General features: G+C 37.4%; 7 protein-coding genes across 11 annotated transcripts; 3 read left to right on the top strand and 4 right to left on the bottom strand.

Moving 5' to 3' along the window:
- The first annotated feature begins 16,508 nt into the window (after positions 1-16,508).
- LOC145779161 (uncharacterized) lies at positions 16,509-32,659 on the top strand. The gene is made up of 8 exons (XM_082590738.1): positions 16,509-16,677; positions 17,154-17,433; positions 21,342-21,482; positions 26,650-27,485; positions 28,333-28,389; positions 28,479-28,622; positions 29,051-29,152; positions 29,729-32,659. The coding sequence occupies exons 1-8, from the start codon at positions 16,543-16,545 to the stop codon at positions 29,858-29,860; spliced, it is 1,827 nt and encodes a 608-aa protein (XP_082446864.1). The 5' UTR covers positions 16,509-16,542; the 3' UTR covers positions 29,861-32,659.
- Positions 32,660-52,000: 19,341 nt separating this feature from the next.
- On the top strand, positions 52,001-111,051 carry LOC145778137 (AP-1 complex subunit beta-1-like). Its single transcript, XM_082589564.1, has 23 exons — positions 52,001-52,250; positions 52,603-52,738; positions 56,845-56,958; positions 57,622-57,753; positions 58,829-59,025; positions 59,160-59,226; positions 60,480-60,634; positions 61,212-61,332; positions 61,856-61,951; positions 62,232-62,347; positions 62,890-63,055; positions 63,318-63,416; positions 64,274-64,351; positions 64,690-64,877; positions 65,725-65,773; positions 66,120-66,245; positions 66,342-66,464; positions 72,431-72,576; positions 103,280-103,406; positions 106,897-106,981; positions 107,328-107,426; positions 107,911-108,071; positions 109,930-111,051. The coding sequence occupies exons 1-23, from the start codon at positions 52,108-52,110 to the stop codon at positions 110,002-110,004; spliced, it is 2,799 nt and encodes a 932-aa protein (XP_082445690.1). The 5' UTR covers positions 52,001-52,107; the 3' UTR covers positions 110,005-111,051.
- On the bottom strand, positions 73,000-77,258 carry LOC145777562 (uncharacterized). Its single transcript, XM_082588979.1, has 9 exons — positions 76,985-77,258; positions 76,687-76,838; positions 76,143-76,329; positions 75,723-75,889; positions 75,311-75,494; positions 74,560-74,591; positions 74,127-74,231; positions 73,758-73,941; positions 73,000-73,596 (listed from the first exon to the last, which is right to left on the bottom strand). The coding sequence occupies exons 1-9, from the start codon at positions 77,049-77,051 to the stop codon at positions 73,511-73,513; spliced, it is 1,164 nt and encodes a 387-aa protein (XP_082445105.1). The 5' UTR covers positions 77,052-77,258; the 3' UTR covers positions 73,000-73,510.
- LOC145777379 (uncharacterized) lies at positions 81,878-91,106 on the bottom strand. Of its 3 annotated transcripts, XM_082588750.1 has the most exons (10): positions 90,998-91,101; positions 89,844-89,995; positions 87,609-87,792; positions 86,261-86,433; positions 85,838-86,003; positions 85,630-85,661; positions 85,232-85,339; positions 84,252-84,537; positions 83,382-83,469; positions 81,878-82,624 (listed from the first exon to the last, which is right to left on the bottom strand). In XM_082588750.1, the coding sequence occupies exons 1-9, from the start codon at positions 91,053-91,055 to the stop codon at positions 83,384-83,386; spliced, it is 1,245 nt and encodes a 414-aa protein (XP_082444876.1). In that variant the 5' UTR covers positions 91,056-91,101; the 3' UTR covers positions 81,878-82,624; positions 83,382-83,383. The 3 variants fall into 3 exon arrangements, with proteins under 3 accessions (XP_082444876.1, XP_082444888.1, XP_082444884.1); XM_082588762.1 differs by lacking the exon at positions 89,844-89,995 and having other exon boundaries at positions 90,998-91,106; XM_082588758.1 differs by lacking the exon at positions 83,382-83,469.
- Positions 92,816-99,938, bottom strand: LOC145778146 (uncharacterized). Its single transcript, XM_082589574.1, has 8 exons — positions 99,796-99,938; positions 99,286-99,431; positions 96,525-96,696; positions 95,885-96,199; positions 95,538-95,714; positions 95,206-95,237; positions 94,769-95,003; positions 92,816-94,051 (listed from the first exon to the last, which is right to left on the bottom strand). The coding sequence occupies exons 1-8, from the start codon at positions 99,872-99,874 to the stop codon at positions 93,969-93,971; spliced, it is 1,239 nt and encodes a 412-aa protein (XP_082445700.1). The 5' UTR covers positions 99,875-99,938; the 3' UTR covers positions 92,816-93,968.
- A 169-nt stretch (positions 111,052-111,220) lies between the features above and the next one.
- On the bottom strand, positions 111,221-123,926 carry LOC145778163 (sperm-associated microtubule inner protein 10-like). Of its 3 annotated transcripts, XM_082589598.1 has the most exons (4): positions 123,763-123,926; positions 123,415-123,527; positions 112,742-112,862; positions 111,221-111,877 (listed from the first exon to the last, which is right to left on the bottom strand). In XM_082589598.1, the coding sequence occupies exons 2-4, from the start codon at positions 123,453-123,455 to the stop codon at positions 111,665-111,667; spliced, it is 375 nt and encodes a 124-aa protein (XP_082445724.1). In that variant the 5' UTR covers positions 123,456-123,527; positions 123,763-123,926; the 3' UTR covers positions 111,221-111,664. The 3 variants fall into 3 exon arrangements, with proteins under 3 accessions (XP_082445724.1, XP_082445731.1, XP_082445740.1); XM_082589605.1 differs by lacking the exons at positions 123,415-123,527; positions 123,763-123,926 and adding an exon at positions 113,959-114,102; XM_082589614.1 differs by lacking the exons at positions 123,415-123,527; positions 123,763-123,926 and adding an exon at positions 113,732-113,852.
- LOC145778155 (uncharacterized) lies at positions 119,292-139,832 on the top strand. Its single transcript, XM_082589586.1, has 8 exons — positions 119,292-119,498; positions 123,066-123,098; positions 134,358-134,400; positions 135,270-135,354; positions 135,600-135,741; positions 137,139-137,307; positions 138,737-138,852; positions 139,666-139,832. The coding sequence occupies exons 1-8, from the start codon at positions 119,384-119,386 to the stop codon at positions 139,770-139,772; spliced, it is 810 nt and encodes a 269-aa protein (XP_082445712.1). The 5' UTR covers positions 119,292-119,383; the 3' UTR covers positions 139,773-139,832.
- The last annotated feature ends 4,347 nt before the right edge of the window (positions 139,833-144,179 follow it).

Here is a 144,179-nt window from a genome sequence, read left to right as displayed (position 1 = left end):
AAGCACCCTAAATTAAATCATAAAAGTTAGTTATTCTCCTGTCCAAGGGGGGGGATGGGGCATAGTGTAGCCAATGCAAGTTTGAGAAAAACACGTGCAAAATGCACGGGTGTTTTTTTCTTTTTTGTGTTTTTAAAAACTATTTGACAAAGGTAGTTTCAAGCTTATTTCACTTCAAAATGAATTTCGGAGTTAGAGCAGGAGCCGGAGAATACTTTCGGAGCAGGACCGGAGCCGGAGTAAAAAAAAGTGACTTCTCTCGTTCACCTGTGCTAGTGCTGGGCATGTGGTGAATGCAAAAGTTAATGAAGAAAGGTTAGGTTATTGGTCAGATGATTAACTTGATTATGTTTTAACAAGATGTTATGTGTGAGTCTTGGTAAAGAGCTTGGCTTGTAGGGGAAGCTCGGGTTAGTTGAGCCACTGGGTTAGTTGATCCACCCCTTTCAATTCTTAAATGTGGACAGGTAACCACATTTTATCATCACGTGAGCTTAAAGTTTCTCATCGCGTGGTCTCCCGCACAGAAATAGAATAGATATAGAAGGCTCATAGAGCGCTTTATATGGCACCGTCGCAACTTGCTAGCCGCCATCTTTGTTAGCACATGGTATTCACCGCTGGAGCTTTCTCAAGTTGATATACGTGCTACAAAATTTACAAATTGTTTACAAAATGCCTTATTGTGCAGCTATAAACTGCACAAATCGCCTCAAAAAGGGCTGAGGGAAAACTTTTTCAGGGATGGTCGAGCATTTTCAGGGGTTGTCGAACATTTTCAGGGGTTGTGGAGCATTTTCAGGGGTTGTCAAGCATTGCAGAGTAGCTACTTTCAGGCATTGTCTAGGATTTCCAGGCATTGTCGATCATTATCAGTGGTTGACAGGTTTGTTAGGCATTATGGAACATTTTCAGGCATTGTCGAACATTTTCAGGGGTTGTCGAGCATTTTCAGGGGTTGTCAGGCATTGTAGAGTAGCTACTTTCAGGGATTGTTGGGAATTTCCAGGCATTGTCCAGGATTTCCAGGCATTTTCGATCATTATCAGTGGTTGACAGGTTTGGTACCGTAGTCATTATGGAACATTTTCAGGCATTGTCGAGCATTTTCAGGGATTTTCAAGCATTTTCAGGGGTTGTCAGGCATTGTAGAGTATAGCTACTTTCAGGCATTGTCGATAATTTCCAGGCATTGTCTAGGATTTCCAGGCATTGTCGATCATTATCAGTGGTTGGCAGGCTTATCAGGCATTATGGAACATTTTCAGGCATTGTCGAACATTTTCAGGGGATGTCGAGCATTTTCAGGGGTTGTCAGGCATTGTAGAGTAGCTACTTTCAGGCATTGTCTAGGATTTCCAGGCATTGTCGATCATTATCAGTGGTTAACAGGTTTGTTAGGCATTATAGAACATTTTCAGGCATTGTCGAACATTTTCAGGGGATGTCGAGCATTTTCAGGGGTTGTCAGGCATTGTAGAGTAGCTACTTTCAGGCATTGTCTAGGATTTCCAGGCATTGTCGATCATTATCAGTGTTATTTGGATGCCGTAGCAATACCTTCATTATTTTATCTGCACATTGAGTTACGAGCAACTCTTGGAACAAGTGTTAACCTGTTTTCATACATTGATATTATTACTTTAAATATAAACTAAGGCTTGGAAAAGAAATGTGGTTAAATTTGTGTTTTCAAAAATAATAAATGATGGCTCAACTAACCCTTGCCGTGGTGTTAGTTGAGCCATTTGACTACTAGTTTTTAAACACCTGTGGACCCGGTTGTCGTCGTTCGATAAGGCTTGTACTTCCTACAAATATTGTTTAATATACGCAGAAGGTAGACCACTGTGAATGAAGAAATAAAACCAACTCATATAAAAAAAAATTGCAAAAATGCAAAAAGTGGCTCAACTAACCTGACCTTCCCCTACCAGACAGTAGGCTAGATTTAACTCTCAGTAACGATAACGGATTTAACATTAAACACACAAAAACATGAAAAAACTACCTACTAAATCCAACGTTTTCGACACCACATAGTGTCCTCTTCAGAAATAATTATAAGATATAGGCTATCTAAGAGAAGTAAAACAATGAATTTAAAAATTTTACATTAAAGATGTAGCCTACAATAAGCGACAGTACAATCTGTTACGGACAATCGTTCTCCAAATGAAACGTCACATAACTTACGTCATGGAATATTTAAAAAAAAATTTGCAGAGATTGCAACATACTTCGTAAGACTTGTAAAACATTGCACAAACCGTTTCAACACTTGTTGGGAATTGCATAACAATGTTTATCACTGTTACGTCACAGAAGCTGGTTACGTGCATTTCAAATATCTCAAGTCAGTTTCGTCATTTTAGAATCGTCGTTGGAAGGTTGGTCAAATATTAAAACTGTTTTGCTTGTGCTTACCAACTAGACGAAATTTTGTCTTTTATCTCAGTAATTTGTGTTGTGGTGACAAGTTTTAGTGGGTACGGTGTTTCTCTCCTTCTTCGACAGCCAGTGGCTATTTTTTGCTGAAATACAATTCTTGAAAAAAGACGTTTTCAGAAGAGTATTTTTTCGGGTCATCGCATACAGACGAACGGATCCAGGAATTTTATGTTACAACTTTTCCACGAAGATATTGTGGTTTACCGCTGTTCCCACCATCAACCACTGACACACGAATTCAACGCAGGATACACAAATTGGTGAGGGACAGTTCACATGAATGCACACCACAAAATAATAGTTTTATTGCAGCCTGATACTATTATTGCGCACAGATGTCCAATTCTGCAGTAAAATGTTGTGTGGTGTGCGTTACGCCTTAGCAAACATCACACTTTTTGCCCAAGACAAAGGGGGCCTGGAGCCAGAGGGGGGGGCCGGAATGAATCTTCGTACCCCTAATGAAAATTTCTCTCAGAGGCCCTGAAGACTGGAATTGGGAAATTTTTATTGGTAATCGCAGAGGTGGGCAGTAGCGCGCTAATTGTTTGGTAAAAGTAGCGGTAGTGGCGCTACTTTTTAGTTGGAGTAGCGGCTGCAGTAGCGGCACTATTTTTATTCCAAAGTAGCAAAAGAGGCGCTACTTGTTTTCAGTCGCACTCCCGCTACCCGCTACTTTTTAATTTAAATTGAAAAAAATGCTTGCTTTTTTGTAATGCTGGCGTGGTCAAGCAGCTATATAATCGGCTTGGTTGCAAAGTTTCGGTCTTTTCTAGCTGACGTCAACTTCTTCGGCGAATATCTCCGTGTGATGAAGCCTATCTGCCAGTCTTTAGACATTCTCCAGGGCGAGTCCAAGGCATATTACGGAGTCTTGCTTCAAACCATCACAATTTGCGGGAAAAAGTTGACCGAGATCAGTGATCTTGTGACCTGTGAGGAGTTGAAAGTGAAAGTCCTTAAGACCTTCAACATTGGAGGGGCAAATATTACTGCATGTTTCAATATTACTAATTTCTCTTGCGTTTTACTGCAATATAGCTTACCTAAAGTCCCAAATTTTTGACATGTCTGATCTGTTGAAACAAAATAAATTGACTTGGCTTGACGCTAGGTGCTTGTAACAGACAGTTAAGTTCTCTTGCATGGGTTATGGCCTAGCCCTAGCCTACCTGGTTTCAATCTCACTTGCACTAAACTAAGTTGGCGGTCCCGTAATTTATCTTGACCCTCTAGAAATGTAAAATAATTTTAAAATCGCATTCCGTTCAACACTGCTAAGCGTCTATCTAACGCAGTGGATAATCTGTCATAACTCGAAATACTGTAGCCTACATCAGGGCTTCCCAAACTAGGGGTCGCGACCTCGCAAGGGGTCGCGTAACGAACTTCAGGGGTCGCAAAGAGTGTGCCAATTTTACTCAAAGTACTGCATATTAACACTTCTGTGTAAGTTATTAATTGTAACCAAACACGTTGAGAGTAACGCACCCAGTACGCATATTTTCGCAAATTGGTGTGGTAAAACGGAATCGAAATTCAAAACCCTTTTATTGCAATGTGAAGTAAGATGGCTTTCAAAAGTTGAAGCTAAAAAGGTTATTAGTGTTGAAAATTGAAGTCGTGATTTTTCCAACGAAAAAAATTGCAGACTTTGCCCACCATTTTCGCAATGACATCTGGTTCGTAAAATTAAGCTATTTATCAGATTTTCTTAACTGAACGAACTTAATTTGTCCCTATATGGAGAAAACATCTATGTTTTTACATTTGTTTTACATTGAAATCTAAAATTAAAGCGTTCATCAACACATTATACGTCTGGAAACAAGAAGTTGAAAATGATTCATTTGAAATGTTCTCATTTACTGAACAGTTTTTGGTTAACAATGATGTGAAATCAAATGTTATTAACAGTTTTTTGACAGTTTCAGAAGTATTTTTTCCAGAATCGGACAATACCAAATTATATTGAATCCAAAACGTATTTGCAACGCAAAAACAAAGTAGCCTAGCTAACCTACCGAGCACTTCTCTCAAAAAGAAATTACTAATCTATCTTCTGATTTAAAGTTTAAATTTTGTGGAAATTTATAAATTGTATGCAAAAAAACCTTCACATTTTTTGGCTTAACGTTGGAGCGGAATATGTAGGCTACCATGACCTGATTCAGCAGTAGGCCTAACCGCACCCCTGTCCTTTGTTTTAACTTTTTCTTAAAAATTTCCAGCAGAGGAAACTGAGGCAAATGCTGGGTACTCGTTGAAAGGATCGTCTCACCAATGGCGCAATTACAAAGATCATACAATGTGACACGTCTTTTCCACTGTAGAGTAGGCCTCCAAAGCCACACCCGACTGGAAATAAAACCAATGCTCGGACACAAGCTGGAGCTTACGAAGACAATTTGTGCGAGTTAGAGTTTTTAACGTTGATGAGCAGATACCATCAAACCTAAGCAACATTGAAACCGCCTTGGGACCAGCATTAGCCAATTGAGCCATACTAGCATTAAATGTGTTTGATTCTTTGTTTTGTTTCCAGTATGCTGCGTGTAAACTGTAAAGTCCTAACAGTCATTGAGTACCGTTAGCTTGTTTTAAGTTTTCATTTGAAAACCTTTCCATCAATACTACAAATGTAGGCTATATTTCGCAGTATTTATCATTTTAACCGTGAAGGGTCGCGAAAAGTTTTAGGAGATTAAAAAGGGTCGCAAGCAAAAAAGTTTGGGAAGCCCTGGCCTACATTTTCATTCTTCACAACTTGAGAAATAATATTTGTACACAACTTTCTTCTTTGCGTCAATTCACAATACGGTAACAAAAGAGAATACGCTGCACTGTTAAAATCTGTAGCAAAATTTTTCTACCATTGGTTTTCAGATATTTCCACTTTTCTCGTGGTACATATTACCTGTACTTTGAGTAAATATTACTCAATTTTTTATACTATTTACTCACATTTTTGGTAAAAGTTAGCATGAGAAAAGTGGGAATAACTGAATACCAAATTGAGGGTAAATTTTAGAAGCATTTTAGTGCACTGCATCATATACTGGCGAAGGGAAAGAACTTCTATCCAAGAATAACAAGCTGACTGACAACTAACAATGTCAATAGTAATTTAATAAACAGAACGTATACGTTGCTTTAATATAGCATCATTCGCCTTGCACTAGCCAAGGCAAATTTTTCTATCAACACATTCAAATCTAGCTTTTCACATATGTCTGATTCTGATGACATTATTATCAGATTGTTTAAGCGATCTTGAATCATGGTGGTTCTAAGTCGCGATTTAACAATTTTTAGTTTTGAAAACGATCTTTCAGCAGAGCATGAAGTGACAGGCAAGGAAAGTGCCAGTTTAATTAGAATCACAACATTGCTGTAGCAATTGCCCTCGCTACGAATTATGCGGTATAGGTCTAGGCCTATCAGTGTTCCATCTGGATCTAAAAAACTAGCGTTTTGCAGCAGTAGCAGTTGCAATTTGAGATCGTACAGATTGAGGTCGTCACGATACTACTCGGCTGCCTTCATAATGTGGGCTATGTCATCTTTCGTCCGCAATCGTTTTGGAGCTAAATATTGTAGACCGCGTTTACCAATAACATAATTACTTCCTTCACGACATTTTGGCAAAGGGAAGGCAGGATCAAATTTGTAATTTTTTAAGTCCATTGTAGAATTTAAATTGGCACGGTAAATATTAAGATTTACTAAATCACTGTTCTAAATAAAATACACAAAGCTAAAATTTAATTCTGAACAAACTTTACATTTAAAACAGATTGATGTTCTTTCTACTGTCAACAAAGCCAAATTTCCGTTTTTTCTACGTTACAAAGTATACCCATCATTGTTGTAGCCTACGGTTTAACAAAATAAATTGATGCCGTCAGCGTTAGCGCAAATTGCTTAAAAAGTTAACGCCGTTATCAGTGGTGTTAACAACGCGAAAACGTGACGCTGTTAGCGTTAATGCAAAGTAGCGTGAACGGATGCACATTTTCGTGTTGTTGTGACTTTTCAGACCACTTAGCAATTTTTCCGCGCACGTTAGACCTTGCTTTGCAGATAAGCCTTTTTGACATTAAAAAAATAGCTTCTCGCCTTCACGTGAATCAAGTTTAATCTTGATATATGGCCACGTGTTTAATTCAGGCTCTTCCTTTTGACTCGCCTTCCTACTGTCATCCTCATTGCATTCCCTCTCTATTAAAGCAGTGCCATTCTCACTCATTTTAGATACCAAGAAACTTTGCAGATTTAATAACTGACAGTAATTAAACTTTTGCAACAAAAAGCACTGTGGAAGCAAGTGACCCTTATGCGTTATGCAGCAAACAAATTAACCTAAGCTAAAGAATTACAATCGCTTGCATTATCCTAGTAGAGTAGTAGCCTACTAGTAGGCTACTCGCAGGGGTTTACGTTTTTTATGATTGAAATTGAATGTTTGATCCCCCTCGATGACAGCAAATACGCTGCTGGCATAACAAAGCTAAGATGGCACAGAGGTAACGCAATGAGTCTCAAAAAATTTCTTTATTTGTGTGTTCGAATTGCAGAACATATCACCAATTTTTGAACTAGTGCAGGGTTCCCACACATTTTTTATAAACAAATTTCCTACTTTATCAATACTAAAAATTCCCTACTTTTTCAATACTAGCCTAAATTAAGAAAATTCCCAACCTGATTTTGATCTAAATTGCGCACTAACAGTGCTTAATCAATGAAAATTTCTGTGCTGTATTATTTCCAAACACGATAGGTTTAAAATTGTAGGCTATATCCGGACTCTATTAAATAAGTCACGCCATGGTTACGCTACGCCACTGTCTGTACAGTATAACTCCTGTTGCAAGTAGGCTAACCACAATTCACCTAAACTGCTTATTGGATGAACAACGGAGAATGACCGGTATTTAAAGCGCAGATGAACAAGAAAAAAAAACAGTTCCCGAACTTCATTGAAAAGCTACATGTTTGCGCCACAACATTGTTTTTTGTAATACCGCTTTGAAGCAGGATTACGAGTATGAACAAAAGAATAACTATTAAACTTCATTTTGAATTGAAAAGACATGACGTAATGTCTTCCAACCTTATAGTTATATATTTTTTCATTACGTAATGTCTGTTATATACTTGTCCCTGATCACAATTGTAATGAAAGGAAGCGCGGCAACAATACAGATAGAGCGAGTCAACGAGTCACGTGATTACGCCAGGACGTAATAGCATTCCAACAATGTCTTGCAGGAATAAATGGAAAATCAGTATGATCACTAAAAATGAAAGCAAAGAGACTACGAATCCTCCTTAACCAATCAATCAATGCTCTTGTTGCACCAAACATGACAACCTTATATTTTACTGATCTCCGGAGCTGACGTAAATCTTAAAAGTCATGTCGACATATTCTTGATGCCCCCCTTATCAAAAATTGTTCTTTGTAATACCGCTTTGAAGGAGGATTACGACTATGAACAAAAGAATAAATTTTAAACTTCATTTTAAATTGAAAAGACATGACGTAATGTCTTCCAACCTTAGTTATATATGTTTTCATTACGTAATGTCTTGTAGGAATAAATTGAAAATCAGTATGATCACTCAAAATGAAGGCAATGGGACTACGAATCCTCACTAAACCAATCAATCAATGGTCTTGTTGCACCGAAGATAACAACCTTATATTTTACTGATCTCCGGAGCTGACGTAAATCTCCGGAGCTGACGTAAAGGCATAGATCTGTTGACTCAATGCAAACCCTTTGAAGGTTGGGGGGGGTGGGGGCTGTCAACTCAACTTTTTTATATCAACAGTTCTATCTCTAAAACCACTGAGGCAGAAACTACGAGATTTCTTGACTTTTCCTAACTTTTATTCACCTCTATTGAGCTGAAATTTTGAGCGAATAAAGGTTATAAATTGAAAGCTACAAGGCATTTCTCAGCACATCTTCTGAAATATTTCATATTCTATTGTGAAACATTTCCCACCAGCGGGATGAAAGTAATTAATTTGGCCTATGTCTCGTTAATCCTAATTGTTTCACAGCGTGAAGGGCATTGGCTGTATGAAAAATAATGTAAAAAAAATTAATCACAACATTACAATGCACGTTCTTCATTACTCTACCAAAATATAATGTGTAAACTCACGCTACAATTACACTCATAAGTGACCTCAACATTTCAACGTATATGAGCAGTTCTAAAATTCACATAGTTTTAATTTTCGGATATGCTCAGCGTGAATAATTTTACAAAGTGAATCCCAAATTTTGAAACAGTGCCAAAATAACAGAGATATCACTCCTAAAGCATAAGAAGAATCGACAGTCCCCCCCCCAAAACTGAGCAAGACTCCAGGAGCCCAACCTTCTAAGGGTTAAAAGTCATTTCGACTTATTTTTGATGCCTCCCTTATCGAAAATTGTTCTTTGTAATACCGCTTTGAAGGTGGATTGCGACTATGAACAAAAGAATAAATTTTAAACTTCAATTTGTTATTGAAAATACATGACGTAATGTCTTCCAACCTTATCACATTTTTTTCATTACGTAATATTTGCCACCACCAAACCACTTTTGACGATCGAATTTGTTAATTCATTATTCGGTAAAATGTTTAGATGATGTCACGTCATTACGCCGATTTGAAATATAATTTCATTCATGACGTTGTACCGGTATGGATGAAAAACTTTTACAAGTTTTATACTCTGCTGAGATTAAAGAAGAAACATAAATGATAAATATTGGAGAAATTGAGTCTCCTTTACAACTTAAGAATCCAACAACTCAAAACTGCTGAAACAAAACGTTTTGTTTAAGTGACAGAATCACTGCAAGCAACCAATGCCAAAATGCGCGCGGAAAAAGTCATGGGAGTGTAAGGTATCAAAAATTTAACAGGTTGTTATTTTTCTACATCAATGTGACGCTAGTTAAAACTTTAAAAAGTGTATATCTTTGCTTCTGTAGAAAATCTTTTTATCTACTGTACAATTTAGTCATCAAGGTTTTCCATACTTTTTTTTAAAGAGAGAGCTTTTACCCCCCATTGCAACTTGAGTTGACCTACTTGAGGTTGGGATCCAAATATTAAAAAAATAATATTAATAGCCTATGTATTAATAAAAAAAAAAAATTAAAAAGATGATGCCCAAAACATTGGGTGGCAGCTGCTCCGCCTGCCCCCCTGCCGGCGTCACTGTCTTGAAAGGGTGAAGAAACGATTCAACAAGTGCTTCAACAACATGAAATGCATTATGGCATCATATCTTCTTCCCTCCTTCAAGACGTCGTGGCTACAATTTCTGCACTACGTGTACGTTTCCACAGATGATGCTGAATTGCTGATCGACGCACTGCGAGAAAAAGTCAAGACAGATGTAATTCGACTGTTGCGGGAGACATCAAGCCAGGTTGATACCCAGAAGTGTGACACCAACACCAATCATGACTCCGAAGATGTATTTTTTGGAGTGTTTGCGCCATCCCGTGAAGCGTCGGTGCAGAAGGAAGCAACAATTGTGGACGCCTTTTTTTCGGACAAGAGCAAGTCCTTGAGCTTTTCGAATACCGAGTTAAAACACCTGTTCATTAAATACAACACCCCCATTCCTTCCAGTGCTGCGGTGGAGAGACTTTTCTCTTTTGGAAAAGATGTGCTTAAGCGAAAGCGGGCAGGACTTATAGTGACTCTCATTTTGAAATGTTCATGTTTTTGAAAGATGCGTAACAATAAATTTCCCTTAGAATGTGTTTTCTATAACGATGTCAAAATGACAGCGTAAACGAATGATAACATTCGTTTTCAAGGTCATTTTGCGTCACTAGCGACTTGAGTGTTTCATAGTGTTATTTTAGACAAAAGTAGCGGAAGAAGTAGCGGTAGCGCGCGCTACTTTGGCCCGAGTAGCGGTAGCGGGTAGCGCGCTACTTTTTTAAATTGGTAGCGAGTAGTGGTAGCGCGCGCTACTTTGGCCCAAGTAGCGGGTAGCGCGCTACCTTAAAAGTAGCGGGTGCCCACCTCTGGGTAATCGGTCTACACAAGAAGTTTGTGTCGCCAAAGGTGAAGAATTATTTTACTTTACAGATCACCTTGAACTTAAAGGGAGAAATTTTAAAGGGGAGTTTGCAGTAAAAATTTGCTCTTCAAATGACGTTGCTGTGTGGGAATATAGAATTTGTGAAGCAGCTGTGGGAAAATTCTATTGGCGGCGCTTGGCAACGCTGCTTGAGACCAAAATAGAGCAGAACTTCAGAAGTCACAAGGTTTATGATTCAGGAATCAGGCCTAAACTGGATCATATCCGCAGGCCACTTTCAATCTTGACATACTTGAAACTTACCATAAACATGATTGTCGCGTCTGCGAAATTGTTTAGTATAGTTAGCTAAACTTCGAATTAGTTTGTTGTGTTTTAAATACGGAGCCCATTTGGATGAAATACCAGTACTGTTCCGTACAATCATTTAGGCCTGAAGATTGATGACTGATGTGCTTGCTAAGTTCATACTATTTTGTGAAAGAAAATTGCTGCTGTCAATAGTAGTCTTAAAATAGATATTTACTTTCAAAGTATCTTCCACATAATTGTATGCTCTCAAATTGTCTAGGTTGCGAGAATTTAGAACTATTTTTTAGGATTGTGCCAACAAGTGCAACAATGCTGTAAAAGTGTGAGGATATATAAGACTCAAGAATTTGTAGCTTTTACAATCATTTGTTTAGGTAGTAGGCTAGTGGCTAATATTACCGTATGTGGTGGACATAATCCCTAAGGCAATGGTTCTGTAGTGACATACCGTAATGCAATAGGTAGGCCTATATTATTTTTCACCAACTTTTTGACACAAAATTGCTTTTTTTGCCAAACCTGGTTTAAATTTTATAATGGTGCTCTATTGCTGCTTTTGGCTGTTATTTGCAGCATATCTTTAATTGTACTTTGTGTTGTCAAAATAAACATCAACTAACGTACGGTAATTTCTATTGCATTCCATGGCCGCCCGATAGTTCAGTTAGTTAGCACATGGCTTTGTGAACAAAGAAGCTTCAAGATTAAGCAGTGCTGGTTTGGCTCTTGTGGTGTGCTTAAGGGGTGCAACCTAGTTCGTACCTTGAACGGTTCGGACCCTCAGTTCGTACCCTGAAAAGATCGAGAGAAAAAATTAAAAAAGCCGAAGTCGCTGATCGCAGTTTAATAGCACAAAGCCGAAGTCGCTGATCGGAGTTTCCGCAAACAAACTCGAGGGTTAGGGTTAGCGGAAACTGCGGAAAAATATGTGCGGAAACTGCGATCAGCGCAGGTTAGGGTTAGAGAGCATAGATTACTCGATGGTTAGAGTTAGGGTAAGCCGGAACTGCGGTTAGCAAAAACTGCGGAAAAATGTTTGCGTAAACTGCAATCAGCAAGGGTTAGGGTTAGAGCATAGATTGTTCTATAGTTAGGGTTAGGATAAAGGTTAGCGGAAACTGCGGAAAAATGTTTTAAAAGGAAACTGCGATCAGCGAGGGTTAGAGCATCGATTACTCTATGGTTAGGGTAAAGGTTAGCGGAAACTGCGGAAAAATGTTTAAGGAAACTGCGATCAGCGAGGGTTAGGGTTAGAGCATAGATTATTCTATGGTTAGAGACTAGAGTTAGGGTAAAGGTTAGCCGAAACTGCGGAAAAATGTTTGCAGAATCTGCGATCAGCGAAGGTTAGGGTTAGAGCATAGATTAGTCTATGGTTAGAGTTAGGGTTAACGGAAACTGCGATCAGCAACTTCGGCTTTGTGCTATCTTTCTCTCGATCTTTTCAGGGGGAAAATTTTAAAATGTTTGCGGAAACTGCGATCAGCGACTTCCGCTTTTTTTAATTTTTTTTCTCGATCTTTTCAGGGTACGAACTGAGGGTCCGAACTGTTCAGGGTACAAACTAGGTTGCATCCGTGCTTAAGCAACGCATTCTAAGGACTGCTCTCCATTCAGCAGCACCTAATAGATGGAATAATTCCCTGGCAACAACACTTCAACAATCGGAAACTTCACTCTGTCAACCTTGTAACTGACCCTGCGTCAAAAGCCTCTACAAGTATGCCAAACTACCAGGATAAAAATTCAAAACCAAACCAACCGTGTTTTCTATATAAAATAGTAATGTAGGCTACTGGAGGCTACATTTTGGCCGGGTGCAGGTTGTTTTGTCTAGAAAATTGCAACTCCGGTTGGAGCTTCTTTCCTTGGTAATATCTACCTCGTATAATCAGTGTTTTAATTGAGCAGTTATTCACAGTAGCATTGATATAATAGTCTAGAGAGTACTTTTGGACCCAAATGATTTTAGGGGCCATAACCATTCCCAGGAGCTCCGAAATTTGAGAAGTTACCTCTTGCCTATTTGTTGGATGTATATAGCCTACAGTAGAACTCGGTTAATCCGGATTCGGTTAATCCGGATCTTTGCCTAATCCGAATGAAACTGGAAGTACAAATGAACAAGTCTTGATAGAACCGTCATCGGTTAATCCGGATCTTCGCCTAATCCGGATGGAATCGCTGGTCAAATCGAATCCGGATTAACCGAGTTCTACTGTAGTCCATTTTTCTCAAAAGTGTCTGATTTTAGGCCTGAAAGTTTGATTGATATTGGGCCCAAATTATCCTCTCAATGGGGTGATACATATTTTTTCCTCTGAACGCTTCGTCCCCTGAAAAAATTGAGGTGAAAAATACATTTTATGCCAAAATCCTCCATTAGAGTTCCAATTTCCCTTGAAAATTTAAATCAAAAGAAGCAAATTCAATAGCACCCATCACTAAAATCGCTGATTGGAGTTTCCGCAAACAATTTTTGCTTTCAAGTGTGCTGAATAAGAACAAATTTGGAAATTTGTTGTTTTTGCGCATAATGCGAGAGTCGAACTAGCGTTGCTTGATCTTACGTTTTTTTGTATCCAAAGCTGGTTGCTTGTGCAGCTGATTTATCGAAGTGGATTATTATTTGACACCTTATAACACATGTAGCGTATAGCTACATTTTCCCAATGAAATTATATGTGATTTTTACGGGTCCCACGAATTACCCATAAGCCCCATAAGTACCCATAAGCACCATAAGTCGCGTCGAATTACCCATAAGTCGCGTCGAATTACCCATAAGCCCCATAAGTCGCGTCAAATTACCCATAAGCCCCGTAAGTCGCGTCGAATTACCCATAAGCCCCATAAGTCGCGTCGAATTACCCATAGGCACCATAAGTAGCATTGAATTACATAGAAGTAACGTCGAATTACCCATAAGCTTGTATAGTGTAGAGTGTAGTCTATTGCCGTCTAGAAGCCTAGTAGTCGGCTGCATGTTTGCTGCAGCAGATGGAGTGTTTTGTCCGATAAAACACCTTAACATTGGACAATTTTCCCTATGAACCAGGTGACTGCAGCATAGCAATCGTTCTCGCACTCCGCCAGAGACTCAATTCTTGCTTTAAACTTGATAATTAAAGAAGAAAAAGAATAATGGCAAGGGTGGGAATCAAACCCGTGTCACCAAATTCAATAGCCCTTCGGCTATACCACTCCGCCACGCAAGCGCTCGTGAAATCTTCGCTTAATTTGGTTTATATGGGTAATGTTTCGAGAACGCTCACAATATCATCAGTTTAGTTTGTTTTTATTTCTTACTATTACAACGAAAAAACAATATAGGCTACGACAAACTTAGCACAGATCTATAAAAGGTAGAAGCGACAAAACGCGGACGTTATAACGTGCATGATACCAAAGCAGGACAATCAGTTTAACATGACACGGTCGCAAGTCGCAACAGCAACCTGCAGATTACATATACGCTGACATGAGGCGTAAGTAATTCCACATTGCTTATGGGTAATTCGACGCGACTTATGGGGCATTTGGGTAATTCGACGCGACTTATGGGGCTTATGGGTAATTCGACTCGTGTCGAATTACCCATAAGTCGCGTCGAATTACCCATAAGCAACGTGGAATTACTTACGCCTTCATGTCAGCGTATATGTAATCTGCAAGTCGCTGTTGCGACTTGCGATCGTGTCACTTAAACTGATTGTCCTGCTTTGGTATCATGCACGTTATAACGTCCGCGTTTTGTCGCTTCTACCTTTTATAGACCTCTGCCAAGTTTGTCGTATATTGTTTTTTCGTTGTGGTCACAAATAAAAACAAACGAAACTGATAATATTGTGAGCGTTCTCGAAACATTACCCTTATCAACCAAATTAAGCGAAGATTTCACGAGCGTTTGCGTGGCGGAGTGGTATAGCCGAAGGGCTATTGAATTTGGTGACACGGGCTTGATTCCCACCCTTGCCATTATCCTTTTTTTTCTTTAATTATCAAGTTTAAAGCAAGAATTGAGTCTCTGGCTGAGTGCGAGAACGATTGCTATGCTGCAGTCACCTGGTTCATAGGAAAAATTGTCCAATGTTAAGGTGTTTTATCGGACAAAACACTCCATCTGCTGCAGCAAACTGCAGATTACACATAAGCGGACGGGAAGGCAACGAAGCCAATCTTCGTGTCCACCTTTAGGCATGCCTTCAAGTGTCCTGCTCTTGAGCGGTGTCGAACTATATTTTGGAACGCCCAGCCTGTGCTCCTCACCACTCGGGCTATGCAGCCGACTACTAGGCTTCTAGACGGCTATAGACTACACTCTACACTATACAGGCTTATGGGTAATTCGACGTTACTTCTATGTAATTCAATGCTACTTATGGTGCCTATGGGTAATTCGACGCGACTTATGGGGCTTATGGGTAATTCGACGCGACTTACGGGGCTTATGGGTAATTCGACGCGACTTATGGGGCTTATGGGTAATTCGACGCGACTTATGGGGCTTATGGGTAATTCGACGCGACTTATGGGGCTTATGGGTAATTCGACGCGACTTATGGGTACTTATGGGTAATTCGACACGACTTATGGGGCTTATGGGTACTTATGGTGCTTATGGTACTTATGGGTAATTCGTGGGACCGATTTTTACTTCATAAGTGTTACTCTAGTTATTCAGTCAAATTTGAGAACTGACTGATCATATTCATTATATTTTTAGCAGTGGTTAACTGGTTATGTTTCCCACAATTAGTGTAATTTGAGCAAAGTTCAAAGTCGTTAAAGACAAAATAAGCTGTGAGATAAAAACTCCTTTAGTTCTGCAGCTATTGTGGATGTTCTTTGGCAACATTGAACAGTTTGTTGAGCATTAATGTTCATTTAACATTATGAATGCTAATCATTAATCTCACTCTCCCCTGTTTGCTGCAAAGAAGCGTGATCTTCATTTTGAAACTTTCTCCTCGCCATATACAGCATTTATTGTTATTTGGGAGGTGGTGTGTAAGTTTTCTCCCTGGTCAAAAATGCTATGTTGTCATAGACCGAAATTGACTAAAAGATACAGGGTGAAGTGTGTGAGTGGCACCTTAAAAAGCTTACCTTTGCTTTGTTATTTTCTAGCCCTAACCTTGGAAAGGTTTAGGTTGAGAAAAGTTAGGGTTTAGTCAAGAAAATGTAATGGCATAAAAAAGCTTTTGCATGGTTGAATTGCAATGCCTTTCACACACACACTTCACCCTATATTCATCCCTATATTTCTTAGTTGCTTCCACCAATTTAAGACATGATAGTATTTTGACCAGGGAGGACAGCAGGTTTGTAATTTGTTAGTTTATTGCTCTAGTCAAGGGGGCAAAGGATGAAATCTTCCTCAAAAATGTTTTAAATAAACATGTTACACTCAGTTGTGTCACACTATTGATTTAGGTTGAAGGTACTCTCAGAATATACAATTTCGTGTTGAGGCCCCCCAGACCCCCTCTGGGATTTTCACCTTTGTTGACTCTTTGCCTGTGCTCACTTACATATGCAAAAATACTTATTTGCCATCCCATAATTTTTTTACTGGCTACACCCCTTCCCTATCTCATAACATGTAAACCTATCACAAGATTTCAGGTTTTGTTTGTGTGCTATTTACACTTGTAATGGCTTGGTAAATATAAGTATTTTGAAATATATACTGAATGATAAAATGTCATCATCATTAAATATTACCTTGGATGGAGTTGAGTTCAAGTTATCTGATGCTTTTAGAGTTAACTCCATTGTGGAACTTCCTCCTCATTTTTGCATAAAAGATGTTGATGCTATATTGAAGAATTGTGAGGTCAGTAGTTATTATCTCCAGGTGTTAACTGTTATGTGTTAAATATTTCTTGTGACTGGGAGTATTTGTGTTCATTCGAATTAACTTTAGTATTGATATCATAAATTCTATATGTGTCTCAAAGCAGAATTTCTTAATCAGGGCTATTGGAAATGGAATTAACTTCAGTGGGTGTTAAGGAGTCCATTAACATATATTCTGGTGTTAAACATGAACCAGCTTTATTAGAACAGCATTCACTTTATTGTACTAGTTACAGTAAACTTTATTTAGTGTAGGTGTGCTAAACTATCCAAACATATTTACAGAGGTGCTAGATGTAGAAAAAGTCAAGAAACGCTTCTCTAAAGACTGAAATGTACAAAAAAGAGAGAATAAAATATTGAAAGTCTAAATTACAATAATTGAAAATCTAAATTTATTTAATTGAAAATATATTTTGAATTCCAAATTTGAATTGTTTATCTTTTTTTCAGTATGATTTTTCTTATGAAAGCAATCTCATAGCTGTCCAGCTTAAGAAAGAGAGAGACATAAAAGAAAATCAGAAGAGAGAACAAGAAAAAAAAGAGAAACTAAAACGTGAACTGGCAGAAAAACATCGTTTGTATCTTCTTCAAACCCAGAAAGAAGTGATAAGCATGAAAGAAAAGAATTCAAGTGAAAAAAAACCTAAGCAAATAAAAATTTCTTCAAACAACCCTTTTCTTACCATGATTGGCAGTGACATTTTGACACCACAAAAATATAGTAGTGGTAAGTATATGTACACTTGTATATACAGTAAAGATTTATTCTGTGTTGATGTTTCGCAGTCAATGTTCAAAATAGTAGTATGTATGTGGAAAGTTGCCATCAAGTCGGATTGAAATTTACTGATATCCAACCCTTGCAATATGGGGAACAAAGAATGTAAAACCGTGGATTAATGAACTTTATTTATTACTTGGGTATTAGTATCATTCTCTATAATAAGGACATGTTGTTCGGACAATCATATTCAAATAATTTTATTGAATTTTTTTATAAAACATACATAAAATTGAATGTCAATGTCATATCTCTTCATAATATGTTATATATAATGTTAAAATTTTTAGTGTAATTTTCATTAAAAATTATTGAGTACCATGACTATTTTTATTAAGAAATTTCAACTTTAGCAAATGTCATGGAATTTAGAATCAATTCCATTTTACTGAACTATAGCCAGTTTAGCCACCGTCCAAAAAATTAAAAAAAAATTGAATCGTTTAATCCATAGCAACAGCATGTTTTCCATCATGGACACACATGAAACCACAATTGATTGCATTGTCAATAATATCACCTTGTCTTTAAGATACCATTGTAGTTTTATGCTTTTTGTCCATGTCGGAACATACCCTAAGTTATTAGATGCTCGTTCATGAGGATGAGTGTGAATAAAGAATGCTAGTTCAGTGCATACAATTGATTTAGTATTGTCTGGATGTTGTTGGAGCACAGCCAACAACTCATCTTTGGTTGTGCATGGACCATTCCAGCTCTTGCAGGAAGTGAGAAGTTTTGTGATGTGATCAGTGTGCTTTTGTTTTTTCTCACTTCATGCAAGAGCTGGAATGGTCCATGCACAACCAAAGATGAGTTGTTAGCTGTGCTCCAACAACATCCAGACAATACTAAATCAATTGTATGCACTGCACTAGCATTCTTTATTCACACTCATCCTCATGAACGAGCACATCTAATCCAGAATTATACCGCCAAAGTAGAATCTCAATTGAAGAAAAGGTGGAAAATTTATGCATACTGTTAGGCGGTTCCTATGGCACAGCAATATCATCTGCTCATGTAGCATTGCCTACCAATGAAGACGCATTGGCAATAATCTCGAACCAACCTGCTCCTATTTCTCTTTTTGAGGCCAATGAACTTTGCGCTACATTATGGTGGAACGAGATACTGTAGTTTGGTATATTAGATACTTCAAGGAGATGCTTTCAGCCAAAGATTATAGTATTGAACATCTTGTAAGAAAGGACTCTGAAAAGAATGTTTACTGGGTACATGCAGAAAAACCAGTTGATGACAAAGTTGATGTAGAACAGATCCTTACAAATGAAAATTGAAAAAGGCTTATTATTACAGGAAAGTGGGACTTTGGTAGAACAAACAAATTATGTTTGAAAAATACCAAAGAAATCGAAGCTCTATTCAACAAAGCAAAACCTACCTTCTAAGTGTATCAAAATCATGCACAATTGCTGATCTAAATATCAGTAAATATGAACATAATTCTGATATGCATAAACAATAAACAATCATTATGGCAACATAGAAATATTGGGACACATTAGAGGTGAATATTCTTCTCAAAACACCTGATATAATTCCCTGCTAATCTCTCAATCTCTCCCCACCAATATAATAAACAAAGAAAGAGTCAAATACAAACCTTTGAATTTCCACATGCATTGGGGAAGAACATTCACCCCTGGGACACAACACTGACTATAGTCTATCCTTGTGCTCAATATACTGTGTACATATATATTATGTGAGTTAATTATGTACTATGTAATGAAGAAATTTTCAAATTCTCGCATGTATATACAGCCCTCGAAATTAGCTTCCATCTACGACGGCAAAAACATTGCCGTCGCCAAATCAGCAAACCTTGGATTGCGGCGGCAATTGCCGTATGCTTTCAAGTTTAAACAAACGAAATTGTATGCACTTATTCTTCGTGTTTCATACGGCGGAGCGGAGAGCATCACGCAAGCTATTTCATGCGCTGACAATGCTCTTGTGAACTGTAAAAAGTTTGCAACCTTGTAAATACTGGCTTAATTGTTACGAAAAAGTTATTCTTTCATCGAATGCTTATTGTTTACCGGTGTCGTTGCGAATATAAATCATCGTGAAAGAAGATACAGTTAAAAAGTGGAATTTACCTGCTATAGGTTATCAAACAGAGGGAACAGAAGGAAAAGTTAGTGTGGTATTTTGCAAAATTTATAAAGAATTTTATGACGGAAACAAATCGGAATTAGAAAAGCTACGGGGTCAAGTTAATAAAGTAGAACAAAATTGGATAAATGGTTCTTCGGCAGTAAAATAATGCTTCTGATTATATGGCATCGCGCGTTCACAAACGGGCAGTTTTGCGTCTTCAATTATTCCAGTGACGACGCGACAACCTCATCCTCCAATATAGCATCTGATGATTTCCGATTCTGACTAGTTCTTTATCCAACAGACTTTGTGTTGCTTGCACGCAGTACGTAAATCGAGCCAATCTTCTCGCAGGGAGCTAATAATTTGTTACCGGTACCTGTTTGAGCAATTAATGTTATTTTATGATGGTTCAACGTCGCTAGATGTCGAAAACCAAACGTAAATTTCTTCTTGGGCATTGTTGTTACCCAGGCAGCAAAATTCGTTATTTTTGCATCAATTGATTTTGCGTCTGTAGACGTTGAATCGATGTAGAAATGATGGTTTTGCTGTCTGGTTGCGCAATATAACCCGCCGGGAAAATTATATCGATTTGTGCTGACTCGAACGTTGAATCAACCCAAAATTAACTTACTTTCCCCCTGAGTTATTTGACGTGAATTAACGTAACAGCGTGCGTATTGCATTGCTCGCTTTATCGCTACTTTTAGTATCATTACATCACAACAAATAAAACGATGCCGTCGTGATCGACTACTCTAGCATATTTTTCCTTTTTCGTTTTACATGTTTTGGTACAATTTTGCCGTAATAAACGTTCACAGCAATTGACGACGCAATTTCAACTTTTGCCGTTTGGCCTCGGCAAAGTTTTTGCCGAGTAAAAATATGATATAAAATACAATATTTTCGAAGACTGCGTGAGTGTTCACAACAAGTAAAGTAGTCCGACGTGAGGTCTTGGTACGATGTTTCTGCTGATTAAACTCCCGCTGCGAGTAAATAACACAGGAAATTTTGAACAATTTTTGTCCTAATTAAGTGCTCATTTTGCGGCGGCATTTTTATTGCCGTAGCAAAATGGCCATTATGACGTTTACGGCGGCATTTACCACGGCAATTGCCGAGTGCCGCCGCTAATTTCGAGGACTGTATATAATACCATAAATGGCACCATTTGGCCATTTCAAGAGCTTTTTCTCGCACCAAAATGTTTGCATTTATTCTGACCATCCCACACGAGGGCTTAAAATACTGGAATTGGGATGTGGGGGGCACAGCAAGAAGATTTTTACAATAATTTTTTTTTCGAGGGGTCTTTTTTCAGTATTTTTGGAAGAAAATTCAAGTTTTGGCCACTTTCTACATGAGATAGATGATTTTAACCACCAAAAATGGATTCATTGCTGAAAAATGAGTAGGAATACACTTTTAAATCAACTGATTCCCTCAACTGTGTCAGATTTTATATCCAAAATTAATTTTTATGAAAAAAATTCCCTCGCTGGGGTCAAAAATCACATTTTTTGCCCCTAATGAATGGTTTTTCAATATTTTGACCTAAAATTTGGTATACAGCCTAGATTTAGTATATCTATCAAAATAAAATTGGATATACTATTTTTTGGGTACCCCCCCTCTGGCCTCACGCCCCTACCCTAACGTATATTTCATTTAAAAAAAAAATAGTTTATTCACTTTATTGTGTTGTTCTACTTTTTCAGATAAAAATGACACTCCTCACCGACGCAGTTTAGACGTTCATGAGTTTGAGAATGAAAACCAGGATCCGTTTTCTAACATGGAATTAAAGACAATAGATGATTTAAAAGAACTTAAGGATGTTTTGCAGAATGTCACCATGAGTAAGATAAAGTTGTGCTCACCAACATTTTGTATTAAGTATTGGCAGATTTCTTATCCTGTGTTTAGTATTGCACAATTTTAGTTTCAACTTAAATCCTGGTTGCTATTGCAATCTTTTCAGCCCCCATATGTGATCCGTGATAAGAAAATGTGAGCTTTTTGTCAAAGATATACCAGTTACCAGTAGTCCAGTACTGTACAAAATTCTGTATCAAACTAAATACTTATCATAATTGAATGTTTACGATTTGTATGAAACAAATTAGAAATACACATTGAAAGCAAACATCACCAATTAATCGATTCATAATCATAAGCTAGGCGAGTAAGAATTGACATAAAAATAGCCGGACCCGGACATTTTTGATAACAACCATTTTTCTTCATAAAAAGATGGGTTACCTGTTTGAGACCCCAAATCTAAAATTCGGCAAAATTCGGACATAAGGAAAGGCCGTTTGAGGGGAGCAATTCTTGAACGGCGCGCCGTCTAGCGGAAGAAAAACATAAGTATTTTCCGTCGTGCTAATTTGCGAATTTCAAGTGAAACAAGGATGATTAACATAGTGTCTAGAATTAACCTTCAGCAGAATTTGCTATTTTACGTTGATTCAACGTCTGACGACGTAGAATCGATGCAAAATAACATGTTTTGTTTGTTGAGTGCCTCATGTAATAGAAACTAGGCTGCAGTGATAGTGCAGTGGTTGTAAAATTCTGCAAAATGCTAATTAACTAAGAATGATTTCGGAAAATGTAATTTCGTCTGTTACAACGTATCTGACTAACATGAAAATTACGGGCACATAAAATTTGGTAATGATTTATACCTTGAACTTTTACAAAGAAAAGATTTCAGAAAATACCCCAAACAAATGTTCTTGCATAATTAAGGAGTTGGATAACAACTATAAAAGTCTATAACATCAGACCAGCCAAGTCATTAAATCGATTACATCATTGCCAAAGCAACACAAAAGTGGTTATCTGAAGAAATAGGTCGTTACATAGGTAGCCATTCTTACTTCGATCGTAAAATGGAGCAATTTTAGCAAGTTTAGGTAAAATGGAGCAATTTTCTCAGCAGGTTGTCAACTTGATTTCATATTGACGCGTGGCCGGAGCTATGGGACAGTACATGACCAATTCTTCAGTTCTAACTTTTAATACGCGTGCAAGCAAGTACTTTAAAACGTTGAGTTTTTAAGCCAATATGGAAAGCAATGTAGGCTAAGTAAAATCTGCGAAATTTGTCAGAAAGCGGTTGTCTGTGCCCTGTGGAAAAGATGGCAGAACGCTAGGTTCAAAAGCAGTATCAACACTAACCCAGTGGTCTGTTAAGTGTCGTGATCAAATAAATAAGAATATTTGAGACCAACGGGAAGTTGCAGTCCATAATATTTGCTACAGAAATTATACGAATCGGAAAGCTTTCGCTCAAGTCAAAACCAAGCAGATGCGCACAAACCGCACTCTACAGCTTCGCGATTAAGAAGAACTACGTACTACTATAAAACCCATTGTTTGATTTGCGGTGAAGAAATAGATCTTCAAAAACTCAAACAGAATCCAAAGTATTTTTCCTCGATAGGAAATGTGGAAATTGTTGACAAAAAACAAAAGAGAAGTTTGCTACAGGATACATTAATAGCGGAATGTGAAAAGAGAATAGATGACATTTCAATTCAAATAAAATGTAGGATACTTTGTGCAGGAGATATACGAGCTGTAGAAGCTACATATCACAGAGACTGTCTTCAGAGATTTCTCAGTAACTGTACTATAAAATCTGATCAGGTTGGTGAAAGCAGTGGAAGCTCAACTCCTGCAACTCAGATTCGTTGAAGGAAGAAGCATTCAAAAAACTCTGTTTGTGGATGAATGAAATTAATCGAGTAGGTAGGCAATATATATTGCAAGAGCTACGCGATCATATGTCGACATTTTTATCTAGCGATGTTCAAACTTACAGTTGCAAACATCTAAAACTACGTTTGCTGGAGCACTTTGATGAGCAACTGAGCATCATTGAGGTGAAAGGCAAACCTAATATGGCAACGCTAAAGAAACATGTCGATAACATTTTAAATGATTGTTATGAAGAATCACGTTTCGAAGAAGATAAAGAGTTTAAAAAACTAATACAGCAAGATGGAAGTGTTATAAAGAAAGAAATTCAAAAAATTGATAAAGCTCAAACATCTTATCCTGTTCCTGAAGATATTAATCTGGAGTACCTGCTTCCGAAATACCGGAGTCGTTTAAAGTCTTGATGTCTGAAGTAATGCCTCGATCGCGGAGTGAATTAGAAGAAGCTTCTACAAATCGTTGTGTCCCATGTATTTCTGCAGTCAGCAAGCAGGCTATTTTACATTTCCCCTCTTTTATTGTCAATTGGCATTTTTATACATCAGGTCACAAGATCGCGTATTCTCTTGGATGTACTGTACTATCATCCCTTGGTCTTTGTGCAAGTTATGGTCAAGTAATAGCGCTTCAACGATCAGCTGCTGTAAGCCAAGCGAATGGTGATAATACGGATGAGGCAATGGACTCTACAAGTCATCCCGGTTCTTTCTGTCAGTGGATAGCAGATAACTTCGATTTTAACGAAGATACTCTGCCAGGTCATGATACAACGCATGTGATGGGCATTATAAACTGTCAAACACCAAAAATGGCATCTCTACCACTAGTTATTGAAAAACCACATGTCAGTGCAACTGAACTACCGGTACTGGAAATTGGAATTAGGTAATTTTGGCAATTTAGTCAAGCCGTATACTGCTGCAAAAATGGGTACTTGGAAAGACGTACGAATCAAGCAGCTGGATGTCTCTGCTGTGTTATTTACGCACTATGAATTGCTTGACATTCTGTGGCTGTGTTCAAATGTATTCAATTCTAAGCCGGTATACAATGGCAAGGGTTCATGGCTAATGTAGTTAAAGGTGAGTTTCAGGTTTCGTCAGTATCATTTAATCCTATGATAGCGCTTAATCCCGTAACAGATGAAGCTGTTACTGTACAATGATATTCGTTCAAGACCAAGCGAGAAAAATGAGCATAAATTATGTTGTGCACCGCTAACGTTTGACCAACCCCTCTACTTCAGAGGATTCAAAATTAAACAGGACAATTTTAGTATTTTCAAAAATGTTCACTTACGACTTGGTGGTTTTCGTCAACTGATGTTCTTTCTCGGAGCAGCTTGCTTGCAGCAGCTTGCTCTCGGAGAAAATATGTGCCGATTGTTGCAATTTTGCCACGCGTTTTCTGGCTGCGATACAACATCCTGCTATTACTGAAGGGGAAAAGTTAAAGTTTTTAAAATTTGAAAGGTCTGGACAAAGTGCAACATAAATGTGCCGCCTTCGGAAACAAGGAAGCTTTAAAAGAAGACATTTCCAGAATTGGAGAAGAATATTCCCAAATTCTGTACAAGCAAGGGTTTTCCATGGATATTTTGAATTTATTGCGCTACAAATTACGCTGTATCCCCAAAATATACATCAGTTGAAAGAATGCCTCCAACAAGTAGAGTATGCTACTATCACAGCCTTCGTGTGAATCATCAAGTGTCAACATGGCGTCATTTAAAAACTGTGCTGAATCCTAGTTTTTATGGATACAAAGAAACAGCTTCTGGTCTGGTCCCAATAATGACAGATAATGAATGAGCACCCAAAACCTTTCTGAAAGAAATCAGGAGCAATTGCAGGAGCGCTAAGCGTTTATGCATACTTTGTGGTTGCTCCAAGAAAGGCTTTAAACGTAGTATTCACTGTGCTTGTGAAGCTCAGTGTGAAAATTCATCACTTTTAGAGTGTTAGATACCCAAGAGCTGTAAGTGTAGAAGTATATTTACTTTAATAAAAATAGTTGTATCACTAGAACGGGACCTCAAATTGTTACTGTGGCAGTTTTTGCAAATAAAATATTTTTTGCAATGAATGATTTGTTAATGAAAGTGAACGCATATATTAAATATACGCTGTCTTTTCTGTGAAGCATTAATCGCTCAAATTGCTGATGTTCATCGTTGTATTAGCCTATACGTTGATTCTACATCTGCCAACGTTGTATCATCATTTGTTTCAGTTGCTAATGTTGTTGAAGTGTCATATAACCTACATTGAATTACAATTTACGTAGGCTATTATAATTGCGTGAAAATCATTAAACTGTTAGAAATGGCCAAATACGTCACAAACTTGGGCGTCGGCAGAAAAAATGCAAGGGTTGGGGAGAGGCGGGTGTTGCGAAGACGCAATTTTTGAAGCCAAATTCATCTTGTAAGCTGCAACATAGGTAAGAAAAGTTCTCAATTTAAAGTAACATTTGAGTGGTGAGGTGCGAGATTTGTGAAAAAAAAAATACTGTTAACGTCTGATGTAAGTGGTTGTTGCGCCTGCGGCGGAAAAATATTTAGAGAAATCAAAAAATAAAATAGGGTTGGTTGAAAACCTGATGGGAAAGTATTTGCCTGGAAGGCGAATCCGATTTTGGAAAATTGCACTCTTGCAAGCAAATTACATGTAAAATCATAATCCAGGGGAGGGAGGGAGGGTTAGTGCCCCTTTCCTGCCGACACCTATGATCACAACCTTTTTAAATAATTTTAATACACTTATCTTCTTGTGACTGTTAATTACGTTTATATATGCGTCATATGTTGCATTTTATTTAGAGAAAATATTTACAACCGCTAGATGGCGCTCTATGAAAATTTAAAATGCGGTTTGGGGCAGTTCCTTAGGTCCGATTTTTGCCGAATTTTAGAATCGTCGGTCTGACTACCAGACAAGCCTCCTGTGACCAAAAAATGGTTGTTATCAAAAATGTCCGGGTCCAATGTCACTTCTTACTCGCCTAAAGCTTAACTTTAACATGAAAAATATTTTGTTTTTAAATTGTATTTACGTTAAAAGTTTATTGTTTAACTTACAGTCAAAAGTAGCACTCAAAAGGGAGATGTTACTGAAGTTTTTCATGTAGTGATAGCTTTGCAAGAGTACCTAGCAGGATTTTTGAATTGCTAAAACATATGAATGAAAATAGTTACAAAGAAACTAAGAAGAAACAAGACCTGCCCATAGATATAACATACACAAGTTACAGAGGAAGGTATTTATATTTTACCAACGGTGAGTTTGTATATTTCAGGTAGCACTGTTGAATCCACTGATGTTTCGACTATTTGTAAGCCTTCACCTCGAATAAGGCAGCATTCTCCTACTGACAAGAATGCCGAAGTTACCGTTAAAGTCACCAAAAGAGATGAAAGGCGAAACAATGGTGCTAGCACTTCAAGGGAAGATGCATCATTGGATAACCCTTCCCATTTATCAGCATGCGATACTTCTGTATTGAAAGATTTAACAAAATCTTTACCAGAAGAAAACACTGAAAGAGAAGAATCATTTCTGTCTTTGCCACGATCTTCACCAAGTAACGAAACTGCACCTTTGCCATCGATAACATCTTCCAGTAGTATGCCTTCTTTGGTTGACACTAATGTCAGTTCTCCTCCAGACCACCCCTCCCTGCTGCCAAATTCCGATACTACGATTATCTCTGATTTAAACAACAATTTGGGAAGTAATGGAGTTGCTGAGACACAGGTAGCAACAAGCTCTGCTGCTGTAGGCATTAAACAATCCATCATTGTTCCAAACAATGCAGACACAGACAGTAAATTACAAAACTCCTCTCAATCAACTAACTCAACTGAGCATGAATATGAAAATGTACCTTTCACTAAGAAACCCTCTGTGGCACCTAAGCCTTTACCGAGAGCTCATTTTAACACAATTACGGAAAAGCCATCTCGGAGTGATAATAGTTTAAGTGTAGATCCAATCCAACCTTCCACTTATGGTGCTGTTCGAAATAAAGTTCTTGCCAACAAATCTGTGGCAGAGCGTACAAAGTTTGAAGAAACCATAAATAAAGCTCTAACAAGCTTACCACAACTTCCCACAGCACAGGTGAAGAAGAAGGTAAGGAAAATGTTTATGTTTAGTTATTTATTAAGTATTTCAGTTATGTCTCTAGCATTAGATTTGTATCTGTTTTTGATTTCCGTCGAGAGTTTGTGACATGAATTAATGGTGCGATACTGATAAGTCTAATAAGCGAAAGACCTCTCTATAACTGTAAATTCGTGCCACAAGCGGTTGCTGAGAAACAGTCACCCATAAGTTAACTTTCTTTATACCTAAGAAAACTATCATGGCCATGGGCCACAGTGCCATCTTATCCATTTAAATCAGTAGAGTAGATCATTATCCAAATTCGGTTTGCCCCCACTAGTGGAGGACTGGAGGTGTCGGATTTTTTCCTTGCTGCGATTGCCTTCTATTCTCCATCTTGTTCTGTTCATTGCATCTTCTTCCTTCAGTCTGACTTTTCCTGCCTCATTCTTCACCTGTTTTTTTGGACATCCCGCTTTTCTCTTCCCTCTTTCCACCTTTAATGCTTTTTGAAGAAAACTTCCTTCCTCTTTCCCTAGTACATGCCCATACCATCTTATAGTCTCCCTCATCTCTAGCATATCCATCAGCTCTTCAGTCTTTATCTCCCTCCTCGTTTTCCCCCACACATTGCGCTTTCTGTTCTCAGAATTACAAGTTCACTCTCCCTTAGCACCCACGTCTCGCTGTCACACACAACTCTGATAGACTTTGCCTATTATTTTTAACGAAAATGTTTTTTCGTATAACATTTTCCCAACCAAGCCTTGCCGTTGTCACAGCTGCTTTGCATTCACCACTTCCATATAATTGGTCACCCAAATAGGAGCAATTTGTCACTGTTTTGTTAAATGATATCTCTTTTTTTTTTCAGAACCTGAACCAACAACCTCACAATCTTTATTTGTCTGCATCAAATGTGGCCACCAAGGTAAATTAATAAAACATTTCCTCTTTTTATCTCCGGTATTATCGACTTTGTTCCGTTCTTGTGTTTGCATTGCTACCATTTCTTCACAGAATTCCAGTGCAGAGAGCAGTTCCAGCATACTGAGTGGTTTGAGTACAGCTGAAAGGAACTTTGTGCAATCTATTGTTGCGATGGGATTCAAAGAACATGACGTAATCAGAACAATGCAGAAGTATGGTGAAGATCATAAAGAGGTAAAAGATTTATATACAGTCGCACTACCTAACTGAAATGGCCTAGTATACAGTAAAAGCTTTGGCTTTGCTTTTTACCATATGTTCTGTAGTAATTTGTTAAATTTCCCGTCTTCGATTGTATTTTCTCAAGATATGACATTTAGTTCTACTGTTAATGATTTTGATATGATTGTCCAGAAATTCTATGGAGTTGTTTTGTGGCTACATCCTGTGATGATCTGTATAGTAAATGGTGCTTTGGCAAAGTTGTTACAATAACTGAATTTAAATGCTTGATCAAAAATATGTGTTTCTGCCAATTTAGTATTCTACTAATCAGCCGATCGTAATCAGCTATAAAAATTTTATTACTATTATGTTCCTGACATGTCAATAAGCAAAAATGATATACTGTATGAAGATTGAAGATTCTTTTGTTGTATCAGGTTTTGGATCACCTTTTCAAAGTACAATGTTTATTAGAAAAGGGCTTTTCTACTGAAAGAATAGAAGAAGCGCTTAGTTTATTTGATGGGAATGAAGAAGAGGTAAAGCCGTTTCATAGCACCAATCTACAGTATATGTGGCTATTAACATGTCATAGTTTGCTTCAAGCAGGCAAATACAGCTGAAATAGATTCACTGGCCAACATGTTTTGTTTTTGACACAATAAAAAACTAGCAAACGTGGGCCCAGCTTTTACACTCAGCTTTCCATGGGAGGCATTTTGCCACCCTCTCCGCTTCACCCCATGTGGTGTCACTGCCGGTGACATAAATATAAACATTATTATAGTTCTTTTTAATATCATGGTGATTCTAGGCTTTATTTTATCGGTTTTTATACGTAATTTTGAGTAATATAATTTCGGGAGAGAGTTTGCTTTCTTGTACCAAAGACAGGCAAGACAGAACAGTACAGCAGGGTTGAGCATTATAACAATATATTTTACATATTTACTGTTATCTATAACATATATATTATTATAAGTTTATAATACTCAATCCTATTGTATTGTTTTGTCTTGCCTGTCTTTAGTACAATTTTGAATAAGTTATGCACCAAAAATTTTCTTTGCTAAAAAAAAATAATTTAAGGATCTAATACAAAAATTTGTTTTTAGGCTGCAAAATATTTGACTTTGGAGCGTCAGTTTTTAGACATGGGTTTTTCTTGTGATAAAATAAAACAAGCTTTACTACTGCACAACAGCGACCAAACAAAAGCATTGGACGAACTCATGTCAGGTTTATAGCTTTTTCCCTGTCGTGGTGCAATTCTGATTGGCATGACTTCGACGGTGCGTGAGAGAGAGAGAGAGAACTCTTTTCCACTGGAAGTTTGAGATGGCATAACGTGCAAATATTATCATTCGTTTACTTCTGTATGACTACTTCTTCGTAGTGTTGATTCTCAAACCCACTCATACCGTGTTGTCGTATATAATAAGCCGTGCTTTCGTTGAAAGTTGTTCCACAAACTTTGTGTTTCGTTCACTGTTCTACTGTAATGCAACACTTGTAGATGGAAGTGAGAATTGCTTTTAGAGTGTATTGCTGAGGGAACACTCCAAGGTAGGCTATGGCATGGTACTGTTTCAGTTCACCCCCCTCAATTATGTTATCATAAATATGCGTGTGTGAACGAAAAGCTTCAATGTTGTTGAAGCATTTGCTACCAGCCAATGTGACCAAGATTATACCCAAGCACGTTCAATATCATATTTTTTCAACTCAGTTCACTTGTCAGGTTACATTCTATTACTTGTTGGCGCTTTGGCCTGTTCACTACCAAGTTTTTCAGTTTAAATCAACATGATTGTTTTGTGTTGTGCTCAAAGGTCTCGTGTTGTTTCAAGGCCTCGTCGACACAGCCTCAGCAATGGGCTTCTGTAGTCATGACAAATGAAAACTATTTATCCACGTTACACCTGTTCGTTTGTTATTGCTTATATTCAACTCAAGGTGACCGACTTATTTCCTGTGGGCAGCCATGTTGACAGTCACTGATTTGTGGTGACAATGTTTAGAGAACCGCGTATTCCCTTCAATATTCTAGTCGTCCATTTGTTTCTTGAGAATCTTGTTTGACGCACAGCAGTTTTGTTCCCCTTCGTTTGCTTTGTTTCTTTGCAGTGTACTTTGTTACGGGTATGTTAAATTCTTGAACTATATTTTACTTTTTTATTCCAGATATTATTAAGAACACGTAAAGAACATAAAGTATCATGTCATACTTTTTCGTAAAGAATTGTTCCAATGTCCTAAGGATTTCAAATCAAACTTATTGCGTTCAAATGTATAGGGTGGCTCGGCGAAGTATGGACAAATAGAAGTTAGGGTTGTTCAGTTATGTGAAGGCCAATAACACAATTCTTATGTCAGGTAAAAGATAAATGTATTGTCTAATAACATCCAAGAATCATTTAATATATCCATCTTTCTCCTTGATAACCTGGCGGAGACGAAGGGTCGCCTGATCACAAGTGGAAGGCACAGTTTCAGGGTCAATTTCTGCCCAAGATTTGGTCAGTTTTTGCTACAGAACTTCAACACTTTAGTGGGATACAGCGCAGGACTTCTGCTCCAAGATAGACCACATCCCAAAGTTCAGATTTAAATCAGAAGATGGAGGCCATAGTTCCTTGGGCCAAATTGACTTGAAATTTTCTTTGCACCAGTCCTGGACCAATCTGGCTGTGTGAGAGGTTGCTCCACCCTGCTGAAGTGTAATTCCTTCATCTCTAATGACTTTCCTCACCCAAGGAACAACTTCATCTTTTTGCATTCTTCATGTAAACATGTTGGTTGATTTTGATACCAGCCTTGATGAAAATTAAAAGGGTTTTGAGACCGGTAGACGTATTCCCTGCCCACACTATTACCGAAGCTGTTTTTTGGCTCCTGAATAAAGTTCAATGTTCAACAGTTACTGAATCTTTAGATTTAATCCAAATCCGATAATTTTGCCGTTGTGTAGGCTATGGCTTGAACGGTGTTTAATTTCTCATCGGTCCAGAGAACTTATGGCTGTGTGCCATCAAGAAGCTTATTCAGAAAAAACTTTGATCTTTCGAACTTTTTTGTGGCATCAGAAAGGAGTTTTCGTTTGGTAATTTTGTGGGGCTTAACCTTAAGATCCCTTACCAGCACCCCACCCACTGGATGGTTGAACGGCTAACATGTGCCTCTTTAGCAAGTTTTTGGTGCTTTCGAGATTCCACTGCAACTTTTCTCTAATGTTCTTAATGAGTTTTTTGGTTCTTACGGACCTCTCTTGGGTGCTACTGACCTTTGGCAAGCAGCTACCAGTCTTTCTAAACCCCTTTACTGCCTTGTATACACCAGAACGACTCACAATCCCTTTCAAAGTCTTGAAAATCTTAGCAGGTGAGAGGCTCTTATGACAGTGCGTTTCAATGGTCTCATTTATAGTCTTTCCCGTGGCTGCAACTTTAATTTTCCAAAAATGTATAGAACATGAGTATTTGAGTAATCTAGGATGATTATACAGTACTATAAATCTGTAATAAATACAAATAATTTAGGAGTCAGGAAATGTGTTTCAACTGAACGTGAAATTTAGTCCATACATCGCTGGGCCAACCTGTAAATCAAAACCAAATACAGTAAATGCGACCAATTGTGTCACACAGTTACTGCACTGTCCATAAACTGTCTCCGAAGTACATTTACAAAATATGGTTGGTGTGCGAAGCGAATGATGGTCAGTGGAATATTCTTTATTGTTTGTATTCTTAACCTGACAGCCAGCTTTTTTATAATCATGCAATAAACCTCTGGTACTTCAACGTTCAGAACTTTTTTACCATGTGACCTGATGTAGTTCTGAACACAACAGCCAATCTTACTTTAGTTTGCCTTTTCATGGTTGTTACTTTTAACCATGCGCATAGAATTATAATCACCTCAGCATAAACTTTTGGTTCGGATTAAAATGCTTTGTGGTTCACGCTATGGCAGTCAGACTAAGCTCTCAAAAGCAGTCTGTTTTGTTCTTTATTTTTTATTAAAAACTGCTTTTAATTGTGCTTTCCTTTACTGCATATCTTGTTCTTTGTCATTCAGATTATTGAAAAAGATATATTGTATTTTCCAGTTTGCTGCCCATCCCATACCCACGAAGTTGTTTAAATATAAGGCGATGCATTTGCCTGTTTACGTCACGTTCCTTGCATGGCGTCAAATGTGACGTTTTTCGTCAACCTATGCGACGGTTTTGACGCAACCAAGGGCGTCATCATGATATTTTAGCAATTTCTCAATAGCACCTGTCAATCAGTGATGTGTGGTATAAAATTTTAAACACCATAGTTTTTAACATACTCAAGATACGACTGAACCTTTTTAGGCCAGGAGTCCTCTTTCATTCGTTATACGTGGTCGTACCAACAGAGTCTCCTCCAATGCACAATCTCTTCTACTTCTCAGTTCTTTACTTTATAGTACTCTCTATCTGTTAGTCGCTGTGAGCCAGCTGAAAGCAACTCACTTTGAGCATATCCACCTCACCATGGCGTTTGTCGTACGGCTCAAACGTTTTCAGTCCTCCGCAGTGACTGGCCAGTGGGCACGTCTCACTGGCATAAAGCATTTCGCTTCTGTCACACATGCTGTAGCTGTAGTAGAAATTCTTTCATGCTTTCTGCACACTCATAGCCTACAGCAGGGCTACTCAACTGGCGGACCGCGGTCCGAATCCAGACCTTCCGGGTGTTAACTGTAGATCGTGAGCTTTTGGAAGAGTAACCTCATTGCCACGTTTCAGGGCTTCTTTAAATAGATTTCTACTGGGTTGAAGCAATTTTTACTGTCATTATCCTAGTTGTTGGGGCGCTTCGACTTCCAGACTCTCCAACACTTTCTCAGAAATCCAATTCGAGTTACATTTTACCTAAAAAGTGGTTTGGTACAGATAGCTTAACTTTCGTGGTTGCGTGTGAGATTACTTATTCACCGGACCGCTAAAAATATTCAACTTGTTAAACTGGACCTTTGTTAAGATTAGTTGAGTAACCCCGGCCTACAGGTCTTCTACAAATTTGTTGTGTGTTATGGCGTCTAAGTCTTGAAGTGCAAGTTACTTTCTCGGGAATAGGTTGTAAGTTGTCGCACAAGAAAGAATGACTGATGTATAGATTGTCCTATATCTTAGTATTCCTTCAAAGAAACATTCTAAAACATCAGGATCGACGAGGACTTCCAGATTTATCTCATTTTCTTCCTGGAGTTATCACGTAACAACAATTGATACTCCCTAACAATCTCGTCGTTTGACAAACAGGGTTGTGATTTTGAAAATAGGCCTACATTGTGCATCATCGTGCACAAATCTAACGTCATGAATCGCTGAGAGATCTTCTGGGGAATATTTAAGTTTGTGATGCCACAGGTAGAGAGGAACTGTCGTCCTCAATTGAGCTGCAATTTATCGGAAGCAACAACAGTAATCTCTACCAACCTGGACAGCAAAATGTGTTTTTTTATTGCATTTTTTTACATCAGTTTAAAACAAACTGAATTTTTTTGGGAATCCAATTTTGAGGTTATAGGTACACGACTACGCGTATTACGATTTTCCGGATTCATTTTTTTAGTGTTGTGCATTGTTGCTCATTGCAGACGAAAGTTTAGCTTAGCTTCAGTATTTTTTTTACATTGCAAACAACGTTGGCTTTGTTTTTTTTATGTTTTATTTATTCATTCTTCTTGTAACTTCACTTTATGGTGAACGCTTGTGTTTGTGGACGATTTTCTTTTCGCATAGCGTAGCATAATACATTGTAACCGAAGTACCAAATTGTTTCTGCCGTTGGCGAGGGAAGTGCTTAAAAATTGTTTTTGTGTGAGTACATCTGAAAAGTATGCTACAGGTCATCAGATAACACACTAAAAAGGTTTTATGTGAAAATTTTAAAGTTACCCCCCCCCCCCCAACTGCAAAGTGAAAAATTTGGGGGGGGGCGCGCCTAAAAAATCCAGATTTTTCAAGATATTTCTTGAAATACTTATCACAAACACTTCACATTGGTACCAAATGATGCCCAAATTTGATTGCTTTTACATAATTAAACTTTGGACATAACTAAACTTCTTCATGATATAGTTTTAACAAAAAAGTGTTATTTTTAGCATAAAATTTACATTTTTTTAAATTTTCTCTGCATTATGCTTGATATGCACTCTAACAACATAGTATAACTACATTTAATCCTTGTTTGAAAACTTAGGACTTCAGCAGTAATTACAAATACAAAAAGTAGCTTTTGAAGGGCCAAAATCTAAGGAGTTATTACAGTTACTGTATAATAAGAAATAGTACGATTGAACGATTTGTGGGCCCCTCCTTATATGTTGTTAGATTTATCAGGTGTCCGTTTGGGACCCTTTACTTTAGTTATATTATATATTTGAGCTTCATAGTGGCCCAAAATGAGGAGTTGAGTATAGCGGCCCAAAATGAGGGTTTTTTCGTCATTTAAAATAAAATGAGGAAAACTGGTACAAAGTAAAGCTGCTGTGAGTAAAACTTTTACAGTTGATCACATCCCACAGCATCTGATGTGTCACACTCAACCCTGCTTAATGTTCAACCGGAAGATTGTTGAAGTTGTTTGAGAGGTAGATAGCTGGATAATGAGCTGGGTTTAGAAAAAAATTTATTAATCAATGCAACCACGCAGTATGATACAGTTATTGAACAGTATCTTCATGGTATCTCGCAACTGATATCACCTGATTTTGATCATAAGCCTTGGAACTATTTAAAAATGTTTAGTGTCTTCATTGCACCTAAAAAGAACTTGGCTGTGTGATTAAAAATGGAGCGTTTTAATAGATTTGTGTGGGGTTGTATTGAGCATACAGGACGATGTTCATGCTTTCATGAATTGTCCCCATTGTGCAAACTGTAATTCGTCATATGGCGGATGGTTTTTTAAAGCAGAGAAAACGTTTTTGCTTTGGAAACTTCGCTGCAGAAAGTTCATTCTATCCTCAATTCTTCAACCTGGAGATTCAAATTTGGATTCAGCACCAATTAACAATATGGACAGTGAAAGAGACGTTAGTTCTGTCAATTATAAATCCAAAACTCGTGGTGTGAAACAGCTAGCAAGCAGCAGCAAGTCTCATGTAAAAGCAAAATTGGTAGACCTCGTTGAGCTCAAAGATGCTGGTGAATTTAAAGTATTTATAAAAAATTTAAAAACTAAAAAATTTAAAACTAAAAAATAAAAAATTTAAAAAACATGACAAGAATTCACAAAGGGTTTCAATAAAGATGCAAGTTTGGGACTTAGCACAACAAAATCTTGTGAAACAAGACGCTTATCTTCTAAAGAAGCCCAGGTTTTGCTCAACAAAAAGCAAAAAATGGATGACTTGGAGTTTTTGAGAAAGTTTGGTGGTCCTGTTGCAAAGGAAGAAGATGTAGATAGTTTTCTCACAAATGAACTTTCAGCAGAACAAAAGCAACTGTGATGTACAGTCAAGTGCGATATGCTCTTGATACTTCACTGTCCTTGCCAAGATTGAGTGAAATTTTCGTCTTATGAAAAATCGTAAACGTTTATCCGTTGATGTGTACAGTTCGCACATGAAAACATATGTCAGCAAAGTGCAGAGCTGTGCAATGGCAACTTGGAATGACTTTGACACTGCAGTTAAACGTTTGACATCATGAATAAACATTTGCATACAATGATCACTGATCAGTACTGAATCAAAAGTCCATCCCTACATGGTATTGTTACGAGTGTATATTTATTCTTATTGTCAATTTGTTATTATTGATTATTATTTCTTATACAATAAGTGTCATAACTGGTTCGATTTTAGCCTTTAAAAAGTGTTTTTCTAATTTAGAATCACTGCTGAGGTCCGAAGTTTTCATAAATAGCTAAATGTGGTTAGCCTATACTTTGTTGTTAGAGTGCATAGCCAATCAAGCATAATGCAGAGAAAATTTAAAAAAATTTAAAGCTAAAAATAACACTTTTTTTTATTAAAACTGCATCATAAAAGAGAAGAATTATCTCCAAAGTCTCAAAATGTGCAAGCAATCAAAATTTGGCATCATTTGGTACCATCATGAGGTGTTTGTGACAAGTATTTCAAGAAATATCTGAGAAAATGTGCTTTTTTTGCAGGCTCACCCCCCCAAATTTTTCACTTTGCACTTGGTGGGGTGGGGGGGGGGGGTAACTTTATTATTTTCACATAAAACTTTTGTAGTGTGTTATCTGATGACCTGTAGCATACTTTTCAGATGTACTCAATGTTAAATGACAAAATTTTGAATTTTAAGCACCCCCCTACCATTGCCTTGTCACATGTTATGATTGATAGATCAACTCTTTCAATTGCTGACATGTTATTATTTGGCTATTTATTTATTTATAAAAATTTCAACGTAATTTACTATTTTATTTCTCGGTTTTATTCTGAATTGGTACCGAGTCCAAATTATTCTCAATAGACCTGACACAGAGAAAAACTGCAAGAAAGTACGGAATGAAACTAAATTTGAAGAAAACAAAGACAATGTTGATAGAAAAAAGCAATGAAAATTAAAATAAAAGGAAAACAATTGGAACAGGTCACTACCGTACCTATATAGTCCTATACAGGCCCGGATTTAGGGGGGGGGCAGAGGGGGCAGGGGCCCCGGGCCCCCCGACTTTAGAAGGGCCCCCCTACGTGGAAAAAATGTTGTGTTATGTGTTATTTTTTCTTCCTTTCAGCCTTTGAAGTTTCTGCAAAATGATGTGCAGTGCTGAATTGATGCTACTGTAGACGCAGAGGCGGTTTTTCGCGCCGTAGGCGCGAAAATTTTTTTGCAGGGGGGCCCCCCGATCTAAAAGTGCCCCAGGCCCCCCATCAGCTAAATCCGGCCCTGGTCCTATAGGATCCCTCACTATACAAGATGGAATGCATTAAGTTACATCAATGAAGTCAAAAGAAGAATCAATTAAACAAAAGCGTCATTTTGGAAATGTAAGCTTTTTAAGAAGAAATATAGATTTGCAATTAAAACTGAAACTAGGCTATTTATGTCATAGCCTATAGAAGTGAAAGTTAGCCTACACCAAAGAAGTTCACGAAAAAATTAATGCTTTTCAACTCTGGTAGGCTACTACAGAAAAATACTAAACTTATCATACTAAACACATTACCTACATTAGATAGACAGATAAAACCAAGCAACCACACGGCATTTAACATAATACATTAAACTAAACCGGGGATATAGTGAGCTACTCACTATGTCCCCGAACTAAACATATACTACGAACGTTTTCGGCCATACACATGTTAGCTCTTTTCAAGTAGCAAAAAAATAACTGATTTTAGGCTACATCTACATTGAAAATAACTGATCTACGCAATGACTTGAAAAACGACATGCTTAAGAATGAAACGGCAAAGCAGAGGAGAAAGGCACGTCACATGGGGTTAATTTCGCGAGGTAAAGACGCATCATTATGATGAATTAAGAAAAGACGTTAAGCAGATACGAAGCACCTGCGGCAAACAACTGCGTGTTGAGGCGAGGATTACATGATTTTATTAGCAAAACCTCGTGAATTTTAGTGTCAAATTCGGCAAAACACTTACGCATAACTCTAAAAGATTCCAATGATGGTTTGTTGTTTAAACATGATTGGCAATCGAGTAGGCTATATGGTCTTTAATAGCGCTTTTTCTGTTCAAATTAGTTAAATCTAAGTGCTCACTTTCTTGGCCAAATGCCGCGTGGACATACCAGTGTAGGCATATGTGCAATTTGTGTCATGCGAACAAGTAAACTTATTGTAGGCTACGGTTATTTATTTTCAATGTAGATGTAAAACCATTTATTTTTTCGTTAGCCTATAAGTTACTTGAAAAGGGCTAACATGTGTAGGCTATATCCGAAAACGTTCGTAGTTTATGTTCAGTTTAGTGGATTATGTTAAATGCCGTGTGGTTGCTTGGTTGTATCTGTCTATGGTTGAAGAAAGTCACTTCTTTACCAAAATTACATTACATTAGATGTAATGTAAAGCAAAAGGCAAACTATTTAACAAAACAAAATATGAAATTCGCCGGACGTATTTTGGTTTGGTATTGAATCTTTATCTTTGGACTGGCAAAGCCTTGATGAGTTATTCCTGGTAGGCCTAATTCACATAGCCTACTTGTAGAGGCTTTTTTGACGTAGGGCCAATTACCGAGATTGACAGAGTAAAGTTTTCCGATTGTTGAAGCGTTGTTGCTAGGGAATTATTCTATCCATCAGGTGCCGCTGAATGGAGAGCAATCCTTAGAATGCGTTCTTCAAGGTTCAAGCGCACACCCAGAGGATCGAACCGCTTGATTTTGAAGCTTCTTTGTTTACGAAATCACGCAGGAGAGCTGTCGGGGCGGACATATTTTGAGAGGATTGTCAGGACAGCTGCATCAATTAGTCAAAGAAGGCAGGGATATCTAGAACTAGAAGGTAGAATTAAACCAGTGGTTCCCAACCTTTTTTTGGCTGTTACCCTAATCTCCACCCTGAAGTGAGCCAATTACCCCCACGATCAATTTTCAAAAACAAAAATGTTTATTGCTATGTATTTCAAAGGGCTAACTATGACAATCAAAATGCAATGCAATACTGAATACAAGATAACAATGCGTTGTAAACATTCAATGCGAAGGTCAGGCCTGGACTTCAGGCGCCAGCTTTGTGATCCTGGGCTTTGTGGTAGGCTACTGAGGACGATTCTTGTGTCGCTTTCGACATCCTGGCGATTGCGCTTCTTTGTCTTCCTTCCCAAGACAGTTAAAAATCCTTGTTCACAGCGATACGTTGTTGAAAAAGATGTCAGGATATTTAATGCCCGTGTCGCTAATGTTGGTGCGTCCTGGAGTCTGCTAAACCAGAAGGTTTCTAAGCCTTTTCCATTGAAATCAAGTTTCAACGCTTTGTTAATTCGGAGAGTGATAAATTCTTCTTTGGCCGAAAAGTCGTCATCGTCCACCTGGCTGTCATCACATGTGAAGGGCTCAGTGCACCATTGAAAACTAGCCGTGTTCAAATTCGGAAAGTAGTTGGCCATCTTCTTGGCTAGCTGGCCTAAGTGGTCAGCTATGTCCTTCTTCAACGCCGCTGTCAACTCAAGTCCATTGCCTCCGAGATACATGTCAAACGTCTAAAACTGTGCTTCTTCCATCTCGCTTGTTCCACAATTTAACCTTTGCGATAAATGCTGCTCCGGCTACTTTGGTGTCGATCACAGTTACATTCTTGCCTTGAATTAAAAGATTGCCTTTGTTCGATTCACCAAAGATATCAGCCAGGTAGCACAGCTGGGAAATCCACTGTTGGTTAACGAAGTATTCAGTCAAGTCGGACTTCTTTTCTATCAGAAAAACATAGACAGCCTCACGAAGTTCGACCAGGCGGGTTATCCTTTGCCAGGGCCGGATTAAGGGTTTATGGGGCCCTGGGCTGAGCTGAAAGTGGGGGCCCTTATCAAGTGACATTTTTCGCTAAAAATTAATGGTGGAGTGGGGCTACGACACGGGCCCAGTTGCATGTATCTGTGGCACCGAGCCCCAAACAGCGGACCAGTGGCGTAGCCAGAAAAAAAATTTTGGGGGGCCAAATATTTGATGAATTGAAGAGAACAACAAAGTGTTTGATTTAAAGCCATCGCCACTTGATGTGCAGTGGCGTATCCTGGTGGGTTGAAGCAATAAAAGTGGTAGGGGGGTTAGAGCGTGCCGAAGGCACGTGTATTCTAGGGGGGTCCGGGGGCATGCTCCCCCGGAAAATTTTTGAAAAATTACACTTAAATAATGGATTATAGCGCTTTCTGAAAACACTTTTAGGGTAATATTTGTATGAAATTTATTAGCAGATAAACAGCTATTAACTTATTAAAGATATAGCTCTTACACACAAACGGGCAAAAACTGCGGCTAAAATTAGAGAACACTAAAAACTCAGCTACACAAAAACTCAATAACTACACAAAAACCCAACAGAGTAAGCCATTCTGAAATTGCTTCCACAAATTACAGTAGTTCAAAGAAACGTAAATCGCGTAAATTTTGCGCGATTTAGGCTACGATTGCAAAATTTATTGGTGTCTTTCTGTGTGTCTAAAACAAGTCCTTGGGGGTGTTAATAGCCAGATGTCTTGGAAAACGATATAAATTTCTACAAACTTTATTATTTTTTCAACAAAGGGCTCAACTTTTGAATCCAAACTTGGAAAATTTGGGGGGGGCATGGCCCCTTTCGTCCCTCCCTGGCTACGCCTATGTAGCGGATCACCTTCTTGTTTGCCCTCGACTTGCCACCCGGTGCAGTAGGTGGGACCTGTCAGTGTATAACTCCGTTGCGGAAGAATGTGTCAATCTGTGGTGTACGGTATCAACGAACTTTAGAAGACTCGATAGAAGAAGAACTGCATCACATCTAACTGACCATCTTGTATCAGATAATGTCTTCAAAACAGGCAAACCATCTAGGAACTTTCGATGGACTTGCCAACGATGAGTAGACGAAACAGGCCATGAATAAAGGCTTTGAAACAATTTAAAAAGCTCAGCGGCAGAACGGCATGTTTCTACAGCCTACAGGACATTTAGACTACCGATTAAATTAAGTAAATGTGCTATGCAAGGGACATAATGAGCTACACTACATTTCTCGCGCAGAAGAGCTTGAAGACCGTTATTCTTGCCACTCATATTGGCAGCATTATCATAACTTTGACCCGTAATCCGTACCATTTTCGGATATGAAAGTATCAAATAAATATGTTTTTTGTGAAAAAAACGAAAAAAAAATTGAATAACTGGGGTTGGGCAGGGGTGCTACAGCACCGCAGCACATATGGGTGAGCCGCCCTTGCTTGTTTGAGATACGAATTAAAGCAGTAATCTCCAGCTGTGCAACTAAAAAAATTAGTAGATTTTTTTCTTTGAGGTGGGGGCCCCCAAAAGTGGGGGCCCTGGGCTGCAGCCCAGTCCGCCCCCCCCTTAATCCGGCACTGTCCTTTGCCATGAGACAGCCATCGTACTTCTGTGTGGTACAGTAATACTTCGTATATTTCTCCCATCTTCTTGCACAGTTCCTTGTAAAGACGACTGTTCCATTCCTTCGCTTTTATAAAGTTTACAACCTCCGGTCTCGTTACCCTCCGAAAACAGGCAAATTACCCCCCGGGGGTGATTTACCCCCAGGTTGGGAAACACTGAATTAAACTATTACCGTAGGCCTATTAGAATTAATTGCAGTGGCAGCAGTGGCCGAGTGGTTAGCGCGTTGGGCTCGCAGTCGAGAGCCTGCATGTTCGACTCCAGCCACCCGCACTTGCTGTTGTTTCTCTGGGCAAGAAACTTTACGATAATTGCCCCTACCCAGTGATCGATTTCGAGTAATGGGTAGTACCAAATTTAAGTCATAAGTAGAGTAGACAACCGGAAACAGACATTGCAGTCGGCTGCAGCGTGGGTCAGGTGTACGTCGGAAGGCGTACACCGATGCATAGCGCTCAAGTCCGCTTTCCCGCAATGCAGGATAAAGATAATAAAACAAAAACAAACAATTGAATGTGCATTTAGGGAAATCCCCGATCACGGTTATTTCTATATGCCAGGGCCACCCACAGACATCTTATTATAACTAGACTGCGCTTCTCGTATTTCGATTGAAGAAATTGAAAAAAGGCGGCGGCCATTGTTAGTGTCTCAAACTCGCGTGAAAGCTGCGCTGTTAACGATAACATTTCTGAGCTGGTTGCGCTTCTGCAGAAAACTAACTTGTTAACTATAATTTAGAACTTTGGTGTAATAGAGGTTTTAGTCATCTATGAAATGAATAAAAGCATGTATTAAATTGCACAGTAGCTTGCATTGATTTTAAAGTTGTATAAGCATAACGTTTATTAAAACCAAGTCTCATTTTTCAAAAAAAGTTTTGAAGTTACATCGTTTTAATTTTATAAGCATAAAATTTACAAGCATACCAATCGTAATTTTTTATGAAAATATTATCATGTCTAAGCATCCCAGTTTTCAAATCACATTATTTCAAGTGAACAAGGATTCCGTGACCGGTTTCGCTCTTCTTAGAGCACATCAGACAGACTCAGGTTTCGAACCTAGACCTCCTGGTGTCTACAGCCAGACAAGTCTGATATTTTAACTACTCGGCCCACCAATGTTCCATGTTTCAATGGTGGCAGATTAGGATTATGTCTGCTTGAACCCCTCTACTCGACAGAGCTTATGCGATCTCATAGTAGCCTATAGTATATACCCAATTAAAATTCACAATATGTCACTCTACAAATAATTTTATTTATTTGGAGTTATGTTTATGCGTCTTGCATAGCCTACAAGTCGCAATGCACATAGGCCTAAGCGTCTGTCTTCATTAAGCAGATACAAAATAGGCTACAAGGTAGGCTATAGGCTGTTTGAAAACTGGAACTAAATTCAAAAATAGCCTATCATTGGCCAACAGTGCGCATAATCATAATAATAATAGGCTAGTCGTGTTTTTATTTAAGCCCATGCGGCAGTTAACTTTTCGTATGTTTTTCAAATGATTACCTTGTTCAAATGCTTTGGAAATGCCTTAAAACGAGTGGGGACAGCGTTGTCTCGTAAAGTCACTCGCTCACCACAGCGATACATGAACTCTTCCTTGAAATGATCAGAACAAATAAATGTGTGTTTAGAAGGTGTCCAATTGGCACGCTTGACGTTCGCAATCCATAATTTTCTTCGTTCTTCATTGGTTGGAAATCTAAGCAACGTAAAATAGCATGATACGTTATAGGCTAATGTAGTAGCTAGGCTATATATTGAAAGCCCGATTTCACATTTGTTTTGTTTTTTTATAAGAAAAGCGCCACAATTTTTGTCCAAAATATAACAAAAAAAATTACAAAAATATCCGCCTAGAAGGAAAAGAAATTAGTCAGTGTCAGTCCGAGGATAAAAATTCAAAACCAACCAACCAGTGTTATCGTCACAATACTAGTATTTTCTATTTTCTCATAGCTCGCTAAAAGTATCACAATATTTCCATACCTGTGAAATGAACGCGGAAATGTTCTCTTCGCAATTGTCATACTATACTATAGGCCTAGCCTACTATATTATATGTAAAACTTGTTTGTGCGGAGGTATATAAAGCACTTTCAAAATAAAAGAAAAAGCAAGCAATTACGTACGGTAATTTAAAATTAACAAATTCCAACAATATGTTTGCGATTGTAGAACAGCAAAGGTGAAATCATATAAAGATTTCGTCATACTAGGTGAATTGCGGAGATATTTATTAGTTGTTATCTCACAGCAACTTGAAACTGAAGCTATATCTTTAAAAGTTATTGTTGATGAAATCACACGAATTTACGTCATAATGCAACGTTTTGCTACAACGGAGAAAATCGAAAGCCATCAATCTCTATTGAACAGAATCCTGGTAAAAAGCTGCGGTTGTGTTGTTGCATAGAAAACTATTTGTTTTGTCAATTATTTGTTCACAACAACTGAGTTTTTTAAGAAACGCAAATATTATAGGAGAATTACATTTTGTAAAAAGTTAAGTTGTGTTCAGTCGTGTTCTCATTGCTGAATTGGCGCTCCAGTTGTTTCAGGAACGAGGAGGCGACTGATTCTTAACTAATTAATTCATCTACTTCTACTTGTTTTAAAGTATCAGGTTTGGTGGCCGTGCTTAACTATACTGTATATTTATCGATTCATATACCGCAATATTAGATCCTTTCATGCACGTCTTAAACCATTATAGTTTTGCCACCTTTTCCTTTTGTTGGTTTTGTTCCTGTATTTCTTTTTCACAATATCATTTATTTTGCATTCTGACAAGCAAAAATAAATTGAATTGAATTAAAAACAATGAAAATTCATTACGGGTCCCTACAAAAGCATTGACAAACGCGCGGAATAGGTACACTAATAATGGCTGACGTCTGAACCTGCTTTCTTCAAAAACCGTAAACGAGAGAAGTGACGATGCGCGGTCTAGTTATAATAAGATGTCTATGGGGCCACCATTACCAAATTCAGTTTAATTAGTTTTTTTTTTCTGACCATCACAACGAAAAACAAGATATGCCAAACATAACACAGGTCTAGAAATAGGTAGAAACGACAAAACGTTTTGTATTTAAGGCAGTCATAAAATATTGGGAAAGGAGAAACGAGTTGGCAATATCAGCAGTCAGCACAACCACAAGTGACACCCCAAGGCAAAAAGACACCAAAGCATTGTCTTGTGACGATCGATCGATAGGACATCAGTTCAACACCGCACGTTGCCAAGTTTTAAGTCAGTTCTAAAGTACGTTTAACCAGCTCAGTAGCCGAGTGGTTTCGCTTTCGGCTATAGATCTGAGATCGATTCAGGTATGGTCAAACTGAAGACTTTGAAAACAGTAGCCTACAGTACCGATTGTATTCTTTTTTGCGTAACCTAGTAAGGATAAACAGACATAACTCAGCAACAACACTACATTTAACATTATAAAAACAAAAAACAAAAAGCGAACGTTTTCGGCTAGTCATATAGCCCTTTTCAAGCCTATAAGAAAATACATTATTAAAAGAAATGCTAAAGAATCATATAGTATCACAGCAAAAATATGGTCGAATTCGCAAATGGTCGAATTCGCAAGTTTACAACCTCCGGTCTCGCAAGTTTACAACCATATTTTTGTCACAAGCAAATTGACGGAGTGGCTATGGGTTCGCCTCTGGGTCCCACTCTTGCCAATTTCTTTCTAGCCCACCTTGAAAATGAGATTTTTTCTGAAAATACTTCCCAATTCTTTCCCAAGCTTTACTTACGTTATATTGACGACATTTTTGCCATATTTGATAACGATAATTCTTGTTCACAGTTTCTTGAAGTACTCAATACGCAACATCAAAACAGAAATTTTACTGTAGAAAAAGCAACGGAGACTATACCTTTTTTGGATGTAGAAATCAAGATAAATGGTAATGGATTTGATACTTGGGTCTGGCGTAAACCTACAAACACTAATCTTTTCCTTAATTTCAGCGCTGTTTGCCCGTCTAATTACAAATCTGCTTTGATCAAGTGCCTTATCTCGCGAGCTCGCGACATTTGCTCGAACAATGACTGTTTCAACAATGAAATTAATAAATTACGCTCATACTTTGGTGCTAATCATTATCCGACTTGGTTTTTTAACAAGGTTCTTAGAGGATTTTTGAATTCGGTTTCCACTACGTCTCCAGTTGAGGAACCTGATTTCAAAAACTTTCTAACAATCCCGTTTGTTGGCAAGGAATCCAAACGTTTTGCCACAAGTTTGTCCAGATTTATTGCATTAAAGTTTAACGTTAAGATTTTTCCCGTTTATAAAACATTTAAAGCTGGTTATTATTTTCAGTTGAAGTCTAAAACTCCTTTCCGCTTATGTTCTAACGTCGTGTATAAGTTCACTTGCTCGCATGATGCGAGATCGTCATACGTTGGTATGACCACACGACATTTGGTGACGAGAGTGGGAGAGCATTTGAATTTAGCTAATTTTAATAAAAACAGTGCAATTAAAGACCATATTAGAAACTGCCAATCGTGCTCTAACAATAAACCGTCTCTGCAGTCTTTCAAAATTGTTCGTAAGTGTTTGTCCGAATTCGACGCCAAGATTCACGAGGCATTGATCATCAAATCTTTAAACCCAGGGCTCAACAGGCAATTATTTGCTTGCGGAGCTTCTTACCTTTTAGCAGTTTTTTGATTGAATTATCACGTCTTGTGTTTCTCGCATTTACTTTGTTTTGTGCCGCTATCTCTTGTGCTTCTGTCTTTCTTGCGTAATCTGCCTGAGTCCTTGTCTGAACAATCAATTAATTTTACCTCTGAAATACTTGACCCGTTGTGCTGTGTAATTTTCAGTTATCATTTTGTGTGAGCGAGGCAGTTTCTCAAATGTTTAGCTTTGACCATATTTTTGCTGTGATACTATATGATTCTTTAGCATTTCTTTTAATAATGTATTTTCTTATAGGCTTGAAAAGGGCTATATGACTAGCCGAAAACGTTCGCTTTTTGTTTTTTGTTTTTATAATGTTAAATGTAGTGTTGCTGCTGAGTTATGTCTGTTTATGGTTTAAAAGAGTTACCTCTCTACCCAAATTGTATAGTAAGGATAAGTCGAGTTATAATGTGATGACATCTTAAAGCCTGATATTAAATTAAAAATATGCTCTGTCAGATTGTCACTAAAAGACCTTAGCTGTTGTAGAGCGACAATAAATAAACCCATAACATTATTACTACCCAGAATACGTGTCTGTGTCTTGGCAAGACACTTATTGGCATGCCAAATAATGGGAGCAGCTGACTCCATGATTCCTTTGCTGCTTACTGTTGCGTTGTACTTAATAGTCCTTGTATTGTATTATATGTCCATTTCTTAACTTCAATATAATATATGTGTATGCAGTAAGCTTAAGGTAGTTTGTTTTCGTGATGTCCATTTTCCAAATGTCCATTCCGTTTGTGGGAAAAGATTCTAAAACGTTTGCTCATAAAATCGGACAGTTTATGAAAAGTAAATTTGATGTCTACAGACGTTTTTCTTGTTTACATATAAAACATTCAAAATTAGTTCGTATTTTCAACTAAAGTCCCAGACGCCTTCGCCTTTCTGTTCAAATGTCGTATACAGTTTTACATGTCCGTGTGATTCGGCATTGACATACATCGGTACGGTATGTCCACCAGACATTTGACCACGAGAGTACGAGAGCATTTGAACTTTAGAGACTTAAAGAAAAGTGCCATCAAAGACCATATTATGGAGTGTTCTTTTTGCACAAATCAAAAATTCTGTACTGACTCATTTAAAATTTTACGCAAAGACAAATCCCAATTTGACACAAAAATTCAGGAAGCGCTATTCAAATCAATCAAACGCTACAACCCAAATTTAAACAAACAATTATTTGCGGGCGGCGCGTCCATTCTACTAAACATTTACTAAGTTAGATGGATCACGTACTCTGTTGTGCTAATTCTTTTGTAGTCATGTGGTTGCCTTTTTCTAATGTAATTTTGTTTTCCGTTTGTCTGTTTGTTTTCCACACTATTGCTTTTAACCGTTGCATATTTCTTGTTGCTTACAATCAGTTAGCTAGTTACTTTCAAGAAGTTGAAATTTATTGCATTTTATAAATATTTTCAGATTCCTGATGAGGGCTTAGGTTAAGCCGAAAACGTTCGATTGTTAAAACTATTTGTATATATGTAAAATATATTGTTGTAATGCTCAACCCTGTGGTATTGTTGTGTCTTGCCTATATAAATAGTAAAAATCCAAACTTTCCGAAAAATTGGTTGACCCCTTGGGGTGCCAGTTTCATGTTTAAATTCCTGCAGAGGATGCTATGCATACCCTCTAGCTTTGTATAGCAAAACCTAAAGAAATTGCCATTTTTAGCAATGTTAAATCAATTTGGATCTACTCAACAGGCCATGAATATGATCAAGGTGAGGTAATGGTCATACCGCTTGTAAATACATTAGAATTGGAGGCATTGCTTCGAGGGAGGCTACCTACCATCAGCATGGCAGAACAACAAGGCAGCAACATACACTATATAAGGCTAATGTACTAATGTGGTCAACGATTTGCTGTAGGTCCTCAATTCATTTCAGTTCAGCCTACAGAAACATAGAACATGGAACTACACTATGTACTATGGCGATACTATGAACTATGTACAGAGGTGCATGCAGTGCAGTGGTGTATTGCTTTCACTGATGAAATACTAGCATTGCATCTAGGAGGAACATGAAATAAAAGAGAAGCTGCCAAAAAAGTTGCTAATCAAATGGTTGGATCATATTCACTTGCAAACATAAACGCAATTACCCAAAAGAAGATGGATGGAAAAATTGTTAATTTTTACGACAAATATTTAAAAAAGTTGCAAAGATAAATGCCACTGATCATGATCACAATACAGCAATAATAAATTTTCAGAATGTTTTAAGCAAAACTTTGCCAATTCGGCTTAAAAACATACCGTATTCAAGTTGCTTAAGGAGGAAGAAGATGTCAAATTTTTAGAAAGTATGATGACAAACAGGATTGCCACATTTGCAGGTCGAGACATGGTAACAATAGAAAAAACAAAAATGGAACCGAGCAGCACTCTGTGGAATTAGCTAAAAAGGAAGAAAACAGGAAAAAGTTAGACAATTCATAGACACAACACTTGATGAAACAGCAGACTTTTCATCTGATAAAGACTCGGGAACTGAACAAAGCTATTTTGCCAACATCTTACAAAAGGTGTCATCGTCAAAGATGGCACAACGATTCGGCTGCCTTATGATATCCTCAAATACCCTTCGATAGTTGGGTGTTGTTTGAGGAACAAAATTAGCCCTGTGGCCGCTTCCATAATGATAAGGGAATTTATCACTGCGTGTGGTGGAGATATGTCAAAGGGGAACCTTAAGTATACACAGGCACTGAGGTATCGCACCAAAACAGCTAGAGAAAGTGCCATTAAAGAAAAGTGGCAACCTCCGTTACCTGGGACTAGATCCCTACATTGGGATAGAAAGCTGATGTCCAGCCTCAATTTAAAGGTCATTGACGAAAGGCTGCTACCTGTCCTTGTTTCTGGTGCGAGTGGCATTAAACTACTAGGAACGCCTAAGTCGCCTGCTAGCTCATCAGAACCTATGGGAGAATTGATCAGTACTGCAACAGAAAAGCTACTTGATGATTGGAACTGCAAAGCATCGGTGGGAGCTATGGTGTTTGATACCACCAGCTCCAATACTGGCCACATCACAGCTAGCGGTATTGCCATCCAAAATAAGTTAAATAAATCGTTATTTTGGCATGAATGCAGACATAACGCAGGTGAATAAATTGTCGGCCGTGTGTTTAATAACCTGTGAATAGTTTCATCAAAATCTCCTGATATTATGATATTTTAAAGATTCAAAGAAAACTTCAACAACTTGTCGTATAGTAGTTTAGACAAAATTTCATTTTCCTATATCGATGATGCTCACCCTGAACTTGAAATGTACAAAAAAGAGCTGATCATAGTAATGAAAGCTATGTTACATTCCAAGAAAACACCAAGAGATGATTACAAAGAGTTAATTGAGCTCACAGCCTTCTACCTACAAGCAGACATCTCCGATGTACACAAAAAGTTCAGGTTCTTGAGCTGTGGGGCAATGCATATAGCCAGATGGATGGCAAAATTGATTTATGCTATTAAAATGTCACTTTTATCCGAAAAAATTCTTGCCTTTCCAAAGAGTCCCACTATTTGTACCCCAAAACAACTGTAGAAAATTCAACGTTTTGTAAAATTTGTTGTGTTTTTTCATAAGAAATTGATGAAGAAATTGCAGAGTCAGCTTTATTTGCTTTCAAAAAACATCTTTAGTATCTGACAGCAGAATCTCTCCTGTGATCTTGTTCAGTGACAAAGTAAATGAAAGTGACAAGCAAAGCTACAAAACTGCTTTCTTTTGAAAAAACATCAAAACCCTTTAAAAGATACAGCACTGGGTTTGGAAAACCACAGTTTTCTGATATTTGCACTTTCGCCTACTCAATTACCGGTACATACAAGGATTGGTTCGAACGAGACTCTTGGTCTTTCTTTGAAGTGCTGAACATTAACACAGAGTTTTTGTATGAGCCTGTCTGCTCGTGGAAAACGGTCTTAAAACGGATATCAATTTTTTATTGCCAAAAATGTTATCAAAAAGAGGTGTTAAGCTCACAAGTGATTTTATCAGTGGATATAGGCTGGAAGAAAACTTTCAAAAAGTGCTGCAAGTTGTGGAACATGAGCGCCTGAGCGGAACCAAATCTCTTTCTCTAACCAAAGAAAACGGAATGGCCCGTTTTGGTGAGTCCGATTCGGTGAGTCTGATTCGGTGAGTCTGATTCGGTGAGAGCCCTATTCGGTGATTTTTTTTTTAAATTATTGGGTACCGTAGCCTAATTATCATTGCCGTTATAGGGTTAGGGGTTAAGAATAGGGGTTAGGAGTTAAGGTTAGGGGTTAAGGATTAGGGTTAGAGTTAGGGGTTGGGGGTAGGGGTTAAGGGTTAGGGGTTACGGATTAGGGTCTTATTTCAACATTTAGCGACGTTAAAACGATGTAAAAGTGGCAATGATAATTAGGCTACGGTACCCGATAATTTTCAAATTTTTAAATTTAAAATTCATAGTTTCAAATTTTTTTAAAAAATTACTAAATAGGGCTCTCACCGAAAAGGCTCTCACCGAATCGGACTCACCGAATAGTAGCAGACCCCAAAGAAAACGACTAAAATCGACTTCATAAATCATTCCTATTTTATCCTTGGGTCTTTTCAACAACATCAAACTGTGAAAAATGGTATTGACAATGAAGTTTCTTTTGGCAAAACAAATTTTTGATTGTATTAGAAACGCACTTTATGTGGGTTTTTTTAACAAAAATGACATTTTTTTCAAATTTTCAGATCAAAACTGGCACCCTTAAATGGTTATTTTTCACATCTTTTCTTTCAAATAGTGATTGTAGAGAGGCTGTAGAACATATATACAAAGGGCCGAATGACTACCTCAAGTTTTTAATTTCTAAGGGGCACCAGCCTCACTCTATCCTACGCGCCACCGAATCAGTTGAACATAATTGTCGAATTTAGAACTTATATAGGTACTCTTTTCGTCTTTTGCTTTGAAAAAGAAAAAAGTGCCTATATAGTGACGTCATGACCGGTCAAATAGTGTTTCAGATTCAAAGACTGGAGCCGGTCAAATAGCCATTGCCTATTTTATAACTACTGCACACACAAAAATAAGTTTCGCTGGGAAACGTTTTCTTGTTTCGTCTATACAAAACCTTGTCAGGATGGAAAGCAGACAAACTTTTGAATCAACAAAAACGTTTATACTATCACCAGGGAAGCTTATGTTTGAACAATAACGACACAAGTGGTTTATTGTACGAAAAGTAACAAAAACAATATAAAAAAAATTAAAATACAAAAATACTCGCTTGAAAAGGATCCACGTCTTTTAGGTGCAAACAGTAAGGCGCCGGTCAAATAGGTGCGCACACTGGTGGGGAGCACTGTGGCGCCCGGTCCTTTAGGTGCTATTCCTAGTGAAGTCTGCATTGTGTTTTTTAGGTGGGTTATTTTATTATTTGCTGTGTTTAATGGGCAGTGGGACTGCTATTTTGCATTCATCGAATGCTGACATTTGCACAACAATCTAACCTATAATTTATTTATAATCGATATTGCTGGGCTACCTATAGTAATAGCATCTTGTTCAGGAAAATTTATTGGTCATCAGAAAGTAAAAATAATTTTTAAATTGGTCAATTAATTCTTGGTTCTTTAGTTCATTGTACTAGGCACAAACTGTGTATAAACATTCATTTCAACATGAGTGATGCAAAATATTTCACGACCACAAAGAAGGGAGAAATTTTTGAGATGAAGGCAGAGTTAAACAGTGATAAAAAAGAGAAAAAAAAAGAGGCTGTGAAAAAAGTAATTGCAAGTATGACTGTTGGAAAAGATGTCAGGTAAAAACTCATGTCTATATTAATATTGTATATATGCCTTAATTTTGAAAGCTGCAAAAAGAAATTATGATGACCAAGTTTTTAAAGTTACATTATTTCAGAAGGTTAGCCAATTGTAATGCATTTCATATCATATATATAGTTATATATACCTTTTAGATGACACATTTTTATGATTATTATTTTCATTTATCTTTTCTAGGATTAGAAGTAATTTGAAAATTGTGTAATGCAAATTTTATCAACGTGTTAATATTTCAGTAACACCTATGTTGGTACATTGATGACAATACATGTGACTTCAAGTGTTGTGCTTTCAACAGCTAACATCATTTTGTCATTTCTTTGACAGTGCTTTATTTCCTGATGTGATCAACTGCATGCAAACTGATAATTTGGAGTTAAAGAAACTTGTGTATTTGTATTTGATGAACTATGCCAAGAGTCAACCAGACATGGCCATCATGGCTGTGAACACGTTCGTGAAGGTTAGTAAGCAAGTATATATAATAGTTTTGTTTAAAACAATGAAAACTATTAATACTACAAAAAGTGCTCAATGCCAAGCAAAAAGGCAAAGCAGAGCGAATTAAATCAAATGTAGTTATTACTATCTGAAGCCTTTACAAATTGTTTCACCTAACGGATCATCAGAAGGTCTGAAAAAACATGTAAACAGTAAAGAATCGATAATTCTGAAAAGATATTAAATATTACAACTGTAATTTAATCTGCCAAAAAAAATCTTTAAACCTGTACTTCCTGAGAAGATATTAAATATTACAACTGTAATTTAATCTGCAAAAAAAACCTCTAAACCTGCATTCCTGAAAAGATATTAAATATTATAACCGTAATCCAATCTGCAGAAAAAAACTCCAGAATTACTAAGGACAGCCTCCATCCGCCACGATAAAGTTTCAATCAATTTGTCCCAATGGAAACCAAGCAACATGATGGCAACATCTATGACATCACAAAGAAGCAAAATGCTTGTTATGATCGGCGCAACCTGTAGTAATCTACACAGAATGAATAAAAATTGTTTTTAAACCTGTAAAAATTAAATGAGATTTATAACCTGTAAAAATCAAATGAAATTTAATTTTTTCAAAATTATAACCTGTAAAAATCCCAAGGAATTGTGATGATGTAACCTGTAGTGTCCTGAACAAATGAAATTAAATCTGTTTATAAACCTGTAAAAATTAAATGAGATTTATAGCCTGTAAAAATCAAATGAAATTTTAAAAACCTGTGAAAATCAAAAGGAATATATTTTATTTTGAAGTACTTGAGTTTAAATTTGTTTCTATGACGACATTTGCCGACCAGTTCCGAACGCTTGTTCAAAAGGTGGCCACTATCAGCCTTCAGAATGGCCAGCTTTTCAGCCAAACATAGGCCACAATTGTTACGACCACCACCACTATAAGGCCGAGCACAGCTGTGGATGGACCAAGTTATTTTAGGATCAACACCCTTGTCCTTAAGGTCCCAAACTGCCTTAGATAGTTCGGTGCTGTTTCGTTTAGACCTATCCATGAAGGTACATTTATGGTTGAAAAAACGTTTTTTAAAAGTAGTTTCACAACAACCAATGTAATTAAGAACCTTCGGGCTGTTATCAATGGTAGCTTTGTAAACAATGGCCTTCTGCAAGCATTGCCCATTCAAAGGACAATCTGGCCTCACCCTACAATTGCAACCAGGCTGCGATGGTATATTATCAGCCTGCAATATTGCTTTATTGTGGGAGGATATGACGCTTGCAACATTCGGAGTACAACTGTAGCTCAGCTTAATATGTGGGTTTTTTTAAATTAATTAATTATCTAATTAGATAATTATCTTAAAATTGAAAGCAGCAAAGGCCCTAACACAATAACTTTGAAAGTGTTTGTTACAACTCGCCAGATGGTTTCAACTCGCCAGATGGTTTTCGTTATGGAAAGATAGTCGAGAAGAATTATCTCTACTCTTTAATCAGATGAAGCAATATCCGGATTCAACTAAGTTCTTAAGAAATGATTATCTAGAACTTATAAATTTATGTGACTTGTATATGGGAACTACTTCTTCAGTTGGTGTTACATTGCAACCACCAGGAACACTGCACCGAGCCAACTGGATAAGCAAGCTTATCTATTGTTCTTCTGGAAAATGAGATACTCAAATTGCAAAAGCCTTATGTAGTTTTGAGGCAGGATCAGCTGAAGAAGCTGAAAAGATTTGTCCAATTTGCTGTGTATATATGTTCCCTGGTGGCTTAGGCTACATATCCTATCAGCAGAGCTGCTCCTTCAAATGATCTCAAATTTTTAAAAACATTGTCACAATACACTGACACAGATTCTTTGGTGGCAAAAAGTACAAGGAAGGCATTTTTAAAACAACTCTGGTACATGACAGAAGAAATGGTTCCACTATCTCTCTTTAGTTCTGTTGTGTCCAACAGTGAAAGACAATCACTGCTTAGGCATTAATGCAGCAGCCAAAAGGTGATGGTATTTTCAAGAAAAGATTTGGAGTTGGATTTGGTAAACCGGTTTTTCCTGATCTTACACAATGTGCAAATGATAGAATGCTTTGCAGCTTCATAGGTCCCGATTCATGGAACTTCTTTCAACTGATGAAGATCGATTCATTTTTTCTTAGCAAATCAGTGGATGAGTGGGGTCATGAACACTCATATGCAGAAGCAAAAAACAAAGTTGATCACTTCCATGTTGTTAATGATTCTGCAGAGCGGGGTGTCAAGTTGGCACATGACTTCCTTCCATCTGCTTAGCTTGAAGAACGCTACCAGAACATTCTTCAAGTTGTAGAAAATACAAGGAAGTCATTGCATGTTGGTTGGCATGGATGTGTTATGACCAATCAATTTTGAGTTAATAATTATCCAAAAATACACTTAATTATAGAAGATGAGTGTTCAAAGATATAATTTATTTGCAAAAAACTCAAAATCAGTGGCATAGGCAATAATTTTTTCAAAATTTTTAAAGTATGGATATGATACAATCAAATACAAGTGTCAATTAATAAACATTTTCACCATTGAAAAACAACCATATAAAAATAACACCAATTTTTTTTATTTACGGGCGGTGAGTTGACATTTTTTCTTGAAAATAGTGAAATTAAGCATTGAAAAATTCAAATTAAATCTGCTAGTTCAATTTTCAACCAATCTTGTTGAAATTGCACACAATGTGTTTTTTTACCAAAAGGCACATATAAAAAAAAGTAGAAGTGAATTTGATGAAGTTTAGTTTTTTGAGGGGCGCCTGCAACACCCTACTGTATAGTGTATACAGCTGAAAGCAATACTGTTATAAAGTGATGGTTATATTTGTGATCATGCTATATGAAATCATTGAACTTTTATAATTATAGCTTACGATATATTAATACCCTTTGCATTATCATTTTCATTGATTTAGTCAATATAAGCTCACTATTTGGTGTCAGCTAACTGGGGTGCGGTATGGCAGATTGTTTGAAAACTTGGAGGTGCTTAAGGGGAAATGGTTGAGAATCCTTTGCTTGAAGCCATTGTAGTTTTTTTGTTTGTTGTATCCAGGGTTATGGCCAGTAGAGGAAAATTTGATACAGTGGACAGGAAGGCAAGAAAGCCAATGTTTGTGTCCACCTTCATGCATGCCCTTAGGTGTCTTGCTAAAGACACAGCCACATGCAGTTGAGCGGTGTCGAACAGGCAACCTTTCGAACACCGTTCTAGGGCTCTCACCACCCGGCTATGCATCCGACAAGCTTTGATCCCCACAATGTGTTCAGGATTTACCTGCAAGAACATTCTTGCTTGTTTAAAAGTTTATTTTTTTTGAAAGTGAAAATATTTACAGCGCCATACATCAAGCCGTTTTGTGCAAGTTTTTTTGTGTTTACATCATTCTTTAATTGTCCTTCATGCAGTTATTATGGAAACAATCGCAGCACTTGACGACTTTATTGTGCATTACATTGAAGGTTGGATTTAAAAAATGGTAGACCATAAAAAGCGGTGTGCCGCTGTTTTGCAAAATGTTTGCAAATATTAGTAAAGCGGTTAATAATAATATTTTGGATATTTTTAAGTAACTGAGTCATGACTTGAGGTGTTGGAAATTAATTTTCAGTTGATGAACTAAGTCGTGCACGTATTTTGGTTTAGACTTCAAAATGAAACACTGCATAGGCCTAGTGCATAATTGTTGTTACAATTGAGTGCATGACAAGAACCAAGAGTACTACAAGGAACGTAACTAAAAAAAATTAGCATGTAGTGGTTATACGTAAAACGTATGGTGCATATACGACATACGTAGTCGTTTTTGTTGTTGATTTTGTGGAATTCTATACTTTCTTGCGCAAGTCGCACATGTAAGAATACTTTCTTGAAGTTTTACATGTACAGTTTTTTCACCAAGCGTCACCTTTCAGCATCCTGTACAGTTCAAATTTCCGAGATCAAAAAATTAAAAATGTCCTAGTGAACACAATGTCGAATTAACGCAATTAGCCCCAGGAAAACTTTACAGTAAGAGTGATGATATTTTTGAATGTTTTTAACAGTGCTTGTACTCTGCAGGACTGTGATGATTTGAACCCCTTGATTCGAGCATTAGCTGTGAGAACAATGGGCTGTATTCGGGTTGACAAGATCACGGACTATTTGGGCGATCCCTTACGAAAATGTCTTAAGGTAATGTCAGTTGTTGATTTTTTAACAGATTGAAGACTGGGGTGATGCTGGCTTCGTTTCGTTTACAGAAGAGTAAACATTTTTTACCCTTTGTAAGCACTTATACAAAATGACTACGGTATTTGTGTTGTTGATTGCATGGGTGAAACATATTATAATTTATAATCTATGCAAATTATGGATGTAGACCTTGTAGATGTGTCTGAGTCTATGTAAGCAGTTAACAAAATGCGTGATAGTCGGCCTAGCGCCGGTAAATGATTGATTGTTGCTTTCTGCATGCTGTTCAAATGTTTTAACCAAAGTTCTGAATTGTGTAAACATACTGTACTGTCATAAGCTATGGCATGCTCAGCATATTTGCAGTAGCGTTCGCGACCAATGCGTTGTAGCGTATGAAGCCCTGCTTGTGGTATTCTGTAACGTGTCTGAAAGGAAACAGGAAACACTTAACTTGGCGTGATTATCGAAAACTGTTTGATGTGACCGAAGGCGTAAAAAAATAAATTTCAAATTAGCTCAATTGAAAGTACTTTACACGCCACTCAAGTAATTTCATGAATCAAGGACAAGTACACGCGCCACTCAAGTAATTCAATGAAATGTGCCTACAATTCAAGCAATTTTGGATGCCGTGCATTCAAACTAACCTTGCCTTTAAAGGACGAAGACCCGTACGTGAGGAAGACTGCTGCTGTGACTGTCGCCAAGCTCTACGAGATCAATAACTCCATGGTGGAAGATCAAGGTTTTCTTGACGCTCTAAAAGATCTATTGTCGGACTCCAACCCCATGGTCATTACTATTTGTTTTGGGGGATTTCAAAACCTCTATAGTACGATGGTTGTTTATAAGCCTCACTTTTACCGTGAGAATGTTACAGTTCTTCTAAAGTTGTTGACAAAAGATGTTTGTTATTGACATTAATTTGATTAAACTGCGTTGGCTTTTAGTCACATTTTTTATTCTACTCAGTGATAGGTATTCTGGAATCAGAATTATCAAAAATCTAATTTTGTGTTACTTTGATGTGTTTAAGTATATAAATATACCTACTCTAAAGTGGCGTAACCAAAAGGGGAAATTGCTCTTGCTCCCCCTGTAAAATACAGCTAATGAGACGTTAATCAGAAATAACTGTTTATAATTAGAATTCTGTATCTCATAGTGCATTACAGTAGTTCGCCAATTTTAACCAGTTTTGATTAAATATATCCGTTTTTCTTAATCCAGCAAAAAAGAATTGATAATGGTGTTTTCTTGATTCAGCATATTCGTTCATTAGAATCATTTGCGTCGCTTTTCCTTCAGTTATAACTTATATATAACCAAACCAGAATCAACAAATGCAATTTGTATGACCAATGGTAGTCAGAGTAGCGATTGCCCTCCCCCCCTGAAATATTTTTGTATATTATGCAACCAACTAACAGACTTGTCAGCTATTGAAAAATAAACATTTCCCTCTCTGTTAGAGCATTATTTGGTAAAGTTTTTAGTACTCTCAGAATGCGCAATTTCAAGGTATTTTTTCAAAAAATTATGGGAGAGGCACTACACCCCTCTAAGGGTCTGCTATGATAAACTACTCATTTGCCTTGCATGAATTATTTTGCTGGATACGCCTGTGCGTATGACCAGTCAAGAGTCTTATAATGAATTACTTAACGCTTATAGCCTACTGACTTCGATTATGACGTCACTGAAGATGTTGCCCCCCTAGAAAAAGCCTTGTCCTTTCCTTGCTCCTCCCCCCCCCCCTTGTAAATTAGTTTTGGATACGCCACTGCTACTCTATATTGTACCGAAACCGAAGCTACTTGCAAACAGAAACGTAACTTTCATCTAAAAATTTAAGTTAATATTTTAGGTGGTCGCCAACGCGATAGCGGCTTTGTCAGAGATCGCGGAATCATCCGCGAAAGCAGCTGAGCAAGTTAGTTTTATGACAACGCAAACCATTAACAAGTTGCTAACTGCCCTAAATGAGTGCACGGAGTGGGGTCAGATTTTCATACTCGACGCTCTTTCCAACTATAGTCCAGAAGACAGCCGTGAAGCACACAGGCAAGTGCGGTTTGGAAACGTATGCCTTGTGATGACTTAATTTTTGCTGCAGCTGACATAATGAATTTTCTAAGGTATCAGTTTTACAATTTTCTCTGATACTAGCAAATAGTCAATTAATCTTGTCTTTTCAGCATCTCCGAACGAGTCACACCTCGGTTGCAGCATGCTAATTCTGGGGTCGTTCTTTCTGCAGTCAAGGTACAGTGTGCCATTGTAGCAAGCAATATGTACTAGCATGGCCACCTAAAGATACGGCCTGATTTGTCACATTTTGCAAAGATTTCCAGGTTTTTCTAACTTTGGGCGAACGTTTAAATAATTTTTTCTAAAAATTAGATTTTTACACTTTCTTTATTCTTTTCCCCAGATGATACAATAGGTTTTAACATCGTCACATGTTGAAAAACATAGAAAATTTGATTTTGTAGATTTTAGTCAGACTGTTAATTTTCAATAACAGTCTGATTTTGCGTTTTTCAACTTACTTTTTCTCATTTGCTACTGCTTCCCCAAGGCAACAAAAAAGTTTTTTGTCATTAGGAAACCGCAAAATGTAAAAACATCTCAAAAAATGTCAGTTAAGCACTAGCAGTAGCTGTAATCAAAATCTGCAAAATGTGACAAATCAGGCCGCATCTCCAGGTGGCCATGGTACTAGTATAGAATTATTTTACATGCCCTGGTAGTTCTTTTGTTAAAAATCCGATTCTGTGAACGAAAATATGGAAAAACTTACGAATATTTTAAACAATAATGCGACTCTCAACGTGTAGCTTACAGTTGAATGGCGCACTCTGAGCACTGTTCTCTAATTTAACGACACCTAGTGGATATGGCGCAACGGATGAGGCGTTGACTTTCCAATTATGCAAACCTGGTTCGACTCCCGGCTTCAGCTGGCTGTTGAAAACACCGCTCACCTCTACTTTGAGTGTAATAAATTGGGTGGGCATAATTGCTGCAGGAAAGGCGGCCGAGAGAAAGGAACTAGCCACCTTACTCTCCTTAGTGCCAAAGGCTTAGTACCATGAGAACCTTATCTTCTCATACCCGACACTTGAATCAAGTATGGTGCCATCTTTACCTTTAGTGGATATACTGTAATAACTATTTAGCGAAACCAAGCTGAGCCTTCATCCTGTCAACTTGGGCAACTGCTTTACGTCAGTGGCTCAAAACTTTTGCAAGTACGTTAAGCTGTCAGGATTAACCTTAACAAGAACCGTTTGCAGTCTGGAAAGAAAGTTGCCTGTTCTAAACCCTTTCAGTGCTTAGCCATGTTAAAACGATGTAAACAAGGCAACTATTGCTAACCGGATATCAACCGCTCTTCGATGTAATTATCTTGCGTCGTTACACTGTTCGTCTCATCAAAAGTGAACGTTCATTGAACAAAGATGTTTGAAAAATAACAAATTTTCATCATGAAACTCGACGTGTCGCACTCGCAGGTTTGCATGAAACTGATGGAAATGATGGATTCTGATAAAGAATACCAAGAAAATCTTATGAAGAAACTTTCACCACCGCTTGTCACTATGCTCTCCGCTGAACCGGAGATCCAATACGTCGCCTTGAGGAACATCAATCTCATTGTACAAAAACGGTAACTACAGAAAAGGGCAATGGCATGTTTTTCGTAATCCGCAAAGTGCAACCATTGTCATTGGAGAGTTAAACTGATCTCATTCGGTTGTATGTTTTCTTTTAATCATAGATTCAGTTTTTGTGTTTGAACACACGTTCAGACAACATGTTGCACTGGGGTTTGTGTGACTCTCCAGCCTGCACATGGAGCTAACCTCAAACTGCACACTTTGCATCATTGCACAGTTTTTCGATCTACAGGTCTGTGGGCCGCGAAACCCTAACACTGAGACAGTACACTAGTTGCAGCAGTTGGGGAGTGTTGCTTGAGTTGCTGCCTCATAAGCAAGGAGATGAAGTGTTTTCTTAGTATCAAAGTTCTGACAGCTTTTGACTAACGCTCAAAATACAACATGAGACAGTTGATTATGCGAACACGGAGATAGGCTTCCGCGTCCTCTCGTTCACCTAATCATAACATTCATCACCATAATGAGCCCAGGCCACACACTAAAACTGGCGTAAGCAAAATCAGCTGCATGAAAACGTTAACAAGCGTTTAAAAGTCACCTGCACTGACTGTTCTCCCATTGCAGACCAGAAGCTCTGAAGCAAGAGATGAAAGTGTTTTTTGTCAAATACAACGACCCTATTTACGTGAAGCTGGAAAAACTCGACATTATGATACGTCTAGCATCGCAGTCCAACATTGCGCAGGTGAACGGAGAATGTTTTTGATTGGCGATGACTGAACAGTAAACACCTAGTGTGGATTTTTATTATTCATGACTTACGGCTTGAGTGTTAATTGATGTTGTACGTACACAACCTGCTGAAGCCTGCATTGCATTGATGTGTCGCAATGACAAAGGTCTTTATTACGTGCTAAAACACTTCAGCAAACTTTCAATTACACGTAACCAGGTGTACCACTGTGCAATGTGCATGCGTGCCACTGAACAGTACCTAGATTTCTTTCTGTGAGGGTCTAATCTAATGAATCTAAGCAGCTGACTCGATGACTGACATGGTCTTTTGCTGCTTTCTGTCTGTTGTGGAATTTACTTTCTTGTGGTGTTAGTTTTTTTCGTATTGATTATATTATCGTCATATACCTACTGTTCTCACAACAGATAAAGTAATTTTTTTCACGGTTAAATTCCATTAAAACTGATATCTAACTGTGAAAGTAAAAGTTGGTGTGCGGATGCTTCTCAGTTACATACAGCGCAACTTACAGGTGCTTGCCGAGCTGAAGGAATATGCGCAAGAAGTTGATGTCGATTTTGTGCGAAAATCAGTGCGAGCAATCGGCCGATGTGCCATCAAAGTTGAGGTAAGTTACGTAAATGCAGTGTTGACATTTAAACCAGAAACTGGAAACGCAACTGCTTGTGCAATTTAACTTTTACATCGTTTCAACGTCACCAGGCGATTTGAAAAATAACAACTTTGGATGGCTGGAACTCTGTTACATCACATATGACAGCAAAGCCAAATCAATTTGTAATTGTCTACGTCATTTAATGAAACCATTGCTGCTGGTTTGAGAACTCAATAAGTCTCTTGTTTGCGCGCTTTTGTCATTTCCTGTGCAAGTCCCTTTGCTTTTCCAGCAATCGGCGGAACGATGCGTGAGCACATTGCTTGATCTGATTCAAACCAAAGTCAACTACGTTGTGCAAGAGGCCATAGTGGTGATTAAAGATATCTTCAGAAAGTACCCAAACAAGTATGTTTTAAATGTTGACTTACACGTAGATTTTGCTGCTTTCTGTAAAGAAGTAGGCCGCCTATTTGTTGCTTTACGGTTGCTTAACTTATCAATGTTAATGCTTGCAAAGTTTAGTACTATACTTTACGACTTTAGAAAGCGAAGAAGAATGCGGCTCAGATAAATTACTCTTATTTCAAAAGGCGATCCAATGATGACATTGGTTTGCTATCTGTATGTATACTGAATGCGCTTAATTAGCCCAGTGGCATTGTAGAAGCTATACATAAGACGCTATATTTTTAGGCTAGTATTGTAATCGAATCTTGTCATGCAAAAACGTGTTTAGTGTGAATTCAATCGTTTGTAAAATCGAAAAGTTATTGGGGACCAACAGCCTCAAAGGAAGTCTTGAACTTTTCTTTGTAACATTAAATGTTCAAAATCATTGAAAAGTCTTTGCTATCTCATTGAAAAGCCATGTTTGTGGTCAGAGTTCAACTAACATAGAAAACACCGCCAGTTCTAACGCCTGTTGAAACTTATACGATTGCTTCAAGGTACGAGAGCATCATCGCCAACCTTTGTGAAAACCTGGATACACTCGACGAACCGGAAGCTCGCGCCTCCATGGTCTGGATCATCGGGGAGTATGCAGAACGTATCGACAATGCTGATGAGCTGCTGGAGACTTTCTTGGAAGGTTTCCACGATGAGCATACGCAGGTAAATCGATTAAAAATGGCACTTTGTTTTCTTCTCTCCCAGACAACAAAATCCGTCATTTTTGCATTGATTCAACGTCTGAGGACGTTAAAACATTGTAAAAATGACGGATTTTGCTGTCTGTGCTGTTTCTTTTTTGTAAGTGTTGAGTGTTGACAAATGAACGATTTCTTTTGAGTAGTTTTGTTTTCCCAACTAGAAAAATATCGTTTTTTGCACTTATTCGACGTCTGCAGACAGCTTCTGTGTGTGTGCTTTTTAGGTTCAACTTCAGCTGCTAACCGCTATTGTTAAGTTGTTCCTGAAGAAACCAACAGAAACGCAAGAACTCGTGCAGTCTGTTCTCAGTCGGGCCACTCAGGTAACGATTCCACTTCGATGTACAAAACAACTTGAGGCTTACACTTAACTTTACCAGTAAATTTGTGAAAGTCGAACACCTTAAATTTGTAGAGATGTATAAAAGTTTGTCATGTTGCTGCTGCTTGTTTGTCAGTTGCTGGTGTTTTTCAAAATTTATAATGCGACAACTTGCATATCTTTGATGCACGTGTTAAAATACTTAAAAGATAATACCAACAGTGTTTTCAACTGGCTGCGACGCTGACGTGATAAGCTTCGAATGAATTGGTACGTGTGTGAAATAAATTCGACAATAAATCATCATTCGACATACAATCTGCAAGCCTTCAGTTTTGCACGATATTCGAGCAACTCGCGATCCCGAAAAACAGCTATTTTTGCTAAATCGGTGTTTGACTTGATCATAGCTAGGTCGCTATGGATTTGGCATATACCTATGCAGCTGACGTCATTTAAAGCGGATGAACTCTCAGTTCCTGACTACTGAAGCATTACCGAAAACAAGCAGTTGAGCGACTTAATTTTTGCAATTTCCTTCTGTCCAAAAACTTTAACAAATTCGCACCAAATAGTGATGTTTGAAAACTTTATCTCTCTGTGATTGGTGGGGAATTTTTTGACTTCTATTACTGTGTGTCGGTTTTAAATAGTTTTTTGAACATCAAAGTGTGTTTTCTGTTCTTTACTAAGTCACTATCACCAGGTCGAATAATCGCATTTTTAATCATAAGCAATGTTTAAACTTAAAGTTATTATTTTTTTACATATTATTTTTCACAATATTTTCCACGTCATTAAGTAATAAACAACCAAATCAACTTCCTTCCACTGAATTCCATTTGTTTATTCACGCAGGAAAGCGACAATCCCGACCTCCGGGATCGTGGCTACATCTACTGGCGACTTCTGTCCACCGATCCCGCAGCTGCAAAGGTACCTCTGGTTTGCGTTAACTATGGTGGTGGAAGATATTACATTATGCAATAACTTCGTTATTTTTTGTGAATACAAAAGTAGCGTGCATACCAAAAGGCTTTGTCACCTTCTAGATGATGGTAGTTGGTCTGTGGAAGACAGGTGCTGTACTCTTATGCGTCACTTTTTTCATCGTCCTTTTTCCATCTCTGTCAAGTCTTTGAATCACAAAATCGCATTTTCAAATGTGACATAAGTTGGCGAATTTATAATGAATTCATTTAAAGCGAAGCTTAATATCTTACCCAGAAAACCTTTTGTAGTTATTATCTTTCACTTGTTACAAAATCTTACAGGACGTTGTGTTAGCTGAAAAGCCGCTCATCTCTGAGGAGACCGATTTGATAGAACCGACCTTACTGGATGAGCTGATATGCCACATCGCGTCACTCGCTTCCGTCTATCACAAGCCACCGAGCTCCTTTATAGAGGGCGATAGAGGGGCGGCAGCAATGAGAAAGACGCTTCTGGCCAAAGCTAATGCGTGAGTCTGTATTGTAACTGCAATGACTAAATATCTTTTGAGATTAGTAGTAGTCCAGTTTTAATCCGGTGACATTCCCGTTACCGATCCGGGTGGCCGGATCTACCTCCACGTGCCGCGATCGCCATCACACCCCGCCTCCACAAAAAATAACATTATTTGTGCCATAGCGATCTGTATACCCCTTGCCAACGTGCGAACTGGTCCGAACTACCCCTAGCCGATGTGATTTCGATTTTTAACTCTAAGCTAAAGTTACTTCATTTCCCTTTGAAATAATAGTTTTAAGAATCAAAATTACCAAAGTGGGATTACTGAATCTTAAGCCACTGCAAAACTCCTTAAGTTACGTGACAAAAATGGCAAATCTTTCCTCATTATCAGTGTTTTCAGACGCTTTGCGGATTTCCAGAACAAGTGCCCAAATCTAGTCCATTATTTACATGGTAACAATAGCACGAAGCTAGCTCTAAATATACACAAAGACTTTATTTATTTACTACTGCTCAAACTATTACTTAGATTAGCGATTTTGGCTGCTAACAGATCGGCCTCTTTTCAAATTTTAAGCTGCACCGTGGCATGGCCTGTGTATATATTCAAACGTTTTTGGTAAAACTCTATACCTTCATCTTTTCACGTGAAGCGTTGTCGTTTTTTTTGTAAATTAGTTTCATTTTAACATGAACTGACTTTGACATGATGTTATTCTGGTTTCAATTTTAGTTGAATTCTTTCTCTAAGATTGAGTTGCGCACTTTTTCGTAATTCGGAAAAGCTAAAAAACTTCTAGTTGTCCAAGTCTGTTTGATAACGAAACTTATAAACTTTTTCTCTATCTTTTTAGGTCGTCAGGTGGCGACGCTGAGCTTCCTCCTGCCGCACAGGAGCCTCAAGTAAGTCTTGATGCCAATGTTCTAGTCCAAGACTGAAAATATTGCCTGTCGTTATTGAAGTAGCTGTTACGCTATTTGCCTACATCTTGTACTATTTTATCTGGTTTACGCTTTACCTCTTGCTGAACTATTGTGGACGTGATTCTTTCGTGTTGTTTACTACCAAGTATTTATTTGGATAATTGATTAAGATTCTTTCGTTTCTTTGGTTCTTTCCGGTATTCGTGTCGCGATATTTATCAAAGCAGTTACTGTTGCTTTAGAAAGATCGTTTTGTAATAGTTCATGACCCTGAAAATCAAATTTGACCGTTCAGAAAAACACAACGTAGCTTTTGACCCCGCAGGTCATCCCATCCCAGGATGCGCTTGTGGTCGATTTGATCGGTCTCGATCTTCGACCTTCAGCCACGCAAATTCCCCCAATGTCTTCCAATCCTGTCATGGATCAACTCGGAAACCTTGATTATTTGGTAAGTACGAGAACTTTCTCGAAACTATGAAGTCTTCGCAAGCCTGATCTCAATCATGATTGCATTCATGTGAGACATTTTCCGTATTTTGTTTAGATTAGCGGCCCTGTACATGGTATGCCAATGAGCCAGCCTGTCACACAGGCCCCTTCAGATGCGAACACTCTGCTTGGCCTTGATTTCAACCCAACAACAGGATCATACATGCCACGCAAAGAGGTTAGTTTACTGTGTTTTTCTTAACAATTTGTATGTTTCTTTGTCTTATTTTTGCTACGGAACAAAACACCAATTTTGATTCTTTTATCGGGCGTGGTGGTGTTCAGATTCAGACGTATTCGGATTTTAGGTAGGTGGTAACGATCACTTGAAATCTAATCAGTAGCGCGAAGACAGTGCGTTCTCGAGAAAGATAACAAGCTTTTATTCTCATGAAAGGAATGTTAAAATATTCCCTTCAGCAGGAAGTTTAAGACCTTTTTTCAAAATCTACATTTTATTTCATCCCCAACCTAGGCAATATAACATTTTTGCTGCTTAGATGGTGTGATGTTGATATCGTCGCTGTGGTTCGTACCATGTTACGCATAAGATATGCAAAACGAACTGTAAACATAAGGCTCAAAAGGTTTTGGTACACATAGAAAACATTACCACTTTTGCAATGTAGGCTACTATTATTTCTTCAAACGATTAATTCTCTTTGACTTTCAGCCGAAATATGTACATCGAAACATAGGTTCCTTCCTCACAAAAGTTGAAAAGCACTTATCTTTTAGTTTTTGTCATTCTTAGATTGCAATCTGTCGTGGTATGTTCATTGTTCAGTTATCGAATCTCTGATGTTCTTGAAACAAAAAAGTTCCATTGTTTCAAGAACATGTGATTTGAAATCTTCTTAATGCTTTTATTGTCCTACACTATCAGTTGCGGTCAGGCAAAATGTCTCATCACGCCATATTTAAACTTAATTTGAACGTTTGGTCACTAAAGTAGCATTCAAAATGCAGTTGTGTTATTGATGCGTTGAAATTAATTCGCTCGCCTGAAGCGTCGGCTCGAATTACGCGAAACTATTTTCTCGCTTGTATCAATCCGTAACCAGCCCTGAAATAACCATTTGTTTTTATTTTTAAAGAAAAATTTCCATTGGAAATAGAAAACCGCAGTTATAGAATTAAAGACGTTGTAGGGAAATTGTTCTAAGGTATTTTTGTATAGGCATTTAAAGAATGAAAATGGCATTGTATAATTGCCTCACAAACAAGCAATCATTGTAACTTCTTACTGTTGAAAATGCGTCAAGTGCAGTGTTGTTATCGTCAGATTCCCAAACTGATTCCATGTGAAAGTAGAAAGACGTACAACAATAAACATTTAATTCTACGAAAGGAGTTGTTCTTTGTGGTGAACCTATCACTGCGTAGGCCACTTGCGACAGTACAAGTGGGATTTGTTTAGCCAAAGGTATAATTGACGCATTTAGGATATTTTCCATAAATCGTGTGTAGGATTATGTAATGGCGATTCGCCGATTGTCTAAACACGATAACAGCTAAAAAAAACAGCTCGATTCCGATTTTCCATTTCACTGGAAAACAAGTCAAAATCTTATTGATCCGACATGAACCTTAACATTAATGATCAATCGTCCTTTTCATCACCAAGCTATTTGCTTTGACATGTTTAATTTTTATAACGTTGTTTTTCAAAATTTTGCCAAAATAATATTGATAATATCATTAGTAATATTGCTCTGCTGTGTAGAAAATAGAAACTTTACTTTATCAATATTTTTTTGATAAAAACATGTTGCATGTTGTTCCTCGCTGCTTAGTTTCGGTGATGCCAACAACTGTTTGTATTGGTGTCACGTGATCACATGTCCTGTCAGGTGCACTTACGTTGATTGAAGTGTATAGTAGATTGGGAATTTATGTAGATGTAAGCTTTTCAATCTTAGTTTCGTCACAGCCTTGTATGGATTTTGTTGTTGAGAGTGTTTTCTCTGTCTATCTCGACTTCTATTAATAATTGCATTCGCTTGAGTGATTCTTATCTGCATTTTTCTTGTATACAGTACATTATTCTCATTTCGATTGTCTTCATACGATTTATTTTTATATTCAATGGATTGATGTCAATGGTGCCCTGTTATTATCTCTCTATTAGGGATATTCTTTCATAAAGTATGATTCACCTCCCTCAAATCTTCATCTGGTTTTTGACGCACGTAGAAGAGCATATCGATTGCAATCAGTTGCCATTCATACAACAGTGAAGGCATCTAACTTGTATTCACGCTTATAATAATCTTTCACTGTTGTATGGTGTGCACTTTATTTACTGATTTTGTTTTTTTACTCACTTGATTGTTTTTGACATGCTTCTTTGCGGGTGTGGAATGCTTTCACTAAGTTACTTGGTCCATGTTGCAGTTACCTTCATCATCATCATTCAAATGGCCGATTCTTTTCTTGCCGCTATTGTATTCTCCTATTCTTCATCTCATTCTGTTCATCGAACCTTCCTCCTTCTGACCGACCTTGTCTGTCTCATCCCTTTTCCTTTCGTTCCAAGTTCTTTTTGGGCGTCCCCGTAACTTCCCATTCTCTTTTAAAACCAATGTCTTTCGGAGAAAATTCCATTTTTCCCTACTTGGTACATGTCCATAATACCACCTTGCACTATTTGCTCTTGCAAGTTTGATCTATAATCTCCCTCATATCCATCAGTTCATCAGTCTTTTCTCCCTTCTGGTCTTTACCCCACACGTTGCTGCACCATAGTTCTTCACGTTTTTTCTCAGGATTGCTTGTCCCCTTTCTTTTAGTATCCATGCCTCGTTACCGTAAAATATTACAGGCCGCACACAACTCAATGATTTTTTTTCTTCATTTTGTTTTTTGCTATGCAACATTTCCCACATTTTTCTGAACTTTGCCCAGTCCAATCTCGCCCTTGTCACAATGCTATGCACTCTGCCACTCTGGAGCAGAACCCAGATAACGTACGTTGCAAGAAATTGACACTGTGTTAACTATAAAATCTTAACGTCATTGTTTTGCTAAAAGTACCTGAAAACATACTTCTTTTCAAGAGCATAAAAGCATGTGATGAAATAAAGATACATTGGAAAGAGATCAATCGTTTTTCCTTGCTCAAGATTGTGGTACGCTGGAGTCGCGGAACATTTTTGTTTTCATTGTGTAGCCTACTGATAATAACAAGTGTTGGATGTTTTAGCAGAAAGTGAAATGCATGTTCCAGCTCAAATCTACACTTGTGAGCTTAATACAGAACTCCATGTTGTGTTGTTTTCATTGGCCATTGTCGATATTGTTGATGTGTTTCTGTCAAAGCTTTTGACGATACGAAGCGTTCTTCTGTAAAATCCATTAAGATTCGGACTGTCAGTCAAGGTGTCGTCGAACCGCGGGTAACTACAAGCATGACTACTGCTAATCTGAATCTTTGTAATACCCAGTATCATTTTATGAAGGAAACAGTACATCATGCGGTATATCGTTGGTACAGTCACATTAGCAGCTGCACTGGAAACTTGGACAATAAGTCATGAAGAAACATTAATTAATCAAAAAAGATTAATGCTTTTGAAATGCCATGTTTCAGGAAGATCTCAACAACGGCATGCACTTAAAAACTAATGAAAGTCTGAAATTTGAAAGTAATTAAACATATTGAAAACAAAAATTGTGATGTCATATATTAAAAAAGAACAAAAATGCAAGAAATGGTTTTGACTTGGATCACGCCTTTGAAAAGACTTTGCTACAGCAAACACCATCATATTCATACTCTAGTCTCTGGAAAAGACTTCAATTTCTTATTTTTTCTGGTAGAGTTTCTGGAAAAGACTTCACCACAACCAAAATTTATAACGTTTGTAGTTCCGAAAAGATTTTTTATATCAAACTTGTCTTCTCGTAATTTGATCCAGTTGCAGTCTTATGGATTGCATGAAAATGACATTGCCACGAGATTGTGCTCCTGGCCAAATTGAAAGCATTCTTTCTTTGAGCATGAAAGCATGTAGCAAAGCAAAGAAAAAGTGGGAAACGGTTGATCCGTTCTCTGGAGCATGACAGAAGCTCGATACCGATGTTGTTCTGTTTTAGTTACGAGTTATTAGATGCGAAAATACACAAAAAAGAGGTAAAAAACAAAAACCTTAAAGTATGGAAAAAATTTCCACTTCGAATGCTGTGAAAGCGAAACTACCATAAAAAAGTTCTCATTTGTGTAAGTTTCAATATACTACAGTATAACCTCCCACCAACGTAAGTGCATCTGGCTGACCATTTGAATAATACAGAAGTAGTAGTTAGCGGTACCGAAACTAAGCGGCGATGAAACAAGTTGTTATTAAAAAGTATTGACAAATTGTGTGGGAATTTTTTCCACGTTCTTATTTCCAAACCAGTTATAAATTGCAAGAATATTTTTTGTAAACAATCCTGGCTGTGTAGGCTATGGCAGTATGTACTCTTTGCAAATGCACTAATGCCTAAGTAGCCTATCAAAGTTACGAATGTAAACTTGACACATGAACTAAAGTTGTGAACGTCTACTTCAAAACTAGCTTTCTACCAAAGCACACACACGTGATCACATACGTCGCAAGTCACAACGAACTTGCTCAATAGATCTCGCGTGAGTTGAACTTTGTTCTAAACTTTTGAAAAGCCATAAGTTGTTGTTGATAATTGTCATGACATATTTTTTGGCTAACTTTTATGAATTGCTGAAGTAAGTAAATAAACTTTGGTGTATTCAAGTTCAACCAACGTTCAACTTAGGGTGACAAGTTGAGAAAGCAAAGCTTGCAATGTCACTGGAAGGAGGAAGCCTGTGCAGAGTTGTAAGAGGACACCATGAATTCAAAAATGCCCTGAACTCGGCTCAAACACGAAAGTTTTTTTAAAACTCCGAACTAGAACTGAAAGGTATTTTTTTAATCAAAGTAGTAAAGTCGAGCTTTATGAAGATCTCTAAGAATCAAACTCGATTATTGCCCCGATTTTTTTAAACTTAAATTACGCATTGCTTCAGTTAAACTTTTTCGAATGAAAACGAGATTTCGTAAAAAAGAAGGCTGTTTTAAATGTGCAAGACTGTTTAGTACTTAGTTTTAGAGAAGGTCAAATTTCTTCGATGAAACCTGAGATCTACTAAAAGATCCTTTTTATTCATTCCGATGCAATTGAATTGTTGCATCTATGAAGTCAACACAGCTCGCCATGAAATTTTAATCCGTCAGTTCAATGTCATATCATTATATATTTCGTTGTTAACTATCTGGTACAAATACAATGGAAGGTGGTGTGGTTTGGATGTCAATTGTCAATGCAAACTCTTCTTGCCCGTAGTTATACTGATGTGACTGTGTAGTGGAACACTATAGGATAGAGAAATAACCTAAGAGAGGCCCATCCACGCGATGAAGCTCGTTTCAAACGGAAGTTGAAGCAAGTAGACATCATAGTTTTTCTAGTCATGCTGTAAACTTTATCAACGTGTTCGATAAGATGAAAAGAAATCTGACCGTAAGTTGTGAGGTTTGAACATGAATAGGCCACTTTTCAATTTGAAGAATTTCTCGATCAACATAAGACTCCTGGTATAGCGTCATTACGGAGGCGGATAATGGTATTAAATAGACCACATATCTTTTGAAGTTTTCGAACAAGTATTTCATTTTTATATTAAAAATAAGTAAAATTACTGTTCTCCGTACCAAGTCTGGGTACTTAGTTTAATTATAATGTTTTAGTGGAGGGCGACCTTTTAAGTTTTGTTTTTTTGATAGTTTGAATACTCAGTGTAATTACTTGGCAAGTGATTTTTTGTTAAAGTTATTCCAAAATTTGTTGTAGCTAAACTGTAATTTTGCTGTTTCGTATCTGTGCTACTACTTAAAATGTTTTGACCAATGCTTTTAATGTGTCAACACTGCTAATGAAATCCATATGCTCATTACATTCCATCTTAAACGTTATCATTTGTATTATTCTAAAATGGCTGTAACGTTTTTAATAATCCAATTCCGTTCACATACAAAACCGTAGAATTTCGTGTCTTCATGACTTACGTGAGCTTTAGGTTTATCAACTCTTTTGTGTCATCGTAAAAAAAATGTCAAGACTTTGTTGTACTCTGTCCAGGTGTGGTTGTCAGCAGCATCGGCAAAGGGTTTGGAAATAGAAGGAAGTTTTCAACGTCGGAAAAAGGAGATCTTTATGATGTTGACTTTGAGAAACAAGGCGATGCAACCAATGACGGGTTTCGCAATTCAATTTAACAAGAACAGGTTTGTTTATATTTGAATTGCTATGCCAACAATGCTTTTAAATCGGTTTGACTTCACATAGCTTGGTCTTTCAACATACATCAACTTGAAGTCGTGACCAACTTCTGTTCCTGTTAACGATAAGATCTCTCCGCTAATGATGGTCTTCAGCAATACACTGTAGTTCTCAGATTGATAGTCTGGCTAATGCTTGCGTTTAGACTCATCTACAGTGTTTTCAAAACAGGTTGAGGTTAGCTTTTGGGCATTAGAGTGAGTGATGGGAAATTGACTCGTATGAAAGAAGTTGCGTTGTGCAGCAACAATATTTCGAGTTTACTCTTAAAAACCGAACTCGTGTTGTTGTTTTTTTATCCTCAACGCCTATTTTTTTTATGTTAGTCTGAACAAATCTACATTTTCAAAAACTACACTGTGTATGCTGAATGGTTTATTCAAAAATGCTCAGTAAAAAAAGGCGACGCCACACAAAGAACAAGAACTTTTCAATTGTTATTTAAAAAAATATTTTTATTCCAAGAAAGTGCGTTGTTAGTATTCAGCTTAGTTTTTACTTCTACTTTTCACTGGTGTGAATTCAAGACTGAGATCTACAAACTGGATTATACTTATTTTACGCCATAAATGCTCTAATTTTCAAATTACCACATGGAAAATTGCGATCATCCAACTGATGCAATTGTAAAGGAACAATACATTACCGCAGTACAGTTCGTCTTTCCAGTACACAAACAACACAGTTCTATGCAGTACACAAATAAATATAATAAAACAAGGGCGTTCAACTTGCAATAATATAAAAACGCAAAAAACGTATATACTCGGTTATACTGCAAAATAAAGAAAAACATAAAAATGGAAAAACTTCAAGCAACTGACGTTCACGTCAGCTTTCAGATGTAGCAATTTGTGATCTGCTTGTTGGATGTCCTCTTTAAAGTAGCGTCACTGAGACAACGCGCTTAACGGTGAAACATCTCAAGATTTTCGTTAATATGCATCGCCATGTGCAGCCATTTTCTAAAAACAAAAAACAGAAGTGATAAATATAATAACATCCTAATCATGAAACTAAAGAAGATAAAATATTTGAAATTAAAGCATAGGGGTTTAACTTTCAATGTTTCTGTCGCTAATTTTAAAATCAAAACTTCCACATTGCAAACTATACGTTTACTTACGTTCATGGCATTTCACGCTTGAGTGGCAATAGAAAATATCTGTCCTAGGGTGTCTCCTGCAGTGGCATCTCCATATTGGGAAGTTTGCCCAGTTCGGGCAGCCCTTCTTTGGTCTTTTCGTGCTGCTCTCGGGCGTATTCTCTACTTCGCCTATACTTCCGACTCGAGTTGTCGAGTAGTCAGACTGAAATACAGAAAGAGTGTGTTTAAAGTGTTTTCTTGAATGCATGAATTCAAAAACCTACAGTCCTTTTGTGATTATTACAACTTATACTTTATCTTACTTTTGTTAAGAAGATACAAAAACTGAGCATTCAACAAACAAACCAACAAAGCTACATTATGCTGATTATGTCATTCATGGCATACCTCCAGGATATATTCTTGTTCTGACATCGCTTCCAGGCCTGGGCAAGACATTTCACACCATTCTTGTGGTACATTGTGGATGCTTGTTGCGCAGAGCTTTTGAACCTAACAAAATATTTTGCGTCAGTCTTGAGGAACACTGTTGATGTTTTTCTGTGCCGCACAATTAAGTTGAGTTTGTGGTTGTATAGGATTGCATATATATATATGTTACCATCGTCATATCAAAATTTTTATACTTATCGTTCTTTCAACATCTATTATCTGCATTTGCACCGGATACTCAAGGTATCTGTAATGTCACGTTTGCATATACGGTATGTCATAATTTAACCTACATACCAGAGTACATTTAGCTTTTGTGAACATTAGGCCTTTAAGTTATGCGACTAGCAATTAAAGGTCATTTTAACATAAACATTTACATACACACCTCTATGCACCAAATGTCTTCTTCGTTCATGGCTGAAAAATAAAAGTTGTATTAAAGTTGAGCTTCTTTTTTTTTTTAAATGCGAAAAGTGCTCAAGGCTATTCTTGTACCTTGTGCAAGACACGTTTGTTCAATATTTATTGTGTTGCCTCGATATATCGTCACTTAATCTCTGTGTAGTTTTTGATATTGAGTTAAATTTGCATATTAAACGTGTTGTAGGGAGAGAGTGTGACGCTGAAGCCAGGTTGTGCTGAAAAGCCGGCATCGTTGCTAATTGTTAAAAGCGAAGTTTTTGTTGCCAGCTCTCTTTAAATTAGTTTTGTTGCGGATGTGACATTGTGCTATAGTTGTCATCCGCGTTTAAAAGTTACAGCTTTTACAATCTGAAAGATACAACTTACTTCACTAATTCTAATTATCCCTGATCGTTTGTCAAATGCTGTTGTGGCAGGTTACCCTTTTGTTGATATCGATGTTTTGGAAATTAATTACTTTAGTTTCTTTTTTGCTTAAGGTACTTATTTGTATCTTTATTTAAGTGCTTTGCAAACAAACTTCCAAACCACTCAACTTCGTGATTGCACCTCATGCCAGTGGTAATTATTAAGTAATTATTAATACATAAAAGGCAACTTTTGATGATTGATGCTTTTGCAAGACTGTACTACGTTTCATGCGCAATTTTGGAAGTGATTTGCACTTGCTCTCTAACGCCATGTCAACCTTAGTTCATTTTCCGATCACTCACCGTAGTACGACGCCAAGTACTCGACACCGGAATAATCGCACGACTCCGTTGAACAGGTCAGATCAATCAAAGCAAAGTAGCTATTGATGCCTCCAGTGGTTGCGGTCGATTCCACAGCCACGCTTATGTATTCTTCTTTGTCGTTCACTGTGGTGATGACCTCAGACGAGTGCACGTCCAACAGCTACAAAAATAAGGAATACAAGTTACATACTTTGATTCAAAAGGTGAACTAACTATATTTATCATCAACTGCCATGGAAGGTGGTTAGTTCTTCAAAAAGTAAATAAAGGTTTAAATCTTTATATGAACAAATTCGGTGGCAATGGATGTTTCTGCATAAGCTTCTTTCTGATCGTTCAACTTCTGTGGTGGATTAGATGTATACACAAAGATACTTAGCGTACTTACGCTCAACTGTACTCCTTCCGGCAAGGCTATATTTCGAATTGTGTAATATATGCGGTTGATATAGCCATGTATAGAAGGTGCGACGATATAGCAGGTCGCCTGATGTTGGTGGTCCATTGTTGGGTCAGGATAGGCGATCGGATTTTCTTGGGCAATTTCGCAATCGCCTGAAATATTTTGTAAAATGTCAACGCACAAATTTCTATATTGAATATCGTGCAAAGATATGATTGTTTTGAACAGTGATTCGGAGAATATCCACGATAGTAATGTCACGTCAAAACGCGTTTAACATATGCGAAAAGCTTGATTATTTACAGAGAAAGATTAACAGTGCAGTTTAATTTCTAAGTGGTGCTAAACATTTCTAGTGACGCTAAATTTGAATATGAAGAAAACCATTCTCAGTTGTTAGCTCACCATAATAGCTCAAGGTGAAACTGGTATTTTGCTCCATTGCAAGAGTGATGTTGACAACTATGTTTTCAACGTTGGCGCTTAGTAGCTCGAAGTTTCCCATTTTTCCACTGAAGATTTTCGTCTCTTGTTCCCCGGCTCGACTGAAAATGTGCACTTTGGCCACTTCTGCTCCAGTGGTTTGAAAGTTCTGAATGAAAAGTTTAAGTGTAAATTGATTTTTCCCTCTTCCAGTTTTTTAAGCAAACTCATGTTCACTTTTATGTCCATGACACTAAGGCGGTTGCCGCATAGAGGAAAGGGTCGCTTTTTGACAAAAAAAAAACAAACTTGCGATTTGACGAACTATGAAAGTTCGAGAAAATTTTGATGAGAAAACTTGCAGATGATCGCACAAGCAAAGCTAACGAATCAAAACAAAAGTGTTGTTTGTGGCACAATGATTGCAAATAAGGATATGGCAAAATTTAGTAGCAAAATGCCAATCATCACAACATTATTATTATGCTTGATAGCGTTTTAATGATGACCTGATCTGTCATCTTACCTTGAACACGAGCAAGATCACTCCTCTGCTCTCTTCTGGGTGAATGTTCCACCAACGATGTCCGGTGATCATCTTCTCCATGGGAGTCACTTCTGACGCTGATTGCTCAATGACTCCTCTTGATTCGAGGCATCGGGTGTTGTGGATGCAAACTAAAATTGAAATTTTTTTTTTGTATTTTTAATAAAAAATTGCTTTCAACAATGTTTCAACACTGATTAACATTAGGAAAATTTTTTTGCAAAGCGATTTATTTGCATAACAGTTATTCCGCTGAAAGCACAAGTAGTATTTTCACCTGCATTCGCTTGTAGGACGACCATCGACACAGATAACAAGACCGCAATGCTCTTCGTGACGTCCATTTTTTTGATTTTGCCAAAAATTAACTTTTTCAACGATTTGAGTCAGTTTTCACTAAAATTCGCTTCAAGCTAAGCTCACTTCGATGCTGCGCTGCACAACTGCCACAATCTTGCTTTGTTTCTGGTTTTATTGTCTTCAACAGGGAAAGTGCAATCGTTTTGACGATAATTTTTTTTAGGTCGCCCTTAGGCAACGCAAGCTGAAAAATCAACTCGTTAAAATCTGTTTTGCCAAAAAAAAAACTTTGGTAACACGAGTCCAGTTGAAAGTGATCAGAATCGCATTTGTTTCCACTTTATATAGATAAACATTTTTTCTTACCCGGAAATACAATCCTTCATATTCTCTTGCTTCTTGTAGTTGTAATCAGATAGTTTTTCGTGTGATTAATTAACGCTAAATGTCATTAATCATATACTCGAAGTACTTGCTAGCTATTACATGATCTATTGATACCGTAATTGTTGTTAAGTTATCGGTTTCACTCAATTATGCGATCGATTTTCACTCTCAAACACAGTTTATTTTTATTAGAAGGTTTGATTGATTTTAAATGTTAATCAGAATTTAATTAATGTTTAAAAAATTCTATTTATGTAGCGAAAACTCCCAACCTAGCTGTAGAAACATTCCAAAAAAACAACACGGAAAAGAAATCCATCATAGAGAGTAATGTTGTTGCGGTGTCATTGTCATAAAAGCATTGCACTCCGCATGTCAATCATCAAATCACAATCCTTGTTTGCAATGCAGATTATGCAAAACAAAACACATGCATGTGTATCAATTTTTGAACGTGTGCAATTGGTTTATTTGAAGTCTATTACATAAACGCAACTGAGGTAGAAAATGTGTGTTGTGTGATGGTATATCACGAACATTTGTTTTCGACTTTAATATACTACATTAAAGTAACAAATCATAGCTTAAATTAAACCAACATCTCAAACACTCATTTGTTGGTTTAATTTAAGCTAAGTTTCACGCACGCGGGTCATTTTAGAATTTAAAAATAATATTCAACAATTATCCTTTCATTCTTTACATGATGGGTTTTTGTAGATTTAGACAGGTAAAAATTTACTTTAAAACTTTACCAAAAATCGGAATGAAAATGCTGCCAGCTGAGCAGCGAGAGAAAGTAATGGTTGTACTGCGGGGTTGGCCTGCTTCCTTTTTGAGGTCATAAAGCACGAGCAATTCACTTAAATGTTTAAAGAACCGCAATTTGACCACCCTTGCTGTGGCAAAAAGTAAATGTTTATTGGATATCACTTAATGCTATGCTAATGACGGAGCAAACAGCCAATCACATCATTTTTGGTTGTCCCATGTATTCCCCTTCCAACGGAATAACAGGCCTCCGCAAATTTGATGACCTGACGAAAAATTGGTTCCAAGTCCTTCCATTCAGCTGATCACACACTTTCTGCTTCATACGAACGACGACGACTTAATGCTCTTTTCACAGTTCAACTGGTTGTACAGTGTGTTACATTTACAAAGCATCATGGTCTTATTGTGTTTGTTTTAGTTGTTGTTGATTTCTTGCTGAATATAGCAACTCTTTTGTTAAAAATGTTGCTTTACCCTCGGAACAAACCTACTTTCCAGCGATTCTGAAGGTACACTAGCTTCTGGACCAAACATATGCGATCTGAAAGTAACGTGAGATCAGAAGTTACCTTATATTTATGAAAGTTGCCAAATGTTGCTAATTGCCAGAGTTGCCAGATGTAAGCGAATAACATGTAATTATTTTAAGCGTCTTGAAAGGATCCATCATTGTAACCAAGAAATTAAAGTAATGCACGTTTTTCTATTTTTAAGTAATACCTAATTATAATTTCCAATGTAGTATTAAAGCATCAATTTAAAAAAAAAAAGTTAAATAAATAAAAACATTTGAAAACCTTGGTAACTTCTGACTGGTGTCACTCTTGGATCGCGACACCGGCTTAAATATTAGTTAATTCTAATAGCACAATTCGCATGTAAAAACGTATCCGGCTACTTTTCCTTTCGTTTAAGGGTAATGCTAAGATAAAACTGCAATAGTAGCAAACAAAATTCTTTGTTTGCTTAATATTTATAGAAGTTGTTGCGTGGTCGCATACATAAAATGTTTTGTTCAAGCACGTCTTTATAGGAACTTCTCGTGTGTGGTTGTTGTAAATTTCTCATGCGAACAAGCAGGCATGTTGATTTTACATTTGGGCCGCTTTCCGCATATCAGTCTTGGGACTTATTGTTTATGAAGTACAATGTGACCAATTGCGTCATCAACAAATTGTTCTTCATGCGTAGTGTGATCAATTACCGACCGAAACCTTACGATGAACTTTCGTGGAACTTTGGCACTTCAAGCGAATTGAATAATAACTTGGACCCCCATGCCTGGACCTACCTTGGCATTAGACTTGCGCTTACAAAATTTTACCAAGATAATTTGATGGCAAAATTCAAGGAGTGGCAGCTTTTACGTAAACTTTAAAATGATATGTTCTGCTAAAGAGATTGGTTTAAAGAGAATTATGTTGTCGCTTCAAATGGCAACTTTTGTTTGCAACAGTTTCATATCTCAAACATTTCCAATTACCTTTCAATTGAAAATACGTTTCAACAAATATTGTGAAGAAATTTCTAATGTCAAAACTGTTAATGCATTTTTAACTTTTCGTCGTTGACGACAGTTCGTGTGTTTGTGGCTTTGTATGGTGCAGTCAAAGAGATCACAACGGATTGAATTTCAAACATGTATTATCACGATATTCCTCATCGTACAATATTATTTCATGGTTTTACTTTAAATGGATCTTGAATCATTGAACGTTGCTCCGTCATCAATAGCTTGAAAGTTACAAAAACTCTCTTGAATTTTTTTTTGATGCATTTTTAAAGTTTGTTGCAGTCCAAGTTCCGATCATTCATTCGACAATCGTTCTTGAAGCATGCAAATTCAAGCAGCACAACCAGACTCCGTATGTTTATTTAATTAAAGAAGTAAAAATAGATTAATGTGTAAACGCAATATTTTCGACAAACCTAACTCTAACCCTGTCCTCGTCAAGAATAACCATGATTATTTACCTCCATCTAAAGAGCAACAATATAACAATTCGAGATTAAACTTTGCAACTTTTAACGTTGTTAGCAATTTCTCTGAGCAATGTAACTTCAACATCAGACACAATAATTTGAAAGAAAGCAAAAAATAAAAGACACAAGAATTAAAGCTGTGTCTTATGGTGAGGTTGCGGTGTTTGGAAATATCACTTACAACGTTACTACAGCAAAATTCAATCTCAAATTGTTGTGTTGCTGTTTCTTAAATGCTTCTTCTGTAGATTATTATGTTAATGCAGCCAAGGACACAATGCTGTCCGAGAATGTTCGATTTACTCTTTGATTTCATGTAGTAAATAAACATGCCGAACGTGGTGTGTTTGGCTTTAAATGCTTGTGATATGACAAAGTAAATTTTACCAAAGCTAGCTCTATCTTTGTGGAAACCTTCACATGATCCATTCTAGAGTACTATTACAAATACATATTTTCCGAGGCATTTCTTATGATTTCATACGAACGAGCCACGCCCACGTAATCTTCAAAAACAAAAGTTTAAGAAATGTTTGTCAACGATCGAGATCTACTCGTATTTACTTCCGCGTAGTTGCGCATTGAACATTAACAAAATTTTAAATTAAAATTTGCTACGCACTGAACTGTCTCGACTGTTTCCGAGATCTGCTTTGTAATAACATGTTTTGATACCACGTATGGTAATCGAATTGATACCAATCGTTAAATCGAAGCACGCACTGGAGTTTTCCATGGCTTCCGTTCCGCAAGAATTCCCATCCACCCCTTCTTGTTTTCAAACCTCGTGATATTGGAAAATATTGGTTTGCAATTGATGAGAAAACTTTTTGTGGTAGAATAAGTGATACAATTTGTGTGTGGGTTGCGTCATTTCATCACAGTTCGTCCACTTATCAGTTATCACTTATTATTTTTAATGATTTTAATGGCGAACCTCACCTTTTCACGATCAAACCGGTCTTCAGTGCAACCTCAAATACTAATTCAACGTCAAAACTCTTGGCGTTAGGCGTTATAGCCTGAAGTTATGTATCTGCTGCTTTCATCAATGTGAAAACATAATTCTTGGAATATAACGCATTTCCTCTTGATCAAGTAGACAAATCACTTCAAGATAGCCGAACGTAATTACAGATATTATTGTTTCAAGTGGTTTCCTGTTGAAACTTTGATTAAAAAGATGAAATCACGCCATTAAACTTCATGGGAAACTTTTTTCGAAGGTTTAACCAACACGAGCCGGTCTATAATTAACCCCTAACAACCTAAAAGGTGACTGCGCCTTTACGAAAGAAGAAACGCTTGTAACTGGAGTATTAAACCTCTGCCGGATGTGACGTTGATATCTACGATGTCTCTAAAAGTCTGCTCACATACTGATTGGTCTACTTTGATGGTTTTTAATCTTTTTGGTGCCTTGGGTGACCTATATTGTATGAACTCAGCTCGACTTAACGACTATTCTGAACCGTTGTGGTCATTACTTTTGAATTGTATATTAAAAATTAAACCTTATTTTAGTGTAAGAATTTGTATAAAAAAAACAACTTTTAAATCTCTCGTCTCAAGCATCTCATTACAGTTCCTATTTTCCTTTCCACTTCTCCATGTCAAGCACCTTCTTGTTTCCACATCAAAATGTTGTTTTTAGAAGCTACTAACGATCGTTTATCTCTCTTCAATGTTTGGTTTAAATAATGATGCATTTTAATTCAAGCCAAAGTGAGGGTAGTTATAATTTATTTTTATAATTTATACACTTCCACGTTTTATCATGCGTGCGCAACTGCGCATGTAACATACCTGGAGTAACGCGAATTATGCAGCCGAAAAGCAGTTATAATATTCTTGCTATTAGCAAGATACTTTAACAATACAAAATTAAAAAATACATAGTTTTCAATCATTACAACAAGAATGAAAATAAAATGTTAAAAGGCGGCAAGATATTTATTTTACGAAAGGCACAAGATGAATAAACGTTTAAATTAAAGCTCATTTACACTTCAGCTTGAATACGACTTCTTAAAACGGCAATAAAAAGAATTTCCACTGGGTAGAATTAAAGTGACCAGCATTACTCAACCATATAACCATCATGAAATTTTTTTTTTGAAGTTGAACAAAACTCCTGTAACCTTCAAGATTTGTTTACTTTGAAAAGCTTCTTCGTGACTTGACGGTCACTGTAAGGTCATAAGGTGAAAGATCATAGGTCATGTTCTATTCGGCATTGCACATGATTAATTATAAAATCGGTGTTTGCAGAAGATCACTTTTAAAGTCAAAGCTCAAGTTATGCCAAATGCACAGCTTATTCACAGGCACTACGTCTGGCTCTGTTTGCAGCAAACCGCATGCTGCATTGTGGAAACTCTTCGAGTCTATAGAAGTTTTATTGAACTCAGTATCGTCATTTCGATGCATGTCGTAAGTTTGTGAAAGATGCAAGCAAATGTACATCGACCCACTGAAAAATAACATGTAAATGTATTAGTTCATATACTGCTTTTTTTTGCACATTTGTTGACCGCTGGGATCACTTACTAGAATATGTACATAAGCTACATAAAAGCATGTATAATAGTATATACGTATAGTCGTATAGTGATGCCTTTGTTTAGCCATAGGATTTGATAAGTTTTTGACAAAAAATGTTCAACTTTTTCTTTTACACTTAAACTATATTAATTAGTGTTGGAATCGGTCCAAATATGATACATTGAGCATTACTGAACTTTATGGTGATTAATGTACAGCAGGTGTAAGAGTATGCCAGGAAAGCTTGCTTCTAAAAATTGTTCTTAAAGCGATGCTTGCCATGCATGGGTTAGTGAAATGTAATTAGTAAACTTGCAATGCCTCTACACAGCGGGTGATGAAAGCGAATGGAAGCCATCAAAGCTTGGTTATAATTCTGATATTTACCAAGCAATTTGCCTTATAACGTTTTTGTCATCTAGTCATTATCTCATAATCTGCTTAGTCAGTTCATCAGGGGATTGCACAAATTTCTTGGACTGCTTGCATTTCAGCAAGATAGCCTTTCAGAAAAACCTCGATTCGTTTGATATTAATGAATAATCCGTGCTACTGTATGTTCAAGCTAATGTTTGGTATCAATAGTTCGAGCATTTTCTAAAAAAAAGCATTTTCATGATATTGCGAGTTAGTAATGAAGCCAATGACTGGTGAAAGCAAAGCGAATATAACTGACGATTACCTACCACTAAATTAGAGTAATCGGTAGAATCCGACACAAGATTTTTTCTATTATGCAATCAAATCTGCAGCAATCGTGGTGTGGAAAATCACCTTGGACATGAAAATTTTTTGTTAGCTGTGATTTGGCTTCGGTTGTCATCAGTTGTTGATTGAAAAATACAATTAAACTGCTTATGGGTGTACACTAATCTAAGCTTAAACCAACTGAACGCTCCACATAACCACATATAGGTTCAACTTATGTATTTTCAAAACGACAAGCCTTTAAATTTCCCAGCTGTTAATTTTGTTTAGAATCGTATTTTGAACTCGATGATCTAAGCCTCTTATTTCTTTACAAGAACTGCCTGTTTAAGGATATTAAAATTATGACTGATTCGTGCAGATTCGTCTGTCGATTTAAGGGGAAACTGTAATTTAAAAAATAATTTACAATATTTACCATTAAACTTTCTAACATAGTTCATATTCAAATAGTATAACTGATCGAGCAGTTCTTTTTTTTGTAAGGAGAGCCAACAATTAAATGTAATAATAATTCCTTGTCCTTTGAACTGGGCAGTTTTACATGAATATGAATAAAACATAAGTGTTACATAATGTCGTAAGATATTTTTTCTCGTTGAATGCATGGTTGCGCTTTCACTGACTTTAAATTAAAGGTGTTACCAATGTTCTGTGGTGACAACTATTGCATTAATGCAGGTTTTACTAAACCGAGAAGTTTTTGGTGGGGAGTGCTTTGTAAGTAGCCTTTCTTCATCTACTTGGTTCTGCATCTCATCGGTAGAATTGTGAATAATGATGTTCATTGTTGCAATTACAATATACTTCAACTTAAAAAGAAAAATATTTTAGAAGAAAGTACTTACATCCTAAGCAGAATACGGTTGGATCACAAAATGCACTTTTATCAACCGTGCCCTTGCATCGACAATATGCTCGCGGCAGCGGGCATCGGCGTCTCCGTCTTCTTGGTCGTGTTGTCGCTATCATTTCTTCTCCTGCTGCTGCTGCTGTTGTTACTTCGATGCTTTCTTCTTCCGGCATTGAGTTTTCCATGTTATCTGTTTCTTCTTCCATAGGTGGGCTATTTATGGTATTGTCGTCTATTTCTGGCCCATCTATTCTTGCTGATCTGAGTCGTGGCCGCGTTTCCTAAGTTTAAAGCAGAAGTTGGTGTTATCTGTTCGTGGGCGTGTACATTTTTTCAAAATAACCTTATGACTTATGTTAGCACACGTCATTCTGGGAATCAGTTTGCATGATCTTTTGTTACTATTGATTGCTTTTTAAAAGCTTGAGCCATCGAAACATTGCACTGATCTGCGTCGTGATTTTTAGGTTATATTTGTATCAGGTGTACCACGAAAAGGTTTGACATTGCATGGAAAAATTATACGTGCAAAAATAAGGTTTTTGCGTCTTTTCGTTACTATTTCTACTTCGTGAAACTACACGCAGTTTTGTTGTCAACCGCTTTATATTGATTAGGTTTTAAGCCATCCCTAATGATTTGTAGCCTCAATTTGTAAAATTCATTCCGTTATAAACTGCATTGAAATTTTTGATTTTATCAGAAAATCACATATTTTTAGTTTTTGGGAGTTTAGAGACATCCCCTCAAGAATTTGATTTTGAGTTTGCACTTTTTCAGACTAAATTGTAGTATTTCAAAGATTGTGACGTCAGTCTCTATGACCTATCATATGACGTAACCTCCTCCTGAAAAAAGCATGGTCATGTTATTTTCATACAAAATTACAAAAGTGAGCAAATACATATTACGTTTTTCTAATCAGAAGTTTTTTAGTACTATTGATATCATACCGGTACCGTACGGTATAAGTACCTGTAGCCTCAGGCCGTACTCTTCTATGATCATGTTGTCGAACGCTGGGCAGGTAAAATCGCATTCTTCGAATGACAAGTCGTCGTTGTCATCGCATTGTTTCTGCCTCTGTCAATCAATATGCACTTAACTGTCATTGATTCAAGTATTACAAGATTTTTTAAAATTATTGCAGTTTCGAAGAATTTTGCTAGATTTTTAGAAGCATGCAAATATTTTTTATGAACGCACGCATATAAATTCTGCTTTGCTGCATACCAGGCACAGTGACTCGTACCAGGTTTTTGGTGGCGCGGCGTAACTGTGGGACGGCATTTTACACTCCTGATTTACTACGTTTAAGTTGTTGTTTTGCATGTATTAGTCACAAGCATGCGTTAAAACATTAAAATTCTTACTTGTATGCATGCGATGTCTTCGTTGCTCATGGCTGAAAAAGAATAAATATAGAAACGGTTCAATAAGATCGCTGTGAAGTTGTAAATATTGTTATTATGTGTAAAATCAACAGTGACATTTTTGCTATTTATACTATTGTCATACACACACGTATGCAGATGTCTTAATTAAGTTCTCGGAGTATTTGGTTTCTTCCACTGAACTTACCGTAATAAGATATGAAGTATGAGTTGAACTTTTTGTTGCAGTAGTCGATGGTGCATACTAGGTCAATCAAAATTGACTGATGTTCGTTTGTCTCTGCAGCAATTAGCTCATATTCATCTCCGTTTTGTGCTTTTGCGATGACTGTCATGGTGTGTATGTCCCAAATCTACATAACAACATAAGTTTCTTGGTGCCCATGACGGAATTTCTGACCGGTTACCTAACAATTGCATGCAAACCTCTCAATCGGGATTGAAGCAGAGACAACTATATGATCACAAATTGTTGAAGTTCCTACCAAAAACATAACAAAAGCATCAATGTTGGAAAATATTTTATAATCTGAATTAGAAACATAACAGCACTGAGTGTTTCTTGAACAAAGGTGCGGGATATGTTGGAGATTGACTTCTTGCAACTTACTGCGAATTGTTGTCCATTGTTTAAAAAAACATCTCGAGCACTGAAGTATACTCTTCTTCTCTGCTTGTTATCGCTTGGTTGGATAAACCAGCATGTTGTTTGTTCCTCACTTGACAGTCGTGCAGGAATGGAGCTAATCTGGTCACTCGTAGAAGATAGGATTTCACAATCAGCTGCAAAGCACATAGTTTTGTGGTCAACATCTTCGTTGTTTCTTCCATGACGTTTATTGTTATTTTACTCGCAAGGAGGCAATTTCAACGTGGTAGTTTTGGGTACAGAAAGGATACATATATTTTAAATGACGACAAATTATTCAAGATTGTTTTCTTCAAATGTTTTAAGCAAGTAAATTTATTGTAAGTGAAAACATTCAATCAGCAAGGATAACCACAAAGTGGTTCTTCATAACGAGGATTAGGATTATACGAGGAATGAAAAAATGCGGGATTCCGGAGTTAATGAGATAAGCAGCGTTTAATTTCAGCCATATACCGCACAGCTTATATCGAGGAGAATTTAGATGCTTTGATTGGACCAAGTAGTCTTTTTAAGTCTTTATTTATCATCGACGTCACGTTTTTGAATTCCTTGTGGGATTCAATTCCTTGATCACCAAATGTATGTGTGTCACCTTATCTGTCTCGAATTAGCTCTCTTTCCAGTCGCTACTGACCGATTAGCAATCCGTTGAACAACGCAAGATTAACAGTGGTCCAGGTCTCAAAACGGAGAGAGTTTAGGGACCAATGGCACCATAGTCATGTAAGGAATTCGCATTAGGTCCACGCGGGTGTCATGCATGAGCGGACTCGGCTAAAACGCGTCATGCCTTCGATGTTTAGTCGGACCTATCTCGGATCTTCCTGCAGACTCGGGTAGTATGGTGACTTTCGCATCAACTTGTTCCATGCCCTCGTGGTTGTAATCACCCAATTATATTAATAATTACTCTCTTTTTTTGCGTAGCGTCTTGTTTTGCATGACACAGTCCCTGCATTTTGGCACAGAACCACACAGAAACAGAGTTGAACAACTATTGCCTTTGATATTTTTTACTGACCAATTCAGTTCATTTCAATTGATTAATTGTCAAATTAACATGAATAACTTAATGGTTTTTAGTCAGTCTAGACCAGAGGTGGCCTGTTTGAGTGGGAAATAGGTCAACTTAGAAATAGAATTTGCAGATGCGTCACCGGAACACCTGAAAAGCTCTTCTTCAGAAAGGTTGTTTCAAAGAACATTTTTGACATTGGTCTTTTTTTAAATTACTGAGAAAACACGTTTTTACACGTTTACTAAATGATGTGTAATTGATATACAACATAGTAGATTTAAAACTTACTGTAGTAATTGAGCACGAAGTCTGCATTGTCTCTGCTATTGATTGGAACGTAAATGATGAGGCCAATTACGTTTTGGCTCACCACCTCAAAATTGGATAAGTTTCCATAAAAATACTTGATACTTTTCTCCTGTAGTCCTGTGTATGCGATCACCATCACCGATGTCAACATTGACGAAAAGTTCTAATATGCAACAAATAAACAACATAAAAATAAACATCGATTAGTTGCAGGACCAGTTAAAAAAACATTTCTTGTGGACATCGTTTTTTTTCTTTTTTTATACCATTTCCAATCAAGCAAGAAAGATTTACGTGGATAGGTTTACGAAACTGTAAAGTTATGGCTGCTCATGAGCCTTGCAAAAATTAGATTACCTTCGATTTGTATTGCAAATCATATAATATGAGTAATCGTGTTCTTACAGTAAGGTAATTAAAGAGCCTGCGGATTATTCCAGCTGTCATGTTTATTGTACAACTGCAAAAGTACAAAACTCCATTGTAACCGTTTAGTTTTGTACAAAATGTTTACAAAGTATGTATATTTTCTTTTGTTAAAATGATAGCAAAAAAAAAAGTTAAAAAAATAATGAACGACACATCACTATGCAGAACACAGCATCACGCACTGTCTTTTGTTACTTCTGATTTCACACACCTGTACACTTTTACAGAGCAGCACAGCAGGTGAAAAGGGCTGTATTTGCTTTGTAACTGAACCTTTTTAGCCGGTGTAATTGGCTGTTGCTTTTCTGGAACGATTTGTTTATAAGTTATTAGCGATTAAAAATGCGTATTAGCAGTAGGAATATGTTGTAGGTTTCTACATGTAAAATGATTAAACACTTCCTCTACCAGCACACTAATATTTCAAGTTTGAATTTTTAAGTGAAACGTGTACATTCAACTTGATAATGTCTTTATAAATTTTCATAAGTAACAATTGCGCATTGTGAGAAATATTTGCGCAATGTGCAATCATCACTATCATCATTATGTTCTTTACTCGTATTGAGGGCTATGCGCTCAAATATAACAAGCATCTCGCCTAGTTGTATTTTGAAACGTTGTTGTTTGTTTTATTCCTCTAATTTGTTAGGATACTCGCACCGCGGTATAAGAGTGAAATTGAGAATGGAACCCCTGTGTAGATGTTAGCCATGTTTCCTATTGGTTTGCTTCTGTCGCTAGAAAGAAGCATTTAATTGCGTGCAAGGTGTAAGTAATTATGCTTAACAGGCACTTCGATTTTGCTTTCTTGAACTAACAAGCACTTAGTTCAAAAAAAAAGCCCCATGGTGTAAATTCACCGTGTAAAGGCAATAATCTGGAAATCAAAGAAACGCTTGGCAAAGTTTCAATAATGATTATTGTTTACACTGTGTATGGTAGTCGTCTGCTGTCTTATCGGAAATTTACCGGCATTCATAGTTCAAAGCTAAAGCGATGAATGCAAATTCCCTTTAATGTTTGTCCGATAGTTGTTATTTTTTTCTGCAGATCAGCAGTTGTACTTGTAAATTTATAGATCTAAACCAGCCTAAGCGGATCTTAGCTGGAGCAATCCACATAGTTTATAATCCTTTGATGTGCATAATTCTAATCTTTTAAAACGATGGGCTGTAATTTTCTGCAATAAACTTACTACTGAGGAGTGTTGTGTAACGTTTTACTGACGTCAACTTGTATAATAAGTATAAAAAATACGATGATTTCATGTTGTATTGGACCGTGAGACAGTAATACTATTGATTGCGCTATGCAAATGAGAATGTAGTTGATGCAACCCTCAATGAAATGGGATGGGAAAAAATAATTTTCACCAAACCGATTAGTCATATCCATCAATGTGTTAAATTTGACTAATTATTGTTATTACACAGTAGTTTTGATTGTGATCGTGAGTCTGAAACAAGATACGAAGTTCCGGTTGCCATTTTTTTGAAATGTCATACGTATATGCTCCACAGAATGTATCATGTAGGACAGTGGTTTCGAATTCTTTTGTCGTGATAGAGCCCTTTCAAACAATTGTCAAGTCTGCGGTACCCAAAATTTTTGAATGACCAAAAGGGCTTATTGTTGGTACCTTTTCTTAAAATCAATGCACACACTGACCCCCTTGAAGCTTTTTACGGATCCCTTGCGATCCATGAGTACGCGGTTGTGAACTGTATAAGGAAATGTCATGCAAGAATTTTATTGTTTTTTGTTAACAATAAACATTTTTACCTTAAAAGCAAGAATTGCATTGAACGGCTTTTTGGGCGGCTGGATATACCAAGATCTTCCGCGGTTGAGCATTTTTTCTCCTGCGAGGACTGTTGCGTTCAGTTGTATGATGGTATCCCTTTCATTTTCGCAAACAGTGTTTGACGGACAAACTGCAAAAATATCTTTTAATTTGGTGGATAAATTTGAGCTATGTAATTTACACTACCCAGTACCCACTATTCTTAATCACTGAATTGTTGACATAACGTTCAAACTCGTTGAGCAACTGCAAACTACTGGGTTCCATATCACAATCCAGTTCAACGCTTTAAATTCAAAAGGAGATTCTTTCTCGAATAAGAGTGTGTCAACTCTGTAATTTGGGGACAAAAATGTCGCCAAACAATTCTTCTTATATTTCTACATTTCTTTATGGGAAATGGCATCTATCCCATAGTTCTGCTAATTATATTATCAACAAACTTATGTAATATCTCAGTTAAAAGTTAAGAATTCATACTTTTATGTTGCAGTGTTATTAATCATTGCAGTACTTTAATACTGAAGATGATAGTCCAGTGATTCTAGTGATTTTTGGAGATGTTTTTCACACATTGCTCCAATTTTGTTTTCATCATATTGACATCCATTTTGTTTCAAATTATATTATAAATTTAATAAGTGCACAGACTGCTTTTTCTTTTTTTTAATATCAATTATACTGCAGTAACCTAGCTACTGTAACTTGGATCTTGGTTGACCTACCACCCTTTCAACCTTTTCAAGGAAAGGGTTAAGTTTAGGTTAAGGAAAGCGTAAGATAATTGTTTTACTTGTTCAACATAATAGTATTATGTCTAGTACTTTTTTTTTGTCCCAGGCATGTTAATGATGAAATATAAATCGAGATGATGTATAATATTTGATATTATTTATGTGTGCCAAGAGGCAGTAGGCTAAAACCGTTTTGACTCTTGTTGGAAGTACTCCTTTTCTTTAAACTATCTTTTCGGATCAGAATTTCAGCGTGAACTGAAACTTTAGTCCAATATGCTTAGAATGTATCGAAAACCGTTCAGCCAATGTAACTCTTGTATTTTACTACCATCGAATTTAGCTTTGCGTGATATGTACATTTTTATGAATCCCAACTGGAAATAGAATTCACTTACCTGCTAGTGTTTGAGGAATTCCTATCACCAGTAATGCTAATCCTATCAAGATGTTCATGTTTCCGTCAATACTTTCGAGTTTCACTTTCACCTTCAAACTTAACAGCGCTGAAACATACGCGTCAAAGCTATTACTGACTTGAAGCTATCCTTGCGTTGTACTTATTTATATACTTTTTGAGCATCAACGCGAATCATGGTATTACAGATAGCTACTTGGAATTCTGAATTAACCAACGTAGTTATCAGAATATAGTTTTTTTGTTTGTGTAAAGTTACTCTACAACTTATAGTCACTCTAAGTTTTTTACTCTTGGTGGCATCGCAGCATTTCAAACGCTTGAACATGTTTGTTTCTACCGCAAATAAGATTAAGTTAATGCTTTGTCAGTGTACTGTCTTGCAACCATTCGTGATTAAGCTACAGATAATCTTGACAAACAAGTTTTTGTTCGTGACTGTTCTGTTCCAACCTCAAAGCTGCTTTGTGTATCACTTAGCCTATAACATATAGTGCAAATGACAGTATCAACCTTTGATACATGAGTTGAAAAATGATAGCTGTTACTAACACCTTAACAAACTAAACCTTAATAAGATCAACTTCACATTCTTTCAAAATTTGGTTAGTGGAAATAATTGTTACCGACATAAAAATGGCTGATGTATCTTTTTTTTGTACCTTTTCTTCTAAGCACCTGAGATTCCATTTAGCCCTAGGCTTGTGATAGTAGATTGAGTCACTTTTTATGAATTTAAATAAATCTTTCTGGTTATCCATGTTTTTTGTGCTCATCAACCATTTAAAAATATTCCGGAGAGATTGTTGCGATAATTTTGAAAACAGCTTTCAAAATCCACAAAGCTCATCGTCGAAGATGAAACAACTTTCACGAAACTCATGAACTGAGTGGCTGTTAATATTGAGTCATTCGTTTTCTCAGCCATGTACCATTTAAAAAATATCTTTCTGTCGTTCTTTACTAACATGTAAAAATGTAAATTACTTGAACTGTAGGCGCTATGTTAGCGCGAGAAACATCCATGTTAGATTACGGGTGTTGTTTGGGTTTTGTTCCTGTTTCTTCAGTCAAAGTCTGACAACGACTGCTATAATGCGATATGCTCCACTTTACTTTCTAAATCTATCAATAAAACTTTGCTATGGTAGTTATTCGTTGTATTTGCACTTGAAGAAAGTTCTGTACTGAAGGCCGGTTGTTAAGCACTTTTAATGTGCTATCATTAAGCCGTAAGGCAAAATGCATGACAAAGTTCTTGCTTGCAATTTTCCAACCCTGTCCTTGTAACTTGAGCGGTCACGAATATGAACAAGAATAAGTAGTCTTCTACTAATACCTACGTGAAATTTGATCACAGAAATGGGTTTCTAGCACTTGAATTGCAAACGAAAGCTTTAAATTTGACTACCTGTATAGCCTGACCTGCATCTGTAGCGAATTCACAGGTAGGCAAAACTGTTGAATTTAGCTTCAGAAGAGCCTTTTGTGTGAAGAAGAGTCGATTCTACACCGGAAATCGCGTGTTCCAATTGGATAAAATTTTACTCAATAAACTCCAGACTGGTGCAATGCCGTGATTTATTGTTTGCTGAAATAGTTCGAGGATGGTCTTGGCTGATCGCCATTTTTTTAATTATATAATGTCAAGAGAACTGTTATCTTGGCGTTACGTTTGTCGATTCGGTGACTATTTGGTCAATGAAGAAGCCCACGTGGCAATATGTGATACATGCTCTACCTTCCGCTTCTTTCTTTACGTTGGATTCAAGAACTTCTCACAATTTCACAGCAAAGATATTTTATTCAGAATTGCTAAAATAACAACCAACAGCTTGATTCATAAACCACGCCCATGTCGAATCAATTTGCTGGCGCGGTTCTCTATTAAACAGGCAGCATACGGAAAGCTTCACGTTTGTTTGTGTGAAGAATTTGCCGTGAGCTCTATGACGGTATCGCTGTGATGATATCATAGTTGCTACTAGTTAGTTACGCCTTTTCTTCAAGCCAAAGTTTAAGTAAACTTAAGTGGTTCGCGACTACGATGCTTAAATTCGATTTCTTATTTTTCATCGAGATTTTACTCTCTTCGTGTGAAAATTGATAAACCAAGTTACCAAACTCGTTGCAACAATCAAGTTGGACGAAATGCGAACGTAATGTTGCGAAAATGAAAACAGGATTTGTAGTTTGCGGTATAAATTCCAACAATAAGATGGGTTTTCAATATTTTGCACTTTTGCATTGGTTGTCAAAGTATTATTTTGAACTTTCCCACTGCAATAACACATCACAAGTGAAATGAATCATTGTTCCATTAGTTTATTCTGTATCCATGTTTGGTTACTTGTTCTAAGCACGTCGTGAAAGGGTTTTTACAGCTAATTTTTAATGAGGCCTAAGCCAATTTACTCGCAGACAGCACAGTCATAAAGCTTCAAATAATTACAAAGTTTTATCAAAACGAAGCAAATTACATTCTTGATGGTCCATTTTTACGTCTTGCCAGGTTTGAAACAATGTCAGAAAAAACAACAGAAATTTATATGTTAATTTGGCAGCCATTTCTCTGGCCAAAAACAAAATGTTTGAACTTTCGACAATGCAATTTGTAAATTAAATTTTTTAGTTGTGGAATCATGCCCACTTGCATGGTACTTTTTCTGGGGTATCAGTAAAACGCAATCCTCTGTAGTGTTTAAATTACTTTTATGAAATGGTTAGTGAAAGAATTTTCTATATTATATGCTTCGTTACGATTGAATATTTTCTATATTTGCTCAATTTTGTAACGGTCATAGTAGATAGCAACGTGCGCTTATAGTCTACAAAAATATGGAAAATAAATTTGTCGGCTGCGGGAATGCGGTAACTTGTTGAAGGCAAAAATGACGCTCAGTTTTGTGGTAAGCAGTTGTCCATAAGTGCTCCATTCATCCAGCAACGCTTCATGCAAAGATAGAACGTGATCTACACATTTTGTATACATTTTTGTATAGGTAGCATTCCTGTCGGCACTGACGTCTTCTTACTGTAATAAAGGCAATTTTCAATTTGATGAAAGTTTGATTTTATTGCTTTTCAATAAGCACGTTTTGTGCATGGCAGGGACACTGTTTGTTTCGTTAAATATTCCTGCCGATATGTGGCAGTTGTGAGAAAGCAATTTTCAGTACAATCTTGGACATCTTTTTAAGGAGACGAGGTGACAGACCCCACTAAACGTTTGGATAAATACCTGCTATGCATTGTCAAATAGTATAGTTCATAACCTTAATAGTACTCAATAATAATTATGCACATCACACGGTGTTTGGTTCTTTAAAGTTTTTCTAACCAACCAGGTCTATGCCTGCAGTAATATATATTTTGATATAATCAGATTTCTCTGTTTTTTTTTTTAAATAATGTTGTTTGTTAGTTCAGTTTTTTCTATGTCTGACCATCACACAGAAAAGCTTACACCCCTAACATGGAATGCGTCAAGAAGGGGATAGAAGCGACCAAACGATAGCTTTAAAAAGGTATTTGACACAAAAATAAAATTCTGAATGAGATATGAAGAAGGATAATTCAAAGGTTGCTTTTTAAGAGTATTTAATTACTGTGATCCATCAAACTCAAAATTTCCATGTTGCATTATGACATCTTATATCGACAATAATGATTCGAAGGTAAAGTGAACAATATGCCGAAAGCATTACAAAAGTACGCTAAGTGTTGAGGGTTTTACGTCTAACTCACTTACATTTGCCACATTTTCTTGTCCTGCAATATTTATGTCTTTTGCAACGGCTAACAGCTCTGGGGCCCAAAACCGGTTCCAAGACCAAAATGCTACTGAAAATGTCATCAAAGCCCGGGCATGCTGTTTGTGTCAATTCTACACTGCTGGCCGTGCCGACCAATAGTTCTGGAGGGATATCTGGTGGAGTGCAGCTGAAGTTCTTTTGTCCAATATTAAAACGGCATTTGCTTTCTCTCTGTAAAAAAAGTGATATCAATGATGCTTTTTGGATACACAACTCTTTGGATACACGACTACACGTCTGTGTCATTGCTGCATGAATCTTTTAACTACCGGCTTGTTTGGCGTTGGTGCAATTGCACTCACGATCAAGATCAAACAACTTAACTGAGCTGGTTTTGCGTTCATGTAGCGGATACGTAAATCGAGTTTCTTACCTCCATGCAGTCCAACTCGCTCTGTTGTAATGCTGTAAAATAAAATTGCTGGTTTGATTTGGGCTGATAACGATTGTGATGTAATTCGTTTTATGTGATTTTTTGAATGTGCATTCTGGTATTTGCATGCATGTGCGACTGTGCGTGCAATTTAGGTATTTAACATTACACTGTAAACGTATCTCAAGATGTTATCTTTGATAAAATATAAGTTATTTCATTTACATATTCAAAGTGCCCTGAATTAAACATTTATGTGTTCACCTTCGCCGTACAGTAAGCTCTGGTGGACTTACTCCTTATTTTATGCAACAACGTGTATGTGAAAATACCTTTTCCTTTCAATGTGAATTCTGTTTCCGATGGAAGCCGTTCGTTTTCTAGTTCCAAGTTGATAAAAATCAATGAACTCAAGTCTCTTTTGACGTACTTTATGACACTGACGTTGTTCCTGGGCAACACTGATAATGCAAAGTTTTCTTCCCCGGTGACCGTTATCAGTTCGTTTTCTGGAGATAAAAAAAATATCATTTTTGCACATTTGCGCCAAAAAAAAGTTAAAACGTGTGCGTTGTAATGTTCTATTGCACCATTATATAAACTCCACTTCAACATAAAAGGCTTAGATTAATCTTCATTCTACAAGTCACAAATGGTCTGCAGTCATTCAGAAAGATACCTGTTAAAAGGTCGATGACCCTCACAGTGTTGTTTGCGAGGGAAACATTTTGCATTGCCAAATAAGTTTCTTGAATTTCAATATCATTGGTTGTTGTTCGCACTGGGAAAAAGTAGCCGAATCGTCTATACACGGCCTCCCAGTAAGCATTTTGAGGCTGAACAATTTGCTCTCGGATCGTTGGAATGACAAACCAACAGGACGTTGGTTTTTTTTGAACGTTGAAAATTCCGTTTTGAAAAGGATTGTTGTTTGTGAATTCTGACGAAGTTCTTGCTATTGTTATGTCTCTGGCTTCTACAGCTTCGCATCCAACTGCAAAGAGCTTGTAAAATTAGAATGAAATATTGTGACTAAAAAATTGACGGAATTGTAGTACAAGTTTAGCTCCTGAAAGCAGTGAAATTTACGAGAAAATGAAGAAAAAGTGAATTGTAATCCAAAAAGCTATTGTGAACTTAATTATCTTCCTTTGCAACCTGCTTTTATTTCTTTGAACTGAGCAGCGAATAATGTGAAGAACAGACTAAACAAGCTGTTATGTAACATTTCGAAAGTTTCAAATTGTAACGTAAGTACGTTCCTGTTTTTATTGCATGCAATTTTGTAGCATCTCTTACTACAGTACTACAAAAATTACCGTAAAACTCCAACTTGAAGGACAAGTTAATTGTAGCAAGAAGTCTAATCTGTACTTCCTTCGTGTCTTTGAAAACGAACAACCTCTCTTCGTTTTTATCCACTCGATATTCGTTAAATAAACGATAATGTTCTTGACCAATGTAGAGCCAAGGCAATTGTGTCGGCGGCATCTGCAACGCAAGCATTACGAAAAACTTTGTTATAAGAAATGGCAACAGTTTTGTATTTTTCAGAAACAATGATACAGTGTAATGTAGGTTATGATTACAACTCAACCGTTATTATTAGGGCAACCAATTTTTTGACCTAAAAACTTGAAATTTTGACTTTATAATTTACAAATTTTGACCTAATTTTGACAAATAACTTTCTTCGTTTGCAACTCAAACGTGAAATTTAGAAATCAAACCGTTAGGTAAGGATAGCTTCTTTTCTATTGAAGTATGAGAAAAATGTGGAAGACTCAACGACACCACAGCTAACGAACAGGTAATGAAAGTCACTCAAAAAACTGCAAAAGATAAATATGGAGTGTCTAAATATCCCGAAATTACTGAGGGGGTTCTGCAGTATTATACTTCAACATCAAGTAATGTTTCACATTATCGCCTTTGAAGTTTCTGTCTCTCGCCAAAATTTTTCCTAAAATAGGGAAGCTTCTCTCTACTGATACAGAAGTTGCTTGGGAGTTCCTCAGCCGGCTATAAAAATGTGGTGAAATATCATCTCGTCCCATTTTCACAATGCACTTGATGCCATTCCTTAAGATTCTTGCTTGAATATATTTTCCAATTTGGCAGCCATCAACACCAAATTTAAGAGACCTCATTTTCTGGTAAGCTTCTTGAATGGTGTAACGGCTGTTTTCCATCTTCTGAATTATATCAAACAGTGCACTATACTGCTCCTCTATTTCTACAAGGTGAGTAGCTAAATTGGGAGCTTTTACAGCATCTTGAGCACGCCGCAGCAAGACACCACCAATCCACCATCATGGAAGCCTTCCACGATATTTTTTACTTTTGGTAGACTTTTTGAATAATAGAAAGCAGCTTTCAACCAAAAGCCCATCTAGTTACATTTGGCTGTGGAGTGTGGAGGCTGGCCAATGGAAGTTAAACTAGCTCTTCTTGACCTGTTATAAATGGTCACTGCTTTAACCCTGGCAACCAACTCATCAACAGCAGGGTAGCTGGCTAATATTCAATCGTCAGTAGTGGGCGAAACAAGATTATTACCTCAGAAATTGCATCAAATCGATTATTACGTCAGAATAGCAACAGAAATTGCAACAAAAAATCAGTATCTGTGTAGATTTAATAAAATATCAATAGAGAGAAGAAAAACTACGTTAAAAGAAAATTTTAACCTAACCATGAATTTTGACTTTTTTTTTACTTAATAACTTTGAAACCTCTCTTCGTGTCAGCCTGAAATTTAGTTTGTGGACGTTTTATAAACTTTGAACAAGGCAGAAAAATTTTGACTTTATTGACTTTTGGTTGCCCTAGTTATTATCATTTGACCGGTTTGGTTGTTTCCAGCAGCATAGCTTTGTGCTTTGGCGTGCCTTAGGAAAGCAACCATAATTTTCAACCTAACCTACAGCATTCAAAAACCCAATCGTATCTAATTGGCGAAGCGTTAGAACGAATACAGATTATCACTTGCACTATTTTGTAATGGCAGCGTTTCAGCTTGTTAGCACTAGTAGAATCTATCAAATTAACATGCTTTGAAGTGTTGAGAATTTATAATGGCATGTGTATTTTTAGCACCAAAACCATTTTGCAGCTTCGTTTTTGTTTATGCTTCCTTATTCGCTGCTGGCTTGCGACTTGTTTTCTTTTGTATTGCTCAGTTAAAATGAAATCTTAGCTGTTGGTATATGAAATACCGCAAGTTCCAGCTCTTTCCAGTCGAACCAGTTTTTTTAATTAGCAATAATACCTCGCACAAAAGCAACTATCACCTGTACGACGTACGTTCTTCCACATCAGGACAAAAGCAACTATCACCTGTACGTTCTTCAACATCAGGACAAAAGTAACTATCACCTGTACGTTCTTCAACATCAGGACAAAAGCAACTATCACCTGTACGTTCTTCAACATCAGGACAAAAGCAACTATCACCTGTACGTTCTTCAACATCAGGACAAAAGCAACTATCACCTGTACGTTCTTCCACATCAGGACAAAAGCAACTATCACCTGTACGTTCTTCAACATCAGGACAAAAGTAACTATCACCTGTACGTTCTTCAACATCAGGACAAAAGCAACTATCACCTGTACGTTCTTCAACATCAGGACAAAAGCAACTATCACCTGTACGTTCTTCAACATCAGGACAAAAGCAACTATCACCTGTACGTTCTTCAACATCAGGACAAAAGCAACTATCACCTGTACGTTCTTCAACATCAGGACAAAAGCAACTATCACCTGTACGTTCTTCAACATCAGGACAAAAGCAACTATCACCTGTACGTTCTTCAACATCAGGACAAAAGCAACTATCACCTGTACGTTCTTCAACATCAGGACAAAAGCAACTATCACCTGTACGTTCTTCAACATCAGGACAAAAGCAACTATCACCTGTACGTTCTTCAACATCAGGACAAAAGCAACTATCACCTGTACGTTCTTCAACATCAGGACAAAAGCAACTATCACCTGTACGTTCTTCAACATCAGGACAAAAGCAACTATCACCTGTACGTTCTTCAACATCAGGACAAAAGTAACTATCACCTGTACGTTCTTCAACATCAGGACAAAAGTAGTAAACTGTCCGTGTTCGCTCAACAATCTCCAGTTAGTTCTCCGAGAAGTTACATTTCCTCCATACCCGATGTAACCCCGCTGCTGTATGCAGTGTTGCCGTTCGCACTGTTCACCTAATGTCAATAGATATCATTGATCAGAGGGTTTTCCATATATTTGATATAATTTAATTTGACATGAAGCCGCCTTGTTTTTTTATTGAAATAACTTATTTATAGTAGATAACACAATTGTTGACTTAGATTCTACAAAGCAGTGCGATGCATTCATGACTTCAACAACACGCTTTATGTTTTGTTTTCATTTTGTTTCGTAGCACTTCCTTATAAATAGATTTTACACACTACTAAATTGAAGTACTAAATTAAGAACAACTTAAAGAGGCGTATTACTGTATAGATGATACTTATTTTGGAATTTTCAGTGAAGTTTGCTTTTTAATTTACATTAATTCGTAAAAAACGATACTTAACTTACCTATGTCAAGTCTGCCCTTTACTTGATCGAAGGTTAATGCAAACAGCACTACTGTAATGACACAATCTTTTTTATTCATATTTAGTGCTCACGGTTACCTAGACATCCTGTATGTGCAGAGTACACATCACCACAAAACATTGTATAATTACGTACAGGTACCAGTGCTATTTTTGTTTTGCTTGAACACATGGATGCAATCTGTTACAACTCGTCTTCATTTAAATACGATTGTATATCTTGTGATTCAATATATTTTTATAACTTTTCACTTATAATTTAAGACCTAACTCATTTTTTACACGCATCTTGCTTAAGCAATGGATGAAAGTTGAAGACAGTATGTGGGCAGAATTTTTTTACCCTGAGGCTTCGTTTTTTTAAATGCTAAGTATTTCTTATCTGATTAAATTTCAATATAATTTTTCTGACATCTTGTCTTTGTGGCAAATGGGACGAATCATTTTTGACCTATATGAAGACAACGCTAAATTTTCTAAGGCTAGCCCTTTCGCTTTTCAGCCTCGTCGTGATTTTCTGAGAAAAGAACGTTATGATATTTTCAATTGTCTCTGATGCTTTAAAAAAGGTTATCTAAGACTCAAGTATATTATATTATCAAGATTTAAGTTACCAAATTGTGACAACCTTTTCTCAACATGAGCATAATGTTAATCAGAAATCTCATTTAGTTTATGCTCCCCGTGACATTCAATGCAAGGACTCCTGTCATTCATATCCTTCAACTGGCCCATAAGGAGCAAAGAAGCTTAATTTCAGCAATATACTTCAAATATACGTTTCGAGTTTATTTACATGGCTTACCTTTAAAGAAGAAATATTATCAACACAACAAAAAGTGCTCAATGCCAAGCAAAAAATAAAGCAGAGCTAATTACAGTATATCAAATATAGTTACAAGTCACCTGAAAACCTTTACAGCCTGTTTCACCCTCATGGAGGTTATCAGAAGTTTATTATTCAAATAGAATATGTCTTTGTCTTTGTCTTGATCTATTATCTTAATATCTTATTAAATCTTATTAAATTTTTTAATATTATCACACTTATCTTTATCTTGTCACTCTCCATTTATATTGTACCCTTTTGACAGAACAGCTTTTATGCTTTAGTACTATTGTCCGTTCATAGCATGGCCTACATATCTACAAGAATACAAAATTGCGATTGTTTTCGGCTTAATCGCCTAGTCGTTGATGTACATTCTATTTTAAGTTGAGCTGAAAATAGCTAAATGTCAAATTTATCGCACATTAAGCAAAATTACAATATTTTCTCGAGAAAAAAATGCTAAAATTTCACGAACTTCCGTTTCAGAATTAAAAAAAAACCGTGAAAGCGCAATTCATGACTGAAGGTTAATTAAGCTCTTTTTATTGCTTATCACATATTTTTGCTTTTAATTCACAACACGAATAGTTCAGATCGATGCAAGATTCAATTTAAACATAGGAGGACAACATGAGGCACATTGCAGCAAATTTGTAATTGTAAATAATGACAAATATATAAATAATAAATACATCAAATACAGTTGTTACTTTCTAAAACCTCTACAGCCTGTTTTACCATAAAAGTAAGATCATCAGAAGGTCCTTATTCAAATAGAATATTATTAATTCAAAATAGATTATTTTTATTGATTAATATTATTTATATTGTACTGTTCCGGCGGGTCAATTGCCCTCTTGATTATAATTGTGAAATTGTGATGAATTTTGTAAACGTTGGGTTTGCGTTGTTCCTGTGTTCTACGTGACGTGGCTTGCCTGACCACCAAGACATTTCACCTCTGATTGTCGCTTTTTTCCGCGTGCTGGGAGCCGTTGTTTCTGGACACCATTTGCCTTTATGTTGGGTTTCAGTATCGGTAAAGTAAGGTAGAGATATGCCTGGTCAACTCTGCGCTATGTTTGAAATTCAGCTTTTTATACCTACTCACTAAATCAATCCAGACTCAATAAATAAAAATACAAAAAACGATTGCAAGTATGGTTGAGGCAGGAAGAGGGATTGTAGGAAAGCAATGAGCGCCTACTATTGTAACCATGTATATTATTATAAAAAAAATATTATGATTATTCAAATAGATTTTCTGTTGAATAAGCACCTTCTGATGATCCCCCTTTTAGGGTGGAACAGGCTGTAGAGGTTTTAGAAAGTAATAACTATATTTGATGTAATTTGCTCTGCTTGGCTTTCTTGCTTGGCATTTAGCACTTTTTGTAGTATTAATTTAATAGTATTTGTTGTTTAAATAAGTTTTATTAAATTTTGTAAATAATTGTAAGTCAACACGTAGGTGTCATAATAATCTGTGCATATTTTACTTTTCGCAATCGTTGCTGGCATCACCAAATTGTGGCTTACACTTCCCGCTTCATTCACAAAGGTGCAATCTTGACACTGTTTGGTGCATTTTAAGATTACCTCAAGTATCCATATTCACTTTCAGTAGGCAATTATATTTCGTGCATTTGTTTTTTTTTTATTGACGTATAATTACATTTCTGGTGTAGTTTAGAAACAAATTGGTTCACCCTTATTTGACCAGGAATACGTAGTGAAGCATGTTTGGCTGATTGCTTGACAGTCAAAAGTGCAATGTGTAGACATACTCAAGTACAGTATAAATACGGCTTGAAAACTTGCTCCTGTTGGTTCAAATCCAATTTTTGATACAATCAATTTTCATTCTGGCGCTGTGTTGATTTTCTGACACAGATAAAAATGGCTTGCGTCAGTTACAGCGTGGACTCTTCAGAAATTAAAGAAGCCTGTTGGCATTCAGAAAACAGTTTTCATTGCACGAAAGATTGCTTCGTCATTGAAAGGAAGTTTTGAAATTGATCTACCAGCCATTATGCATATCAGTCTGTTCAGAATAATGTTTCATTAACATTGTCATTGGTTTGAGCTGTGTTGTTCCGATGTATTTTGAGCTTTATGAAGCTTAACATGTTATAAGTGAGAACTGGTTGGATTTCATGGCCATCTTATGTATTAACGTTTCATCACAGTATAGGTTTTACCATCAAGAGTTAAGGCTTTTATCTTTTTCTGCTCTCAGCTAATCTTTCCTGAAATCCGTTGGGCGTAAATGCACGAACAAAATTTGTTACCACAGTTGCCAAAGCTTCACGGTTAAGAATTCTTTAAAACGGTCTATTTTAAAGTAAAATTTCACATATTTCTATGAAAATGAATGGCCTGCATAAAACTAAAAGTTTATATTTCTTTAGTTTACATAGTTTACCTTTCCTTTAATCGCATATTTGTATATCTCAAACATAAATTGTTCAGGGAAGAAAACGGTTGAAAAGATTTTCCACCAACTTTGTAAACTATTTGTCATTACTGTGTGTCCATATACAAATCAGTGGCAAATCTTGATTTCGGATAAACGATGTTTGGCTACATTTTTAATCTGACATTAAGAGAGCATCATTTTTATCGATTCCAGTTTTGGTTTGGCTCCCAATGCACCACTCAATGTACCAACCATTCAACCCAACCAAAGCTTCGACGTGTCCCTTCCCCTTAACACACACGGAGCTGTACAAAGAATGGAGCCTCCCAACAACTTGCAGGTTTGTGTTGCTTGCTGCTACAACAGAAGATAAAAAACATTTCGATTTGAATTAGACTAACTTGTTTTTAAACGATCAAAGTATCAGTTTACGCACATTCACCAACAAAACGTTCTTTCCCACGTAGGTGATGACAACAGCACATTACGTCGTTTTCGACATTTATCTTTTTCCTTTCCGCTGTTTGGATTTCGACTTTTAACGAAATATGAAACAATGAGCATCATTTCCTTTCCGAGGCACGGCACTCGTGCCTTGCATGTTGACACAGCAAGTACCCAGTTTGAACGAGGCACTCCAATCGTGCGCTGCATTTCATGATTATCGCTTTAGTTGTCGAATGAAAAATCATGCCGAAATAAGAAAATTGATCGGATTTCGTGCGATTGAAGATTAATTATAAGTTTGTTTGTTTTAAAAATACGTGATTTAAATTATCGTATTTTTACTTGTATTCTTAAGATGGTAACTTAGAGCATGATAGGACAAGTATGTCTGTTGTATCTGTTGTTTTCAAATTGTTTCTAAATTTGAAACAAAATCAATCACTCAGTCAGTATACAAGAAATCTTACTACACGTAGATGCATGCACATGCAAAAAGAATGTATTGTTTTGAATGTGTTTCCAATGGAAAGTTTGTAAGTTATAGAGAAAGCCTTACAAAAGCATCATGCAACTGCAGGCACGAGGTTTCTATTTGGACTTACGATGGCAACCATTCCAATAAACAGAGACTTTTTCAATCTCGAATCGATTTCATATCCGCTCTCTGTTCACTTTGCCTGTTTTTCTCATGTTTTAATCTGTATTAACATTAGCGGCAGGTAATAGCTATGGTATCGTCGCTGTACATGATGAGTAGTGGGATAACAAATGCGTTGAAACCCTTTCTTTTGTTTTAGATCATTATCGTTTTAAATTGTCATCTCCAGAAGAAATCTTAATAGCTAATTTTGTTAGCTTCTAATCTAGAGGTTTATGTTTTAATGAAGATGTAGAAATTTTAAGAAAACGTGTTCAATTTCAAAGTTGCCAAATGTTTCCTAGTCTAAGTTTTATTAATCTCAAAACCACGACACGACATCTTCAAGCCATCACTGCACAGTGCACACCAAACCAAATCATCACATAAAACTGACCACCATTTGAAGTGCTGGTTTATGAGCAAGATCAGTGCGTCTTGAGTTCATGCGAGGTTTATACCACTGACGTGACTATGTTGACAACTTCTGAAGTTTGGCTTGGTATTTACATTCTTTTCATTGTTTCTTGATCACTGATTACGCATGTTTTGCAAACAGCGGTTGTCGCGCATTCTTGTATGGAAATGTGTTTTTGGCTATTTGGCAAATTAAAGTGTGTTTTTCGAAAATTTCGAGTCTTTTGCCCAAAAAACGTTTTTGCCTATGTTAATATGATTTAATTACATTTGAGCAGCATCCGTTGCTTAAGTCTTCACCAGGTCAAAAGTATTGTTGGAAATTTAGAAGTGTTTATTGCAGAAATACACTTTGTGTATGTAATGTTGATTCACATTTGGTTAGTGCTGGCTTTAGAAAAAACGTTTTCTCTATGAACGGTAATTTTGTCAAAGCGCAATGAAATTTGATGTCCGTTAAAATTCTTTGACTTGTTTTGTCAGTGCCCAGGTTTCTACAGATATCGCTGACAATTATGTATGAGTTTTTTTTTCTTTTATAGCTCATGGAATAGTTTCTTTGTACTGTTTATTGAAATTAGTTTCTTGTTTTCTTTCATCACTTGTTCTTCTTAGATAGGCCTATCATCTTATTCTTCTGCTCCGCAACAACTTGATAACACTCCAGACTGGAAAATTGGTCATTTTTATCATGGTTCAACGTCTGCAGACGTTGAATCAATGTAAAAATGACAGATTTTTCTGTCTGGAACCTGACTCTGACCCTGACTTATCTACGTTACTTTGACATCGAATGCAAACTGAATCTTCAGACTGTCCAGTGTCCACTCTTCACCTTTGGAAACCGCAGTTGCGTCAACAGTTTAATCCTCAATAGTTATGCAAGATTGATGTTTTCCAGCAACTTCAAAAATAAATGATTCAACATGAGTCAAAGTATTTTTCGTATTGTTGTTACCTTGGTGATATTGTATTTAAAAGGAAAGGTATCATAAAATATTCGTTTTATTATGATTTTTTTTAATTGTAACAGCGCCCCGAAGTGAAGTGAATAATTTTATTGTTTTTTTTTTCGGCGTTAATGCGCCCATGTGCGGCCACTTGTATTTAGTTTGACACGAAGCGCATTCTGTCTGGTTTCACCTCTTCATCAGCTTGGCGCTGGTGTATTGTCACACAGAATCCATAAGCCAGAATTCATCATCTTTTGCATCTAAACGTAACTTTTTTTTTCTTGATGCTATTTTGATATTTGATTTATACGGAGAATGATGGGAATTAACTGGATTGATGAGATCACCAATGAAGAAATGTGGAGACGCTCTGGGTGTACTCCTGGCGTCCTCATTAAAACTGTTACAAAACGGCAAATGACATTCATCGGGCACGTCTATCGTAAGCACGGAATTGAGCACTCTGTAATGATGGGGCGGCTTCCTGGTCAGAGGTACCGGGGGCGTCCACGTTTGGAAGATTTTAATAATCTTTTAACATGTACAAACCAGAATTTTTTAAATTTAATAAGAACAATGGACGATCGATCGTTGCGGAGAATCCCGGTAGCCGATGCCTTATTTATTCAGGCAAGGCCGATGATGACGATTTTATGATGCAAACAAACAAGCTTCGTTTCAAAGCTTTAACCTTAATTGTTCTAAATATTACTTTTTACCGAACAATTTTTATGCATCGATCAATTTAATTCAGAACTTTGGAAAAGTTCTTTTTTACCACCTAGTTGGTGGCCACTGGATACTTTGCCGTCATTGCACTGCGGTTTCGAATGCTTCAAACATAAGTAGTTTTTGAAAAACTAAAAGAGCTATATTCCGTAGTGGAAATAGCGGTCCACGCCTACCCCCTTATAAGGAATGCTGATGCTTCACATGCTGTTTAAATTGTTTTACTTGTTTCATTTGCTCTTATACTGTAATTCTTTTGTGATGTATTTAGTATAAATATTGTTCATGCTGTGTGTTTATCACAATGCAAAACCCCTGCGGCATGCAAGATGTCCACGTCATGATTATTTATTTATTGACTGTAGTTAAGCGATATGCGAGTTATTCTTGAACCACGTTAAATGATAAAAATCCAACTTGTGTGACTGTGTGTGTTTTCGAGGCAAGAAAACAACTCCATGCGGAATCATTCCAATCCGATCTTCTTGGAATTACCCTTCAATCTCATATCTGCAGCCAGGCAGAGTCCATCTCATTGTGTTTGCCGTTCAACACGAACTGTCGAAAAAGTATTTTTCTTAAGGTTATTTATCGGACAGACACTGTTTGTTTTACGACGGATTATTTTTCTGTTAATCTTATTACAGGTGGCAATCAAAAACAACATTGACGTAATGTATTTTTCTACTTTGATCCCACTGCATATAATGTTCCTCGAGGAAGGCGAGATGGGTAAGTTATGTTTGAGAAAAATGAACCATCGTCTTTAGGTTGAACCCATTACGGCTAATCCCATTAACGGGAATTTTTATTTGTTTTTGCGAAATGGGATAAAATAATCCATTGCGGACAATAAAGCTTAAATTAAGTGATGGTGATCAATATCTGGTGACTCGTACTTGACAATTGGAGAAACGTTATCTTCGCATGCCACGTTTATGTTGGTTCTGTGTACAAAAACGTCAAGCGAAGCAATCAACTGAATTACTTTTATGTTTTCATCAACTTCGATTGCGATAAGATTGTCCAACGTTAAATTTTGTTTTGATTTAAATCATTATTTATTGTTTTTTGTCAGATCGAAAAATCTTCCTCTCAACTTGGAAAGACATTCCAGAAGCCAACGAGAAATCTTTTACTTTTGACAACCTGGGGCTGATGCCTGGAGTGACAACAGGTTGGTTCTAGAACTGTTTACTGTTGATAACTTACAGAATGCTTTGCTTTTATATCGAATTTTGTGTGGCAAATCTGGGAGTTGTTGTCATAATTAGAAATCCTGATGAGGCCCGTCCTCGAACACACTTGCCCGCCCCTGGTCTGCATGAACACGATTGCACGGCTTTTACAAGTAGGCCAGATTGGCATCGCATGGGAATATTAAGACAACGAATTGAAATATGTTTGTTGAGAAGTTAACAATGTTTATTGTGGGTATTTTGATTTTATCAGCGATTTCTAAAGGCATTGTGTTATCCGTTTGGTCACCATGAAAAAAAGGCGGTTCGGGAAAGTTTTATCGCGTTTTTGTCAATAATATGGCACAGCTTTGGAATGTTACCCACGTGTTTTGTGTATACGGAGAACAATGTATCATTGTTCTACATCTACCATCGCTAAGTTGATCAAGTAGTTTTTTTTATATGTTTGCTGCATTTCAGACGCCATCTTGGAAAAGTTGCATACCAACAATGTGTTTATGATTGCCAAGCGTACAGTGGAAGGAAAAGAAATGGTTTATCTATCGCTGCAGCTTCCGAGAGAGATGTGGATTCTCATGGAACTTAAAGTCACGCCTGGAACTCCTATTGTCAGATATTCGGTAAATATATTTGTTTGTGTCCAATGTAAAATATTGTCATGTCGTCATTAATCCGAGCTGAAAAAAACACTGAACTACTGCAAGGCCAACTCGAGTGCCACTGTGTGTGATAAATCAAATAAAAAATTAAATGTGTCATTTTAGGCTAATCTTCTTACATTTATTTTATAGTCTAGGTACTCTTCAGCTTTTTATGAATTTTAAAGCATTTTTTTTATATCTTTCACAATTTCTTTTAGTCATTATTGACGCAGTCTTACATAAAACGCAATCGCATGTCATGGTTGGCACCAGTCACGTGACTAAGCAGTGAGAGCGTTTGTCCAACGCTCGAAAAGACGTCAGTTCCAAATCCTTTGAGTAGTGGCAGATTGTAAACAAATTTGGGGGGCACTAGAGTTTTAACAAAGCAAAATTGTATGAGAAAATGGACAACATAAAATTTTAAAAATTTAAGGTTAAATGTGTCAAACCCCTTTTTAATTAGTGAATTGAAGTATCTTGCATCCGGCTCGCTCGAATCATTCTATAGGAGGCCGGCTTGACTGGTCCCAAATTTGGGTGTATGTCAGCTTGACTGACCCCCATTTTATTGTTAGAATTTAAATACTTCCCGGAATGCTTTTAATGTATTTTCTTTGAACATTGTATGATCCAATTACCTTCATAATTTACATAAAAATTGTCATTATTACTGCTCGTAGACTAATTTCGCAGACTAATTCGTTTCTTGGCAACCATATAACAATTTTGTTACTTTCTAAAGTGAACTGCTGCAAATTTTACTGTACCGTACTATACTGTTTATGAAGTTGTACTGAAGAGGGTTTAATACCCGAAATCGCGATCTGCAACAAGATAATTTCAAGCTGGACCAGAAAAACTTTGAAAACTATTTATGCTGTAGTTGATCTAACATGGAAGTTTAACAAATAAATTCTTGTTTCTCTTTGAATTGACTTGTACTCTATAAAGTGGACGTTAATATGTTAAAGTATTCTACCTATTTTTTTCATAAAATTTTAAGTCTATAGAAGGAAATTTTTTGTTAAGAACCTTGGGGGAGTTTGCCCCCCAGCAACTGTTGAAACGTTTTTTACCTTGTTTTGCTCGATTTTTGAATATTTTGTGAGCCTTAATGTTTTTTTTTTTGTTTTTTTTTTACCTAAAATGCATACTTTGCGTTCTTAATCAAATCAGTCAAGTTATTTTTTATTTATTTTTTTATAAAAGATTGAATTATAAGATTTGGCTTAAAATTGTAGTCAAGTCTAAAATCATATTGTCATAACCACAAAAGGATTTTAATATATTTTAGACGAAAAGTTGCGGTGTTTTGCAGTCACAGTCTTTCAATAAAATTTCGAAAATTCGTCCGAGTTGGCTCTATATGCCCTTATAATATATACAATACAAGGCTCATTTAGCTTCATACTTTTGTACACACTGGAGTAGGTTCATTTAATTGTCATCTAGACTAGTGAACTGTGTTTATTTCGGAATATTGCTTTGCTTTTTCAGTCGAGACTCACAAAAAATGTATTCATTGCTGACAGCACGCGTACCCTATGCCGCCTTTGCCACTTGTTACGAGTAATTTAATGCGCTTGAGTGAGCGGGAAAATGTTGAAAAAAACGGGGAATAAATGTACTTTTTCCCGTTTTTTTGGGGGTGGGGGAGCAAAAGGCCTTCCCTGGTTCCGCTATCGCCACCGAGAGGACACAGTTGTTACTTCGCAAGGCAATGAAGCTGTACTTGAAAGTGAGCTGAAAGATCGGCTTCTTTTCCATCCACAGAAAAACTTGGTTTCATGCTATTCCGTATTCAGGACTCTTACGACATCTTGTGTATTTTCAGGTGGCATATAAATGCCGCCAGGTGGTGGTAACTCCGCTTGTACACTCTGCAATCGACGCCATTGTTCGAAATTGAGCGACCGCTGATGCATTGTCGTGGATTTCTCAGCTTTGCCAACTCGATTCAATTTTCATTTCGATTTTCCATGTCATCGTCGCATTGTGATCTACTTGTTGGAAAACAATTCAAGAAATTTGGATCACTCATGAAAACGCTGCACATATGTGGCTTGATATTCCCAGTGTATCATTTGAAACAGTTTTTTGGTTCACATGTGATGAAATGTTTCAATTTAAAAAAGGGGGTTTTAATGCCTGTTTGAAATATTAAAGCGTGAATTTATTTGTTTCTATTTACACTTAACTCACCGTCGTGTTTTCTCGTATTCACCCACTTTGTATATCTTTACAGTGCAATTTATGATAAATGGTTCATGGTTGGAAACAGGTAATATTTTGATGTTTTTCATGAACAAACATTTATTGGAATAAAAGATGTACATGGAACTAAATGGATACTATTAATCATACTTATTTTAACATTTTATAATAGTTTTTATGCAAAATGCCGAGATTTACTTGCTAAACTATGTTTTTTTTGTCCCAAATATGTTACATATGCCGCCAATTTATTGCATTTCGTTATAATTTCATCTTGTTTCATTCATTGCAAGTTAACGTTTCAACGACATTCTTAGCTTGCAGTTAATCGAATATTGTTGTAAGTTCGTCTATCGCAGTCTACATGCGGCTATCACAACATTTATAGAATACAAGATTTGTGTGTAATCACATCACTTGTGAAAATATTGTATTTTGTCAGTGAGTGTAATCCTTGAAGAAGACGTAGTTTTGCAACTCTGTTTTTACAAAGGGCTAGGGTGGCTGCCAAAGGGCAATTGTTTCCCTCTGAAATATTTCAAGTAAACAATTTACCTTCTGTTACTACAGCATCATTTAACAGAGTTTTACTATTGAGTTAGGCTGAAAGTACTCTCAAAATGAGCAATATTAAGGTACCTTTGGCGACTCGTTGTAGGGCTCATTGACATGTGCATTGTGCAATAACACTTATTTGCCCCTCCAAAAAACAATTTTTGCTAGCAATGCCCTAAGTTGTAAGTGAAGCTAGACTGCACTTTATTAGTGTGAGAGAACAACAATACTTTGTTGCTGACGGTAAACAACCACATTTATCAGTGTCAGTCATTTTTTAGTTTGTTTTAAAAAAATCCAGTCATTTACGATAATTTTTTTGCATTTTTAAAAACGGCAATTCTGACTTAAAAAGATCGTGCTTGATTGTATTGTATTGAGGAAATACAAAAACCATCACCGTCTTCGTAGGCTTAGTCTACCTCGAAATTGCCTAGGTTACATTGCAACTTTAAATCGCTTCAACGCAATGCTTCAAACTCATGCTAGGCTATGTAAAACATTTAAAAAAAGTGGTTGCTTATATCGCAAAACGAAAAGGGGCGGTAGAAAAATTATGTGAGGCCATATTTTGTGCTTCCTCACTCTGTGGGGCGTTTGTGACACCCCTTTATGAGGTGTCGTATGAACAGCCTCCCAAAAATAATAACCTTATTGAAGATCAGTCTACACTTTGCGTTATGTTTGGACGCCAGTAAATATTCCACGTAGATGAAAATACGATTGAAATTTGGAGACAGTCCTGAAACACAAAACTTCACTAACAATCTTATAAATTTTTTTATCTTCTTCGTTTTATTTCATTCTTCCCACGGATCTCTTCGGTACATCAATTCGCTTTGATATTTCGACAAATGAGAGTGGAATGGAGGACGCAGCAAAGTTTTCCTGTCAGACTGCGTAGTTTTGGATTCGACATAGTCGCGTTTCTCGCCATTGGAAAGACGTTCACGCTTCTCCAGGAAAAGACTTTCATCGTGAGGTCCTGCGTAAATCCCAGCAAGCTTTGCATTCTGAAAATAAAACAACACATGGACTTTGTCAAAAACAAAATGTGATTAAATTTCTTTAAAGAATTAGCTTACTTTGGATGCAATTAAAAGGACAACCTTTCATTTACAGAACTCGGTAATGAGTGGTTGAATCTTTAGTTGGAGGCAACCTGACCTCTGCAACTGCTGATATGAAGCGTTCAATTTGGAAATTTAAAAAACTTAAGCGAGTTGGAGCCGTTATTTTAAAAGTTATTTAATTCTAAAGATAGCCTATTTAGGCTACTGCTGCTATTGTCTGATATAAGAAAGCAAACTTTCAAGCGAGATTTTATGGTAAAAAACGAACTCTCAAAGGCGATTTAAATATGTGACAGATGATTGGTTGTATCAACCGTGGATGCATTGATACAATTTCACAATATTTAAAGAGTGTCGCTTTTGCACAAAAAATAATTTTGCGGCCTCAAAATTTGAGCTATTACACCGGACCTCATGCCGATGCATCAAAAAGCGGTTGAGCAATGTCTTTCTATACATGTTCCGAAATTCTACACCCAATTTAGCAAACTTGTTTAAATTTTTTTTTGCGTGAGTGCGCTTACAAGTGAAAATACTAACAAACTTTTTAATCGAATTATTGCTTATTCGGCTATCTTTTGTTTATCCTGTAGGAGGGTTTGGAGTTCACAAATATAGAGCGATGCTTCATTGCTTGAGCAGTTTTATTTCTGCAAAGCCAAACTTTTTGACCCAAACATTTGAAAGAAAAAAAGTGAATCTAAAGTCGCTTATGATCGGTATGCTGTTTTATTTGCGACTAACTACAGATGCACGAAACTCTGTCACTTGCAGTTGCGTAGGCTAGGCTATGTCAATTCTTGCCTGAATTAGACGTGAGCGATTTTTCATGTCAGTTTTCCACTCCGGCACGTAAAGTCTTGGTATCATCGGATGCAGCCTTGAAAATGTGGGAGTATGTTTGTGCATCAGCTTGCTCTGACTTCTGCAAAAAATATTTACATGTTGACATAGCCGTACGAGCCAGGGGGGCAGCCGCCCCCCCCTGTTGTTTCAAAACGTCGCGAATTTGGGCAAAATCTTGAAATTATTAGGGCAAAAATTGCTATATAAATAGCTACAAAATTGCTTGAATTAAGAAAAACTATAAATTAATATCTTTTACCTAACAAACTAAGTAGCCTACAGCCTCTTATTTACACAAGAAATGTGCCACAAAATTTTCATTTGGCACACCCGTATTGCTGTAGGCCTATTGTATTGCATGGTGATCAACCTGTAGTACGAAATGCATTTAACTAACTGCATCATGCCAATTTGGGCAGCCACCAAAATAAATACTTTTGTGAAACTGCCCAAATCAAAACGCAAAATTTGCTATATAGCTAATTTGGTTAATTTTCACAAATGCATCGTGTTGATTTGGGGAGCTGAAAACATGGAATTATCTGATGAAACTGTTTAGTCTGTTTATGCAACTGCCCAAATTAGCGTGAGGCGGTTTCCCCAAAATGAACAAATTCATTAATGTTTCCCGTTTACATAACTGTATCGTTTAGATTTGGGTAACAAAAAAATATGAAATTATCTGATCATAGTCTATTTATAAAACTGCCCAAATTGGCATGATGCAGTTGCCTCGGCATTAAAATTTACAAGTCTTTAATTTTTTCATAATATCCATAAATGCATTATCTTGATTTGGGCAACTACAAAATATGAATTTATATAAATCTGGTGAATAGCCTACTTTTATAAAACAATTCGGGTGGAGAGGTCACAGTACTTTTTCAACCATTAACGGACATAGCTAAGCAACACCACAACATTTAACAAAAACATGTTATAAGTTACCTGTTAAAAGTAATGTTAAGGTGTTGCTTAGCTTTGTTTGGTTACTTTTATAAAAGGTTCTGCTACTATTCGGCGAGTTCCCTATTCGGCGAGAGCCTTCTTCGGCGAGAGCCTTTTTCGGCGAGTTCCCTATTCGGCAATTTTTTGAAAATCCAACGACGCCTTCTGCAAATCCGATGATTGAATATTATTCAATATTCAGACATTGAATCAATGTAAATACGTACTGTTAGGCTAATTGGGTTCTTTGAATCCTACGTCACCGTCTGTATGCAAACTTAGAATAATATATTAGTTATTTTTGTCATCAAATTACCCAGCCTCTTTATATTTTTAGAAGCCTCACTTCATTTCAGCCTCACCTAGCCTCACTTATTTTTAGAAGTAGTGCTGCCAGACCTTTTTTTGTACTAAAATTCGTATCATCAAAACTACTTTAATTGATTGAACAAAGTTTATTTGAACAGAAGTAGTATGTCTGTGTTTTATTACATTTAATTATAATTTCTCTATTGTTATGTACTTTTTTCTGAATCCGCATGGTCACCCTGAGCCGATATCCTGCAATGTTTATTTTTCTGAATCTGTTATGACATCACAACTGAATATTTAAGTGGCGTTGTTTATTATTTGTGGTGTGTAAAACAATATTTGTTACTCCTACTTACCATGCCAAAGTGCAGAAGCATCGAGCAATGCACAAGCAAGGTATCTTCAAAGATGAATTCAGTTGTTCTATCTTGATTACTTTGGTAAGAAATTCTAGCTAGCTGGTGATCAGTGGCGTAGCCACTAGCCAGGGGGGAAGGGGGGTGGGTGTTGCAAAGAGCGAGTTTTGCCATTACCAAACATTCAAATATCTCAACCAGGAATCAGCAACAAGAAAACATAGAGAATTGTAGCTTTATTTCCGAAAAATGTCAAAGAAAACATGATCTTATCCTTTTGCTATGCCACCGGACAGCACCATTTTACAGGAATATTCATACACACATTTTAGTTGAAAATACTCTCAGAATGCACCAAATTCAAAGTAATTTTTCAAAATTTTCTGGGGGAGCCTCCTGCTGCTGGCTATCGCCATAAGCGAAACAAGCCGTCAAAAACCCCCCCTTTCAAAATTCCTGGCTACGCCAGTGGCGTAGCCAAGGGGGGGGGGGGTTTTGGGGGTTGCAAACCCCCCTTTGGCACGCGTGTGACGTCACGATATTGAGAATGATGCTTTCAGTCTAAAAAAAATTGCTTAATTTTAAACAAAATTGCATTAAAAGAGCAAGTTTTGCCAATACCAAACATCTCAGCCAGGAATTAGCAACAAGAAAACATACTGTAGAGACTTAGCTTGATTTCCGAAAAATGCCGAAGAAAACATGATCTTATCCTTTTGCTATGCCACCAGACACCACCATTTTACAGGAATATTCGTAACTACATTTTTGTTGAAAATGTTCTCAGAATGCACCAAATTCAAAGTAATTTTTCAAAATTTTATGGGGGAGGCCCCCCAGACCCCCCGCCGTTGGGCCGTCAAAACCCCCCCTTTAAAAATTCCTGGGCTACGCTACTGGGCTACGCCACTGCTGGTGATCTTGTTATGTTACTTTTTTACTGTTATCATGCACCGCATACATAACATTTGGGCAATTTCTATAAAAGCGTGCACATTTGGGCAAATTTACGTTCTGCCCCCCCAAAATGGTTTGGTCTCGTACGGCTATGCATGTTGATTATTATCTTTATTCTTGAATTGGAGAAATTTCTTTGAAATCTTGATTCAACTCGTTGGTAAAAAGCTGCTGTATTCAGCTTTGGATCACTGGCATGAAACTGTTTTCCAGACATTTGTGGGGCTAGGGCAGACATGGGCAAACTACGGCCCGCGGGCCAAATCCGGCCCGCCGGCTCTTGTATTCTGGCCCGCCGGATGTTATCGACATGTTGCAAGTTTTATTATTGTGAAGTTTCAATAGGAGGATTAGATACCTCTTGTCTCTAAATAGCGATACAATGTAGAATGTAGAGCATTATGATGTCACAGGTACATTTGTGCGTCGCTTGACGCAACAGTGCTTTCTGCTTTTAACCAGTAATGTCTCGTTCTGTTGCTCAACACAACAAACAGTTTACCAGCCTCTGGTAAACTGTTTGTTGTGTTGAGCAACAGAACGAGACTATAGATAAGAGACAGTCAACCGCTTCAAGTGGACAGTTTGCTGGGAGGTTCACTAAAAACAGAAAGTTTTATTAGTCAATTTAACCAGTAATGTACCATATTTCTTAGTTTAGTGTTTTTATCAACAGTTTCGTCAGTGTGGAATGCTAAGCGAAATAGACATTGCTAAGTTGTTAATAAATTATATTGTTAAAATGAGTGCAGCGAAGAAGCGTAAAGTCGATAGTGAGCGCAGAGTGTTCAAAAAGGAGTGGACGACGAAATACTTTTTTACCGAAGTGGGATCAACTGCGGTATGCCTTATTTGCCAAAAAAACGTTGCTGTTTTGAAAGAATACAACATCCGCCGCCATTTTGACACCAATCATGCAAACCATCATAGCAGCCTGTCAACTCAGCAAAGAAAGGACGTTTCTCAGAGATTAGTGGCAAATTTTCGGATTCAGCAAAGCACTCTTTTTCAGCAGAGTGCAGTTTCTGAGTCAATCACCAAGGCAAGTTTTTTACTGGCTTTCAAAATAGCACAAGCAAGCAAACCATTTTCCGATGGAGAATTTATCAAGCAGTGCATGGTAGAGACAGCAAGTCTCTTGTGTCCAGATGCAAAAAGCAAATATGAACAAATCAGTTTATCACGCAGAACTGTAACTCGCCGTATAGAACAAATTGATGAGCACTTAGCTAACGAGTTGAAAGGAAAAGCAGATTCTTTTGTATTTTATTCGTTAGCGCTGGACGAAAGTAATGACGTAAGAGACACGGCACAGCTTTTGATTTTCGTCAGAGGAATTAATGACAAGTTTGAGATAATAGAAGAACTTTTAGCAATGGAGTCGTTAAAAGGGACTACTCGAGGAGAGGACCTTTTTCTTAAAGTCACTAGTGTGATCGACAGGTTTAAATTACCATGGAACAAACTTACGAATGTCACCACTGATGGATCACCAAATTTGACAGGAAAAAATGTTGGACTGCTAAAAAGACTTCAAGATAAGATGAATGAGGAAAATGCTGGGGTGGATATAACTTTTTTGCACTGCATTATCCATCAGGAAGCCCTGTGTAAATCTGTACTGCAGCTCAATCATGTAGTGAAGGCAGTAGTAAAACTGATCAACTACATAAAAGGGAGAGGACTTCACCATCGCCAATTTATCAAGTTTCTTGAGGAAATTGATTCTGATCACCAGGACTTGCTTTATCATTCTCATGTGCGCTGGTTAAGCTTGGGTAAAGCATGTAAACGAGTCTGGAACCTTAAAGAGGCAATTACCTCATTTTTGAAGTCAATCGGGAAAGCTGATGAATTTCCTGAGCTGGAGGACAGAGATTGGCTCTGTGATTTTGCTTTTTCTGTCGATATATTAACACATATGAATGAGCTGAATGCAAAGCTGCAAGGGAAAGAACTCTTCGCTCACGATATGTACACAAGCGTTACGGCTTTCAAATCAAAATTGGCTTTATTCTCAGCACAAATGTCCAACAATTCTTTTGTTCATTTCCCCACATTACTGACGATGAAAGAAGCCCCTAAACATGCAAATAAATACAGCAAATCACTAAATGATTTGCACCACGAATTTTGCCGTAGATTTCTTGATTTCGAAAAACTCCAAAAACCATTTCAGATTATTTCGGCTCCACTTTCACAAGTCGCTGCAACAGCACCACAAGAACTGCAGTTGGAATTGATCGATCTTCAGAGTGACTACGTTTTAAAGGAGAAATTCGAAGCCCTGAAGCTAAATGAGTTTTACGCATCGCTAAGCAACACCAGATTTCCAGAAATTCGAAAGGTGGCACAAAAAATGCTGGTATTGTTTGGTTCCACATATATTTGTGAACAGACGTTCAGCTTGATGAATTTTAACAAATCTAGCCACAGGTCTCAGCTGAGTGATGCGCACCTCAAATCTATCCTGACTATCGCCACAACCAAAATGATGCCAAATTTCGATGCTTTGGCAAAAAATAAAGCTTGACAATCCTGTCAGACGTCGTATTTAAATTCGATTTTGTTTTTTGGTTGTATTTTTCAGTTATTTGTTAATTTAATCTTCCGTTTTTTTTGTCCCTTTGTTATTCGTGTGACAAACTATATGTAAGTGGCGGCTCGATCACTTGGCCCGCCAGTCTAAGAACAAAATAATTTTGGCCCCTAATTCAAAAAGTGTGCCCACCCCTGGGCTAGGGGCTACTTCGTCACATGCCCCTTTTTAAAGTACCGTAACAATAAAGAAATTTTACTTTGTTAAAGAGCTTTTCTGGTTCAAGTACAATGAATTAACCTTTTCCATGGGTGTAAGGGTGAGTTTTATTAAACCAGTAGCCCGTGGAGTATCAGCATTTTCTCGAGAAGGGGGGTATATTCAAAATGTTTTTTTCTAATCGAAACGAATAGAATAAACGCCCATTTACTAATAATTAATAACCAGTAAGTTATATTGTGTAAGATTAGCTTACCATCATACTTAGCTTGCATTGTGACGATAACTTTTTAGTTTGTATTAACTAGTTTAGCCTACTCATTTGAATAGATTTTGTATTAAAAACAAAAAAATGTGATATAACACTCTTGACGTCTCGTAGATGTTTTACGTACACGACGTAGCTAGCTTACTCAATCCAATGAACCACGCTTATTGAGTGTACGTTCAGTGGGGTACGCAGGATTTTCTTACTGGGGAAGGGGAGCGTTCGATATAATTTGAATTTTTTCTATCAAGAGTAGCCTAATGCTGCTTTGTAGTCTCACCAAGGTTTAAGGTAGCTGAGACTGTCTTTCTTTTCCTATTTTTAAGAGCCATCACTAAACATAGGAGCCCACTAGTTGACTTCAGAAGGGGGGAGATGGTGCTCACATGGCCCTGGCTATGATAGGCTACCGTAAAATTAGCTTCTTGAATAAACCCGTTGCCTCATTTTGTGAAGATCGATCAATAGACAGCAGTTCACCAGAAAAATAGCTTTTCTTTATCATAGGCATCTTTTGTTTCGTCATAGGCGTCGCTAGGTAGTTAAATAGTTGTTGGCCTTGCGCTTGCAGTGTTCTTATTTTTACAGAATTTGTTTATATACTGGGATTTTATGCCTACCTAGGAACAAAGTTAGGGAAATGAGCAATTTATAGAGATTTCTTGCCTTGGTTCGTTTGCCGCACTGATTAAATATACTGAAATCTGCTCAAATGCACTTAATTTTGTACATCTTGTTGAATTGATTCTTGAACCTTCCACATCAATTGTTACCCACCAATAGGGACTGTTATGCAGTGAACTTTGGACAGTAGTGGACTAGAACTGGAGTATTCCCAGTTGTCCTTAGCGACTTTTATGAAATATTTAGCATTTCTGACTTTTAAATTTCTTTTTGTTTATTAGCAGATTTAGGGAAGTTTAATGCAATTTAGGGAATTTAGAATAGCCTATCGATTTTGGGAATTTTACGCTTGAACTTGTGATAACACTGCTTGTGAAATGAAATCTGCAACTGAACAAAATAGTACAAACTACAAAACATCGCTTGTGATGGCAGCTGCTGCAAATTCTCACGTGCAGCGGAACCTAGCTTTGAAAAGCAACACGAAAAAAGGTAATTAAAGTCCATGCAAACTATGCTGAATATAGCCTACATTGTGAGAATGGATTAGGTTGCATTATTCTTAAATCTTCATCCTCGGAGTAATCCTGTCAAGTTTGCATGCTTTGGAAGGCTATAAATCGCTGGAATTAGTAAATCACAGGTGGATAGAGTAGACACAAAATGAGGGGAATTAGAGAACTAAAACTGGTAATTTCCTTAAGTTTGTCTGAATACAGTAAACCTTTTCTCTACAAAACTTTGTTTGACCATCACTCTCTCGTTTTCAGTGGGAAAACTTAACCAAATAACAGTTTTCGCTCAGGAAGGGTCAATATAAGATTTGCCAGTTCAGTTCAATTGGATTAATTTTTGTTTAAAAATTTTCAATCTCCTTCAGATTTTAAGAAAAGATGATATAAAAGTAAAGGAAGTTACCAAACGTTGGTTTTACCTAATTTCATGTATGCCAGATTAGAAAGAAAAACGATAATTTCTTTTAACAATAATTTTTTTCTTAAATTAAATAGCATAGGCCATGGCAACACTATTCAAGAACCACTAAAATATAATTTTCTTCAGCCATTAAATCAGTATCGTACTGTACTTGTTTACATTGATTTAATCTCTGCAGGACTAATTTGTCGGCCACGTTGCTTCTCAATAAAAATTGTATGAACAATTTTTGAAGTGGCAATTGGAGAATTTTCCTTTCAATAAACACCTCATTATGATAACATAGCATAGCTAAATTAATGAAACAATTTAACCGTTCGTAGAAAGGGGACCATGACTACGGAACAATAACTTGGGAACCTCTGGCACAAAATGAAACAATTAAATTTTTTCATGTTAGCTACTTACTAGCCTACTTAGTTTTTAAGGTTACTAAGAAAATAAATGTATTTGGGTTATGGTTGCTTATCGGCAGAGATGTACGTATGCGCCGCAAATTATACGCCGCATACATGCGGCGTAGACTTTTTGTTTGCGCTAACGCTTGCGGCCACATTTTTTTAGATAGTTTGCGCTTGAGGATGCGCCGTAAAGTTTTCGCGGTTTTTTAGCGCATAGCGTCAACGCATACTTTTTAATGTCTTAGTTGTTGTTTGCAATTTTTTTTTTGTCAAACTGCGAAATGTTAACGTCTTGCAATTGCCCATTGTTCTAGTGTTGTGTCACAGTGTCATCTATTGTTCAGTCAGCTGGAGTTTGTTTGTAGGCTATATCGCACTACTGCCTTTGACGCTAGAGTCCCACGTGGAGACTGAAGTCTTGCAGAAAAAAAGAAAGAATTAGTTAAAACAACTTAGGCCTACTGAGAAATTACTTAGCAAATTACGGGTCAGAACAGGAATGTAATGTAAGCAAGCAAGTAGGTAGGCTAGGTTGGTAATGTCGCTCCATGTAAAATGTAAACAATGACTTGGCTTCGTAGTGTGAAGTTTTTTTAGTCAAGCAGTGTTGAAGGCGTTTGTAAGCAATTGTGAGCACTTTAATTTATATTAGTTAAGTCTTGCATTTTGGGGCAAATCAGAAACTTCTCAGGCAATGAGCAGTGCAGCCTATGTATCTAAACAAACTCAAATATTTGGTCTCCGACCGTGATTGCTTGCATGATGTTGTACTCTGTATGTTATATGTAGTACATTACTTTGCCGGTTATTCTTGTTGTAGGCTATATATGTAGCGTAGTAATGTGTAGGCCTACATACAGTAGGCTATCAAGCTAAGGTAATTTTTACTTGACAATTTATACATTCTGTTGCGTAAGTATGTAATTATATATGTTTTGTAACTTGATGAGCAGTTTAGCAAAACATGCATCCAGGGGCCAATTGTGAGAGGCTTTTGAGTAGCCTACTGCTAATAACACTAGTAATGCTAACTATCCCTGAATGCTAATAACAAAGAGTTGTGCAGTTCAGAATCTAAACTTGCTTGTGTCTGGCAGTTTTGTCTTCCATTAACCCACTTTTTAAAAATCTTATCAGAAAAAAGCATAGAGCTTACTGAGAGAATTATGGCATTAAAAGCAACATTAGTCTTATTCAAACGGAATTATTTTAAAAATAGTGTTTTTTATGATGGATTTTTAGGGAGCGACATCAGTTAGTAGGCCTATATTACTAGGAGCGACAGTTAGTATAACACTAGAATTTTCTTGATAGGCATATGCTACAGTTTCTTACACTACACTATTGTATTCAGGGAATAACTTACGGTAATACTAATCTCCAAGTGAAATGGAGAATGATAATACAAATCCATGGCATTGCATGGAAAAGTATTTTCAGCTCTTCTTCGAAAGGTAAAAACTCATATTTTCAATGCCAGCTGTGCCTTCCGGCCAAAAAGATAATTTCTTGTAACGAAAAATCGCGAAGTGGCTTGAAAAGTGTGTTGTTTCGAGTGGTTTATACCGTGTGAATGTTTGGCACCTAGCAAACAAAATGAGTTTGCGCTAGAGTATGCGCTAACGCTGACGCCGCCAACTTTTTTTACAAGTTGCGTTGACGCATGCGGCGTATAGTTTTTCGAACGTTTGCGTTTGCGCTGACGGCGTCAATATTTTTTGTATGCGCGTACATCACTGCTATCGGTGAATCCCAATGCAAACTCTACTCATAAGTCATAACTCTAATTAGTGGGGGTAAATTTTCTCGTTTTGGGGGGTAGGCTAAATGAGCTATCAATCAAAATATCCACATCAGTTGACAGGACAGAAAAATTGTGCCAGTTGTAGATATTGGTGTTGTAGATATCATTTCACCGCTTGATGGAAATAACTGGAGATGATCTCAATCAAAACTTGAAGGATGACATCATCAGTTATCTTCAAAACTTGCAGGGGGAGTGTGAACGATATTTTCCCGAGATAAAACTGGAAGCATTTTGATGAAAGTAGCGAGAAATCCTTTTGTATGTAAAGTGAAAGATGTTTCTGAAGCAATCCAAGAAGGATTTATAGAATTAACAAACGATTGTTTTGCAAAAGATGAGTTTCACTCTTGCAACCTAGAAAAGTTTTGGGTTAAAATATAACATTGCTATCCAAGGATAGGTGTTCAAGCTCTGAATGTTCTGGTCACGTTTTTTTCAACTTACTTATGCGAATGTGGCTTCTCTGCATTGCTCACTATCAAATCTAAAGCACGAAACCAACTTCATGTTGAATCCGATATTTGTTGTGCATTATATCCTACCTTACCAGACAAGAACAACTCGTTGCCAAAAAGCAAGGGCAGCCGTCGTATTGAATATAACTAATGGAACATGTTAGCCTACTTCCGTTTTTTAATAAATGAATACTATTTTATTTTTATCTATTGGGGGTAAATCTGGTATTCATCTTTGTTAAAAGTGTAAAACATACAAAAAAGATTAAGAACCACTGAATTAGAGTCTACAACTTCAACATACATTCTAATTTCCAAGAATGTTGAAATTGCATAACAAAACAAGTCTAACATCCTCACAGATCTCTTTCGAGAACATATTCCAAATCAGTAGCCTACGGTATGCAATAGTCTTGTAGTGATGCTCGGGGACTAGAATTACAATTATGTTTTTTTTCAGGGACTTTGGAAAAAAAACAAGCCAACCCAAATGGTACGTACCGTACGTAGCTTCTAAAATTGGCACTCTTAGTTTTTTGAGCCCGAAAACGCAAAAAAAGATAAACATGGCTAAAACGTTGCCGCTCTCGTGGTTTTTCGAAAGTACCAAAGACAGGTAAGGCACAACAGGGTTGAGCATTATGAGAATATATTTATATATTTAGTTATTTACACATAACTCATTGAACGTTTTCGGCTTAACTTAAGCTCTCATCAGAAAACTGAAAAAATTTATTTTCGAAAGTTTCCACCGAAACTTTCCGTCGTCACTAAATAAAAACTAAAAAGGTGTTATTATAGTTACTCACAGTTCTGTCTGGGCTCCTCGTTCAGCAGTTGCTTCTTTCATCTTGCAGTTTTGATTTGAACGTATTTGCAGGGAGATGACAAAGTGGTATCACAAATTTTTATATTAATTCACCTGTTGCAATAATAAAACATTTTGTTGATGATTGTTGGTTTGTTGGTAGGAATTGGTTTCGTTTGACAGCCATTAAATTAAACATTGTGGTTTATTACTTTCGGGCGTTTTGTTCTCTAATGGTTTGTAATGAAAGCGTTCACTAGAAAAATGATACCCCACGAGTCATGTTAGCAGCACAAAGCAAAACATTTGCAATTTTAATGCGTAGGCTATACCCCCTGTTGGTACCTACCAATTCAAACGTCTTCGTTCTGTTAATAAACTTGACGTTAACATCACAGAGTTCTACACACCCCAGGTTCATACGAAAGCAAATTAATCTGTGTGAGTGCTTGTCACATTTCCCGCTTTTCCATAAAAATACATTTATTTGATCCTTGCAGTATCTTCGGCCCATGCGTACTTAAAATTTTCTTAAAGATTGGAGAAAAATGTGACATCACAACAATTTGAAATGGCGCAATAAGTGATAAATTGTGTCGTCACAGTGCAATGCTGAAGCATTTCATGTTGTAGTAGGAGCGGTAAGGTAACCTAAGAGGGTTCCAAACCAATTTATTTCGGCAAAACGAAACCTATTTTACGAAACGTAGTCCTAAAAGTAACGAAACACTTCATTAAAAAAACTTATCTTGAAACGATACCACGACAAAAAACCAAACAACGAAATTTTTCGCTATTTTGACCCAAAATTGGAATCAACTAACTCAATTGACAAGTTACACCATGGCCACCTAAAGATACGGCCTGATTTGTCACATTTTGCAGAAATTTTCAGGTTTTTCTAACTTTGGGCGAACGTTTAAATACATTTTTCTAAAAATTAGATTTTTACGCTTTCTTTAGTCTTTTTCCCAGATGACACGATAGGTTTTAACATCCTCACATGTTGAAAAACAAAGAAAATTTAATTTCGAAGATTTTAGTCAGACTGTTAATTTTCAATAACAGTCTGATTTTGCGTTTTTCAACTTACTTTTTCTCATTTGCTACTGCTTCCCCAGGGCAACAAAAAACTTTTATGTCATTAGAAAACCGCAAAAAGTAAAAACATCTCAAAAAATGTCAGTTAAACACTAGCAGTAGCTGTAATCAAAATCTGCAAAATGTGACAAATCAGGCCGCATCTCCAGGTGGCCATGGTTACACCAAAGAGAAGTTGAGCCTCAGCGGGTAGGTACATCATTCATGAAAAGAAAACAAGGTCCTATACACTTAGGGAGCGGACTACGAAACTAAATTCAGTTAAAATGCGCTATTATCACACTTTCAAAATATCATTGTAGCAGTAAATGCTCACTTGCAGGTACAGCAAATGCTGTTACCCAACTCGCCTTGTTGAAGCGGTATGCACCTTTTCAGCACTAGAGCTATACTGGATAATGTGCTTTCAATAAACAATCTAATCTGTTTTGATCCCTGTCAAATTCCAAATTTTACATTCCTTCATTTTATTTAAATATTCGCTGGTGTTTTCTTCAACAAAGCTTTCAGTTCAACGTTTCCTCATTCTTTCGATTGAAAATCTCTTGCTCGTTCGCGTTTAATAATGTTTACTTAAGACCAATATTGGCGATTAAACAAATAACGACCTTTAATATTTTGTTCACCATATTACATCGAAGTGCTTAGCGACCTTCAAGAATGCTAGTTTAAGCCAAGTCATAGTTTTGGAAAGAGAGCACTTTTAAAGAGCCAGGATTAACTAAATAGGATAAGGATCATCTTACCATTACAATGTCATTGGCCCGTGCTAAGGTTTTCAAAGCAACTACAACAATGGAGTCTAGGTCTTTGAAAGAATAGAAAACATTGAAAAGGTGGAAAAGTATGTTTATTTATAAACCTTCAAGTTACACGCTGGTTCAAATATAAACACGTTAAACATAAATAGCATGAATCCAAACGTAATAAAACTCACTTTCTCGATGCAAGACAATAGGCCTACTCAGTCGTGTTGAAAGGGGATCCAGGAGTTTTATGGACCTCGGCTCGGAATAATTTTAGGGGCTCGAAACATTTTCAGAGATCCCAGGAAGTTAAAGAAAACGTTTCATTAACATTTGCCACTGTGCATTTTTTGGCGATGTCTTGTTTTTGAGGTCCAAAAATGCATTTTTACCGGGCAAAAATTAGCCTCTCAACGGCCCTGGGGCTGCTTATCGTCACATAATGGCTTCACTTAGATCAGTTGTTCTCAACCTTTTTGTCTCGGTTGGCCCCTTTTGGTGCCTTCGAAGCGGTGGGGAACCCCTAAAAATTTATATTTGAAATTTAGGTAGGCTATAGGCTATCGCGTCTCCTTATAGAATCATATGTTACATAAGTTTCGAAGCATCACACTAAGAGAAATTCGCAACGCACTCAACGATTGATGATTGACCAAATTATGTTATGAGCTATATGTTGGCACACAGGATCAAACATCAGTAATCTATATGCTCATTTGATGTTTTTCTATAAATTTTATCGAAAGTAAATAGGGTAGAAATTTTGCGACCGTTACAAAAAACTTTTCCCTTTTTTCATTTGTAATCAATATTAATTCGTTATAATCACAGTCATTGCAAAACTGTGAGTGGTAATAGACTGCTGACTAACGTTTGCATTTCCAAGTTAATCATTGATCAACAATCTGCTGTCTCAAAAGAATTAAGTCGAACATAGCCAACATAGCCGTATTAAAAGGTTTAAGTCATTTATATGATATTTTTTAGTTAAGAAACCAAACCTTTGTGCAACGTCCTTTGCAGCGTCCTTTATCATTTCAAACGACGCACCAGTGCGTTGCGACTTACAGTTCGAGAATCAGTGTAGGGCTGTAGGCTAATACATAAACAAAGCATAAACAATTTTTAAATTTCGCACTTTATCAATCATGCTGAAAACATCCAATATCAACAAAGGTAACATTCACCATGATTTACTCTGAGAAGGTATATTGCTTTAGTGAAACAGCAAAATTTTCACATGTTTAAGCTTACTTTAATTCTTCTCATTTCTACTGGAGAATCGTCAGAAATTTAGAATTAGAATGTCTAGCAGGTCTTGATGCAAAACTGAAGTAAGGCTACTTTCTATAGGCGTCTTCTGTAGGATGCTGCATGTTTAAGTACGGCGTGTAACTTAATTACTTAATATGCTAAATCGCTGATTTCAATCAAGACTTTTTAAACAATTATTTCACAAAATATGTTAAACATTTTTACCACATCACAATGAAAGTCGTGTTTCCTTTTGGATTCATTTACGGTAGGTCAGGAGTGTCCGAACTTTTCCCAAGGCGGATCAAATTTGATAATGCGAAAGTGTTCGCAGGCTAACAATCTCTGAGAATCTTGTTTTGCTTCAAGAAAGGTGCAATCTATAACAATATTGTGTTATTTAATATCATTTTCATACAACAAAGCAATATGAAGGTTTAAGTATTTTGTCATAAGTTACATAACACGGGATGTGATAAGTTTTATCTGCTTTTCCATTATAAATTGAAACATCCAGAAATTTTGTACAATACAGCTGTGTTGATGCAGTGGCGTAAGCAGGGGAGGGCAATTGACCCCCTGTAAAATTTCTTGCCCCATGTAAAATTGATTTGGCTACGCCACTGTGTTGATGGTGTTCCGCGGAACACTAGTGTTCCCTGAAAGATCGTCAGGTGTTCCGCAATAGATTGATTAGTTTCTCTAGTGTACCATGTAACACCTGTCGAGAATCAATATCATGTTTGTCTTTCTGCAATTTTTGCCCGAATATCAATTTTGTGCTTATTCAAACAGGATATCCCACTGAGAAAAACTAAAAGTGAATAAATTGTTGTTTTGTTGTTTATTTTATTGCATCATTACAAAATTTTGTTTGTTTAGGAAGATTAGTTTAATGCATAAAGTGTTCTGTGACTGAAGAAAGGTTGAAAAACACTGCAGTAAGGCTTTTTCAATTGTGGAATTCGTTAGCAAGGGAATGAATGAATACTACTCGCCCATCATTCATCACTATGCTCTTCATGACAATAGTTGATTTCGCAATTATGACGCAATAATGATTCTAACTTTTCTCGCCGACTTTTCTCTTGTCTGTGAGAAAATGTTGTTTTAATTATTTTTTATATGCAAGTCTAATTTGTATGATTTCTGTGTGTCTGCGGCCATACAAAAACGTATCGCGGCCGGACTTTGGACACCCCTGCTGTAGGTGTTTAACGTAGATTTTAAAGTTTAATACCGTATTAATATTTTGATGCGGAGTGTAACATCACTTCTTTTCTTTTGTTCAAATAATGATAACTATATTTAAATATGACAAAGGAAAATGAACAATAGTATGCGGAAGCAAAGTATTTTCTCTAAGAAAGTTTCATTGTGAAAAAGCCGATAGCAAGTTTGTCATACAGTTTATAAAAAACTGATAGAAGGTAGCCTAAGTTGCAAAGCAGGGCACTGAGATACCTAAGGAAGGCTGACGACTAATCTCCCTACACCAGAATTATGCAGGATAAAGCATGTTTAGCGCTTTGCTTAAGTAAGCTACACCAAAAACTAATTCATACATAAATAACACTGCTTACTATTGGAATTTAGTTTATTTTTTGTCCCAACCATTCCATACGTGTGTGTGTAGGTGTGAGATGAAAGATTAAATAAGTAATATTATTAACAAACTTTTACTTTTTACAACATCTCAAAGTGAGGTATTTTTTGCGTTCTATCTCATTGTTCCCGACAATTTTCACCAAATCAAACGTCATATAAAAACCGTTCAAGTCTACTGAATATTACGTCATGGAAATTCCTAAAACATGAGCCAAAATTGCACCAGCGTTAATAAGACTTGTGTCAGACCTGTTTAAATCTGTTTGGACCTGTTTGGGCCTGTTTAAACATGAATGCATTGGTTCACTAGCTCGAACACCTGTTGAATGACTTCATAATTGTTTTTCATTATTGCGTCACAGTACTGCATACGTGAATTTGAGATATTGATATCTATTCTGGTCATTCGTAAAATGATTGCTTGAAAGTTGGCCGCTCATTTAACTGTTGGCTTAGTGCTTGCTAGCTGGACAAAAGTTCCGTCTTTTATCCAAGTAATTTGTATTGTAGTGACAGTTTTTAGGTGTACGGCGTTGCACCAGTCATTTCGATAGCCTCGGGCTAATTTTACTGGAATACACTTTTGAATAGACGTTTCGAAAGTGTGTTTATTTTTGGGTCATTGCATGCAGACGAACGGATTTGGGAATCTTACGTTACAATTTTCCCACGAAGAGATTATGGTTTACCGCTGTGACCATAAAAAATAAAAGACGATTCTCTGTCTAGTGTTTGGCACAGAAGCACTTAGAAGCAAAAAAAATAAAAGACGATTTTGTTAGCTGGTAGGCCAAGAAGCACTTAGAAGCATAAAAAAATAAAAGACGAAGTTTGTAGTTGGTAGGCTAAAAAGCACTTAGAAGCAAAGAAATAATAAAAGAAGATCTTATTGGTTGGTAGTCTAAAGAAGCAAAGAAAATTGAAGACATTTCTTCTCGGTAGGCAACTGAAGAACTTTAAGCTAAAAAGTAAAGACATTTCTTCTCAGTTTGGTACAGAAGAAAAAATAACTTTGACATTTACTGGCAAGAAAGAAGATTAAAGGCAATCCATCTGTGCTTGAAGATTCAAGTGGAAGAATCCAAGCAAGTTTTGTGGACGTTTGGACTTCACATACTCGTACAGCTACGGTATCGTGCATTTAAATTCTTTTTTGTATTTTTACGGTCTTTACAGTTAAGTTTTTTATAACTACTGTAATTTTGTGTGTTTGTGTAACTTAATTTTTTAATTGTTAAATTTAGCCCTAACATTTAATATGTCTACACTCGGTGGTGACAGGGACTCGACCGCCGTCGACTCGACTGAGTTTAAGCCTGATGATGTTCTTTGCGGTCGGGCAGGCCATTCTGGGGAGGGACCCATTAACGATGAGGCTAAGTCAGTTCGAGAGGCCCGGCATCTTAGACGGGATATTTTGACTCAAATTGGGAAACTTTCTGTGGCCCTAGGTTCTTTGAGTGATAAGCATGAACTGTTAATTTTTAGATCTAAGTTATCTACTTTGGAAGAGGATTTACGGCATTTCCATGCTCTTTTGACTAAAATTTTTAACTCTGCAATCTTGGCAGAACTTCGTGATAGGGTAGATCCCGAATTTAACTCGTTAAAAAATAACTTCGAACAAAAAGAAAGTGAGTTCTCAGATAGGTTGGATGCTGACATACATCCTGAGGATAGCGCCTCAAATGTAAGCACTAGGATGTCTGAGAGCTCGTCACGGATAGTTGCACAAATTAACCTACAGCTAAGACGAGAGGAGCTCCAGATCCAAGCTGAGGCCGAAGCAAGAGCTTCTGAGGCCATCGCGAGAGCTGAGGCCATACGAGCTGAGGCCGCCGCGAGAGCTGAGGCCATACGAGCTGAGGCCATCGCGAGAGCTGAGGCCGAAGCGAGAGCTGCTGAGGCCGCCGCGAAAGCTGAAGCTAGAGCTGCTGAGTTCGCACTCAAAGACGCTCAGTTGAGGGCCGAACAACGTAAAGAGGTAGTTTTAGCTGAATATCGTTCTGAGTTGGGCTCCCGGCGTAGCTCTAGGAAGGGCTCTTCTAGGCATTCCAGAAGTGAACATCAATCGCAGTTTAATTTACCTAACCTTTTCCAGAAGCCTGTTCAATCTGTAAGTGGACCTGTACAATCCACATGTTTTCCAGCTGTTTCAGGAGGTCTCGGGGCCGCGGCTAAGGGTCTTCCGAAGGCTGTAGAGCCAAGGTCTGCAAATTACAACCGAACTCCTCCCCCAGAGCGTACAGGTCACGGGGCCGCCATTAGCAGTAATGCTTTGCCCCCTTCAAAGTTTTCTGCGCCGCTAGTTGCTGATCGCCCAGCTACACGTAATTTGGGTGGTTGTGAGAGGCGTATCGTGTCTCCTGATTTTAACGTGTTTGAGGATCGTGATCGGGCTGTGCATGTGACTGAGCCCACTCAGCCCCTTAAGGGATATAGCTTGTCTTCTCCCGCTAAATCGAGTTCTCAACAACAGGATTGCTTTTTTGAATACCAAAATAGTAGGACGTTCTTCGATAAGGCGGCCTTGATTGGTTACGATGGTAATAATATGCCATTTGTCTTCTTTAAAAATCGTGTTATGGCCTTGATGGCAGCTTCGCCCTTTAAGGGAACTCGTTTGACTTTGTTGCAAGCAGCTTGTGTTAGAACAGCTGCACAAACGATTGCTAATTTGGTTTTTGACACTCCTGGCTTGTCAGAGGAAGACAGGATAGAAATGTCGTTAGCTCGCTTGTCCCAACGTTTTGGGGTTCGTGGAGGTCTTTTCGCAGAACCAGAAATTAGAAAGTATCGCTATGGTAGCAAATTGACTTCTATCTCTTCCAGTGATTTGAAAGAGTTTAAAGATGAATTGTCGCAGTGTTTGCTTTACGCGAAAGCTTATGGTCAGCGTGATAAATTAGAAGGACGTTTTGTTTTGGATTTGGCTAAGCGACTCCCGTTTGACGCTAAGCAGCGTTATCTTGACTTTTTAGGTGATCAGTATGGTAGCACTGAGGAACCTACCTTTCAGAGTTTGTTTGATTTTGTAGTACGGGAGGAAACGCGCAAGTCGACTGATTTTAGCATTATGCTAATGGGCGATTCTGGTGAGTCGCAGCATTTTAAAAAGTTTGGCAAAGGAAAATTGCCTTCATGTCCGGTTAGGCAGACGTCGGTAAAACCCCATGATAATGTGATTTCAGGGAGTTCGCAGTACTCGACTGCTGTTGGCGCACCGCGCGGCGGTGTGGCCAGACGTAGTGACATACCGGCATGTTTTTGTTGTTCGTCACGTGGTCAAGTTGAATATCATTTTTTGTCTAATTGTAAAGAATTTTTGCGCTTGACACCTAAAGATCGGAGAGATGTCATTGTGAAAGCTGGCAAATGCTTGAATTGTTTGCGCCAGCATATGGTTAGAGACTGTAATCATGCAAATAACTGTCGTAAGTGTGGACCTACCAACGATAGGAAACACTATTTTCTTCTGCATGATTTTTATGTGACGTCACGTGATTCTCTGGATTTGGTCGGTAAAGATGAGGCTGGTGCCAGAGTTCCTGTGCGTAATGTTAAGATTGGAAATGTTAAAGCAGCCTTTAACCGCGTTACTGCTGCTCGTGTTTTGAATCCAATGACTGGCAAATCGAAGTTGGTGTATTGTCAGCATGATCCTGGTTCGCAGTTGACCTTTGTTTCGAGTGACTTGGTGTGCGAACTTGGTCTTAAACCGTATGATAAAGCGTCGTTTAAAATGGATACTCTGGCTGGTCAGAAACCTACTTGTGCTGACCTTGTTAAACTCAACATCCAGTCGTTAGAGACTGATGAACTGTTTTGTGATATAACCTCGGTGGTTAACCCAGCTTGGGCTGACGATGTTAAAACTTTACCCCATAAACAAGATTTAAGTGGTTTCCGTCATTTTCATGACGTGAATATGTTTCATTTGAATGATTGTAGTACTGTAGATGTACTGATTGGCAACGACAACGCTTATTTGATGTGTGCAAAAGAAGAGCGTGTTGGTGACAATCGTAGTGAACCGCATGCTTTGCTCACTCCTCTCGGTTGGTTGGCTTGTGGTGGTAAGTCACCCTTAGTTGAAAGCGTTGCTAAAGTGTGCAGAGTGCAGACGTCTTCAGAGTCGGATGTCATCTCTGGCTTTCAGCGTAAAATTGAGTCTCGCGATATGGAAATAGCAGACCTGAATAAAGTCATTCAGGATTTGACTTTGCAAAATGAAACCTGTGAATTGTCTCGCAATGATATTTTGGCTAGAGAACTTGTCGAACCGAATATTGATTTGAAAGATGGTCGATTTGAGATACCTGTTCCGTTGAAGGAAGATATTGATTTACCTAACAATTTTGTGTTGGCGTCAGATAGAGCTGCTGCTTTAAGGAAGAAGGCTTTAAAACAATCTGAATTTCGAGGAACTTGTGTAAATGATGTAATGTCTTCTTGCCCTGACTTGTCCGACTTGTTAAACCCTCTGGCAGATGTCTTGGCTAGATTTCGGCTTGAAAGATTTGGTTTCATGGCTGATGTGACCAAATACTTTTTTCACATTTTGGACTCTTCAATTCGTAAGCCCAATTTTATTGAACTGCTTACGTACACAGGCAGTGCCGTTCGGATCGTGAACGAACGCCCTTTGGTACCTTTGAGTGACGACCCTAGGGATTTTACTGTCATCACCCCTGCCTCACTTTTGACCCCATACTTAGACCCATACTGTGCTGTTGGGCAACCACATGATCGTGACCAATTAAGAAGGGATTATCGGTTCAATTTGTCACTTTCTCAGCAGTTTTGGAGTAAATGGATCGATTTTTACTTGCCAGGTCTTCAGGGCCGGAAAAAATGGCTAAAAATGGCCGAGAATTTGGAGCCTGGTCAACTTGTAGTGGTAGGTTCTCTCCAAGACATTGGTAAACGTGGGAAGTATCAACTTGGGAGGGTGCATGAGGTAGTTCCACAAATTAGGAAAGGGAAGCCTGTGGTTCGTAGAGCCAAAGTTGCCGTCTGCAACTATGATGAGAGTACGGGGAAAGTGAAAGTAGACTACGTGTTGAGGGATATTTCGTGCCTCGCCTCCGTAAAGAACACCTAAGTGTTAGGGTTTGAGCCTGGTTTTGTCTGCGGTGGCCGATACTTGTCTGAGCCCAGAACAGTCGGTTATTATCGCAACTATTGTATATAGCGTCATTTTAGCGTGTACCTATGGTACCAATTTCATGTATCGTCGTGTATTATTCCGTATTGTTGTTCATTCTTTGCATGCCCTTTGTATTTACGTATTAACTTAAACGTGAGTGATTCAAACAATTAGTGTATCATGTGTTTTTATTCATTGGCTCACAATTGTCGTCAATTCTTTTTAGTTATGCCATGTCAGACTGTCATAACTAGGGGCCGCTATGTTCCCGACAATTTTCACCAAATCAAACGTCATATAAAAACCGTTCAAGTCTACTGAATATTACGTCATGGAAATTCCTAAAACATGAGCCAAAATTGCACCAGCGTTAATAAGACTTGTGTCAGACCTGTTTAAATCTGTTTGGACCTGTTTGGGCCTGTTTAAACATGAATGCATTGGTTCACTAGCTCGAACACCTGTTGAATGACTTCATAATTGTTTTTCATTATTGCGTCACAGTACTGCATACGTGAATTTGAGATATTGATATCTATTCTGGTCATTCGTAAAATGATTGCTTGAAAGTTGGCCGCTCATTTAACTGTTGGCTTAGTGCTTGCTAGCTGGACAAAAGTTCCGTCTTTTATCCAAGTAATTTGTATTGTAGTGACAGTTTTTAGGTGTACGGCGTTGCACCAGTCATTTCGATAGCCTCGGGCTAATTTTACTGGAATACACTTTTGAATAGACGTTTCGAAAGTGTGTTTATTTTTGGGTCATTGCATGCAGACGAACGGATTTGGGAATCTTACGTTACAATTTTCCCACGAAGAGATTATGGTTTACCGCTGTGACCACTCATATCGGATTTTACTACTATTTTACTATTTGAAGATATGACATTGCAAAATTAAATTGTAGGCTAGTGTTTTTGGCCAGATATTTAATAGTCTAGTTCTTTGCGTTTATCTCTGGCTGTCGTGCCGAACTTCCAAATTTATAAGATCAAAATTTAAGTGTCGCCCACAGCATCGTCACATGGTATTGCTTGAGATTTAAACCGTGAATGCCCATCCAGTAACACTTCTATGTCTGATGTAGTTCCACTAAAGACAATGGATATCAAAGGAATTGGATCTCAAAGGTGATATAAACTAAGGTGTGTGTGTGTAAAATGAATTGTAGGCTACAAAAAATGTTGTAAGTTGCAATGATTGGATATGCATGAAATTGTTTATTTTAAGAATTCTTTCTTAATTCTTTTATTTTTGTTCACTTTCTGAGGATAAACTTTCCTTCAGCTATTTTCCCGTCAGAAACTTCGCATCCCCTACTCTGCACCAGCGATCAGTAGCATTGAAAGGGGAAGTCCAGAAGTTACTTTTAGACCGGAGCCCGGGATAATTTTTGGGGCCCGGAACCTTTTTAAGGAACCCGAAAACTTGAGAAACCACCGCGTATTCTTTGGATATAAGTTAATCCGGTTTTTTTTTAGAAGTGTCATGATTAGGAACACAAAGATCTCATTGGTAACGGTCCAGGAGTGACCGCAGTCCAAGAGTTACCAGGGTTTCCAAATATTATTCACTTAATTATTTTTTTTATGAATTATTATTTTATAAAAAAAACAATATAATACAGTTGTAGCCTAGTGTAAATACACAAAACATAATAAGATTTTGTTACGTTTGTCATTGTAGCCTACATAGCAAATAATAAATCTACATGAATATGAGTGTGCCAGATGAAAATTTTACGATGCATATTTTGTAAAACTTGTAGCTTACAGTTTCTTAACTGACCTTCTTTTACAGCATTTTGTTTGCTAACTTTCGCCTAAATAATTGTAGATTTTTGCCTAGATTTGTGATTTTTGACATCATGCGAAGCAGCTTCCCCAATGGCTAGTACGACTATGTGTCTATATATGCTGCCGATGTACGATCTATGCTAGTTTATTGTGTTTAATACGATTCTGTGTAATGCTAAACCGTTCTAAATTTGTATACGCAGAATAAATTATTTGGTACCAATTAGGCCACACTTGGTGGCTTGGGACGTTAACAATGAAAGGACAAGCGTATATTTCCCAAACATTGTGAGTATTTTGTTTAATTTATTGGAGCACAATTAATTTTTTGGACCACTATTTAAAAAAATATTTGTTTTTATTTTGCTTTCATTGGAATCAAAGCAGAGTTGTGACACCAAATAGCGATGGAAAGCAAATCTTTTATTATATTTTAAGATTTTCAACATTGAGACTTATGGTTATGTTGACATTGATTTATTTTTCGAAAAGTATGAACTAGGCATACTTGTAATATATTTGTATTTGTTTAGAATAGAACTTTTATCTGTGACCAGACATACATTCCTGGTCAATTTTTTCCAAAAAGATTTCACGAAAACAGCGTGAACCGAATAGCGTCTTGGACACCATACTCAACATTGAAACAAGAGCCCTTAGTTGAACGCGGAGACCGTAAGTAAAAAAGCGCCCAAAATTTCCGTTTGATGGTATTTTGGTCTACACATATAGGTTACAGATTTCCATGTCCGATGGCTTAAGTCAGACATGTGCAACCGGCGGGCCGCAGTGCGGCCCGCGTGATATTCAAGATAATACTAAAAGTGTAGGCTATACAGTAGGCCTATACTAGCTATCTTAAATTATATTTCATTGTTTCCAGCATTGGTGGTAGAATCAGATTGAGAGAGGCGCGAAATGAGTCGTAAAAATTTTGTTAATAGCGCCTTATCTTTAGATCAAAGCAAGTGTACATTTTCGTGAACTGTGTAGAGATGTTGCGCTGAGGTCTGTGATATCATAAGGCTGCCTTGCCATCTTACAATGCAAGTTAGCGCTTAGAAGAGTGTAGAGCAGTGTTGCCAACTTTGCGATTTTCCCGTAAACTTGTGCTTCTATATTTTTTAATTTGCAGTTTTTTAGATTTGACAGTTGCTTATTTTTTTCAACTAGCTGTTTTAATTTTTGGGCTTGATTTTGAGATTGAAATTGAGAATGTTTTGCAATGTAGTCAATATTCCGCCATTCCCCAATTTTTCTTGCTTTCAAAATAATGGTTGCGTGAAAACCGGGGATATAGTGAGTAAGCGAGTTCATTAAATTCCCGGTGGAAATTCGTCACAGTATTGCTGTTGTAGTGTAGAGGGTATATCACTTTACCGTTTTGGGAACGTTTTTAGGTCTTCGGGAAGTCGGGAACAAACATTGTAATGACTAGGCTTAAACAGGGCATACAGAAAACCTTCTCTGGCGGATGACGGCGAAGCCCTACACCTCTTTCATTTGTGTAGATTACCTTACAACAGTTCATGCACGTAAAAATGACGTTGCTGGTTTTCAGAGATCACTTTTGACTTTGCAAAAAACCTCCAAATTTTGTTGACCTGCGTATTTTGGGCTTGTCTTTACGCAATAACTTACTTTCATTAGAATAAGATCATAAATTTTCTTCTAAAAAAAGTTGATGTGGCCCGCGTTATTATTCAAAGTTTCATATTTGGCCGCGAGTAAAGAAGGTTGCACATGCCTGGCTTAAGTTATATAGGCTACATCACAATAAGATACTGCGTAATGATGACACTGATGTCTGTTTATTTGGACCGTAGCCTAATACTAATAATTTAAACGCGAAGAGATCTGTGAATCGTTGGGCTGCCACATTTTTTAAGTTTTGACGCAATGACTCGACCTGGTGTCGAACCCAGGTCCACTGCTACGGATAGTGTAACCACTAGACCTGTAGGCTATACGGTCGCCGGTCAGAACGTAACTGAAGACATAGCCCACAGTTTAAAATAATGCAAGACTTTGCGGAATACGTCGTTACGTATTTGAAATAATTTGTGTTGAAGCTTTGGAGGAGCAAGAAGACGATGAGAATACAGTAGAAAGAAGACAGTCATTGACTGATCCATTACAACATCCAACTTTGAACATAAAAAAGCCTTTGCGACTCCTCACCAGGGAATACAAGCATCCTCTTTCCATTTACGAAGACACACTTAACAACAAGTATTTAAGGTAAATTTGTTCTATTGTTCCACCCTAAAAATAAGCTGCTTTGCGAGGTCTTACTACAAGCTTATTTTTCTTTGCTCGTTGGACGTTAAGGTTTTTTGTTGTGTAATCCCATGGGGCTTATGTTCTCTGCTTCGTGAGATAGACAATAAGGCAGTCTGCGGGATAACATAATAAGGCGAGGACACGTTATTGTGTTCATCAACGTATCACTAGACTGCCACTCTAAAACACACGACAAATCAAACTTCCAACTTCTTTGTTTGAGATTCTGGGGCCAAAGGTCAATCCTTTTTTCAATTAGTTTCTCAGCATCACATTCGCAGGGAGATGTCGCTTCCCAGTGATCGATTTCGAGTAATGGGTAGTACCAAATTTAAGTCATAAGTAGAGTAGACAACCGGATACAGACATTGCCGTCGGCTGCAACGTGGGTCAGGTGTACGTCGAAAGGCGTACACCGATGCATAGCGCTCAAGTCCGCTTTCCCGCAATGCAGGATAAAGATAAACAAATAAAGAAATAAATATTGGTGCATGATTTAACAAAAAATCCCGACAATCTTGCAAAGACTGTTTGAGGCTCACCTAAGGCTGTTTTGCAGATCAATGCGGAGGTTGTCGGAAAAAAAGAAGCAGAGCTTTGCTATTTCGATTTCCATTTATGGTCCTCCAAATTAACGGCACACGGCAGATTATAATTTTATAAGGAAAGCAGGAACATTTACGAAAAAGATCTCACCTGAAAGATGACTTAGCAAACCAAGTTTAATTTATGGACTTGATGTTTCTGAGTTTTTAATCCAACAAATGAAAACAAACATCAGTGCACGTTAAATTTGATTTCACTAAGGATTTGCAGAAGTGCGAAATGTCCGACTTTCTGCCAAAGAAAGGGTGCTTTGAACAAACGTGTTAAAATGTGTTTTTTAAACTTTTCGGCGGAATTTTTAAGGTATATTCGGGTAACGAACAACTTATCTGTGAAAAACTAATCCAAAGCGATTTATTATCAACTCATCTTAGTGCTTGCAGATTTAGCCTACACATGAAACTCGTAACTTAAAAAGAAATTACAGGCTTCAGCACGTGAAACACGATAGCCATATTTCTGAAGTGTAGGAGTTTCTTCATCTACAGATGCATTTTAGTGAAGTATTTTCTAAATGTAATGAATTTGTAATTTTTTATGTAAATTTACAATTCTTCTTGTCCGATAACATAATTACAAGTTGCTTTAGGCTAGTTTTGAACTGGCGAGCCTTGGGCGACCACTTGCCTAGTTTAATATACCGGTACCATTATTTGCTAAATATTTGAAAAACATCTAACAGCACTTTTTGATTGGCAGGTAGTTAGACATTCGAACTTCTGTAAACTCCTCGATATAACCAGCTTTTATATTGTAAGCTAATGTCAAATTGTTAACACAGGCACGCTGCTAGAAGAAGCTGTCCTGCTGCAATCAAAGATCCAACGCTCCCCCGTCAGTATCGTCAACAACTATCGGAGTTTATTGACAGGCCCGAAAGTGCGGGAAGACCATGGGGTACGTTGCTACAGAGATCAATATTGTTTATTCAATTAACCATTAGTTCACCGGTGTAGATCGACCAACTTGTATCGATTGCCTATATATTTACCGATTGTTGTAGGCCAGGCTATTAAACAGTTACATATCTCAGTTGGTTAGCGCGTCACTTCGTAAACGAAATTTCCGGATAAAGCGTCGCTGGTTCGAATCTCGGGGTGTGCGCTTGAGCAACGCATTCTAAGGACTGCTCCCCATTCAGCGGCATCTAATGGATGGAATAATTCCCAGGCAACAAGACTTCAACAATCGGAAAACTTCACTCTGTCAATCTCGGTGACCGGGCCTGCGTCAGTGATTCAAAGCCTCTACAAGTATGCGAAACTGCCAGGATTAAGCTCTGCAAGAAGCTTTCCCAGTCCGAGGGTAAAGATTCAATCAATCAATTAAGAGTAGAGTTTGCATTGGGATTCACCGATAAGCAACTATAACCCAAATACATTTACTTTCTTAGTAACCTTAGAAACTTAGGCTAGTAAGTAGCTAACATGAAAGAATTTTATTTTTTCATTCTGTGCCAGAGGTTCCCAAATTATTGTTCCGTAGTCATGGTCCCCTTTCTAAGAACAGTTAATCTAAGAATCTCGGTAACCGGCCTTGCGTCAAAAGTCTCTACAAGTAGGCCTAGGCGAAAGTACCAGGAATAAAGGCTTTGTCAGTCCGTAGATAAAGATTTAAAAACCAAAACTTTCCCTCGCGTTGAGACTAATTTTAAACACCAAACAAAATATTTGGAAATATTCATTGCATTCGTACTTCTCATTGCTCCAGTGATGAACCGTTGGAGATTATGGAGCGGTGGAAGCCCAACTGGTCCAGCTTCAGGACGCTTCAATCGCATGCACGAGGATCACCAGGATCCAGTCCAATCGCAATGAAATCATTTGTTTGGTTCTGTATTTTGATCGTTTTAATAAAGTGCAGTACTAACGTCTTAATGTCCAGTTGTGATTCTCAAGCAAGGATTGCAACGCGGGCAGCTCGTTGTAGAAAATCTCTGTTTTAATGGAATCTAGAGAATGAAGTAAGTGGCAACAAGACTTCGATACGGAAAGATTCAAACTATCAATCTCAGCAACGGAGCTTTGTCAGTCGTAAAAAGCCAACAGGCCAACAAGAAGTATGAGAGACCGCTAAGATAGCCTACTGCAAAGCAAGGTTACTCAACTAATGTTAATGAAGGTCCAGTGTGACAAATTGAATGTTTTCAGCGGCCCGGTGAATAAATTATTTCGTACGCAACCACGAAAGTTAAAGTATCAATGATAGTAACAAACCTTTATTTTAGGTAAAATGTGACCCTTTTAGGATTTTTGACAAAGTGTTGGGCGGGCCCCAGCTGCTAGGATAACCACACAAGGGAATGCTTTCTCCCAGTAGAAATCTGTTTAAAGAGGCCCAGAAACGTGGCAATGAGGTTATTCTTCCGGAAGCCCCACTGTCAACACTCAAAGGTCCATATTCGGACCGCGGTCCGCCAGGCAGTGTAGAGCTTCAGAAGAGTTTTTTTTTTTTTGGTAGAAGAACGTGTCAATATCTCGCAGTAGATCAAAGTTGAAACAAACTCCTTGTCACAGAAGTTTGTGTTGAGGTGAGTTATGGCTTACCAAGGTGGGAAACTGCTGCATAGCCTTATGCTAAGTTTTTTAAATTTTATAATTCAGGATTTCTCGTGGTTAAAATAAAGAAGATTCGATAGCTGAACGTGAAAGAATGAAGCGGTGAGAAAAACAGAAAGCATCAAAACGTTTTAGAGAAACTGAATCTCTTCGTCGTCGTCTGAGCTTCTGGGGCCGAGGGTCTATCCTTTTACCACCCCAGATTCACGATGTTCCCGGACTACACTGGAAGGCTGCTAGAGAGCAGCCAGTCTTTAGTTTCATCATCCATGACGCGCAGACCTTCCACTCCGTTAGGTGGCTTGAAGATGGTACAGTCATTGATGATGTGGTCTGCGGTCTGTTCCTCGGCACCACATTCACAGGAGGAGGAAGAAGCCATTCCCCATTGGTGCATGGTTGAGCGGAAAAGCCCGACGCCCGTACGGAGACGGTTGAGGCGCACCCATGCCTGTCTCTGTAGTGTCAGGCCGATGGGGCGTGTGTCGGCGTCGGGGATGAATGAATGGAGTCTGGTGGTGCTTGACCTCCGTTCAGAATGCCATTTATGGTCCGCCCAAGTAGCCGCAGAGATGTCTTGTTCGTCAGCTTCGTTGATCAGCCGAGCGGCTAGGAATGGGCAAAATAGAATAATTAGCTATTCTAGAATACTGAAACCGAATATAAAATACAGATATCTATTCTAGAATAATTGACAGTTTTTACCATCGACACATTTTAATGATTTTTATGACTTTACAAAAACAATGAACATCACAAAAATTGCTTATCGCAGTGTAACAAATTTAGGCTTTCTAAATTTTCACCAGTCAAACGAGATCTCAACTTGGTGGCAGTTAAACCTGCACTTGAAAAACATCTCTCTGAAGAAGCAGATGTAGTAAGTACACAAAAATATTTTGAAACTAACTGATAGAAACAAGAAAATTGGTTTTTGTTTTGCTTTCCATCAAACAAGGCCGTTTTGAAGAGATGTAGTGGATGCTTCAACTACGCGAGATATAGGCTATAGGTATCTATTTCTGAAGCAGGGGAAGCCAAATTTGCTGATTCATCTTCACTACTGCAAGCAGCATCTTCAAGAAGAATTCCACAGCTCAACAAGTCGTCCATGCCACTGTACTGGCATAACGGTAGTACAGGCACGTAGCCAGCCGGGGGCCTCGCCGGACTATTACGAAGTAGATCGTTAAAGCGGTTTCAATTATCCGATTTCATATGCATTTTGAAACCGGTTAGACTCTACAACCGGTTATTCTATATTCGGTATTCTATTTTGCCCATCCCTACGAGCGGCTGGCACGAATGGGTGTCTTGATTTCAGTCGGCGGGGGTGCCCGTTTGGGAAGGCAGAGATCTTGTGGTGGAGAAGATGATTAGGCTCCAGTGGCTTCTGTTCCTCGGCAGTGGTCTGCGGGTTGGAAGCTCAGCAGGTTGGATGCCAGCGAGAATGGGGAGATTGTCCAATGGTGTGGGACGCAGGCATCCGGTCACTGTGCGCAGGGCGCTGTTTATGGCAGTGTCGATGTTGTGGCAGTGAGCACTGCGGCACCAGACAGGTGCACAGTACTCTGCTGAAGAGTAGACAAGGGCTAAGGCTGCTATTCGCAAAGTGTCAGCCCTCGCCCCCCAGCTAGAGCCTGCCAGGCGCTTCAGTAATGCAGCGCGGGATGTCAGTTTCTTGCGCAGTGACACCAAATGGTGGCGGTATGTGAGCGATCTGTCTAATGTCACCCCAAGATACCTTGGCTCGGGGCAGAAGGACAGAGGTTTTCCGTTGTTGTGGACATGTAGCTCACGATCAGCTTCCCGATTGTGTAGGTGGAAAGCTGCCGCCCAGTGGCGCCGCCAGACCTTCAACATTGGGGGGGCAAAATATTGACAGTGCAAGACAGTAGTCAGTAGCATAGTCCAAAATTTTGAAAGGGGGTGTGTTGACAGCCGGCGGGCGAAGCCCGATGGCGTGTTCGCCGAAGGCGACACTTAGCGGCGGGGGGTCTGGGGGGCCTCCCCCAGAAAATTTTGAAAAATTACTTTCCGTTTGGTGCATTCTGAGAGCATTTTCAACAAAATTGTGGGTATGAATATTCCTGTAAAATGGTGCTGTCCGGTGGCATAGCAAAAGGATCTTCGGCATTTTTCGGAAATAAAGCTAAGTCTCTATGTTTTCTTGTTGCTAATTCAAGACTGAGATATTTGAATGTTTGGTATTGGCAAAACTCGCTCTTTTAATACAGTTTGGTTTAAAATTAGGCAAACTTTGTTTTAGAGACATAGATTGATTGCTTTTTTTTGCGAGATTATTACAGTTTTATTATTTATCAATTTTCTCTTTGGTTGATTCAAAAAACGATCTTATTCCGGTAAGTCACTAACTTTTATGCTCTGAAGTCAACCCAAAGTTTAGAAAATGTAACGTCATAGAGATCATACATCTTGATGAGTGTCAAACAAAAAGCTTTGAGACAATGAAGTTACTTTAGGTTATTTCTGATATATTCAAGTTTTGTATAACGAATAGCTGTTTAGATGTTAATCTAGATCGAACAAGCGATCTCAGCAGTTGCAGATGGCTTGCATCCTTGCACAGTTTGACGAGAAATTACATCATAGGCTAAAACTTTTCTTGTAAACAATGTATTAACATCCGTAAATTCAATTTGAAGGGTTGAAGCCCCCGAACCCCCTCCCTTGGCTACTCCACTGGTGCAAGACAGTGGTATATTATTTAATTTCTCTTGTTTTCGACCAGGGCTGGAAAAAATGTTTAGCTTCCCGGGAATCTGTTTTTTAGAGAAAAACCGCGGCTTACAATCACGATAATGAGAACCTTATATTTTACTGATCTACGGAGCTGTCCTAAACCTTAAAAGTCATGTCAACATATTCTTGATGCCCCCCTTATCGATAATTGTTCTTTGTAGTACCGCTTTGAAGGTGAATTACGACTATGAACAAAAGAATAAATTTTAAACTTCATATTTGTATTGAAAATACATAAATACATGACGTTTGTAATGTCTTCCAACCTTATCACATTTTTTTCATTACGTAATATTTACCACCACCAAACCACTTTTGACGATCGAATTTGTTAATTTATTATTCGGTAAAATGTTTAGATGATGTTACGTCATTACGCCGATTTGAGATATAATTTCATTCATGACGTCGTATGGATGAAAAACTTTTACAAGTTTTATACTCTGCCGAGATTAAAGAAGAAACATAAATGATAAATTTTGGAGAAATTGAGTCTCCTTTACAACTTAAAAATCGAACAACTCAAAACTGATGAAACAAAACGTTTTGTTTAAGTGAAAGAATCACTGCAAGCAACCAATGCTAAAATGCGCGCGGAAGAAGTCATGGGAGTGTGAGGTATCAAAAATTTAACAGGTTTTTATTTTTTTACATCAATGTGACGTTAGTTAAAACTTTAAAAAGTCTATATCTTTGCTTCTGTAGAAAATCTTTTTATCTACTGTACAATTTAGTCATCAAGGTTTTCCATACTTTCTTTTAAGAGAGAGCTTTCACCCCCCCCCCCCCTTGCAACTTGAGTTGACTTACTTGAGGTTGGGATCCAAATATTAAAAAAATAATATTAATATGTATTAATAAAAAAATAAAAAAAGATAATGCCCAAAACATTGGGGGGGCAGC

This window comes from Aplidium turbinatum, chromosome 1 (genome assembly GCF_918807975.1).
Source record: "Aplidium turbinatum chromosome 1, kaAplTurb1.1, whole genome shotgun sequence".
Lineage (NCBI taxonomy): Eukaryota > Metazoa > Chordata > Ascidiacea > Aplousobranchia > Polyclinidae > Aplidium > Aplidium turbinatum.
The sequence above is the reverse complement of the archived record's forward strand: the minus strand, read 5'-3'. Positions and strand labels throughout refer to the sequence as shown.

Coding starts and splice junctions, on each gene's coding strand:
- LOC145779161 (XM_082590738.1), top strand. CDS start 16,543: ATGTCATCATCATTAAATATTACCTTGGATGGAGTTGAGTTCAAGTTA. Junction 16,678..17,153: donor CTATATTGAAGAATTGTGAG/GTCAGTAGTTAT, acceptor TCTTTTTTTCAG/TATGATTTTTCTTATGAAAG. Junction 17,434..21,341: donor ACCACAAAAATATAGTAGTG/GTAAGTATATGT, acceptor CTACTTTTTCAG/ATAAAAATGACACTCCTCAC.
- LOC145778137 (XM_082589564.1), top strand. CDS start 52,108: ATGAGTGATGCAAAATATTTCACGACCACAAAGAAGGGAGAAATTTTT. Junction 66,246..66,341: donor TCGGAAACCTTGATTATTTG/GTAAGTACGAGA, acceptor TATTTTGTTTAG/ATTAGCGGCCCTGTACATGG. Junction 108,072..109,929: donor CTCCTATTGTCAGATATTCG/GTAAATATATTT, acceptor GTGTATTTTCAG/GTGGCATATAAATGCCGCCA.
- LOC145777562 (XM_082588979.1), bottom strand. CDS start 77,051: ATGGACGTCACGAAGAGCATTGCGGTCTTGTTATCTGTGTCGATGGTC. Junction 75,495..75,722: donor CGGAAGGAGTACAGTTGAGC/GTAAGTACGCTA, acceptor TTATTTTTGTAG/CTGTTGGACGTGCACTCGTC. Junction 74,592..75,310: donor GTACTTGGCGTCGTACTACG/GTGAGTGATCGG, acceptor TTTATTTTTCAG/CCATGAACGAAGAAGACATT.
- LOC145777379 (XM_082588750.1), bottom strand. CDS start 91,055: ATGAACATCTTGATAGGATTAGCATTACTGGTGATAGGAATTCCTCAA. Junction 86,434..87,608: donor CTTCGTGCTCAATTACTACA/GTAAGTTTTAAA, acceptor TGTGCTTTGCAG/CTGATTGTGAAATCCTATCT. Junction 85,662..85,837: donor ATACTTCATATCTTATTACG/GTAAGTTCAGTG, acceptor ATTCTTTTTCAG/CCATGAGCAACGAAGACATC.
- LOC145778146 (XM_082589574.1), bottom strand. CDS start 99,874: ATGAATAAAAAAGATTGTGTCATTACAGTAGTGCTGTTTGCATTAACC. Junction 96,697..99,285: donor TGATGTTGAAGAACGTACAG/GTGATAGTTACT, acceptor CTTGCGTTGCAG/ATGCCGCCGACACAATTGCC. Junction 94,052..94,768: donor GACAAGAAAATGTGGCAAAT/GTAAGTGAGTTA, acceptor CCTTTATTACAG/TAAGAAGACGTCAGTGCCGA.
- LOC145778155 (XM_082589586.1), top strand. CDS start 119,384: ATGAAATCTGCAACTGAACAAAATAGTACAAACTACAAAACATCGCTT. Junction 137,308..138,736: donor CTTAACAACAAGTATTTAAG/GTAAATTTGTTC, acceptor TTGTTAACACAG/GCACGCTGCTAGAAGAAGCT. Junction 138,853..139,665: donor AAGTGCGGGAAGACCATGGG/GTACGTTGCTAC, acceptor TCATTGCTCCAG/TGATGAACCGTTGGAGATTA.
- LOC145778163 (XM_082589598.1), bottom strand. CDS start 123,455: ATGAAAGAAGCAACTGCTGAACGAGGAGCCCAGACAGAACT. Junction 112,863..123,414: donor CGAGGAGCCCAGACAGAACT/GTGAGTAACTAT, acceptor TATTTTTTGCAG/AAGTCAGAGCAAGCTGATGC. Junction 111,878..112,741: donor ATCGCTCACGTCTAATTCAG/GCAAGAATTGAC, acceptor TTTTATTTTCAG/AATGCAAAGCTTGCTGGGAT.